This window comes from Triturus cristatus, chromosome 2_2, assembly GCF_964204655.1.
Source record: "Triturus cristatus chromosome 2_2, aTriCri1.1, whole genome shotgun sequence".
In the NCBI taxonomy this organism is placed as follows: Eukaryota; Metazoa; Chordata; class Amphibia; order Caudata; family Salamandridae; genus Triturus; species Triturus cristatus.
In genome coordinates this window covers 501,739,091-501,883,269 of record NC_140582.1, presented here as the reverse complement: position 1 = coordinate 501,883,269, position 144,179 = coordinate 501,739,091, and positions in this window count along the sequence as shown.

The following is a 144,179-nucleotide window of genomic DNA, read 5'->3' as shown; positions in this document are numbered from 1 at the left end:
GAATATAGACAAAGCCGATTGGAAGGAGAAAATCCTCTGCTACAAGAAAAATATTGCTTCTGCTAAAGCTGAATTTTTTGCAGATGTAATCCTGAAGGCTTCCGATAGCACCAAAAGTGTTTTGAAACTAAGGAATGATATCGCCAGCCCCGCTTGCACAAAAAATAAGATTCTCCCTATGCAGGAACTTTGTGACAGTTTGGCTGCCTTTTTTGAAGATAAGATCTGCAAAATCATTGAAGGGTTGGAATGTTGTTGGGGCAAGTGGTCCCCCACAGGATAGGAAGGAGGACTGGAAGGGGCTGAGTAAAGCTTCGGATCAGAGGCCTCTCCTAGATCATTTTGATATTCCCTCGGTGGAGGATTTTAATCAGATAGCTCTAGGGATCTCCTCCGGTTCATCACTGGGTCCTCTCCCCATAGGATCTGGAAAGCGTTCGGCTCCGAGCTGTTCCCTCTGCTAAGACTGCTATGTGATCAATCCCTGGGTAGTCGTAGCCCCTCCTGCTGGAAGTATGCAGTTGTAACCCCCTTATTAAAAAAAACGTTGCTTGACCCAGCCTGTCTTAAAAATTACAGGCCTATCTCACTCCTTCCATACCCGGTGAAGATCATTGAGCGCCTTGTAAGCAGGGCACTCTCCCAGTTTCTGGAGGTAAATAATTTACTGGATGACGTGCAATTCGACTTCCGCCCATGACATGGGACAGAGACTGCCTTGTTGACTGTGTTGGATGAACTTCGCCTGCATGCGGACAAGGGTCATTCTGCTATACTGATCCTGTTGGACCTGTCCGCCGCATTTGACACAGTCAATTACACGGTTCTCCTGGAACAATTGGAAGGAGTGGGAGTAGTGGGCCTGGCACAGAAGTGGCTTCATTCCTATCTGTCTGACAGATGTCAGGCTGTTGCCCTCCCCCCTTTTCAGTCTAAGTTCACCAAGATACATCATGGTGTACCGCAGGGCTCTGCGATCAGCCCTATTTTATTTAATGCCTAAAGGGCGCCCCTTGGTGGATGTTATTAAATCTCATGGCATAGGCCTAGTAAATTATGTGGATGACACCCAGCTTATTCTCTCCTTGGAGGGAGAACAGTCATCCTCTGTGGAGAACTTTCATGCCTGTATGCAGAGCGTGGTATACTGGCTGAGAAACAACTCCCTGCAATTTAACGCAGATAAAACAGAGCTCATTTATATTGCAGGTGGGAGAATGTCATATCCTCTCCCAGCCGACTTTTGGCCTGTTCCTGCCGATCCACCGCTGGTACCTTCTAAGTCAGTTCGCAATTTGGGAATCTGTTTTAATGAGAAGCTGACTTTGGAAAATCAACTCAATAAGGGCCCTTAAGAAAATTCTCCCTATGCTCCCCATACATACTCGCGCACTGGTAGTAATGAGTGTCATCATGAGCAGGTTAGATTACTGCAATGCCTTGCTGCTGGAGTCTCCAAAATATTTAATTGGGAGACTGCAGAGAATCCAGAATGCAGCGGCCAAGCTGGCCTTGATGAGACCTCGTCAGTACTCCTCCTCCCAGGCCCTTGTGGAACTTTATTGGCTCCCAATTCTACAGAGGATTCACTTCATATCCCTCTGTGTCGTGTTCAAGGCACTGCATGGTCTAGGGCCAATACCATTGCAGAATAAATTCAGCTGGTATGCTACCACTCGCTGTCTTCGGTCCTCCTCAGCTAACTGGGTGAAAGTACCTATGGTCAGAAGAGCTAAACTGGGGTGGGAAGCTTTTAGTGTTGCTGCTGCAAGGCTCTGGAATAGCCTACCAACGGAGTTGCGGCAGATGAAAGATCTTCTGCCGTTCAGAAAGAAAATAAAAACTTGGCTCTTTCCAAGAGTATAATGCCATTTCTGCCCTTTGCCTTAGGCTTTTTTCCGTCTCTCAGCGCCAGGATACCCGGCGGGTTGCAGTGCGCTCTACAAATACTCTTTACATTACATTACATTAGAGGCAGTTGAACAGAAAAAAAAGTCCCTAAGCAGAAGCAGACAAGTCCAAGGGCTGATCTCCAGAGTCCACAAAGTACATACACATAGAAGTATATAATAAGTATATACTAAAGTATACTAAAGTATATGCGAGAGGTCTCGAATGCTCGACCTAAAAAAAGGCTTGAATTTGGCTAATCGAACAAGAACTGGCCTATAAGTCAGTGCTCCTCAAATATCTTTTCTCTTTGCACACTGCAGACACTGAGACCCTCAAGGTGCTAATTTGGAAAGAAATTCAAATAGGCTCATACAAGAATACCTGGGCCACTGCACTGAAAGAAGCACATTCAATACCCGAATCGCTAGGGGATCTTCCCATCGCTAAGGGATCTTCCCATTACAAATAAGCAGTTCAAACACTTTCTCAACAAACAAGTCAGACTTATCTTGCTTGCCAAAGATAAGGAGTCAATTAGAAGCAGAAGTCACTCCTGGATGACCATCAACATGCACAAAACACTTAACTCCGCAGGCATATTTTTAACAGCGAACTACAAATGCTACTATAAACAAGCATTTACAATGCAATGGTCTCGGCATTGGTAAAGTTAGAGCTATTGGCATTGCTCATGACATTATTTTTGTTTATGTTTTTGTTTTTAAAACATTTAAAGAAACGGCATTGTCATGAGCAATGCCAATAGCTCTAACTTTAACAATGCCGAGACCGCTGCATTGTAAATGCTTGTTGTCTATAGTCATCTGCTTTGCTTGCTCTCTCTCCCTACCTCGGTCTCATGGTCTCTCCCTATATCTTACTGCCTTTCTGTCTGTTTTTGACTCGGTTTCTTTCTTTCCCTCACTTGTCTTTCGGTCTTTATCTCTCATTGTCTTTGATTTCTGTCTTTTTTCCGTTTTACATCTCAGTCTGTCTCTTTTCCTTCCCTTTTCTCTTAGAGTCGGTCCCTGGCTCTCGCTCTCTTTCTATGTGTGTCTTTCTGTATATGTTTGTCACTCTCCCTGTTTTTCCTTTCTCTCTCGCCCTTTCTATGTCCATCCCTAGCTTGCTCTCCCTATGTTTCTCTCTCTCTCTCGGTCATTCACTGACATTCTCTAGTCATTCCTGTCTTTAAGGTCGCTGTCTGACCAGTTCAGTATTCTATCCTGGGACCAAAGCTGTATTTTAGACTAGACAGAGACAGACACGGAGGCCAGGGAGGGCCTCTGGGCACCAGATGTTGGCTTCAGACCAGCATTTGCAGGCCATTGGCCAACGGGGGACAAAAAATTGGCCTGGGCACAAAAATGAAAGTGACCCATTCACATTAGTGAACTAGTTAGCTAATAAAAAAAGCGGCCCATATTTGCAAATCAAGACAGTTTTGAACTTGGGTATTTTTCAAGGAATGGGAGACTGCGTGCATTTTTGCTTGCTGCAGGGAACGTTTGTGTTAAATATCAGCGAAATCAACAACGAAAACCAGCCCAATAAGTCAGGCCCACCAACTGATGAAATGCAGGGTGTCACAACAGCCCAACAGACACTGCCTCATTGCCCTATGCAACAGTCCGACTCTGGCTGAGATCTCGAGACGCCTAAGGGTTCGAGACGAAGGGCAGGAAATTGTTTTATATGACATTTGTATAGCTCATAATCTGACTTTAGTATACTATTGCCGTCAGGGTGATTTTCCAGGATGCGGCTAGGTTTTTAAGGCTGATGCCCCAAGCCTGTTTCAGGTGTACCTTCCTAGATACTGCCCTTAGAATTAGCTGGAGGCTGGGCTTTGAGTGGGATGAAAACACTGGTGTGGGGGGGGTAAAAGGGGCGTGGCCGATGCGATTATGGGCGTGGCGTAAAAGCACACGCTGAAAACCTATGCTTAGCATTATGTGCCGCCCGACTGGTATTTTGCTACTTATGAAATTGCTTCCAGATGTATAATCCAGCAACTAACAATACACTTACAACAAGCCAGTACTATTAGCTTTGTCAATGGTGGTTAGATGCGTAACACAAAAAAGCAACAATCATGCCTTGGTAGTACAGCATATTGAAAACGCTTCAGTTCTAAAATGGTGAGACTGAAAGAACTAAAACGAGTCTCTTTGAAGTCCAGTGATACTGTTGCAGAGTTGAGGTTTTCTTTTCCCGTCGGTGAGGACAAAAATGGAGAGCCGGCAGTGACCCGTCTCAGCACCTGACTTTTAGACCCGGCCCACTAAAGCCCTGCTTGAAAGGGACCCTGCATGAACCCCTTTCCGCAGCCCACCGCCGAACACGAGTCTCTCCAGAGACTTTTTTCCCGACACTTACACGAAGGGCGAGCTGGGCCCAGGGCGCCAATCATCAAAAGGTGCGTAAAGAGCTTTTTGTCTGCATTAAGGCAATGCAAACAGCAGTGTCCCTGCCGCCTGGCTCCACTGATTTACATTAACATAATTTCGCTCATTTTTCTAACACATAGAAGGCACGGTTTGTTAACACTCCCATCTGTAATGATGGTACCACACCATCAGCCTGCTTTCTTGCCCTCTCTCCCCATGCTGCTAAACAATTAACCCCGGTCCCACCCGCCTCCTACAAACAGCTTGGCGCCCGGATGAGGAGCTAATTACTGTGTGTGTGATTCAGGTGAGTTGGCTAAGCACAAAGTTTTCTATAACTTACCTTGCCGCCTGCGTTCCATTTCAATACACCGTGCCCGCGCTTCCTGCACCACACTAGGTAGGCTCCACAACTCGAGTGAGACATAGCCATTCACATAAACCATTCCCGACGCTGCTTTTATACTGTTTGTATAAATGAACAGTACAGCGGCACCCGATTGGTTAGCACTCGATTGGTTGAAGCGAGCAAAGGCAACGCTCACAAGTACGCATGTCTGGTTGACAGTGGTTAAAATAACAAGAACTGCCGTTATTATTATTTAACTTTAGAGAAAGGAAAACGAAGGTCGGGGAAGATTACATTTTCAACGAGAAATCTCTTCCTTCTTTCTACGAGATTACAAACAAGCCGAGGGCACCGGAAGACATCACCGCCTTTCTCCGAGGCAGAGCAGAAATGCCTCGGAGAAACGCAGCGTCCTTTTCGGATTCGGGGGCGTGTTTTGCTGTTGTCTCCTCCCTGAGACTTCTCGCAAAAAACACGCCCCCCGATCCGAAAAGGACGGGGCCTAATCTGAATGACTGACCTCTTCTCCAATGGCTGGCCAGCATTTAAGAGGCCAGCCAATGGAGAACAGGGGAGAAGAAGGGCGGGTTCAAGCCCCTCTTCTCCAAGTCATTAAATCTCCGACTTCCGGTTCTGCCTTTCGGCAGACCGGTAGTCCTCGACCTAAAAAAGGCTGTTACAATTCCATTTTGGCAACGCAGTGCTCTTGAACCATCGTCCAAAGTGGCTCCCAAAACCTTTGTCAAGGCTGTGTCGCTTTTGTAACAACCAAAAGGAATTGTTACCACACATTTTATGCATGTTGTCTTTTTTATTTAATGAACATAGCATTTGGCATCGCAACATTTTTAACCAATTTGGAGTCAGAGCATGTCAACATGCAGTTATCATCCTCCTTTAAGGTAATCTCCCAGTCATTACGGTGAGATTTCTCAAGTTCATGAATAGGCTGAACAAACTTCTGGCTTTAAGACCACTGTTAGCAGAATCTGCTGTGAAGTTCTAAAGGGTGGTTGCTAGTCAATAGACAACGTGCAGATGGATAAATGCATCCTCTCCTGTCACCCACAGCTCGTACTCTAATATATTTCAACTAAGCGCTAGCAAACCTATGGCCCCAAGAATGTATATCAATGTTACTCATTAGTTTCAATATCTGGTCTGGTTTTCCATTGGACATATTCTCTAGCACTGTTGTTTACTATGCACTTTTCCCGGAAGGCAACTCTGGGTCTCAAAAAGCCTTATAATCAAGCAGTTGTACTTGTTTCTCAAGGTTATTACTCCTCAAAAATGACTTAGGAGGTGGTTGCTAGCTTGATGTGAGTGAAGGTGTCACACCCTTGTTTTCATTAGCAAGCATGTGTATGAAGTTTGACAGCAACCCCCTTGAGGCTAACTAAATTCTTTGAACCCCCGAAAGAGAACTCGTGCAAACTATTTAATCTGTAATCTAGTGGGGTTTTTTTGGACATTTTGCCAATAACTTTTGCATGAGGCACTTTTTATTCTTAAAATAATGTACTTGAATTGCATTATTGTATTCTGTTTTGGTTTTGCCTGCACAGCCCTTGTGCTTTGCTTGCAAAATCTCTTGTATTAAAAAAAAATCAGAAAAGGTTTGATATAGGTATACCTTTCATATAGGTACCCTAATATACGCTGGGGTAATATCATACCCCTTCACCTACATTACTTCCCCTACACTTAACAGCAACGAGCCTTTTAGGATTGAACCTTTACCTAGTTCAAGTCCTGGGCGCAGAAGGAGGGTTTTCCCTGAACAATAGTGTTCTATAACCTCATCAATAGACTCACACAGTATGAATGAATATTCATAAGGGTTCTTGAAAACCAGGCAGGGGCTAAAGCCACCTGCATAATATCTACGTACAAGGTTCATCCCATACGTCATCCTCAAATCCAACAATGGCTAATCCAAGAAACAAGGGACAGGAACCCTAGATACTTTCTGTATAAATACAGCACCTCTTGCTAGTGTTAGATAGAGGGGAACTGAGACTTTCAGGCCGACACACTGCCCTGAGGCTCCTGAATGCAGACGCTCCAGCTGACAGTGGTCTGACACGTCCCTCGCGGGGTGTCCAACTCGAGACCAGGACGGGGTCCCACACTCTCTTGCTTCAGGTAATGGGGTTAGAATAAAACTAGAGGGATTATTGGCTTCACACCTACTCACATGCTAGGTACACTTAGGTACATCTAGATAGGCATTATAGGAGTATGCGCTTTCTTTTATCATGCATTTTATATTCATGTATGTATTCATGATTATTGCAAGATGGTAGAACTGTACTATCCTTTTATATTCACTGTACTGCTAATCATATATATCTGGTACTGTCTAACGGTTGTTACAACACATCTATTTTACACTAGAAGAACAACTGTGCAAAAAATCTTTATTGTAACACGCCTGACTGTTTCTTCTGTGTAACTCTCTGAGACCGAATAAGTGAGTATGAGTGACTGAGCGAAAGGTTGTACATTGTTTCCACCATCCTGGGGGTGCTCAGAGCCAGTCTGCCACCAAACCCGCAGTTTAAGTTATCCGAACGCACAGATTCTGTATAGGAATATATAGGAACTACACAACATTAGAACCCGCCCAATACTTACCTTTACTTACCATTCGTTGATTCCAATACCGCTCTAATTTACATGCTTCTGTTTGATCAGCACTTCATCTGTTTTCACTTTGCACATCTTCCTGCTTTGCGTGACCATGCAATGGGGCATGGTCAAAGTACAGCTTCTGCTCACAGGCCACCGGCTAGTGAACAGTGTTCTTCCACTGGCTATTCACTTTGAAGGTACTTTTTATAAATTTGCTATCTAGCACTCCATACAAGGGCATCTGCAGGCTGTCTCCTCTCCTCCCCGGCGCACTTTCATCATCGTTCTTGGCACCCCTCTCCAAAGTCGCTATTGTATCCTTCTCTCTCTCTCCCTGAAGCAAGGGCAGAAACTGCAGCAAACCAAAAGGGCTCCTTTTCCAGAGTGCTTAGATGATACATAATAGAACACAGTTTTCTTCACTTCTGAAACGTAAAAGTTAAAACAGAGCATCAGGCTACTTCACTTTCTCACTTTCTTATTTTAAAATAAGTATACATAAGGCAAATTAGCTGTTGCTTCATGTTTTTTAGTCACTCACAGATCAGATGTTTTAGTTGCTAAAATCTGTATTAAAAGTAAACAATGAATAATGTACATTTTTGCAATTGTTTTACATTTTTGTATTGTTACTCTGAATTTTTTTTTAAGTAATGCAGGATGGAGGAAGACACGTTTGCATCAGTCACTGTTACATAAGCAACACCAACAGCGCAAGCTAGCGCTATCTACGTTTTGTATAGTGAAAAGATGATGTAATCCAGTGTAAATGTAAGGGTTTCAACACAGCTTTACACAGACAATACTATACAGGGGCGGCTCCTCCTCAGGAGTGGAGGAGCGTTGTCCCGCCTGCTGCGAGCGCAGCAGGCAAACACAATTAAATAAAATGGCATGTCAATGCCATTTAATTTATATGCCACTGCATCGGCTCACGGTGTGTATCGCGTGAGGGTGGGGGCGAGGCTGAGTCCTGCAAATGCAGGTTGATAGCACTGGTCTACAGTGCGCATGTTGGACTGGCCGGCCGTCTTGCGGCGTCCACCCCGACATGTGCACTGCAGGCACAGTAATCCAAAGGTTCTGAAAAAGCCTTGGGATTGCTGGCATAAGCCCCCAGCCTAAAAATGAGCAATGGGTGAGCCTGCTCCCACCAATCCTGGAGCTGCTTTCACAGCAAGAGAACAGCTCCATGATTGGTTAGAGTTCCGTTTCACAAGCAGCAAGGAAGTCCTTCCTTTTCCTGCTCACGGGCAGTAAAGAGAAGAGCTGCACCGGTCGTGCTCCCGAATTTATGGTGAGCTGAGCGCCCTCGCGCCTCACCATTTTTTTATTTAAGCTAGCCGCCACTGATTCTATACTAGATTTTAATGAGTTTCTGCATCCACCTGCAGCTATATTTAAAGTTTGCTGTGGAGCGAGAGGACCTCGTCTGAGGATGGCAGTCCATCTCAGGCTTCTTCTCTTGCACGTGTTCCAAAGGCATTTAACAGCCGTTCCTTCCAGAGTGAGCAGGGATAAAAACATCAACCGGAAAAAAAGATTGGTGTTTCCCAAAGATCACGAGCAGATAAAACATCGTAAAAGCAAAACCGCGCGCATGAAAAAAATATGGAAATAACATTTGAAAATAACCATTGACCAATCAGTTTTGTCTATGCAATATCTATTAGCTTTGTCAATATTATCTTTCATGTGGCACTGTTGAGCTGCTGTGCAACATGACTTAAGCAAAATAAAGCACTATGACACAGTCCATGCTGGCCACGTCATAATACTTTGTTTTTTATGTTTAAGCAATGTTGCAACATGTAAAAAAAAATTGACAAAGCCAATAGATTATGCATAGGCGAAACCTGCTTGTTTTACCTATGTTTTTTATTAACTGATATAAAAATAATTCATTCATTCAATTGTGTATGAGTCGTAGACCAGCTGCAAAACGTGAGTCTTTGCTGCCCATTGCCCCATACACACACCCACGCTTATATCATGGTATGTCAACCTTCTGTATTGCTTTTCCACCGATCAAAGTTGCTGGTTTGTGGCCATTCTGAATCTGTTTATTGTGTGTACGATTTAACTATACAAACGTGTTTTTAAATTGCATTGGCGTTGCCTCGTAACTTTGTTTCACCGTTGTGCTGTGCTTTCCACTGTAATGCGTGCTTGTCTGTGTAATATCTGGCAGCTGGCAAGTACACCGCTCTCTGACACATGCGGCTTGGCTGCGGAGCTGTTTTTCAGCAAAGGAACTTTCCTCCGGCCTAGTTCCAAGTGTATCCATATCAAACGGAGCAGGCAGGAGGAGAGGAACGCCTCGGCACTTCCCGGCAGGAGTCTCGGAAGACGAGATCTAAAGATCTTTATTACATTATTAAAGCTTCCACCAGCGCGAGTCTGAAGACGGGCTGAGAACGGGGTCTCTGCTGCCCCCAGTTCACAGAGCCGCACGCGCTGCATCTCGCACCGGAGTCATTGGACTGTCTTTTCACGTGGAGGATGCTCCATGCATTTTACATGGAGTGGGGTTGACTTTATGGAAAGGCTGAGAAGGCGCAACCCAGTCTGAATGATTCCAGGAGGCTTTTGGAAGGAGAATTGATGTTTTATCAGCACAGTGCCCACAAAACAGAATAAGGAATCATTGAGTTGGAATTGCTTTAATGTAAACTACATTTTACAATCTTAATGTTGCTTTTAGGACAACAAAGTTTTCTAATACAATGTTATTTTATTATAAGAACATGGATGGGACATCTCACGTACAGTACCCTGGGGTGCATCCGTCTGTTTTGAGCCTCTCCAAGGCATTGTAGTATTACAGAGGGATGAGCCGCTTCTGTAATACGGATAGCGCCTGCGGACATACACCGCCTGCACTACATTAGGAGTGTGTTCCCTTTGCACGGGGTGTGTCCCTATGCAGTAAAAATCAGTAAAATCAGTACATTTTATTTGATTCAGACCTCAACTGAGATCAACAAATACAGGATTACAATTATTATTATTGGATTTAAAATGATTAAGATGGTAAAACTTTTGCTTTTAAAACATACTATAAAATGGAGCTGTAACAATATTCTATTGCCTACCCATACAACATTCAATAAAAATAAGACAACATATTCTGATTGTACGTTTTAACTTTAGAACAGCTTCAGAAAGCTTTTTAAAAACGTAAACAAGTTATGGCATACAAATTCATTAACAGGAGAGTTACACAACGTAATTAAATCTTGGGCCAAGAATGCACTATACTTTAATTGAATTGGAATTATATAACGTCGTCGTGCCGCTACTATACTTGCATTAGGACAGATTAGTAAAATGTGAAGCAAATCATGTCGGCCACCTTTGCATAATTCACATATGCCTTTGGGGTTATTTGTACCTTCCCAGCTAGCTAGGAATGTTGCTAAAAAGAGTATACCCAAACGTAAGAGAAGAATACAGCACCTTACTCCGTGCTCTAGTTGAAAACGTAAATAGGAAGCATAGGTTTTAAATTCTATTTGTTCTGCAAACACTTTATAATGCTTCAATTGAATGCAATGTTTTTTTATCTAATTCATAACTGATTCTAGGGGCCAAATGTTTTAAAAACAATTAGAAGTGTGCTAGGGACCACTCCTGTAAAAGTGCAACAGTGCATTGAGAAACCTCTAAGGCTTCTACCATATTCCTATTAAAAGTATACCCAGACGCTTCCTCTCAAAAAGTCTCCAATTTTAACAGATGCCTTAAGGTGTCTGGCGCTGCATGTAGTAAATTGTACGCCCACCGAATAATATTTGAAATTACTCTAGCAGAGATTCCCGTTACCAATAGCTCGAGACGTAGGGCTTAAACTGGTACCGACTGCGACACTTCTAACAATTTTCAGAGTATGGTTCCTTCCTTTACTTTTATAGATTGCCATGTTTTAATTTGTGTGTATTCCATGGCATATGATAGAATCTGAGGGATTTTCGTACCATAAACCTCCAACATTGGTGTAAAGTGTCTATTTCCGTAGAGAGGTACAGTCTCTTTAAAGCCCCAACGTGGGATTCTGCCTTCCGACTCATGTGTTGGAGGAGGTATGCTGTATCTTGTAAATTAGAAGTAATAATACGGCCCAAATAAACATACTCTTTTACTGTCTCTATCGGTTCGCCTCCTAAAGACCATATATAAGGTAGAGGCTTCCTTTTGCCACTGAAAGGGAGTGCTTTAGTTTTAGTTATATTTTGCACCAGAGAAGGTTCAGTTGCGTAATGATTTAATTCATTCAGGGTTCTTTGCAGGCCTATCGGGGTATGATCAAGTATGACGATATCATCGGCAAACATTAAACACAGTATATCAACTTGAGCTAATTTAGGAGGGAAGTTTTTAATTTGAGAGAGACGCCCGGGTAGATCGCTAATGTAGATGGAGAATAATAGGGGAACTAATAAACATCCTTGTTTCAGCCTGTTCCGCAAAGGGATAGTTTGGTTAGGCCTTTTTCTCCCCCCATTTGGACTCTGCACCATGTTGATGTGTGAAGGGAGATTATTATTGTTAAGAGATCTTTAGGAATCCCCAAATTAGCCATTTTTTTCCATAGTGTCAATCTATCACGCTTTCGAACACAGTCGAAAAATCAATAAAAGCACAATATAAAATTTGAGCATTTAACGTAACAAACTTATCTAGCACTGTTTGGAACACAGAAATATTTTGTCCAATGTAGAATGCTTTGGGCGAAACCCAGCCTGATACATGGGGATCACGTTTTTCAAAAAAGCCCAGTCTTTTAAGTATTCCAAAACGCAAGCAACAAAGGCCTTACCGGTGGCGTTGAGAAGGGCTGTTTGTCTATAGTTTGCAGGATTCGTTCTTGTGCCTTTTTTTTAGGAGGGGAACCACCACACTCCCTCACAAAGATTGTGGTATTTCCCCACTTTTCATCAGTGTTGGAAGAGTGGGGCTAAGAATTTACCCCAGTCGTCAGTGTTTTTTTGTAAAACTTTAATTGGGATATTATCTGGTCCCATTGCTGCTGATGACCTGGCAGAGGATATCAGAATAGAGATTTGTGCGGCTGAAATTTTCATTGGTTCCTGCTCAGATTGGTTCTTCAGTGCTTGATCCAGTCCAGGGAAGATGGGATGTTGATGATTAGATTTATAAAGCCTTAGAATATACTTTTCCCATTCAGATGATGATACTGGTGTCGTTTGAGCAGATTTTCGTATCCCCATCTGTGCAGAGATTATGTTCCAGAATGATTGATTTTTTTGCATTTTACTGCTAATTGGATGTTGACCCAGACTCGATCTCTTAGAGTTTGTCTTTCTTTCTCCTTTTTCCGTTGGTGTAGTTTTTTCAGTTTTTTATTTCTCCTTGTCTTATCACACAGAAAGAGAGCAATTGAATTCTAGTCAATTTATTTAATTGTCGAGAATTATTATCCACAACTTTTCCCCATGACATGTTTTAACGCTTTCACGTCTCGCAGTATTTCCTTGGAGAGAGGCAACTACCGATTGTAAAGTAGCTTCAAATCTGTTTATTGGAGTGCCTATTTTACCCGCAGATGTTAGCAGATCTTGGAAGATTGTATGATTTATTTTACTGATTGTTTTGGAATTCCAATGTATATTTCCTGTTTTGTGATCTACGACTGCCCGCCCTTCAAAAGGACGGAGTGACCACGGAGAAGTATGCTGAGTATAGATGTCAATTTCTACAGAAAGTAATGCGTGATCATTTTCGTGGGAATATTGAGTGGAAAGCGATTGGACCATCGAATATAGATCTAAACTACAGATAAAATAATCTATGTTTGAGGACTTAGTTGGACTCAGTCTGGTGTATGCCGCCGGAATATCACCATCTTTTCTCCCTTTTATTATAACGCCATTAATTGCTTCAATAGATGACAAAAGCATTTTCCCCCTTTTATCTGCTTTTATTTTATCAGGGAAGACGGGATTTGGTATTGAATAAGGCTTCTTCCTGTGGAGATTTCCCCCTATTATTGATCAGTGTATTAGAGATCTTTCCATTGAAGTCCCCAGCCATTATCATCCTAGAATATATCCCATTACTTCTAGGATTGATTCGATTTTCTTGAATGCTTTGGTCAAGATATGATCTTTTGTGGTTCCTGGTGGAAAATATATATTAAAAAGTAAGAGATTAGATGAAGTCTCCATTCTTTCTTTCCGGCACTTAATGCTAATGCATTGGACTTATGGGAGCGAGAGCTCAATTTCCTCCGGGTCCCATTCTATCTCTTCTCTCACTAGGATTGCTAGGCCTCCTTTTGCATGGCCTCTTCTAGAGGCCTCTGCTGCTTTAACAAACACAAAGTAATCTTTTTGAAATAAAGTTGTCATGGACCATGTTTCTTGCAGTAACACAATTGAGGGTGAATATTCCAGAATAGAAAGCATTTTGTCAGTAGTCTGTCCCGCGATGTTCCATGACACTATTACATGTCTATCGCTAAAAAGGCAATTTCAAATCCTTGCCCCACTTATTCCTGTTCAGAGATCCCGCTATCCATGCCCAGGAATTTTCATCTGTTAGCGGCTTTTGCCATGAGTACGATCCATTCCAGAATTGCCGGACTCCATCTTTTATAGAGATCTGTTAATGTTAATGTTATGGGGTATTTATAAAGCGCCCGGCTACTCCATGGAGTGTCCCGGCACTAACAGGTCCCCCTTGACAGAAAACAGTGTGCAACCTCATCCTGCAAAATCCCCATTACTGATGGAACAGCCACGTCTTAAGTTGGCGCCTAAAACTAAGAAGCTCTTGTTCTTGTCTGAGAGAAAGAGGCAGACCATTCCATAGTCTTCCAGCTACCACCTGGAATGAACGTTCCCCCCCCCTTCCTAGCCTGAAAGAATTTAGGCACCGAGAACAAATGATGGGTCGATGACCTCAAAGTCTTGGCTGGGGTAGGGTATAATTTTATTTCTAATGTACTGAGCCCCGCTGTTATGGAGCGCCTTAAAGGCCAGCACAAGGGGCTTAAAATTAACCCTATTTTTCACTGAGAGCCAGTGCAGAGAGATTTTAAATGAGCGGTCATGTGAGTCCTGGGACCGACCAGGGAAATAGCTCTGCAGAGGGATGTCTTGCACGTACTTCCTTTCTTTACCTTCCGTGCTCTGCTGGTTAGGATTATTGTTAGAGGTGTCCCTATGCAAGTGAGGGACACACTATCCCTCTGCACCTGTGCTGTGTTATAAATGTGACCCTGATGGATGAAATGCTTGAATTAATCTCACCTACTGGTAATTACTTGGGTCACATCTCAGTGCATAGTTATTTTGCACACCATGCTACCTCAGTTAAGACCTAGCCATATGCAAATGAGTTTTGACCCCACTCCAATGGGAATGGTCTAGCCCAAACTGCCCGGCCAGGTCAATCCTGAACCGGAACACAAGCAACCCAGAACTTGTTTCGCCCTTATTAGGGCTCATCAACCAGTCATCGCTCGGTTCCAGTGGCACCGTGTTCACAGGCCCTATATTTGGGCATATAAGTCCCACTTAGTCGTCACACTGAAGTACACAAAACAGCGATGGATGGAATGCTTGAGCCGGCCCTGAGTAATTACCAGTAGCTGAGACTGTATACTTCAGTGTGACGCCGTAAGAGGGACGATTATGCCCAGGCAAAACACATGTCTCAGGGGCTGCTTTTCACAATTCCTCTTTTGCTTGGATGGTAAGTTACCAATCCAAAGTCGCAATACTGGGACTGATATACTAAGGTTCCTGCCTATTTAAGAAATGCAGAAGGATATGTAGAAAATATGCAATTCCCTAATAGCAATTCTTACAGATTAGGAATCACTATTAGGGAATCGCAAATGGTTTACATTTCCTAAATTGCAAATCCCTAATAAGAAATTGAAATTTAAGAAATGCAAAGCCAAGGGTGCCTCTGGGCTTAAGGACCCCCTGGAGGCACTCCAAATTTCATAGTGCACAAGTAAGTGCACATATGCATAATGTCACAGTTAAAAAAAATATTTTTAATGCATTTTTTTAATTTTGCACATAGTTACCATTGACTCGATGGTAATTGAATTTCTTAAATGCCCAATTTGCATTTAGAAATGCCTTGTACTTGTGCTTTAGGAATCGCAAATAAGTAATCCCTATTTGTGATTCCAAAATAGCTGTCGCAATTTGCGATTTCTTCAGTAAAGTACAGCAATTCGGGCCGCTAGGAAATGCTAAATGGCTTCATACATCTGGGCCACTGTGCCCGGAGTGGTAAACTGCTTTTGTCATTTTTTAGCTCAGTGTGAGTGTCATTTGTTAATCCTGTGCCTAAAGACTTTGCTGTAAAAATGGCAAAAGGCTTTGTCACTTTCTTGGTTGGCGTGGATGGCACTGTGCTAACCCTATGCTTAAGAACTCTGGGGCATATTATCAAGAAACGGCGTTAAAATTATCGCCGCTTTAGTGGCAGAAAACTGCCGCTAAAGCAACGATAATGGGCTTGGTAATATGCTCTTGAGAATTCCCATAGAAGCCCATGTTCTGGTGTCAACATGGGCTTCTATTGGAATTCTCTGCGGCACATTATCAAGCCCATTATCGCCACTTTAGCTGCAGTTTTCTGCCGCTAAAGTGGCGATACTTTTAACGCCGTGCTTGACAATATGCCCCTCTGCTAGAGAAACATACATTTGAGGTGAGCAGATTCAGAGGTGCCGATCACGATCCGGTAAAAACCGGGTACGAACCGTCGGACGGAGCATATTCTCCGTCCGACGCGTACCCGGTCGTCAAAATTTACAAACAAGGAATTACGATTCGCACGGAACACCATTTCCGTACGATTCGTAAAAAAGCCCGACCGAACAAAACAAACCTACCAATGCGATCCGGGAAAGGGCCGACCTGACGTCGGGACGCTCGCAGCCTGCCATTCACGAACCAGGAATCACGATTCGCACCGACGTCATCCCGCACGGTGAATATTTTCCGGCTGCCAAAAACTGCCGGGAAATCAGGACGATGCGAACAAGGACCACCAGTACGCGACGGACAGACAGGACGACGCGAACAAGGAGGACCAGTATGCGACAGGACGACGCGATCAAGGAGTACCAGTACGCGACGGACACACAGGACGACGCAAACAAGGAGGACCCGTACACGACGGACAGACATGGACCCGAACCTACGTGTCATCCCGGCCCTCATAGCAGTCCACCTCCTCTACAGGTTCCGACGCAGACGCCGCAGAAGGTCAGAACAACGAAGGGAGGGGGGAAAGTGGGGTGGGGTGGGGGTGGCAGGACCAGGGCAGGCCACAAAACCCCCACCAAAGTCACACACCACACATGCCCAGGACATACCTGACACCCATGCCCTGGTCACTACGAGGGGGTGGGGGCATGTCCAGCTAAGCCAGCGACCGCCACAACGGAAGTCCGTCACCACGCGAACCGGCAACACAACCAGACCGGTACGTCCCGTACCCACGCCTGAAGAGCATGGGTACGAGACGTACCACGCCCACACCCACGTCACCCCAACAATGGCGGGACGGATCGTACCCACGTGGCAAAGGCCTGGGTACGGCCCGCACAAGCATCACATAGCGTGGGGACGGAGATGTACGGACCCTACCCCCACCCGCGTACGTATGGAGCGTACACCCACCCCACCAGTGTAAGTACGACTCGTACCCTCACCCGCGTATGCATGAAGCGTACCCCCACCCCAACATTGTAAGTACGACTCGTACCCTCACCCGCGGACGTACGGACCGTACCCCCACCACACCAGTGTAAGTACGACTCGTACCCTCACCCGCGGACGTACGGACCGCACCCCCACCACACCAGTGTAAGTACGACTCGTACCCTCACCCGCGTATGCATGGAGCGTACCCCCACCCCAACAGTGTAAGTACGACTCGTACCCTCACCCGCGTATGCATGGAGCGTACCCCCACCCCAACAGTGTAAGTACGACTCGTACCCTCACCCGCGGACGTACGGACCGCACCCCCACCACACCAGTGTAAGTATGACTCGTACCCTCACCCGCGTATGCATGGAGCGTACCCCCACCCCAACAGTGTAAGTACGACTCGTACCCTCACCCGCGTATGCATGGAGCGTACCCCCACCCCAACAGTGTAAGTACGACTCGTACCCTCACCCGCGGACGTACGGAACGCACCCCCACCACACCAGTGTAAGTACGACTCGTACCCTCACCCGCGTATGCATGGAGCGTACCCCCACCCAACATTGTAAGTACGACTCGTACCCTCACCTGCGGACGTACGGACCGTACCCCCACCACACCAGTGTAAGTACGACTCGTACCCTCACCCGCGGACGTACGGACCGCACCCCCACCACACCAGTGTAAGTACGACTCGTACCCTCACCCGCGTATGCATGGAGCCTACCCCCACCCCAACAGTGTAAGTACGACTCGTACCCTCACCCGCGGACGTACGGACTGCACCCCCACCACACCAGTGTAAGTACGACTCATACCCTCACCCGCGTATGCATGGAGCGTACCCCCACCCCAACAGTGTAAGTACGACTCGTACCCTCACCCGTGTATGCATGGAGCGTACCCCCACCCCAACATTGTAAGTACGACTCGTACCCTCACCCGCGTATGCATGGAGCCTACCCCCACCCCAACAGTGTAAGTACGACTCGTACCCTCACCCGCGGACGTACGGACCATACCCCCACCACACCAGTGTAAGTAGACTCGTACCCTCACCTCAAATGCATGGAGCGTACCCCCACCGTGTATGTTCCAAGAGTACATATCCAGAAATAGGAGGTGTGTGTGCAGAGTCCTCCCAGCAGTGCCCTGAGACAGGAGGGGTGGGTGTGGAGTCCTCCCAGCAGTGCCCTGAGACAGGAGGGGTGCAACACATGTGTGTGAGGCTGGAAGTACCCACATGCATACTGCTTACAAGGGAACATGTCCCCATGAACTCATGTCAACAGACTCCACACACAAGTACAGTGATCACCAAGGATGCCACGAATGTTGCAGGTGGAGACATGGCCCTGCATGCATGGCCAAAGTAGAAGGGCTCCGTCACACACACAGCTCATGTAGACACAGCTCTGCGCTAAACATTGGGAACACCCTGCAGGGAAGATATCAGGGTACACAGAGGAAGGAATACACCCTGGGACAATTGCACCATGCAGTAACTGCTTACATGAACAAAGAAAGTCAGCTAACACCTTGTGATGGCACACAGATCCCAGGGTCCCCCAATGAGCAGCACACTACTACATATCCCACACACCCAACACATAAACACCACCCAAAACCATGTAGCAGCCCCACCAACACCAATACCAGCATAGCAGTAGTGTTATAATGAAAAAAAAATTAAGCTTTATTCAGCATGAGCACAATGTCCGTGGATCGCAGGCAGTTCAATATTCACAAAGCCCATAGGGCAGTCAATGAGTCTCAGCTGGATGGGGGACACAGTGGGATGCGTGTCCCCTACCTTGCCTGCACAGTTACATGCCATCGTCTTCCACAGGGGTGAGGGCATCATGGGGGGGGGAAGCAACAGGCACCGCAGGGACATCAGGGCAAAGGGGAGGTGTTGTGGGTGCAGGGATGGAGGACTCTACCACAGGGGGTGGGGCAGGGCCAAAGGCGGAGGCCAGGATGGCACTACACACCTTTGCAAGGTCCTCCAGGGATTCCCCTGCACCCGAAGGATCCACAGGCCCCAAGGAGGGGGGGGGGTCAGAGGGATGGGTCGCAGCGCCACCGGGGGAGGGTGTAGACAGGGGGGGAGAATCAACCACCCTGACCGAGGACTTCCTTGACCGTTTGCGTGGTGGTGTCACTGTGGGGCTCAGGGACAGAGCGGCCATGAAGGAGTCCTTGGGGGAGATGTGGCCAGGAGAGCTGAGGGGAGGGGATTTGGAGGGAGTGGACTGGGTGGAATGCGGACTCCCACTATGGCTGCGTGTCACACGTTTGCCCCCCGACCCAGTGGGTGTGCCTACCTCACCCTGTGTGTGCGTGTCAGGAGGAGTGCGGTGGACCTTCCCTGCTGGTGTGGTGCCTGTGTCTGTTGATGTGGGTGCATGCCGACGTCTGGGTGTACGTGGGACAGGCATGGGAGTGGGAAGTGTGGATGGGGCAGGGGTAGGTGGGGGGAGGTCGCGCTGCAGGAGACCCACTGCTGCAGTCAGTGTGGAGTCTATGGACCTCAGCAAGTTGCGTTGGTCAGCCTGCGATGAATGAATGCCCTCCAAGTATGCCTCGATGTTGGTGAGGGTTTGGCCGTGGGCATGGAGGACATTAAGGATCGCAGCCTGACCAACCTGCAGTTGCCGCTGGATGTCCACAGACTCAGCATTGGCGGCAGCAGTGGAGACAGGGGCAGGGGGTGCGGTGCCTGGCATGAAGGAGACATGCGGTGACCGGGCACGCTGGGAAGGGACACGAGCAAGTGGGAGGCGGCTGATGGGAACTGAGGGGGCGGTGCGAGGTGTTGTTCCGCTGTCAGCTGCTGGTGCAGCCACCGCCCACTCGGAGACATCCTCCTCGGACCTGTCAGCTTCGTATTCTGACGTGCCAGTCGACAGGTCCTCGGCCGCACTCTCCTCCGCCTCTGTCCCACTCGATGTGCCAGCCCAGATGTCACGGCTGGCACTGGTGCTCGGTCCCTCCGCCTTGTCTGTGTCATGTCTCCCTCTGTGTCCCCCGACGATGCTGTGGGCAGGGTGGAGAGACAGAAATTAATCAGACACCTGTACACATCTGTCACATGAGTCCAATCTACATAGGTAACATTGCATAGCCTGAAAAGGAAGATCCCTAACATCTACTAAACAAGGTACCGATGTAGGGCATGAAACACACAGTTGGTTGAGCCACCATGCCACTGAAATACCATGGAGAGCATGAGACAATAGCTAAAGACAGGAAACGGAGTCTGACATAGCACCTAGTCCCTGGGGACAATCCAGCACTGCATCTGCACCACACAGCGTTGGCGAAAATACCGATGACCAGGGACCATATCCATGAACTTGAGACACATGCTGCATAGGTAATGCTGAAAACATGCCCAACATGACTCGGTCACTGCACCTTGCGTGTGTGTCCAGACAAACATCACACACTGCCCAGACCCAGCAAGTAGAAATCTGGATTTGACATATAGGCTTTGCCCGCCCCAACCACCCCCTACACGAGGCAAATAGTTGAGACACAGGTGGCACCAACATCTCATAGTCTGGGTGATAAACACAGGGGCAGGCAAAATGCAAGATTGGACGCCAAACAGCCAAGGTGCGCCTGTACAAATAATGAGGTACCAGTGGCCATCCTCAGATGAGTATAACAAGACACACAGGCACTAGCAACTGTGAGTATGAAGAAGGACATTCAGGTCAGGCTGCACAGTGGACACCTGTACAAAATAGCACGTCTATATACATGGTGCCAGGGGACAATGGCACAGAGCACAACCTACGCTGTAGACACTGAGAGTGTCCACGTTTATGATGACACATACAACACTGATGAAAAGGTGCCCCAGGGGACAGTAGTGGCCACGCAACTCCATGCTCCTGAATGGTAATGACTGCAACATACGCCACCATCCCTGCACTATGCGTATCGCACACTCATGCACATCATGTCACAGGCCACTACATAGGACATGCGCGCTGTAAGGCATGACACATGAGAGACCAACTCCAATGTCTGGAGTCAGCATCAGTGCCAACTGACATGGAACCCACATGCAGTGAAGTTGACAGGGCACAGCCAAGGTCCCAAAACCTGTTACACACCACCCCCACACATGATGCTACAGGCATAGTTCTCGTGGACAAAGCACCAGCCTACATTACCTTGTGAAGGAGTGACTACACACAGACCAGGGAACACATTGCAAGGAGGGGAAGGGTGGCAGGGGCGCAGCGCTATACTGGGGCAAACTGGATCTGCACAGCACCTTTAAACCCTGGCAGTGAATTCATGCTACTGTGCCCTTACAAATGCCGGTGACACACAACAAACACACATGTACCTACCCCCTTCCGGCTGCTGCTTTGCCTGTAAGCGCCTCTCCAAGTCTGGAAAGACCACCGGCAGCACACGCCTGTGGAGGTGGCTCAGACGGCGGCGGCCGCGGTTCTTGTGGGTCTCAGGTGAGTCCCCCAGCAGGACCCGTGCAATCCTCCGCGTCCAGCACCGGATATCCTGCCAGCGTTTCCTCACCTGGGACAGGCTCCGCCTCCGACCATCCACACCCCTCACGGCGGTCAGCCAGATCTGCTCCTTGGCAGTGGCGCCTACCTGTGAGGAAGAACAAGTGACACCACATCAATACACCAGCCACATGTCACAGAGAGACATATGAGAACAAATTAGCTGGTAACAACAAGGCATGTCATGCAGCCAACGCATTGCACCTTTGTCATAGGGACATGATCCTCTGGTGAGGGAAAAAGCAGTACATGCCATAGTGGGTACACATGTGGAATGATGGTAATGTCACAATCAATGATCAAGGCTCACACTGTGCATCACACCCACCCCTCCTGTCTCAGGGCACTGCTGTTAGTGATAGGCACACACCCCTCCTGTCTCAGGGCACTGCTGTTAGTGATAGGCACACACCCCTCCTGTCTCAGGGCACTGCTGTGAGGACTCCACACCCACCCCTCCTGTCTCAGGGCACTGCTGTTAGTGATAGGCACACACCCCTCCTGTCTCAGGGCACTGCTGTGAGGACTCCACACCCACCCCTCCTGTCTCAGGGCACTGCTGTTAGTGATAGGCACACACCCCTCCTGTCTCAGGGCACTGCTGTGAGGACTCCACACCCACCCCTCCTGTCTCAGGGCACCGCTGTTAGTGATAGGCACACACCCCTCCTGTCTCAGGGCACTGCTGGGAGGACTCCACACCCACCCCTCCTGTCTCAGGGCACTGCTGGGAGTGATAGGCACACACCCCTCCTGTCTCAGGGCACTGCTGTGAGGACTCCACACCCACCCCTCCTGTCTCAGGGTACTGCTGGGAGTGATAGGCACACACCCCTCCTGTCTCAGGGCACTGCTGGGAGGACTCCACACCCACCCCTCCTGTCTCAGGGCACTGCTGTTAGTGATAGGCACCCACCCCTCCTGTCTCAGGGCACTGCTGTGAGGACTCCACACCCACCCCTCCTGTCTCAGGGCACTGCTGTGAGGACTCCACACCCACCCCTCCTGTCTCAGGGCACTGCTGGGAGTGATAGGCACACACCCCTCCTGTCTCAGGGCACTGCTGTGAGGACTCCACACCCACCCCTCCTGTCTCAGGGCACTGCTGGGAGACATCAGGCATCCCCCCCCTGGGACCCCCCCAACAGTACATGCAATGTGTGTCACACCAGGACACAATGCCAGAAGTCACAGTCACAACATAGGGACAGTCTGTGCCAGTGGCCTATGCACTCACCTGATACCCTGGTCGCCCATACAGCATGGGGTACTGTGGGAGGATCACATCCAGCAATGCCATGTTCTCCTCCAGGGTGAATGGCTGTGACCTCTCCACAGCCCTTGACATGGTTCCAGGGAATCAGTAGCAGCAGCTGGGTCGACAAATTCAAAGATGTGCAGGCAAGTACTCCCTCATGGGACCTGGCTGCCTTATATGTGCCTTTCTGCCCTGTCTCATGCACAGGAGTACAGAGTGATTGGTCACTCACATTTGCATCCTATGTTTCCACCAATCCCTTCAAACCTAGCAGTCTGTGTGTACTCTATCGGTTTCATTCTCCTGCATGATGTCAGCTCCACAAACACATTGCAACAAAGTATTTTAATTCCAACTGACTTCTGCTGTTCACCTTGCAGAAGAAATTCGAATTTTGATCTTGGTCTCCATGACAACCAGCATGCATGTAGGCCTTAATACTTGTCCCTCATGTGTCCCCTATGTAATTTGGAGCTTTCACATACAGGTACGGTGCGTTACGGGGCCCTAGGGCACCCCAAATGCATTGCAACGGCCCGTACACGCGTGACTACGTTCACTATCACTATGGGTGGCCTCGCGTATGCGTACTCGTAGTGGTACGGGCCGTACACACGCCTGTACGCTCCCTATCAGTATGGGTGGCCTCGCGTATGCGTACTCGTAGTGGTACGGGCCGTACACACGCCTGTACGCTCCCTATCACTATGGGTGTCCTCACGTATGCGTACTCGTAGTGATAGGGAGCGTACAGGCGTGTGTACGGCCCGTACCACTACGAGTACGCATACGCGAGGCCACCCATACTGATAGGGAGCGTACAGGCGTGTGTACGGCCCGTACCACTACGAGTACGCATACGCGAGGCCACCCATACTGATAGGGAGCGTACAGGCGTGTGTACGGCCCGTACCACTACGAGTACGCATACGCGAGGCCACCCATACTGATAGGGAGCATCCAGGCGTGTGTACGGCCCGTACCACTACGAGTACGCATACGCGAGGCCACCCATAGTGGTACGGGCTGTACACACGCCTGTACGCTCCCTATCACTATGGGTGTCCTCACGTATGCGTACTCGTAGTGATAGGGAGCGTACAGGCGTGTGTACGGCCCGTACCACTATGGGTGGCCTCGCGTATGCGTACTCGTAGTGGTACGGGCCGTACACATGCCTGTACGCTCGCCATCACGATGGGTACACATACGGCAGCACTCCCATAGTGATATGGAAACGTACACAGGCCCTCTTGGCAGCAGTACAGCGGTTTTCACACATCACAGTGGTGACAGGCGGCACACAGGTAGGGATCGGGCGGACATACTTGTCCATGGATGGACATACTTGTCCCTTAATTGACATCGAGGCATCGTCTGTGCATCACTACATGTGTGGGGCACAGGTGTGACGGCCTGTGATGTGGAACATTACTCCTGAGTCGAGAAGGCACCAGATGTATGATGAGATGTGTACAGATGTACTGTGTGATGGTGCGATGTGTGCCAGGCATGCCCTTGACTCCTTTGACATGTGTGCATGTCGTACTGCGCACTTGGGGTGAGCGTCACTGGCATGGCACGGACACCAACACACGGAAGTGTCCCCTGATGCCCGGTACAGGGGTTATGACACCTGACTTGTCACTACCCACGGTGCACAATGTGACTATGTCATGTATGTGTGGGGGCTTCCCATCAGGTTGATGTTGGAGCACCCTCAAAAGCTGCAGCCGTTGCAGCAACCAACATGTGTCTGTGTGTAGATTGTCATTGCACACTGTTCCGCACACCATGCCACATGTGGTATCGGATGTGAGGTGCACATGTATGCATGGGACACGGAGTAGCGTGACAAGGACATGTCAGCATCCTCACAAGGTATGTGTGGTGAGTCATGACATGTGCACCTTCATGGCAAGGTGTGTGGGCTGTCCTAGTGTAATGTCATGTGACCTGTGGCTCCAGTGTTCCGCTACCAGTCTCTGCAATCGGCATCCTACTGCTGCTGATGTGTGGGCGTATGTCACTCCTGTGTTGCGTCTGGCTGTTCACTTGCACTGGGACACAGCTATTCCCATGGCGTGGCATGGGGAGGTTCTCAATCTCCGTGTGTAGCTGGGTCTTGGAAGGAGTGTCATCTTGCATCCATACGTGTCCTGGCCATGTAGCACATACCTGACTCCCTATGTAGCATGTGTGTATTGGCAGATTAAAATGTGCTCAGTACACATGAGTTGTTGTCGTAGTGCACTCACTCTTCCTTGTCACTTCCAAATTACTGCAGAGCGCCGCCTCTTGCCCGAAGAATTCCAGACTTGGCTGCCATGCAGGAGAATGACAGCATCCGGCTCTACCGCTTCACCCAACCGTTGATTCTGGAGTTGACGGCGAGACTGGCACCACACCTGCAACCGCAGCACAGGTATCCCACGGCACTGACACCCCAGCTGAAGGTAATGGCTGCTTTACATTTTCTTGCCACGGGTACCTTTCAAAATACCATAGCTCATGTTGGTGGCATGTCCCAGAGCACGTTCAGCGGTGTGCTGCATGATTTCTTAGAGGCCATGTTGATTCACCTGGATGACTTCATCAAGTTCCCAACCCCTGAACAGATGACTGAGGTCAAGCATGGATTCTATGCCCTGGGAGGGATGCCCCATGTCATTGGGTCCATAGATGGTACACATGTAGCTTTGGTACCACCACACGCACGGGAGGTGGCGTACCGCAATCGGAAGCACTACCACTCCATCAATGCCCTTGTGGTGTATCAGTCCAACATGGTGATTTCACATGTCTGTGCTCGTTTTCCAGGATCAGCACACGATGCCTACATCATGAGGCGTAGCGGGATGCCTGATATGATGATGCAGCTGCGCAACGAATGGGCATGTGTTGTTGGTGGGTACAGTCTGTCTGTCCTGTATTCTGTATAGCCTACCAGCACGACCGCTTCACCACTTCTAACGATGACCATGTGCTTCCCATGTAGGGGACGCTGGCTATCCCCACATGCCTTGGCTGTGTTGGGGGGTGCACCACGACGTTGACCTGTGTGTGAGAGAGACAATGTTAATTTTGGTCCATGCAACATCCATGTTTCATCAGTTTCAAAGTTGGCACATTTCCTCTTGGAATTAGGATCTGTCTTGCATTCCACTCACAGTGCACTTGTGCATGGGTGTGTCCCTTGGGCACCACTTTGGCCCCTTTAACTATGTGTGGCACAGTCTTACTTGCTGCGTCAAGTGTGACTGCAGTCAGCAGTGGAGCGGGCAGGTGTTGCGAGCCATGCATTGGCGCCTTCCGTGTAGCACTGTACATGTGCACATGGAGTGGATCCACACACTTATATGATCCAGGTAGCTGTTGTTGTGCTCGTGAACAGGTTGTGACATGGCCCTGTGTTTTGCCATGGTGAAGAGGGGGGGTTCTGGGACTGGCCACCCTTGTCTACATGCACGCAGTCTACCTGCTGACGAGCAGACATTCGCACACGCCACACGGCTGATTTGCTCTCCCTGTGTCTCGCTCCCTCTCTGTCCCCCTCTCCCTCCCTCCGTGTGTCAGCCTCCTCCCTCTGTCCGTCTCCCTGTGTCTCCCTCCCTCTCTGTCCCCCTCTCCCTCCCTCTGTGTCCCCCTCTCCCTCCCTCTGTGTGTCAGCCTCCTCCCTCTGTCCGTCTCCCTGTGTCTCCCTCCCTCTCTGTCCCCCTCTCCCTCCCTCTGTGTCCCCCTCTCCCTCCCTCTGTGTGTCAGCCTCCTCCCTCTGTCCGTCTCCCTGTGTCTCCCTCCCTCTCTGTCCCCCTCTCCCTCCCTCTGTGTGTCAGCCTCCTCCCTCCCTCTGTGTGTCAGCCTCCTCCCTCTGTCCGTCTCCCTGTGTCTCCCTCCCTCTCTGTCCCCCTCTCCCTCCCTCTGTGTCCCCCTCTCCCTCCCTCTGTGTGTCAGCCTCCTCCCTCTGTCCGTCTCCCTGTGTCTCCCCCCTCTCTGTCCCCCTCTCCCTCCCTCTGTGTCCCCCTCTCCCTCCCTCTGTGTGTCAGCCTCCTCCCTCTGTCCGTCTCCCTGTGTCTCCCTCCCTCTCTGTCCCCCTCTCCCTCCCTCTGTGTGTCACCCTCTGTCACCTCAGCCCAGCTTCCTGGGCACACACTGTTAGCAAATCTTTGAGTGGCCCTTGGCTTGTTGATGTGAGTTTGTTTCTGATCTCCAGGCACCCATTGGGTGTGATGTGTGTCTGTGCGCTGCTGCTGTGGTGGTGTGTGCTGCCACTCTTTCACAATGTTGGCTGTTCATTAGCTGCTGTCATGTGCAAAACAGTGCCTTCACCCCCATGTGTTGATGCAAGGCGTCCGCCATTTGCTGGCAAGTCATTCCTGTGTTGGGACACACTGTTTGTCTGGCTGTGACCTAGGCCATATGGGCAGAGTGCATTGTTGTCTGCTTCGGAGTCGCACTATGTGATTTTTGGGGCCCAGCCTCCCGCCATCCGGGTTACCGTGTCATGTGTTGTTGTCTTCTGTGGCCTGTGACTTGACATTGTCCAGCTGGGTGCATGGGGCATGGTGGCAGCAGTGGCATGTGCGTGCTCATGGAGTGTGGTTGAGTCATGCGATGGCTTGTGGTGGTTGCGTGCCTGTTAGTGATTTTGGTTGTGGATGCCGTTCCCCCCATGTGAGGTGCGTTGTTTGTGTACTCACCCGGGTCTCGGAGTCCTTCTAATCCTTCGACTGCCTCCACCGGCAGTATGGCCATCACCCTCTCCTCCCAGGGATGGTAGTGTACGGGTCTGCGGGAGGGCCCTCCTCCGGTGGCGTTGGCCTGGTCGTGTTCCTCCTGCCTCTTGGCTCGGACACTCCTCCGCAGATCGTACCACCTGTTCTGGCATTCCTGCTTGGTCCTTCTGGTGTCCGCAACAGCATTCACAGCATCGACGATGGTCTGCCACATGGCTGTTTTTGCTGCCAGGCTGGTGTTTCTGACCAATGTTCCAAAGATCTGTGGCTCGACTCTGAGGATTTGATCAACAAGGACCTCCAACTCTCGGTTACTGAACTTTGGATTCTTGGTAGTGGGCATGGTGAGGGGTGTGGGTGGGGATGGTGGGGGGGGTGTGTGGATGTTGGGGGGGGTGTGTGGATGGTTGTGGGTGTGTGTGTGTGAATGTGATGAGGGGGTGTTTGTGAAGGTGGTTGTGTGAAGGTGTGCAAGTGTAAGGTGTGGTGTAGCTTGTAGTATGGTTCTGTGGTGTCTGGCAGCAGTGAGTCTGTTGCAAAGGCTCATGGTTTGTGTGTGTGGGCCCTTTTTATTGGTCCATGGGTGGGTGTGGCAGTGTTTGAAGTTTGGGTGGGTGTGTTATAAGTAGTGGTGGTGTTTTGGGCCTCTGTTTGTCTTTGGCAGTTGCAGGTCAGTGAAGGTGTTTTTGTAGTGTTTGTTGGCCATGTTTAGTGGCTTTGTGCCATTCGTATGGTGTATTCTTGTGTTGTTTAGTTTTGGCCTGGTTGCGTACGTGCGTTTTGAGCGTGTGTACGGTGTGTACATGGGCCATTTGGTTGTACGGTGCTGTCCTTGTGTGTGGGTTGGTACGACTCGTACATGCGGTTGTGATGTTGGGGCCTGGGGTGCGTTCCGTACTTAGGAGGTTGTGTTGGGGGTAGGACCGGAACGTACTGGGGTGTACACAGACGGTGGTACGACACGTACAGGGGTGGGGGTAGGCCTCGAACGTACTGGGGTGTACATAGACGGTGGTACGACACGTACAGGGGTGGGGGTAGGACTCGAACATACTGGGGTGTACTTAAATGGGGGTATGACACGTACAGGGGTGGGGGTAGGACTCGAACGTACTGGGGTGTGGGTACACGGTGGTACGACACGTACAGGGGTGGGGGTAGGACTCGAACGTACTGGGGTGTACTTAAACGGGGGTATGACACGTACAGGGGTGGGGGTACGACTCGAACGTACTGGGGTGTGGGTACACGGTGGTACGACACGTACAGGGGTGGGGGTAGGACTCGAACGTACTGGGGTGTGGGTACACGGTGGTACGACACGTACAGGGGTGGGGTAGGACTCGAACGTACTGGGGTGTGGGTACACGGTGGTACGACACGTGTAGGGGTGGGGGTAGGACTCGAACGTACTGGGGTGTACTTAAACGGGGGTATGACACGTACAGGGGTGGGGGTACGACTCGAACGTACTGGGGTGTGGGTACACGGTGGTACGACACGTACAGGGGTGGGGGTAGGACTCGAACGTACTCGGGTGTGGGTACACGGTGGTACGACACGTACAGGGGTGGGGGTAGGACTCGAACGTACTGGGGTGTGGGTACACGGTGGTACGACACGTACAGGGGTGGGGGTAGGACTCGAACGTACTGGGGTGTACTTAAACGGGGGTATGACACGTACAGGGGTGGGGGTACGACTCGAACGTACTGGGGTGTGGGTACACGGTGGTACGACACGTACAGGGGTGGGGGTACGACTCGAACGTACTGGGGTGTGGGTACACGGTGGTACGACACGTACAGGGGTGGGGGTAGGACTCAAACGTACTGGGGTGTACTTAAACGGGGGTATGACACGTACAGGGGTGGGGGTACGACTGGAACGTACTGGGGTGTGGGTACACGGTGGTACGACACGTACAGGGGTGGGGGTACGACTCGAACGTACTGGGGTGTGGGTACACGGTGGTACGACACGTACAGGGGTGGGGGTAGGACTCGAACGTACTGGGGTGTGGGTACACGGTGGTACGACACGTACAGGGGTGGGGGTAGGACTCAAACGTACTGCGGTGTACATAGACGGTGGTACGACACGTACAGGGGTGGGGGTAGGACTCGAACGTACTGGGGTGTGGGTACATGGTGGTACGACACGTACAGGGGTGGGGGTAGGACTCGAACGTACTGGGGTGTACATAGACGGTGGTACGACACGTACAGGGGTGGGGGTAGGACTCGAACGTACTGGGGTGTAGGTACACAGGGGTATGACACGTACAGGGGTGGGGGTAGGACTCGAACGTACTGGGGTGTGGGTACACGGGGGTATGACACGTACAGGGGTGGGGGTACGACTGGAACGTACTGGGGTGTGGGTACACGGTGGTACGACACGTACAGGGGTGGGGGTAGGACTCGAATGTACTGGGGTGTGGGTACACGGTGGTACGACACGTACAGGGGTGGGGGTAGGACTCGAACGTACTGGGGTGTGGGTACACGGTGGTACGACACGTACAGGGGTGGGGGTAGGACTCGAACGTACTGGGGTGTACATAGACGGTGGTACGACACGTACAGGGGTGGGGGTAGGACTCGAACGTACTGGGGTGTGGGTACACGGTGGTACGACACGTACAGGGGTGGGGGTAGGACTCGAACGTACTGGGGTGTACATAGACGGTGGTACGACACGTACAGGGGTGGGGGTAGGACTCGAACGTACTGGGGTGTGGGTACACGGTGGTACGACACGTACAGGGGTGGGGGTAGGACTCGAACGTACTGGGGTGTGGGTACATGGTGGTACGACATGTACAGGGGTGGGGGTAGGACTCGAACGTACTGGGGTGTGGGTACACGGTGGTACAACACGTACAGGGGTGGGGGTAGGACTCGAACGTACTGGGGTGTGGGTACACGGTGGTACGACACGTACAGGGGTGGGGGTAGGACTCGAACGTACTGGGGTGTACATAGACGGTGGTACGACACGTACAGGGGTGGGGGTAGGACTCGAACGTACTGGGGTGTAGGTACACGGGGGTATGACACGTACAGGGGTGGGGGTAGGACTCGAACGTACTGGGGTGTGGGTACACGGTGGTACGACACGTACAGGGGTGGGGGTACGACTGGAACGTACTGGGGTGTAGGTACACGATGGTATGACACGTACAGGGGTGGGGGTACGACTGGAACGTACAGGGGTGGGGGTACGACTCGAACGTACTGGGGTGTAGGTACACGGGGGTATGACACGTACAGGGGTGGGGGTAGGACTCGAACATACTGGGGTGTGGGTACACGGGGGTATGACACGTACAGGGGTGGGGGTATGACTGGAACGTACTGGGGTGTGGGTACACGGTGGTACGACACGTACAGGGGTGGGGGTATGACTCGAACGTACTGGGGTGTAGGTACACGATGGTACGACACGTACAGGGGTGGGGGTACGACTGGAACGTACTGGGGTGTGGGTACACGGGGGTACGACACATACAGGGGTGGGGGTACGACTGGAACGTACTGGGGTGTAGGTACACGGGGGTATGACACGTACAGGGGTGGGGGTAGGACTCGAACGTACTGGGGTGTGGGTACACGGGGGTATGACACGTACAGGGGTGGGGGTACGACTCGAACGTACTGGGGTGTGGGTACACGATGGTACGACACGTACAGGGGTGGGGGTAGGACTCGAACGTACTGGGGTGTACCTAGACGGGTGGGGGTGTACATACACGGGGGTACGTGTCGGACGTACGGGGGCTGGGGCGAGTGTTGGGCGCGTATGCGGGCACATGTCTCCATGGTTGCTATAGGAGTTCGGTGCGGACGGTGTTTTTTCCATACGGTTGTAACCTCGGACGCACGGGATGGATCGTGATTCCTCGGTCGGACTTGACTTTTCACGTTTGTACGGTAAATCGTCCGAGGACGTGTCGGACACATTTTCCGACCCGAGGACGTGTGGGGAATGATTCCCAATGCGGTTCGTATGGACTTTTTACCATGCGAATCGTGATTGCCAGTTCGTACGGCACTTGTACGATTCGTACGGTAAAAAGACCGGATACGAGTCGCACGGAGTAATTTTTTACCGGATCGTGATCGGCACCAGAGTGTTAGTGGTGTTGAAAGGTGCCCTATATAAAGGAGCTACTCTCCACCTAAACTTGGGAACTACCTAGTGTGCATGGCTTCCTTTTTTTGAATAATATATGTGGCACTCTAAGCCTGAAAGGGTATTGCCCTTATATATATATGTATATATATTTTACCTAGTGGAGATCACCATTATATAGTTATAGTTGGGATTGCTTTTCCATAGGAAAAGCATTTTTTGTGTTCCAAATAACTTTGGCACCATTTGACGAATATCCTCAAAACTTTCAAAAAGGTTCTACTTTTTGACTAATTTCTGCATGGAAAGTTTTGTGGTGATCCATCAAGCGAGGGCCAAGAAAAATCGGGGCACCCTAAATGCAAAATCCCAATGCAATATCCAAAGACTTCTTTAGGCAGGGTTACAGCAAAAACTGTTAAATGAAATCACACTTAATTCGGCATGAAGCTAAATCTTGGTTCACAGATAGTGCTTTTTGTGATTGGGTGTAAATCCGTTCAGCAGTTTTTGAGATATTTAGGTTAAAAAACAATTGTATATCTTGGCATTTGAGCTTGCAAGACTCTCAGGAGCATCCAGCAAGAGCGCAAAATCAAAACAAGAGCCCTGTGGTTGGTCGAGAGACCTGTTTTTCGCGTGAACTTCCACAGGAATTTTAGAAATGAAATAGCTGCCATTAATGTTTACTGTGAAAAATTGGAGGTGTTGTGGAAATGAAGTAAAAAAGCTATATAAGGAGGCTGCAGATAAGCAAGTGGTCCCCCTAGATTTAGAGGGAAGGTGTCTAAGAGCTAACTACTGTGAAGATAATAAACGTATATTGTTTTTAGCTAATCTATATGATCTTGCGGGACTGTGAATGGTAAAAAGGAGTAGATGAGTTTCTCAGTACACTCTTTTAGTAGCAATGCATATTGTTGTCCATATTTGTGAGAGGACGTGTGTAAGAGATAAGTACTGTGATGATTAGATGGTTAATTTTTTTTAATGTTATGCTGTTGCAAGATTCTTGCGATAAGGTGAAAAGTAGAAAGGAGTAGGTGATCTTTGAATACAGTGTAATACGCACACTTGCTACAGTAGGAAGGAGTGAAAGTAGTGAGTTGAGAACACTCTCTTCCTAAACCCTACTATGCACACATATTATCAGAGAGAGGGGTGTTAGCAGGGAGAAAGTCCATCTCCAAACACTACTCCACACATCTGTCATGTAAGAGAAAGGTGTCAGCGGAGAGGCCAGTCTCTCTGAACACACTCTACTATGCACACCCACCATCTGAAAGAGAGGTCTGAAAGGCCAGGCCTGTCATTCTCCATACACTGTGCACACCTGTCATCTGATACAGCGGTGTGAAAGGAAAGGCCAGTCCATCCACACACCCTACTATGCATAACCATCATTCAAGAGAGGTGTTTCTTGCCACATACCCTACCATATACACTTGTCATATGATGGAGAGGTCTGAGAGGAGAGACCAGTCCCTCCCTACACCCTACTACGCACATCCATCATCTGAGAGGTCTGGCAGGAATGGCCAGTCACTCCCCATGCACTACTATGCTCACCCATCATCTGAGAGAGAGGTGTGAAAGGAAAGGCCAGTCATTCCACACACCTTACAATGCACACTTGTCATCTGAGAGAGAGGTCTCAGTGGAAAAGCCAGTCCCTCTCCACTCCATACTATGCACACCTGTCATCTGAGAGAGAGGTCTGAGAGGAAAGGACAGTCCCTCTCCACTCACTACTATGCACACCTGTAATCAGAGAAAGAGGTCTCAAAGGAGAGATTACTCCATGCACATACCCTACTACATACAACCAGTATCTGAGAGGAAGGCCTTAAAGGAGAGACCAGTCACTCCCCACTGACTACTATGTACACCCGTTATCTGAGAGAGAGGTCTGAAAGGAGAGGCCAGTCCTACAACACACCCTACTATGTATACCTGTTATGCAAGAGAGGGGTCTCAGCAGAGAGGCCAGTCCCTGCACCTGTCCTCCTATGCATACTTGTTATTTGAGAGAGAAGTTTGAAAGCTGAGGATAGCCACTCCTCATACTCCAGTATGCACACCCATTATCCAAAAGAGTGATTTTGGTGGAGAGGCTGGTGCTTCTCATATACTACTATTTCCCTACAATTGTGTTGCGATCCTGTGAGACTCTCACAAAAGTAGAGCACAAGCTTTAAGGAGTGAGGCTTGTGCGATTGCATAAGATGCTGGCAGGACCCGCATGGAAAATTGCTGAGCCTCTCACAAGGTGTTTTATGATCCCGCGTGCTACTCGCAAGACTCTCATGGAAAATTACTGTGCCGGCCACAAGGTGCTTTACCATCCTGTGAGTCTCTCATGGAAAATTACTGGGCCTGCCATTAGCTGTTTTACGATCCTGCGAGAGTCTCATGAGATCGTATGAAGAGAAGTAAATTTAAAAAAAGGCCAAGGCTCAACCAATAGTTACCATTCTTATTACATGGTTGAAGAAATGCTGTGATGTGATTGGATGCAGAACCAGAGCTAGCTCAGTTTGTCCTTGTTGCTTTTGGAGAAAAAGGAAGTCTGTTTCAGTTGTGGTCAGCAGAAGGGAATTTACGTGGAGCGTAAAGAGACTGGTGTCTTCATCTGTATTTAAGAAAGAACTTCAAGTTCAGGTATTTTATAATTTATGTTATAAACATTGTTGTGAAGTGTCAGTAAGTGTAGTAAGGTTGGTAAACTTATTCTGCACCATGTTTACAAAGTGAAACGCTGTTTGGAGAGGTGTAGATGCGTCAATATAGCTTTTGAAAGGTACACATTATAAATAAGCCTGGGCGGAGTATGTGGAACTCCGCGAAGTGCAAAAAAAACTCTGCCGCACCATGCGGAGCTCCGCAAGTGACGGAGTGCATTGGATAAATGCTGTTCGCAATGATTTTCAGTGCCAGATGCTTGTCCGCAGTGTGCAATCATCGCGAACGGCACCATGCACAGCACAAGCAGACGCTGCTTCTTTTCTGCCGCTCCAGTAAATTTTTACTCGAGTGGCAGCTTTCGCAACGCAAACAGACAGTTTCTCAACGCGAGCATATATGACCACTCGCAATAAGAAATCTGCATGCTCGCGCTCGCCAACTTGATGTTGACGATCGCAAACGAGGAAAAATCTACCCGGGAGTTGGATTTTCCTAGCTCTCGCTCGCCAACTTGACGTTGATGAACACGAGTGAGGGAAAAAACTCAGAACTCTGCGAGGTCCATGTAACACAGAGTGCAGAAAACTACGCAAAATCCGGGAGCAGAGCAGAGTTCACCTTCCAGGCTTAATTATAATCTAGAGAGTTGTGAGCAAGGTTTACAGATTGTGTTGAGAACTGAAGTGTTACAACTTTATCTACTTGTAGGTGTTTCCCAACTTATAAAACAAAGAATATGAAATGGGTTAATATAAGCCCTAGTGCTTTTATGAACCTCACTGTACATATACTTTAGCCCTACAAGCTGTTTGAGTGGTGATATTGCTATTTCTATAGAGAAACACTGTGCTCAGTATTAGCAAAGATGTCTTAAGAGGAATGTGTTACGTTATAAACTTTTATGAAATAAGGTTTGATGGCATGTTATACTTTAGTTGTGAAGAAAATGCAGTGGGTGAGAGTGTGGGATTTTCTTGAGAAAGGAATAACAAGATAGTGGTATGCTAGACATAAATATGTGATTATGGGTGAAAGATGTAGAAAACGTTAGAGAATATAGTGAAGAATGACTGTTATGACTTATTGATTAGTGTGTAAACCTGTTTGGTTATTTTCTTTTTTTGTAGGAGGAAAATAGAAAACAGAAGTTGTCCACAAGAAACCTACATGAGGAGAAAATATATGAAGGAGAAAAATACGTCTTATTCGCTTTTGAAAAAAACAGAACTAATTACTCTGTGGAAATTAGGGAAAAACTATTAATTTGTGATCTTGCACAAGCTTGTGCTCTGTAGGTTTACTGGTCTCTGAGAAAATTATTATCTGATTGCATAAGCAGTAAAAATAAGTTTTGTTAAGACAAGCAGTATTATTGACTCTTTCAGCAGTGATTACCTGAGCAGGCACGTGTATCCAGGTTGAAAAGATGGGGAAGCACATGATGAGCTCTCCAGTTCAGCAGCATGAGCTAACTCTGCCCAAGCTAGCCTTTGTGAACTCCTTTAACAAAACTATATAAATGAGAAACATTGCTGAGTCTTTTTTGTTAGCTGGCCACAAAACAAAATGCTGTCATACCAAAGACATTTTGCCAGGCTGAGGTGGTGCAGTTACACCAGGCTACTCATCAAAACGTAGTGAAGTCATTATAAATGAGTAAAGTTGGTTGTTTTGTTTGTGTTATATTTGTTGATATAGCTTGTTAAACCTTTTGGTGCTCATGACGAAATGGTTCCGTCATGAGCACCAGTGCTCCTGTGCTCATGATGGAACCATTCCGTCATGAGTACAGGGGCACTAAATCCCTCTGCTGCAGGCAGCAGAGGGATTTCCTTTTTTTTGTTGGCCTCGGGAGGTGGGAAAGAGCTTCCACAATCTCCAGAGGCCATTTTTTTATTTCCAATGCAATGACGATCGTTTCATTGTTTCGGTACTCGTGAGGCTATCTCATCCCCTGAGCATCGAAACACTTGGGAGAGGTATCATGGACAGGGGAGAATCTCCCCTTTCCATGGGTAGCCTTCCCTAGTGGATCTCTGCTTGGGGATCGCCCCAGGAGGGTGTTTTTGGTCTCAGACTCGACAGCCATCTAAGAACTCCTACCAAACCCAGACATTTCTGAAAACTAGACACCTGGGGGAGTTCAGAGAGGTATGGCTTGTGTGGATCCCCAGATGTTTTCCTATCCAGAGTCCCCTGCAAACCTCAAATTTAGCTAAACAAATCACATTTTCCTCACATTTCTGGCCGGAATCACCACGCCAGCACATATGTCCTACCACTCAGCATTCCCCTCAGCCTCCAGAGTAAAATTATACCTCACTTGTGTGGGTGGACCAAGAGCCTGCGACTGGGAAAGGCCAAAAACAGAGGGATTGAAGGTATAGCACAGCAAAATGTAAGTGCTATATTTTTTCTTAAGTACTTTTTTAAGCGATTCTGCATTAGACACCCATACAAGTGAGGTATAATTTTTATTGGGAGACCAAGGGGAACGCTGAGTGGTAGGGCATTTTTGCCAGCGCAGTGATCCCACAAAAAAATGTAAGGAAAATGGGATTTGTTTTAGCTAAATTTTAGGATTTCCGAAGATTCTGGGTATGACAACATTAGGGGATCCAAGCAAGCCACACTTTCCTGAACTCCCGCAGGTGTCTAGTTTCCAGAAATAACTGGCTTTGGTACGTTTTACTGGATGGCCGTTGAGCCCAGGACCAATAACGTTGGTGCCTCCCTTGCAAAACCAGTCACTTGTGTGATAGATAATTTTTGATGTCTCTAAAATAAGTTTTGGGCCTTTCCCTACCACGGGTACTTGGCCCATCCACACATGTGAGGTACCATTTTTACCAGGAGACCTGGGGGAACACTATGTGGTAGGAAATTTGTGTCAGCTCAGTGATCCCACAACTTTCCCTCACAGAAATGTGAGAACAATGTGATTTTTTCAGCTAAATTTGAGGTTTGCAGGGGATTCTGGGTACAAAAACTTAGGGGGATCAATGCTAGCCACACCTCCCTGGACTCCACCGGGTGTCTGTTTTTCAAAAATGTGTGGGTTTGTTAGGGTTCCCCAGATGGCCACCGGTGCCCCCTTGCAAAAACCAAGTCGTTTTCTGATAGATAGGGGGCATCTGCGTTTTTGGTCCTGGGGATCGGCAGCCATCTGGGGAAACCTACCAAATCCACACATTTCTGAAAACTAGACACCAGGGGGAGTACAGGGAGGTGTGACTCTCATGAACCTCCCAAAGTTTTCCTACTCAGGATCATTTGCAAACCACAAATTTAGATGAAAAAATCAAATCTTTCTCAAATTTCTGTGTTGGAAAGTTGTGGGATCACTGCGCTGACACAAATTTCCTACCACCCAGCATTCCACCATGTCTCCTGATAAAAATGGTACCTCACTCGTATGGGTGTGCCAAGTACCCATGACAGGCAAGGGCCTAAAATGTATTGTGGAGACATCAAAATTGCCTATCACAAAACAATCTGGTTTTGCAAGATGGTCACATGAGTTTTTAGTCACGGGCTTGGCGGCCATCTAGGGAAACCTACCAAACCTACACATTTCTAAAAACTAGAGCCCAGGGAGGTATGGCTTGCATGGATCCCCTAACGCTTTCCTACCCAGAATCCCCTTCAAACCTCAAATTTAGCTGAAAAATGCTACTTTTTCTAAAACATTTCTGTGTGGGAAAGTTGTGGGCCGTCACAAATTTCCTACCACCCAGCGTTCCCTCTGGTCTCCCGATAAAAATGGTACCTCACTCGTGTGGGTGGGCTAAGTACCTACGACAGACAAGGGCCTAAAACGTATTGTGGAGACATCAAAATTACCTATCACAACATGCGGTACCGGTATGGCGTGTGGCTATGAAACGCCTGTCTTGGGAGGGCAAAATAACATGTGCCACCCCTCTCTGGGATGCAGATGTCTTTGGCAACCTCAGAAAATACAAGGGCATGACCGATGGGATTTGAGCAAGGGCTTGACCAATGGGATTTGATCGGTATATGCAAGATTGGAGATCTGTAGAAGGCGGGAGACATAGTCACCTTTTCCAAATTACAAGGGGAATATGACCTTGCAAACACTGAATTTTTCAGATACATGCACTACAGACGGCAATAGTTAAGGGAGGGACGCCACCAGAATCCTCCCCGCAAGAAGACAGAATCCTAGACAAATACATGCCAAAGAAAGCCATTGCTTTGACGTATAGGAAATTAATCAATAATCTGTCTAATCCCCTATTCCGGCTTCGAGCTCAGTGGAAGCATGATGTGGCGGGGCTGGAGGACGATGAATGGCTTGAGGCACTGGCTTCCCCCAAGGAGGTGGCTATTTTGTTTAGTTTGAGACTGATACAACTGAAGGTGCTTCACAGAATCTATCTTGCGGGCCCTTTGATGGTAAAGATGGGCTGAAGAATGGAACCAGGATGCATGCAAAGGTGTGGACAGGAGGGAACCTTCGTTCATATACTCTGGGAATGTGCAGGTATACAGACGTACTGGTCTGATGTTATAAAACGCATGGTGGAGGTGATGGGATGTGAGATTGACTACAGCATAAAGCTATGCCTCCTGAATATATGGGGCCCTACTGACCTAAACACCAAAAAAAGTATATGGGTGACTCTTGATATGATAATAGCAAAACATAATATTGCAAGATTGTGGAGGGCACAAGAGCCACCGCCCTCGACAGCCTGGGAGAGAGATATGGATTGGTGTATGTTGACAGAAAGGACAGTGTATGAATCTAGAGGTTGTCCCAACAAGTGGTCATAGATTTGGGAAAAGTGGAATACAAGGAATATGTGAGCCCCCACAGCAAAGAAACAGACAAGATCTAGTGTAGACCAACACAACTGCTTGTTGGTTGTATTATGTCCAGGATATTGACTGGCCTTGTAACCTTTGTGGGAGAACTTTTAAGAAATTGGCACACTCTTGATCGCAATGTTTGCAATGTCTCTGCCCTGTTTTTACTTGTCATCAATAAAAAGAAAAAAAAGAGAGAAATGGACTCAAAACAAAACATAGTGGCTGAGTGACTGAGTTCAGCACTCAGTTAAAATTTGACCACCACATATGGGCTACCACTACCTCTCTCCTTGAAATGGGAGGCAACAGGGACCACTTTAGGACAGAAATATCCTCATGACTGAGAAGTAGGGTTATGCAAGGAGTGTATTTTTAAATTTTATTAATTTCAATTTCACATAAGTTTGCAAACATTTTCTCACATTTCATGAACGTTTTTCTTCCATAGTATCTAAATACGCTATGCCTCCTAAGCTTGGCCTACTTCTCTTGTGTGTAGTTTGCATCCATTTTTGTTGTGCTCTCTCACTGTTGCCGAAGAGATGGTCTAACTTATTTCATATTTTAATCCAGATTGCCTTAACATCATTTTTTGTGTACCAAGAGTTTCCCCCAACAAATAATAATAAAGTTGGCACTACCTTCAACAAAAAAACAAAAAAAATATTACCTATCACAAAACAATCTGGTTTTGCAAGGGGGTCACATGGGTTTTTGGTCCCGGACTTGGCGGCCATCTAGGGAAACCTACCAAACCCACACATTTCTGAAAACTAGAGACCTGGGGGAGTGAAGGGAGGTATAGCTTGCATGGATTACCCAACGTTTCCATACCCACAATCCCCTGCAAACCTCAAGTTTTGCTGAAAAAAACAAAATGTTCTCAAATTTCTATGGAAAAGTTGTGGGATCACCGAGCTGACACAAATTTCCTACCACCCAGCGTTCCCACAGGTATCCCGATAAAAATTGTACCTCACTCGTGTGGGTGGGCCAAGTACCTGCAACAGGCTAGGGCCCAAAATGTATTGTGAAGACATCAAAATTACCTATCACAAAACGACCAAGTTTTGCAAGGGGGGGCACCTGGGTTTTTGGCCCCGGGCTCAGCAGCCATCTAGGGAAATCTACCAAACCCACACATTTCAGAAAACTAGACACCCTATTGGTAAACCTGGGGAAACGCGCAGACCCCATAACTTTCCATCAAAGAAATGTGAGAAAAATGTGTTTTAGTTTACAAAGTTTGAGGTTTGCAAGGGATTCTGGGTAACAGAACCTGATGAGAGCCACTCAAGTCACCCCATCCTAGATTCCACTGGGTGACTACTTTTAAAAAAGGTATAGGTTTCCCTAGGTGCCGGCAGAGCTAGGGTTCAAAATCTACAGCTAGGCACTTTGCAAAAAAGGGTTCAGTTTTCACTGTAAAATTGTGGTGTATCCATGTTGCATTTTGGGCCGTTTCCTGTCGCAGGCACTAGGCCTACCACACCAGTGAGGTACTATTTTTCTTGAAAGACTTTGGGGAATACGGGTGAGTGGCATTTTGTGGATCCATGCAGATTCCAGAACTTTCCATCACAGAAACGTGAGGAAAATTTGTTTTTTTTACTAAGTTTGAGGTTTGCAAGGGATTGTGGGTAACAGAACCTGCAGAGAGCCACTCAAGTCACCCCATCATAGATTCCCCTGGGTGACTACTTTTCAAAAATGTATAGGTTTGCTAGGTTTCCCTAGGTGCAGGCTGAGCTAGGGTTAAAAATCCACAGCTAGGCACTTTGCAAAAAAAGGGACTGTTTTCACTGTAAAAATGTAGAGTGTCCACGTTGCATTCTAGGTCATTTCTTGTCGCAGGCACTTGGTCCACCCACACAAGTGAGGTACCATTTTTATTGGGATACTTAGGGGAACACAGAATTATAGAGCAACTGTTATTACCTATTGACTTTCGATGCATTGAGGCCGTCCAAATGTAAGGCAATGTGTAAAAAAGAAGTCACTTTGAAAAATGTCCTATAGTTCACATTCTAGTATGGGTACCCACAATTTCAGAGATCTGCAAATAGTTACGGTTTCTAAACTCTATATTTTGTTCCCATTTCGGATATACATAGGTGTCTTTCATACCAATTTTTCACATTTTTTATTTTCCCAAATGAATTGCTACATACCCGGTACACAATAAAAAACCATTGCAAGACGCTGCTAGGTTATTGGCTATGGGTTCCTCAGGTTCTTGGTGAACCTACAAGTCGTATATATCCCCAGAACCAGAAGGGTCCAGCAAATGTAACGGTATATTGCTTTAAAAAATATGTCATAGTTAGAAGAAGTTACAGGTGAAAACGTTGGCACAAATGGTTGTTTTTCTCAACTCATTTTCAATTTTTGCTATTTTCAGCTGTTAGTTTCTACTAAAAAACCTTGAACGATGTATACAAATGACCCCTTGCTGACTTCAGAATTTTGTTTACCTTTCTGAAATGCATAGCTTTCCAGGATCCATTAGAGCTTTCATACCCATTTCTGCCATTAACTGGAAGCACAAACAAATAGCAAAAATAGGCTATGTCCCAGTAAAATGCCAAAACTGAGCAAATGTTTTTAGTTTTCTGATAAAATTCTATCAGGTCCTGAAAGCTGGGCAGATGGTGCTTTAAGCACCACACACCCTATGCTGATATCATTTGCAGGGGGGAAGACACTTTCTTCTACAGCACTTTTTTCCCACACAAAAGAAATTAGCTGTATTTTAACTAATTTCAGGGTCCCCCCCAGGGTAATCAACAAACCCTGGGTACCTTCAAAATCCCCATGATGTTGGAAGAAAAGGACGCAAATTTTGCGTGGATACCATATGTGGTCAAAATGTCCCAGGGGCCTAAGCGCGAACTACCACAAATAGCCCAAAAAAGACTTACCACAGGGAAATAAAGGCCTAGCAGAGAATGGGTTAATGTAGTTGTTGTTGTAGTTTTGTACTGTTGTTAAATAGTTTATTTGAAATAAAAAAGTTTAAAATTACAAGTTAATTGTTTGCTTAATAGTTGTTATAGATTTTAATCTTGTTACAGTCAGTCTTGTAATGCTTCAGGGAGTGCAGACTTACTTATGCATGTACATATATCATTACGGTACTATACATATATTTTATGCTACAGAGAATTGTTAATAGGAAGGCAATTATTTGAATACCCAATTATGGTGACTTCCCGTGGCGCTAGAGGGCGCTAAACCAAGATGGCCGCACGGTAGTGAGGCTCCCGCCGGACCGGGCACTTTCATCATCCTCTCTGCCATCCTGACCGAGATATCCTGCGCCTAACCCTCACAGCTGGGTCCGCCAGACCCTGACGAACACTCCGGTGCTGAAAACGTCTGCTTCGCCCTCTGGAGGGCCGAGATATCTGCTGCGGTCTCCCGGGCGGGGAATCGTGCTCGTCTGACGCTCGCTGCCTGGCGGCGTGAGCGCTCTGGGATAGCCCGGTGCTTCGAGGCCTGCATGCCGCGCGGAATCACCTACCCGCGAGGAGGACCGAGGCGCCAGCATACATACAGCTGTCGTCCCCCCCCACCCCCCCTTGGCGGTGACATCGGCGGGGGGCCCGGAGTTGGTCACCCCGGTGGACAGAATGTGTGGGGGGAGTCTCGCCCGACCATTACCTGAGGCCCGGGACCCGGGCCGGAGGGCTGACAATCACGCCAGGGGACGAGACCCACCCTTGCCTGCTGCTACGTGCGGATCCTGGTTGCCGCTGTCCGCCCTGTCCTCTGGAGGCGGAGTGTGTGGTCCTCCTGCTGTTCGCTGAGCCGGGGGGGAGGAGACCCTCTCTACGCAGCATTGGGACTGCGGGGCCTCTAGGCCCGAGTGTTGGGGATCGCGCTCTGGGCGACCTCCATTGACGCACGGGCGCTCATTGCGGCTTACCGCTGCAGACTGACAGGGCCTGCAGCTGCTGCCCCGCCCGGGCCGGTCTCCCGACAATTGAAGTGGCGATGTTCGGCTGAGCCGCGGCTGGCCTCCTCGATGCAACCTCTCTCTTTCCCTCCCTGACTGAACAGCCACGTGTTGACTGGCCCGGTAGTTACTTACTGAGACAATGCACTCGAACACGCGCTGCTCGAGGGGATCCCTTGTACCACATCAGCCCTATCACGCCTTCGTTGCTGTAGCTGGACTCAAGCGGGCCCTTCCTAGGTCTGAGGGACGAGGCCCTTCTCATCGCCCAGCCTGTCTACATAGTGGTCTGTGCAGGGATTGCCGTCCTAACCGCGCCATGGGTCGCAACGACGCTAGGCAGTCCAAGTTACCTTTCGACACCAAGAAAAACCCCACGACGCCACCAGAGCCAGGGAGTGGTCCGTCCACCGCCGGGCCTCCAGACGAGGACTGGAAATCCCTCTTGTTGGACATGAAGCAAAGCCTGTCAACCATAGACTCCAAGATTGACACCATCAACACCCGATTGGATAACGTGGTTGCTAAACTGGAGCAGCATGATGTCCGCATAAAGGAGACTGAAGACAGGATCTCTACACTGGAAGTTGGAGCCACTTCTACAGGCCGACAAGTAACCCAAATGGACAGGCTTCTCAAAATAATCGCGGACAAAAACGAGGACCTAGAAGCGCGGTCTCGTTGCAATAACGTCCGCATTCTTGGGCTTGCGGAGTCCACCAACACTGGGAAAATGGAGGTCTTCATTGAAAACCTAGTAATTGAGTTGTTCGGGAAAGACTCCTTCTCCACACACCTCATCGTCGAAAGAGCCCACAGGTCCCTCGCCACCCGCCCTCCCCCAGCGACCAGCCGCAGCCCATCATTGCGCGTTTCCTTAATTACCGGGACCGCGATGTGGTGCTCAGGCGCGTGAGGGAGATGGGTACAGTGGGATACTGCAATACAACGCTGTCATTCTTTCCCGATTTCACTGCATCAGTTCAGGAGGCCCGACGGAAATTTGCTGGGGTAAAAAAGAAATTACAGGCCCAGGAGATTACATACGCCATGCTCTACCCTGCGAAGTTGAAAGTCTCGCACCAAGGCAAACAACTTTTTTTCCAACACCCGCAACAAGTGGAGGACTTCCTCAAGCAGCACAGAAGAGATCGAGGTAGAGAGAGCGCGGAGCTGCGGCACTCTCGCTCACCTTCGCCGATGGAGCAACAGGACTGAGCATGTCGGGGGGACCCCCCCCCTGGACTCACTTTGCTGCCGCAGCTGAACTTGCATGAACAGACCACTGGCGATCCCGGTGAGGTACTTCTCTTTTAAAGATGTCACTTGAATTGGTCACTGTTATATTCTGTGCTCGGTCATCCACCTCCATCCCACTCTGAGCACCTGGTGTGTAGCTGGGTTCTAGTGGGTGTAAGTAGGGAGGTGGTTGGCAGGTTGGGCGCCCTCTAGACATAGATCCCCCCGATGGTCGAGCCCCAATGCATCCCTTCCCTCATTAAGGCTGGGGATGGTGTTATATACTTTCTGTTTGTGGGGTTGGTTTTGATGGGGGTGGGAGGGGTTGGGTGGGATATGTGTACCCGGCCAGTTGGGGTTGCCGGTGTGGGTGGATGTATGCTCTGACTTTATTCTGGGACTACCGACTTACTAGTGAAGTGTGCAAGGAGTTGGGTGGGCGGGGTTGTTCTTTGGGAGTTTTGTTTTAATTGTGATACTGAGTGCTACGTGAAATTACATGCCGTGAGTACATGCCAAATATATCTTTACCCGGGTGAATGGGGGACTTAGCGGACGCACGCCCTGCTTTGCAATTTCAGCTGGTCTCCTGGAATGTGCGCGGGTTAAATAACCCGAGAAAAAAGAGACAGGTCCTGGGTTATCTGGCCAGACAGGGAGTGTCTATTGCCATGCTGCAGGAGACGCACTTAACACCGGGAGGAACCCCCTCATTTGCATCCCGTTGGGCTGCCTGCAAGGTGTTCTCTTCCTACTCAAATTATGCTAGAGGAGTGACCATTTTGGTGAGACGCGGGATGGGGTTTATACCGGTGGGTACCGAAGTGGATTCTGGAGGCCGATACTGCATGGTCTGGGGGACACTGCACTCACACACCATACTGTTTGCTTGCTACTATGGCCCTAATACGGATGACCCATCCGCGCTCCTTACTATGTAGGGCAGAATACAGACCCTGGGTATATCACACGTCATACTAGGGGGAGATTTCAATACCGCGCTCAAACCTGAGATGGACAGATGACATTCACAGTCGTCGCATTACACACACACTCAACTCACTTTGTTAAACATAGTGGATGAGCACCATTTAGTTGATGCATGGAGGCACTCCCATCCCTCACTCCGGCAGGGCACTCACTATTCTGCTGTACATTCCACCTGGGCACGTCTTGACTACGTGTTCCTTACGGCGGGCCTCTCGCCGTGGCTGGTCAAGACGCTTCATCTTGCTCGTACATTCTCTGACCACTCCCCAGTTCTGCTTTCACTAAGTATTCCCCTCGATGTCTCCCCGTACCTGAGTTGGCGCCTAAATCCTGCGCACCTCTCGGATTCAGTCTTTCGGGCGGAACTAGAGCACGACATAACAGACTTTTTTTAACGTAATATTGACTCCGTGTCCAGCCTCACTACGGTCTGGGAGGCATTTAAAGTCACCGTGCGAGGGTGGTGCATAGCTAAGGGGGGAGGTGTCCTCAGATCTTTGCGCGGAGATTTGCGCAAGCTGGAAGCCGAACTGCGGCACTTAGAACGCGAAATGGCACAGAACACGCGGGGGCCCGGCATTGCGGCGCAGCTGAGAGAGAAGCTGAATGAATACACTGAAGCTGCAGCTAAAGAATGTAAGTTTCTAGGGAAGCCTTTTGTCGCACGGGGGTATGGCGATGGTGACCGACCTGGCAGGGCTTTGCCCTCCGCAATCCTGTCCCCTAGATACCATAACTATGTAGCTTCCTTGCTAGATGAGCACGGCGTCCCGCAGCGGGATCTCGCGGACCAACTCCGAGTCCTTACAGACCACTACACTAGGCTTTACACCTCCCACAGGACGACACCGATTGCATTGCATGAGTACCTCGACGACACTGCGATTGCATGGTTAGGCCCATCCCAGCAGAAGTTCCTCCATCATGAACTCGAACTAGATGAAATAACAGACGCAATAATGTCCATGAAGTCAGGCAAGGCTCTGGGATCGGACAGGTTGCCGATTGACTTTTACAAAGCCTTCATCCATGTGCTGGCCCCAATCCTGAAACAAGTGTACTACTCTGAGTTGGAAGAGGGTGCCTTGCCGGCTACCATGCGAGAAGCCCTCATAACATCTCTGTTGAAACCCGGTAAACCTCCAGAGCACTGCGACTCGTACAGGCCCCTTTCATTGCTAAATACGGATGTTAAAATATTGGCGAAGGTATTGGCTACGCGCCTTAACCTCCTGATGGAGTGTCTCATCCTCCCGGATCAGGCCGGGTTTGTTCCTAATCGAGCGACTTCTCACAACCTACGCACGCTGCAGGCGGTGATACAAGATATTGACCCTATGTGCAAGGCTGCCGCGGTTTTTCTCGATGCCACCAAGGCGTTTGACTCCCTTGAGTGGTACTACCTCCTGGCCTTGCTGGAGCGGATGGGCATGCCTTTTAACTTCCTGGACTGGATCCGGCTGTTGTACCACCGGCCCGAGCTGCGGTCCTTCTCAATGGTGCCCGCTCCCCCCCCTTGGCTGTCCACAGAGGTACCCGGCAGGGGTGTCCTCTCTCCCCTGTTCTGTTTGCGATCGCCATTGAGCCCTTTGCGGCCAAACTTCGGCAGCATCACAAACACCGATCCCTCATCTATCCAGAGCGCCAGCTCCTTATTGCATTATATGCTGATGATATGACTCTTTATGTCCACAAACCGCAAGAAAATCTGAACCCCCTGCTGCGCGAGGTCACTAAATTCGGGGCCATAGCAGGGATACAAATAAACTGGGCGAAGTCGGCCTTGATCCCCTTGACTGACAAGACCACGCAGTTCCCTCTAGATTACCCCCTTGAGTGGGAGTCGGAAGAGATAAAATACCTGGGTGTTCAAGTGACCAGAAATCGGGAAGCCCTTCTTCGAGCAAATTACGGGACTGTTATAGACAAACCTAGGGCCAAAGTCACTCAATGGATCCATCTCCCGCTGTCGATGGCGGGTCGTATCTCCCTGAGAGATGGTGGTCCTCCCCAAACTGTTATACCTTTTTACCAATATACCATACAGCCCCGGTGCATACTTCTTCCGGGCCCTCAATTCCCAGTTGTCACGACTTGTCTGGGGGGGAAAACAGGCCAGACTTGGGCTGCGGACCCTTATGTTACCTTATCATCAAGGTGGGTTTGATGTGCCTAACTTTCAGCGATACTATGATTGCGCCCAGGGTCTCTTCGCTGTCTATTGGTTCCACCCCCCTCCCTTTATGGCACACCTGGCAGTGGAAGATGGGTATATGAGGCCTGAGCTTCCTTCCGGATATTTATACACGGCAGCCCGACTAAATCATCGGGACCCCACCACGGTGGACTGTACGGTGCGGGCCTGGAAGAGACTGGCGGACCATATGGACGTAAACTTCCTATATTCTCCTCGTATGGCCTTGGCACATGATCCCAGATTGAGTGTTGCCCGCGAGGAAATCAGTCGTAAAATGCTCACAAGGCTCGCGATTCACACGTGGGGGGATCTATACCACCAGGGGAGTTTCCGCACGTCGACACACTTCTTTGGTGAGAGTGGTCACGCCTAACTTCCCGGATGAGCCGGATACCATGGCGCCTCTACATGCTCTGCTGCAGGAGGGCACTCCGACACATGTGGTCTCCATGTTATATAAACATGCACAAGCGGCTCCGTTTCCCCCCCCCCCCCCTCTCGGAGCGCGGACTGACTGGGACAACGATCTGGGAGCTCCACTGTCGGACGCCCAGTGGGAGGAAAGTTGTTCTCATACTACTGCGGTGACTGGTAATGCACGTCTTTGACTGGTTCACTTTAAATTTCTACATCGCCTCTACTTTACCCCTGCCAAGTTGCACTGCTTCGGACTCCGGGACAATGATCGCTGTCTGCGGTGCAGGAGGGCAGGCGCAGACATCATGCACCTGGCATGGACATGCCAGGCCGTGGCTGCGTATTGGGTGGCGGTGTTTGAGGCCCTTTCTGAAATGATTGGAGTAAGCACCGCACCATGTCCTAAGCTTGCCCTGCTGGGCCACTCAAACCCCGCGGTAAAGACACACTGGAATTTTTTTGCGTTGGGGCTTCTGCTGGCAAAGCGCCACGTGGCGTGCCTATGGGGGCGAGGGCGAGCGCCCAAATTCAAAATTTGGTTGGACACAATGTCAACTTGGTAGGAACAACTTCACAACTATGCGGACCTCTTGCCTCACAAGTCACGTCCCAGGGACCTTTGGGGCCCCCTCACTGCATATCTCCTGCGGGCCCAGGCCCCGGACGAATCCGAGAGTGGCGTGAATGGGGATACAGAGGGGGCCGGCCAGCCCAACACGCTAGATCAAGAACCTACTCCACTGGCGACTGTAACTGACTGATTCCCTACCCTCCCTCAATCTTTTTATTCCCCTACATGACACGATTGCGTTCCTCATACGTCCGGAGGTGTTACACACTTCCCGAAGTGTTTGCACACTGTTCACGGGCTGCATGGGTGAGGCGGGCGGTGGGTCTGCCGTTCCCCTGGATCTTGGGTGGGGTGGCCTCCACTCCACGACGGCTCATACCACACTGCATTACCGGGAGTAGCACCGGGTCACGTTCTCTGCTTGGTTCATAGTCATATCCTCCCAGATCATTGGCTGAGTCATTTAGGTGCAGGGCGGCATCACTCCGGTCTATGGCTTCACTCTATAGAGAGATACATTGCCCCACAGTTCTGCACCGAACGCCCCTTTACGCCACATACTGTGTATGGTGGACACTTTCTGGGAGGGAACAGTTCTTATTGCTTTTTTATGGTTGGTTATTATAGATGAAAGAAACCTCATGCATCTCATGCTCGAATCCGCCTGGCTGATATGACTGCTCACTACTGCTTACTCGCACAGCTTTATTGCATTACTTCACGGCCGGCCCGTCTGGGTTGTAGGCGACATGCTGTGTTAATTAGTGGATTCTTTTCAGCCCGTACTTCTTGCTTATCACACTGCATATTGTCGCTGCCGGCCTGTTCACTCAGGATGTAGGCGAAAAGCTGTGTACTATTTGTTAATGACCAATAAAGGTTTTGGAAAAAAAAAAAAAGTTATGGTGACTTCTCATGCAACAGTGGGTTCTCACAGGAGAGATCAGTCCTTGTGCTCACTGTACTATACAGAATTCTCATACAAGAGATGGGTTTTGGCACAGAGGCCAGTGCATTCTCATATTCTACCATGGATTGCTGTCAGCTGGTGGAGATGTGATAGTGGAGAGGGCAATTCTATTCTTAGTGTGTTTACACATCTATAGTGTCTATAGATTTTATGCAAGACAAACTTCTCAATATAGAGGTCATTTCATCCCCATACCTTACTTGTACATCTGTCATCCCGAGGAGAGCTGTGACCAGAGAGGTAAGCTCGTTTTCACAGCATAATTTGCACACCCATCATCCAACACACAGGTCACAGGAAAGGAGCCAGTCTCTCCCCACAAGGTCCTAGGAAGACTTATCATGCAAGAGAGATGTGTCAGCAAACAGGGCACTTACTCCCCACAGTAAGCAAGGGAAGAGGTATGAGCAGAGAGATAATATTTTCTCCAATCCTACTACGGACATCTGTCATCATGGTAAGATGTATTAGTGGACAGCTCACTACTACTCAGACAGTGGAGAGGCCAGTGCTTGCCATGCTTATTATGGAATACTGAGGTCTTACATGTGAGGTGTGTACTTTCCCCACCATACTATGCATACTGCTGAGTTGGGGAAAGATGTGAGTGGAGAGGCAGTGTGTCTTTACACCCTAGTCTACATACTGGTTACCTTCATGCAAGGTCTCACTGGAGAAGCCAGTCTCTCCTCGTACTCTATGATACACAGTTCCGGACTGGCCATAGCGGGCACCGGACATTTCCCCAGTGGGCCGCTAGATTGGGGGCCGGTTTTGGGCCCCAGGGGGCTGTTTTTGTAACCGGGGCCCACAATATCGACCCCCGGTAACTAAATCAGCCGAAACCGGGCCTAGGAACAAGCTCTGTACTGTGTACTGTTGCTATACTGTGAAAATGTCTCATTTGAAAGTCTACTTTCTCCCCACACCCTACTAACAGGGACTATAAGGCATAAGTACTGTAATAAAGGAAAGTGTAAATTCTTCCTTTAACAAAGTTTACAATCTCACAATACTCTTGCAGGAACGTAAAAAAAGTAGTAATTGAAGTTTTTCCAATAATAGTAAATGAACTTAAAATAAATAAATGCGCCTCAATGTGTACTTTTTACCAATGTTTTGTTTGTCTCATGCGAATAAAACAAGTAGGGATTTTTTTCATAAATCTAAGTGCCACAATTATATAATGGATTACATTTCATTATACTAAACACACTGTTACTATTCTGGTGTTTATCAATTATATATACTACATCAGGATATATTCAGTGTAAATGCAAAGTCCATTATAAAAAGTATGATCTTGCGAGAGGCTTGCAAGAGCAAACCAGGATGCACTGCCCCCTCGGACTGCATGTGAGGTATTGCCTCACTAGCTCTCGCAAGAGTCTTACGAGAGTTTTGGAGAAGGAAAAAAGAGACGCACAATACAAACAACATAGATCATGAAACTATAGGATAGCTCTGAAAAGAGCCATTTTAGTTAACAGTTTTCAACAACTATAAAAAAAATGTTTTTCAATTTTTTTAATATTTGTTGGTATTTTAATTTTTTTAAAGAGTACAACATAAAAATACAACATGAACAAGTCAAACGAACACCAACAGATTTTCGTTATAAACAAGAAGCAGAAGAACTTACAAAAAACAGTAAAAAAAAAAAAACTACTGCCAAAAAGGGCACTTGGACAAGCTTCTCCTGGGCAGGCCTGCTTGTTTCTGATGAGAGAATGATCTGCTTACACAAGCATCAAAATAGCGCTTTACTAAAAAAAGCAGGGTTATTGTCTCCTTGTGCACTTAGAACTTGTGCAGGCTCAGTATCTCATGGCACATGTGATGTTGAAGCCCCTTGAAGAGTTGTCTAACTACGCAGAATGAGGCAACTCTGACCGTGCAAGCCTTTGAAGATGCATCTGAATCTGATGAAGACATCTTTGTGAAGAGAGACAAACAGGAAAGGAGAGCAAGCCAAATATGTTTACTCTCACTGTTGGACGGCGACCTCAGAGGAGCCCGGAAGGGGGTCCTGACTCCCCCGAGTCCCACCCGTGTAGTATTGTAGCCGGGCACTGGCGAGAGATTCCCCAGGGGGAGGAATCTCGCAACTAGGATCGTACTTCTGGCACCACACGACACAGAGAGACCACACTGGGTATTCTCAGAAAACAAGATTTATCAAATAGGTATCACTGCAAATATGTACAAGGTGAGCCCGGGCTCAAGAGTCTCGGAAAGGTAGGGGGTAGCGGGACTGTCTCTGGTAATCGGTTCAAAGCAGGGACGTATCCGGCGCACAGCTCACAATCCTCGAGCTGGGGGATACGTGGTCGGAGTCGGGGTCCGGCGGGACCGTGAGAGTCTGGGGGAGCCGCGAGTCACTCAGCGGGCTCAGGTACAGGTTCGGAGGTCTTACGATCTTCAAGGAGCCGCGAGTCACTCAGCAGGGCTCAGAGACAAGTCGGAGGTCTTACGATCTTCAGGGAGCCGCGAGTCACTCAGCAGGGCTCAGGTACGAGTTCGGAGGTCTTACGATCTTCAGGGAGCCGCGAGTCACTCAGCAGGGCTCAGGTACGAGTTCGGAGGTCTTACGATCTTCAGGGAGCCGCGAGTCACTCAGCAGGGCTCAGGTACGAGTTCGGAGGTCTTACGATCTTCAGGGAGCCGCGAGTCACTCAGCAGGGCTCAGGTGGGTTCAAGTTCCAGGAGCCGCGACCACGTCGGCAGCTCTCGTTGTTCCAGCGTCGAATCTGCCGGACAGTCTCAGAGCACCCCTTGTTATAGGTCGACCCCGCTTTGATGTCCGGAGTCTGTGCAGGCAGGGGTCTTGTCACCTGGGGGCCGCTTGTCGGGGTTTCCTGCTATTGTCTTTTGATCCTTTCGGGGCCGGGTCAGGAGGAGTCCCAGACACCCAGCAGGCACGGAGCCAGCCCGCAGGGAGGCCGGAGGGCCGATTGAAACCCATTGTCCCAGGGGAGTTAGAGGTGCGATAGAAACTGCTCCTCCCTCCCTCATCCCCTGGAAGCGTGATGTCCTCCAGCCGGAGTGGCGCCTCGAGGCCCGGGTCGCGCTGGAGCCGGGCGGCCATCTTGTTGCATGGAGTGGGCACGCGGGCCCGGGGTGGCCGAAAGGAGAGAGGCCATGGACGGGGATGTCCGGGGTTGGTGCGGGTGTCCTGGTGGGAAGGGTCGGCTGGGCCGCGTGCTTGGGCTGCAGGCACCAGGTTTCGGTGGTGCGGGGGCACGGAGGGCCATTCTTCGAGGCCGGGTCCAACACGCGTCCCCCCCAGCTGAAAGCCGGAGAGAACTGCCCATCATCTTGGGGGGTTCTCTTCGCTGAGGCGGAAGAACCGGGAGAGGCCGTCAGCGTTGGCGTGGTCCGTACCAGGGCGGTGTTCTACGGTGAAGTCCATTCCCTGGAGGGAGATTGACCACCGCAGTAGCTTGGGGTTTTCTCCTCGCATCTGCATGAGCCATCGCAAGGGCCGATGGTCAGTTTGGACTCTGAAATGAGTGCCGAACAGGTAGGGTCGTAGTTTTTTGAGTGCCCAGACCACGGCAAAGGCTTCACGCTCTATGGTGCTCCACCTCTGTTCTCGGGGTAGCAGAAGGCGACGGGCTGGTCTAGGCCTTGATCATTCACTTGGGACAGGACGGCCCCAATGCCATGCTCGGAGGCATCGGTCTGGACTATGAACTCCTTGGTGTAGTCGGGAGCCTGGAGGATGGGGGCAGTGCACATGGCCTTTTTTAGAGCATCGAAAGCTTCCTGGCAGGCAGCCGTCCACTGCACCTTCTTGGGCTGTTTTTTAGACGTGAGTTCAGTGAGAGGGCCGACCAGGCTGCCATACCCCCGAATGAATCGGCGGTAGTAGCCCGTGAGTCCCAGAAAGGCTCGGACTTCCGTTTGGGTGATGGGTGGGTCCCAGGCCAGGATGGCGTCGATCTTTGGCTGTAGAGGGGCGACCTGGCCACTCCCGACTTGGTGCCACAGGTAGACTACGGATCCTTGCCCGATCTGGCACTTGCTGGCTTTTACGGTGAGGCCTGCCTGGCGCAGGGCGGTTAGCACTCTCCGGAGGTGCTGGAGGTGCTCACTCCACTCTGAACTGAAGACAGCGATGTCGTCCAGATAGGCCGCGCTGAACTGTTCTAGCCCGGCCAGGACCCTATTTACCAGTCTCTGGAAAGTGGCCGGGGCATTTTTCATCCCGAAGGGCATCACGCGGAAGCGGTAGTGCCCATCGGGGGTGGAGAAAGCAGACCGCTCCTTGGCCCCTTCGGTGAGCGCAATCTGCCAGTATCCGCAGGTGAGGTCGAATGTGCTGAGGAACCGGGCTGCCCCTAGTCGGTCAATGAGCTCGTCGGCTCGTGGAATGGGGTGGGCATCGGCTCGGGTAACGTCATTGAGCCCCCGGTAATCCACGCAGAACCGGAGCTCGGGGGCGACACCGGGGGCTGCTGCCTTCGGAACCAGGACCACGGGGCTGGCCCAGGGACTGTCAGAGGGCTCGATCACCCCCAGGGTCAACATCTTCGAGACTTCAGCTTGAATGCAGGACCGGACCCGGTCAGGAACCCGGTAGGCTCGGTGTCTCACCGGCGGGCTGACCCCGGTGTCCACATCGTGAACACACCAGTTGGTAACCCGGGGGGTCAGGGAGAAGAGGTCGGAAAATTGTCTGAGGAGCTGGCGGCAGTCCGCTTGTTGCTGGGCAGTGAGGGCTGGGGAGAGGTTCACTCCTTCCACGGAGCCATCCTGCTCCTTGACACACAGGAGGTCCGGGAGGGGATCCGACTCATCTTCGGCCCCGTCATCGGTGGCCAGCAGGAGGCTCAGTTCTGTCCGCACGAAGTGAGGCTTGAGGCGGTTCACGTGCAGGTCCCGGAGGGGATCCCGAGGCGACTGGACGTCCACCAAGTAGGTGACTTGACTCTTCCTCTCAACCACTTTGTAGGGCCCAGTCCATCGGTCCTGGAGGGCGCCAGGCTTCACGGGGGCCATGACCCACACCTGCTGGCCCGGCTGGAACTCGACCAGAGTAGCATTCTGGTCGTACCAGCGCTTCATTTCTTCTTGACTCGCCTCCAGGTTGGCCTCGGCCAGTTCTCGGAACCTCCTGGTCTGGTTCCGGAGGGCCAGGACATATTGGAACACATCTCGGGGGGTGGCCTGGGGTGCTGCCTCCCACCCTTCCTTAACCAAACTGAGGGGACCTCGGACGGGGTGCCCATAGAGTAATTCAAACGGGCTGAACCCTAAGGACTTCTGGGGGACCTCCCGGTAAGCGAACAAGAGGCAAGGGAGCAGGACGTCCCACTTACGCCGGAGGGGCTCTTCTAGGCCAGCGATCATCCCTTTCAAAGTCCTATTAAACCTCTCTACTAGGCCGTTCCCTTGGGGATGGTACGGAGTGGTGAACTTATAGGACACCCCACATTGTTGCCACAGGGACGTCATATACCTTGATATAAAATTAGTGCAGCGATCGCTCACGACCTCGCGGGGGAAACCCACCCTGGAAAAGATCCCCATCAGGGCCCGGCCCACCACGGGGGCCGTAATGGTGCGCAGGGGAATAGCCTCCGGATAGCGGGTGGCGTGGTCTACTAGGACCAAGATGAAACGGTGACCTTGGGAGGTGGGGGGGTCCAGTGGCCCCACGATGTCGATTCCGACTCGTTCGAAGGGGGTACTGACGACCGGGAAGGGTTGGAGGGGAGCCTTGCGCTTCCCCCCACTCTTCCCACTGGCTTGGCACGTGGGGCAGGACTTGCAGTGTGCCTCTACCGCTGCTTTCATCTTAGGCCAAAAAAAATGGGTCACGAGGCGGCTGTAGGTCTTGTCCTGACCCAGGTGACCGGCGAGGGGGACATCGTGGGCTAAGCCCAGGAGGAAATCTCGGAAGCGGAGGGGTACCACCAGTACCCGTCCGGATCCCAGCTCCACCGATTTCTGCTCACTATACAGGATGTTATTCTCCCAATAGATTCGGTGCGTTCCGGTCTGGTCACCGGCGGCTTGGCCCTCGGCCTGGCGCCGCAGCCCGATCAGGGAAGGACAGGTGGCTTGCTCCCGGCAAAATTCTTCCCGGGTGGGCCCGCCCTCGTGGCGCCAATGGGCCAACTCGGGTAGATCCCCCAACTCGGGGACCGGGGCGGGGTCGGATGGTGCGGGTTCGTCGCTGGCGACGGACCCTTCCGATGGGGGAACGGGAAGACCCTCGGCGGGGACGGTACGGGTTTCTTCGACCGGGGTGCCCTCGACTTCTCTCCGGGGAGTGAATCGGGCTGTCATAGATCGGGTGGTGGCACACACCCACTCGGGGAGTCCCATCATTCCTAGGTGGGCTTTGCGCTCTACGTGCTTCCAGGGAGAACTCTCCAGGTCGTTCCCTAGGAGGCAGTCGACCGGCTGGGAGGTTCTTACGGCCACCTTGAGTTTACCTATCACCCCTCCCCACTCAAATGGCACCAGGGCTACCTGGCACATACTTTCCCTATTGTCTGCGGATATTACGGGGCAAAAGACATTGGGGAGGATCTGCTCCTCGGGAACTAGGTGCCTGAGGACACCGGTGATACTGGCCCCGGTGTCCCGCAGGGCCTCTACCTGGTGGCCATTGATCTTGACGAGCTGCCCATATTTCTGTGTGTTGGAGGGTAGGAGGCTACCAGGGATCATCTCCCTATCTCCCAGGGATACTAGGGCCATCGCGGCGGGTTCCCACTCCTCGGCTTCCTCAACCTCCTCCCCCAGGGCTACGTTGGCTATCTGTCTCGCAGGGGTGACTTGGGTGGCCATGGGGCACTCTGGGTCATTGGCGTAGTGCCCGGGTTTCTGGCAACGGAAGCATGTGACGGTCACCCGGTGTCCTCGTCTCCCAGGGGGCCCTGTTACTGGTGGGGGGGGCGCCGGGAAAGGTGGAGGTGGTGTCTTCGGGGGGCTAGGCTGGGACTCTCTCGGCCCTCCCTGGTTCCCTCCCCCTCTCTGGCGGGGTGGTCCCTGACTGGTTCGGGGGTACTCTCCTACCATGCCCCGGGAGACCCGGGTGTTGGTCCAGCGGTCAGCCTCCACAGCCAGCTTCCGGGGATCTGTGAGCTTGCTATCCAGCAGATGTTGACATAGCTCTATGAAGCAGTTCGCAGCCAGATGTTCCCATAGCATGAGATCAGTGAGTTCGGCAAGGGTGGTGACCTTGCTGCCCTTGACCCACCCATCGAAGGCCCGACTGAAAAAGTTTACATACTCCACCCAGGTGGTGCCTGGGATCTTCCTGCAGTCCTGGAACCGTTGGCGGTACATTTCTGGGGTGAGGCCGTATCTTGTGAGGAGAGCCTCTTTCATGTGGCTGTAGGAGGTCTGCAGGGAGAGGGGTAGGTCGAGCAGGGTGTCCCTTCCTTCGCTCAGAAACCGCCCCCACAACCCCGCCCCCCAGTCCTTCTGTGGAATCCGATGGGAGGTCATGGCGACCTCGTAGGCCCGAAACCATTGCTGAATGTCATCGTTTTTATAATATTCCTTGACCACATCCTTGGGGATGTGGACCTTCTGTTCCGCTGGAGGGGCCGTCTCTCGGTTTCCTGAGGGCCTCCCGTCCTCATTTCGGGCCTTGAGCTCGAGTTCTTTTAAGCTGCGTTCGTGCTCCAGTTGGAGCTTCCTTCCTTCGTGCTCCCGTTGGAGCTTCTTTTCTTCCAGTTCGCCTTGTACGCGCATTTGCTCTACCGCTAGCTTTTTCTCCGCTAACTTCAATTCGCCCTCGATTTTGAGTTTGGCTAACTCGAGTTCATGACTGCGGCTTCTCTCTCTGTCCGCGAGTTCTTCCGGGGATAGGCCCCCGTCTGGTACAATGCCTCGCACCTGATTGTCGCTGCTTTCACTTGGAGGGGGTTCGGCTTCGTCGGGGCGCTCCCCGTGCCTTCCGGGCGGGAGGCCCCGGCCTCCACCCAAGTTTTCAGTGCTTTCTGCAAGTCTTCCTTAGTGTTGAGGCCAGTGGTAGCGATTTTAAGTTCTTTGCAAAATTGCTTTAGCTCTTTGTGTGTGTATTCTTCTAGGTGCTCCACCTGGAACACTCTGTTGGCGTTGGTTTCTGCGGAGCTCATGGCGCTTCCTTCTGCCATTTTTGTTGGTCGTGCGTCCGTTGTTCACTGTACGATCTCTAGGTGATGGGCCCGAATCCCGTCGCTTGCCACCAATGTTGGACGGCGACCTCAGAGGAGCCCGGAAGGGGGTCCTGACTCCCCCGAGTCCCACCCGTGTAGTATTGTAGCCGGGCACTGGCGAGAGATTCCCCAGGGGGAGGAATCTCGCAACTAGGATCGTACTTCTGGCACCACACGACACAGAGAGACCACACTGGGTATTCTCAGAAAACAAGCTTTATCAAATAGGTATCACTGCAAATATGTACAAGGTGAGCCCGGGCTCAAGAGTCTCGGAAAGGTAGGGGGTAGCGGGACTGTCTCTGGTAATCGGTTCAAAGCAGGGACGTATCCGGCGCACAGCTCACAATCCTCGAGCTGGGGGATACGTGGTCGGAGTCGGGGTCCGGCGGGACCGTGAGAGTCTGGGGGAGCCGCGAGTCACTCAGCGGGCTCAGGTACAGGTTCGGAGGTCTTACGATCTTCAAGGAGCCGCGAGTCACTCAGCAGGGCTCAGAGACAAGTCGGAGGTCTTACGATCTTCAGGGAGCCGCGAGTCACTCAGCAGGGCTCAGGTACGAGTTCGGAGGTCTTACGATCTTCAGGGAGCCGCGAGTCACTCAGCAGGGCTCAGGTACGAGTTCGGAGGTCTTACGATCTTCAGGGAGCCGCGAGTCACTCAGCAGGGCTCAGGTACGAGTTCGGAGGTCTTACGATCTTCAGGGAGCCGCGAGTCACTCAGCAGGGCTCAGGTGGGTTCAAGTTCCAGGAGCCGCGACCACGTCGGCAGCTCTCGTTGTTCCAGCGTCGAATCTGCCGGACAGTCTCAGAGCACCCCTTGTTATAGGTCGACCCCGCTTTGATGTCCGGAGTCTGTGCAGGCAGGGGTCTTGTCACCTGGGGGCCGCTTGTCGGGGTTTCCTGCTATTGTCTTTTGATCCTTTCGGGGCCGGGTCAGGAGGAGTCCCAGACACCCAGCAGGCACGGAGCCAGCCCGCAGGGAGGCCGGAGGGCCGATTGAAACCCATTGTCCCAGGGGAGTTAGAGGTGCGATAGAAACTGCTCCTCCCTCCCTCATCCCCTGGAAGCGTGATGTCCTCCAGCCGGAGTGGCGCCTCGAGGCCCGGGTCGCGCTGGAGCCGGGCGGCCATCTTGTTGCATGGAGTGGGCACGCGGGCCCGGGGTGGCCGAAAGGAGAGAGGCCATGGACGGGGATGTCCGGGGTTGGTGCGGGTGTCCTGGTGGGAAGGGTCGGCTGGGCCGCGTGCTTGGGCTGCAGGCACCAGGTTTCGGTGGTGCGGGGGCACGGAGGGCCATTCTTCGAGGCCGGGTCCAACACGCGTCCCCCCCAGCTGAAAGCCGGAGAGAACTGCCCATCATCTTGGGGGGTTCTCTTCGCTGAGGCGGAAGAACCGGGAGAGGCCGTCAGCGTTGGCGTGGTCCGTACCAGGGCGGTGTTCTACGGTGAAGTCCATTCCCTGGAGGGAGATTGACCACCGCAGTAGCTTGGGGTTTTCTCCTCGCATCTGCATGAGCCATCGCAAGGGCCGATGGTCAGTTTGGACTCTGAAATGAGTGCCGAACAGGTAGGGTCGTAGTTTTTTGAGTGCCCAGACCACGGCAAAGGCTTCACGCTCTATGGTGCTCCACCTCTGTTCTCGGGGTAGCAGAAGGCGACGGGCTGGTCTAGGCCTTGATCATTCACTTGGGACAGGACGGCCCCAATGCCATGCTCGGAGGCATCGGTCTGGACTATGAACTCCTTGGTGTAGTCGGGAGCCTGGAGGATGGGGGCAGTGCACATGGCCTTTTTTAGAGCATCGAAAGCTTCCTGGCAGGCAGCCGTCCACTGCACCTTCTTGGGCTGTTTTTTAGACGTGAGTTCAGTGAGAGGGCCGACCAGGCTGCCATACCCCCGAATGAATCGGCGGTAGTAGCCCGTGAGTCCCAGAAAGGCTCGGACTTCCGTTTGGGTGATGGGTGGGTCCCAGGCCAGGATGGCATCGATCTTTGGCTGTAGAGGGGCGACCTGGCCACTCCCGACTTGGTGCCACAGGTAGACTACGGATCCTTGCCCGATCTGGCACTTGCTGGCTTTTACGGTGAGGCCTGCCTGGCGCAGGGCGGTTAGCACTCTCCGGAGGTGCTGGAGGTGCTCACTCCACTCTGAACTGAAGACAGCGATGTCGTCCAGATAGGCCGCGCTGAACTGTTCTAGCCCGGCCAGGACCCTATTTACCAGTCTCTGGAAAGTGGCCGGGGCATTTTTCATCCCGAAGGGCATCACGCGGAAGCGGTAGTGCCCATCGGGGGTGGAGAAAGCAGACCGCTCCTTGGCCCCTTCGGTGAGCGCAATCTGCCAGTATCCGCAGGTGAGGTCGAATGTGCTGAGGAACCGGGCTGCCCCTAGTCGGTCAATGAGCTCGTCGGCTCGTGGAATGGGGTGGGCATCGGCTCGGGTAACGTCATTGAGCCCCCGGTAATCCACGCAGAACCGGAGCTCGGGGGCGACACCGGGGGCTGCTGCCTTCGGAACCAGGACCACGGGGCTGGCCCAGGGACTGTCAGAGGGCTCGATCACCCCCAGGGTCAACATCTTCGAGACTTCAGCTTGAATGCAGGACCGGACCCGGTCAGGAACCCGGTAGGCTCGGTGTCTCACCGGCGGGCTGACCCCGGTGTCCACATCGTGAACACACCAGTTGGTAACCCGGGGGGTCAGGGAGAAGAGGTCGGAAAATTGTCTGAGGAGCTGGCGGCAGTCCGCTTGTTGCTGGGCAGTGAGGGCTGGGGAGAGGTTCACTCCTTCCACGGAGCCATCCTGCTCCTTGACACACAGGAGGTCCGGGAGGGGATCCGACTCATCTTCGGCCCCGTCATCGGTGGCCAGCAGGAGGCTCAGTTCTGTCCGCACGAAGTGAGGCTTGAGGCGGTTCACGTGCAGGTCCCGGAGGGGATCCCGAGGCGACTGGACGTCCACCAAGTAGGTGACTTGACTCTTCCTCTCAACCACTTTGTAGGGCCCAGTCCATCGGTCCTGGAGGGCGCCAGGCTTCACGGGGGCCATGACCCACACCTGCTGGCCCGGCTGGAACTCGACCAGAGTAGCATTCTGGTCGTACCAGCGCTTCATTTCTTCTTGACTCGCCTCCAGGTTGGCCTCGGCCAGTTCTCGGAACCTCCTGGTCTGGTTCCGGAGGGCCAGGACATATTGGAACACATCTCGGGGGGTGGCCTGGGGTGCTGCCTCCCACCCTTCCTTAACCAAACTGAGGGGACCTCGGACGGGGTGCCCATAGAGTAATTCAAACGGGCTGAACCCTAAGGACTTCTGGGGGACCTCCCGGTAAGCGAACAAGAGGCAAGGGAGCAGGACGTCCCACTTACGCCGGAGGGGCTCTTCTAGGCCAGCGATCATCCCTTTCAAAGTCCTATTAAACCTCTCTACTAGGCCGTTCCCTTGGGGATGGTACGGAGTGGTGAACTTATAGGACACCCCACATTGTTGCCACAGGGACGTCATATACCTTGATATAAAATTAGTGCAGCGATCGCTCACGACCTCGCGGGGGAAACCCACCCTGGAAAAGATCCCCATCAGGGCCCGGCCCACCACGGGGGCCGTAATGGTGCGCAGGGGAATAGCCTCCGGATAGCGGGTGGCGTGGTCTACTAGGACCAAGATGAAACGGTGACCTTGGGAGGTGGGGGGGTCCAGTGGCCCCACGATGTCGATTCCGACTCGTTCGAAGGGGGTACTGACGACCGGGAAGGGTTGGAGGGGAGCCTTGCGCTTCCCCCCACTCTTCCCACTGGCTTGGCACGTGGGGCAGGACTTGCAGTGTGCCTCTACCGCTGCTTTCATCTTAGGCCAAAAAAAATGGGTCACGAGGCGGCTGTAGGTCTTGTCCTGACCCAGGTGACCGGCGAGGGGGACATCGTGGGCTAAGCCCAGGAGGAAATCTCGGAAGCGGAGGGGTACCACCAGTACCCGTCCGGATCCCAGCTCCACCGATTTCTGCTCACTATACAGGATGTTATTCTCCCAATAGATTCGGTGCGTTCCGGTCTGGTCACCGGCGGCTTGGCCCTCGGCCTGGCGCCGCAGCCCGATCAGGGAAGGACAGGTGGCTTGCTCCCGGCAAAATTCTTCCCGGGTGGGCCCGCCCTCGTGGCGCCAATGGGCCAACTCGGGTAGATCCCCCAACTCGGGGACCGGGGCGGGGTCGGATGGTGCGGGTTCGTCGCTGGCGACGGACCCTTCCGATGGGGGAACGGGAAGACCCTCGGCGGGGACGGTACGGGTTTCTTCGACCGGGGTGCCCTCGACTTCTCTCCGGGGAGTGAATCGGGCTGTCATAGATCGGGTGGTGGCACACACCCACTCGGGGAGTCCCATCATTCCTAGGTGGGCTTTGCGCTCTACGTGCTTCCAGGGAGAACTCTCCAGGTCGTTCCCTAGGAGGCAGTCGACCGGCTGGGAGGTTCTTACGGCCACCTTGAGTTTACCTATCACCCCTCCCCACTCAAATGGCACCAGGGCTACCTGGCACATACTTTCCCTATTGTCTGCGGATATTACGGGGCAAAAGACATTGGGGAGGATCTGCTCCTCGGGAACTAGGTGCCTGAGGACACCGGTGATACTGGCCCCGGTGTCCCGCAGGGCCTCTACCTGGTGGCCATTGATCTTGACGAGCTGCCCATATTTCTGTGTGTTGGAGGGTAGGAGGCTACCAGGGATCATCTCCCTATCTCCCAGGGATACTAGGGCCATCGCGGCGGGTTCCCACTCCTCGGCTTCCTCAACCTCCTCCCCCAGGGCTACGTTGGCTATCTGTCTCGCAGGGGTGACTTGGGTGGCCATGGGGCACTCTGGGTCATTGGCGTAGTGCCCGGGTTTCTGGCAACGGAAGCATGTGACGGTCACCCGGTGTCCTCGTCTCCCAGGGGGCCCTGTTACTGGTGGGGGGGGCGCCGGGAAAGGTGGAGGTGGTGTCTTCGGGGGGCTAGGCTGGGACTCTCTCGGCCCTCCCTGGTTCCCTCCCCCTCTCTGGCGGGGTGGTCCCTGACTGGTTCGGGGGTACTCTCCTACCATGCCCCGGGAGACCCGGGTGTTGGTCCAGCGGTCAGCCTCCACAGCCAGCTTCCGGGGATCTGTGAGCTTGCTATCCAGCAGATGTTGACATAGCTCTATGAAGCAGTTCGCAGCCAGATGTTCCCATAGCATGAGATCAGTGAGTTCGGCAAGGGTGGTGACCTTGCTGCCCTTGACCCACCCATCGAAGGCCCGACTGAAAAAGTTTACATACTCCACCCAGGTGGTGCCTGGGATCTTCCTGCAGTCCTGGAACCGTTGGCGGTACATTTCTGGGGTGAGGCCGTATCTTGTGAGGAGAGCCTCTTTCATGTGGCTGTAGGAGGTCTGCAGGGAGAGGGGTAGGTCGAGCAGGGTGTCCCTTCCTTCGCTCAGAAACCGCCCCCACAACCCCGCCCCCCAGTCCTTCTGTGGAATCCGATGGGAGGTCATGGCGACCTCGTAGGCCCGAAACCATTGCTGAATGTCATCGTTTTTATAATATTCCTTGACCACATCCTTGGGGATGTGGACCTTCTGTTCCGCTGGAGGGGCCGTCTCTCGGTTTCCCGAGGGCCTCCCGTCCTCATTTCGGGCCTTGAGCTCGAGTTCTTTTAAGCTGCGTTCGTGCTCCAGTTGGAGCTTCCTTCCTTCGTGCTCCCGTTGGAGCTTCTTTTCTTCCAGTTCGCCTTGTACGCGCATTTGCTCTACCGCTAGCTTTTTCTCCGCTAACTTCAATTCGCCCTCGATTTTGAGTTTGGCTAACTCGAGTTCATGACTGCGGCTTCTCTCTCTGTCCGCGAGTTCTTCCGGGGATAGGCCCCCGTCTGGTACAATGCCTCGCACCTGATTGTCGCTGCTTTCACTTGGAGGGGGTTCGGCTTCGTCGGGGCGCTCCCCGTGCCTTCCGGGCGGGAGGCCCCGGCCTCCACCCAAGTTTTCAGTGCTTTCTGCAAGTCTTCCTTAGTGTTGAGGCCAGTGGTAGCGATTTTAAGTTCTTTGCAAAATTGCTTTAGCTCTTTGTGTGTGTATTCTTCTAGGTGCTCCACCTGGAACACTCTGTTGGCGTTGGTTTCTGCGGAGCTCATGGCGCTTCCTTCTGCCATTTTTGTTGGTCGTGCGTCCGTTGTTCACTGTACGATCTCTAGGTGATGGGCCCGAATCCCGTCGCTTGCCACCAATGTTGGACGGCGACCTCAGAGGAGCCCGGAAGGGGGTCCTGACTCCCCCGAGTCCCACCCGTGTAGTATTGTAGCCGGGCACTGGCGAGAGATTCCCCAGGGGGAGGAATCTCGCAACTAGGATCGTACTTCTGGCACCACACGACACAGAGAGACCACACTGGGTATTCTCAGAAAACAAGCTTTATCAAATAGGTATCACTGCAAATATGTACAAGGTGAGCCCGGGCTCAAGAGTCTCGGAAAGGTAGGGGGTAGCGGGACTGTCTCTGGTAATCGGTTCAAAGCAGGGACGTATCCGGCGCACAGCTCACAATCCTCGAGCTGGGGGATACGTGGTCGGAGTCGGGGTCCGGCGGGACCGTGAGAGTCTGGGGGAGCCGCGAGTCACTCAGCGGGCTCAGGTACAGGTTCGGAGGTCTTACGATCTTCAAGGAGCCGCGAGTCACTCAGCAGGGCTCAGGGACAAGTCGGAGGTCTTACGATCTTCAGGGAGCCGCGAGTCACTCAGCAGGGCTCAGGTACGAGTTCGGAGGTCTTACGATCTTCAGGGAGCCGCGAGTCACTCAGCAGGGCTCAGGTACGAGTTCGGAGGTCTTACGATCTTCAGGGAGCCGCGAGTCACTCAGCAGGGCTCAGGTACGAGTTCGGAGGTCTTACGATCTTCAGGGAGCCGCGAGTCACTCAGCAGGGCTCAGGTGGGTTCAAGTTCCAGGAGCCGCGACCACGTCGGCAGCTCTCGTTGTTCCAGCGTCGAATCTGCCGGACAGTCTCAGAGCACCCCTTGTTATAGGTCGACCCCGCTTTGATGTCCGGAGTCTGTGCAGGCAGGGGTCTTGTCACCTGGGGGCCGCTTGTCGGGGTTTCCTGCTATTGTCTTTTGATCCTTTCGGGGCCGGGTCAGGAGGAGTCCCAGACACCCAGCAGGCACGGAGCCAGCCCGCAGGGAGGCCGGAGGGCCGATTGAAACCCATTGTCCCAGGGGAGTTAGAGCTGCGATAGAAACTGCTCCTCCCTCCCTCATCCCCTGGAAGCGTGATGTCCTCCAGCCGGAGTGGCGCCTCGAGGCCCGGGTCGCGCTGGAGCCGGGCGGCCATCTTGTTGCATGGAGTGGGCACGCGGGCCCGGGGTGGCCGAAAGGAGAGAGGCCATGGACGGGGATGTCCGGGGTTGGTGCGGGTGTCCTGGTGGGAAGGGTCGGCTGGGCCGCGTGCTTGGGCTGCAGGCACCAGGTTTCGGTGGTGCGGGGGCACGGAGGGCCATTCTTCGAGGCCGGGTCCAACACTCACCAAAATCCAATAATAAAGTAATGCAAAAAGGGTCGAATCTTCTTCTTCTAAGTAAAGACATCCATAAGAACCAATCACAATCCTTTCTTAGGTTATGGTTCCTCTCCCAGATCTTTAGCGAGATACCCATGAGCATTTTGCGAGATCTGCTTTATATATTTTATGGAACAATTCACAATCAATTTTTTCAAGCTAATCAACATCTCTAATGTCTTAAATTGTTCAGAATTGCAAGAAACCACTGTTAATAACTTAATTGCAAATGCACGATCTCGCGGGTCAATCGCAAGAGGCGAACAGCAAGTACAGCCCACTCAGAGTCCAGGCAGGGATCATTTTTTAGAAACATTTTGCAAAGTGTGCACCCTTTTCTGTTAAGTTACAATACAAAAGCAATTATCTTTCAGAATAATGTCTGCACATAGAATATGTTATTAATTTATTCTAGAATACATATACTTAAATAAAATTATATTTAAAAAACATAGACATTTCCTGAAAAAAACAAAGGTTAACCTTCTAGTTAGGTGTGTTAAAAATATCTGTTATCATTAAAAAAAAAAACCTTAGACAATCACTGAAAAAAACAGAGGTTAAAGTAACATTATAGTTAGGTGAATTCCTCAGTAACAATATTAATGTTTTGAACAAAAAAACACAGAAATTCACCATATATATTTAGCAGCACTAACTATAACTTGTGCCACGCCATGCACTGCTTATGACCTAATATATGACATCACTCATTACTTTTCCTAAATAACTCAGTGCGTAAATTAACCTCATTTTTTTTTATTTTTTTTATATCTTTATTACATTTTTATTATTTTCTCGAGACAGTCAAATCAAGCATGGGTATAATGCACTTACATACATAATCGATATCAGTGTGTCATTACATATGTAGTTCCAGGTAGTACCACTTAGTGAGCACAGCGTGATTTACCTCTAACTCTCAAAAGGTGACGTGCATTGGCAGATCGATATAGGTATACGATACCTACATATACCGTCACCTCTAATTGAGGGGCAGGACATGTCTATCATATGGGTCTTCTTCCTACAATAATTGGTCAGATATAAACATGTCTAGTAGCCCAATGTCATACAACTTGTGTTCAATACAATCATTAAATACCAATAAGCAATAAGGTACAGATAATAGGAAGTGAACCAGCTCGCAGTTTGCAAGATATCTTCGTTTTGCAACTCTTGAACCATAACTAGGAAACTAAAAAGAAGTGCAAAAGAAAAGGAGATATCGGGTACATAAGGAAACATGTATCTAGTGTGGTATATGCTTTTCGAGTGTAGTCATGTCGGGGGTCGCATGCAGTGTGGTTGATTTGGGTCACTGTTTCTAGTCAGTACGTAATTGTGTGGGTGCCAAGGCATCATGCGTCTGGGGTCGTGTCTATGTAACATCGTGAGGGAATGCGGGGACATTGCCCAGCTTAGCGGTCATGTCCATGGGTGCCTCGTGTACTCGGCCCATCCACTCCACCCAGGCATTATTTCAGGCGTCATCTCCCAATCGCTGTGTGGGGGGAGCGCATAATGCTGTGCTATTTTGTGCTAAAGTTTTCAGGATGTCGTCCCAGGCCTGTGCGATGGGAAACTTACGCAGCCCAGCCGTTTCTTCTCTGTGATGAATGGTGCTCTCCGCCTGTGCCCAATGTTCTAAAGATTTAAGCCAATGGGTTGCCTCCGTAGGGTCTTTGTGTTTCCACCTCTTGGTTATCAGCCGTTTTGCAGTGATTAAACCTAGGTCACAGAATCTAGAGCTTACTTTGTTGACTTTCGTACACTTATATAACCCTACGATGCAAACCTCCCATGTGTGTGGCACTTCGGCTTTAATGCTCTCGGTGAGAGTTGTCGTTATTGTGCGCCAATAGGAGTGAAGTAGGGGGCAGGACCACAGCATGTGTAGTAGGTCAGCGTCTAGTAGACGGCATCTTGGGCAAGCAGTGGTGGCGACGTTAAAATATTTATTAATCTTGTCTGGTGAGAGATGGACCCTGTGTATTATATAAGTTTGTATGAATTTAAATTAACCTCATTGATGGTCAATCTGACATCTAAGCACTCACCTTACTGTACAGCCTGGTAAACTTCAAATGCACTCTGTTTTCATTAAGTTTTCCCTAAAAAGGTGTTTAAATCTGTTTCATTGGCCTTGCACACAAAGAAAATATCAGCCATGTAACGTAGCTGTACACTGACATGGCTGGTCCAAATGCTGAGATCATTGCTCCAGAGCACCTGCTCCTCCCACCAGCCTACTGCCAAGTTAGCATAGCTGGGGTCGAAGCAATTGCCCATCGCAGTGCCTTGTATTTGTTTGTATAGATCAGAGGTCTTCAATCTGTGGGGCACGGCCCCCCCGGGGGTGTTGAGTCCTGGGAAGGGGGTCGCAGATTCCCCAGCTTCACTTGTCCCTGCAAAAAGACAGCCGTCCTGGGACGGCTAATTTAGATCGTTATCTGCTGCTTGCCTGAATAAAAAAGGCAAATGGGCCTTATCAGTTAATCTGCAAGTATAAAGGATGCTTTGGAGCAGTTCTGGCTCTTTGTGATGACAAAGATTTGTTTTGTTTTAGTGGACTTGTGAAGAGTTAACAACTGGGCTGGGAAGTTCTTGCTTTTCATTTTAACTGCATTTACACAGCCCTTTGTGCCCCTAAAGTGGCGTTGAAGGCACAGTTATGTAAAAAAAAAAGCATTACATACGCTCTGGTATCAATAAAATCTACATTTTGAAAGCACCATTTTATCGTAAAACTATTTGCACTTTTTGCAGCATTCTATTTTACCCTGTGTGTAATGCAAGTATACAAAATTGACTTACATATTCACACTGCTTTCTGTCACAGGCTGTGACTTCATATCACAAAAAATACACATCACTATTCTCCACTGCACCAATCAAGATTTAATTCTGTGGTTCTCTGGTTACACACAGACCTCTGCAGTGCATTAACTAATAGAGGTTTCCTAATGTATTACTGTGCATTTCCCAATGAGCAAAAACTTTTTCAATTTATTTTTCATTTACGCTGCCCATTATTTTATATGTAGATACCTGATGGTGAAAGACCTAAGAAATGAATAGAATATTTTGGGCTTATTTATGAGAGGCTTGCATCGCCAAAGCATCACTTTTTTTGATGCTCCGGTGGCGCAAGCGTCTCAACCATACCTATGAGACAGTGCAAAGTCACCCGAAATGGCTCTGCATGGCCACATAGATGTGGAGAAGACATAGCAGCGCAAGTCACTGTGTTGCCTTACTCTGCGTCAAGGAGGTGTTTCAAGGTCTTTGTGTGGGGTTCCCATGCAAATCCCATGGATTTTGATGCTGCCCCATATTTACAAAATCACGTAAACCTGTGGCAGTTTCAAAAACAGACACCTCCCCAGTGGAGGCGTAACGAGGAGAAATGTTTTCATTTCTCCTTGTGTTTTTGCTCTTTTCATGCGTGCTGCATTCTGCAGCTCACATAGAAATAGGAAAACACCTCTTGGGATTGTTTTGGTGAAGGAAGGTGCCCTTTCTCGTACAAAAACAATCCTGCCGATGTTGGTGCTAGGCAGCAAATCATGCACCAATACAAGGGAAAAGGACTGGAATGCACCGTATTTCATAAATACAGTGTATTCCTGCCCTTTCACATTGGCATAGGGCAGTGCCACAAGAAGACTTGCGGCACTGCCCTACGCCAATACCTCATTAATGAGGCCCTTTGTTTTAAGATACACCTTTGGCTACACCACTACGCTCAATGACCTTTGGTTTGCTAAACACTGTTTAATATAATTTCCCCACCGTAAAAATAAGTTGCTGTGGTAATTGGGGGCTGTTAGATATGGGGGTCTTTAGTTGGCAATGGTTTGCACCTTTGTCCAAGTTGGGACCCTTATTTTTAGTTAGGGTATGAGGGATACACTACTGAAATAACCCCTGCTCACCCCCTTGGTAGCTTGGCACAAGCAGTGAGGCTTATTTCAGAGGCAGTGTGTGAAGGATTTGCACATAACCAACAGTAATACTGTAAAAGCCCTAAAAAAGGACATCACACCAGTTTAGAAAAATATCCAATACTTTATATAATCAAACAAGAGCAAAAGGATTAAAATCCAACATACAGTACTTAAAAATATGCACTTTGCAAGAATAACCTTAAAAATTGCAGTTCCTTGAAGTTGGTAGCTCCATCCGGTGCTACCTTGGTGCTGAGAACAACAGAATCCAACAGTTACATCTGACCGCGTCGGTCGGAGTGTCCGCAGACTCGTAAGCAGTACCTTTTCATTGCGGCCGATGACGTTGGTGCGGACCGGTTGTGGCGACTGTCGCGGTTACAGGGTGAAGCGCAGCGGTGCGGCGTGTGACTGTCATCCAGTGGCATCGGTGAGACCCTCAGTGCACTTTACTAGGGACTTACTAGTAAGTCAAACATGCCAATCATGGAAACACCAATCTATAATACAATTTACAATAGGAGCTTTAACACTTTAACACTGAACAGCAGTGAGAAAGTGCGCAGAGACACTAAACCAGCAAAATCAGAGTCAAAACTAGGAGGTCAGAAAGAAAAAAAACAAGGGAAACATGCCAAAAGATACTAGGTTTAACAGAGGCATTTATGGTTGTCGATAGATGTTGATGATAAGAAGTAGCAGTTTCTAGAAATGTTTGTCAGAAGTGGGTGCCTACGCCTAAAAAGGTTTGACAAGGGGGTATCGGCATCAAAAAGTTTGAAGACCTCTGGGATAGATTGTTCTCAAACATAAAGACATTTTCTTCAGACAAATATCGATCATTTCTAATAACATCTGTGTGTGTTTTAAGACAATCACATTTCTAACCTGTAGAAAGTATGTGCATGCATTAATGCCATCATCTTATGCTGGTGTAGAGACTCTGTACATCCATGCATACCAACCAACATTCATTGCTCCAACAAAGATTTTGTGTCTTCTGAATAAAATCCTTTGTGTCCTTCATGTAGAAATAAACGTTTTGTACAAAGGGGAAAAGAAAATGATCCCCAAAAAGAGACCTATTTTCAAAGAGGCTATTCTTAGAGGAGACAATGGGTAGGCCTGATGGGTTCTTTGGTCCTTGTGTAACATTGGGAGCAGGTATAGTGTTGGAATCATGGGTGTCTCATTTTTTTAGAAACTGTAATTCATCCCAATTCAATAGTTGGTTCTCGTGCCAACCTTGAAGTAGTCCTGTGTATTTCTTTTGTAGATTCTTTACATACCCTCTGGCTACTTTAGTATAACATGCTGTGTGTCTCAATTGTCTAAGCGCCTCTTTAACATAGTCTTCTCTATCCATAATGACTATGTTATCCCCTTTATCAGAGGGTTTGATAACAATAGTCTAATCTTTTTGCAGTGCACCTATTGCTCCCCACTGTTCTTTGTGTATGTTGTCTCTCTTCTCTGTTTCCCTATTCAATGTTAGAATATCAGTGGCTATGACATCAATACAGACGGTAAACACCCAAAATATAGAATAAAAAATATCGAGAGGACATAATATCGAATCAAAAATATCGAGAGGACAGAATATAGGATGGACATAATATAGTTGGAAATAATATCGACATTTAGGTAAGTAATATTGAATGTCATTATATCGAATGTCATTATATAGTATTTTATAATATAGAATGTCATAATATAGAATGTCATTATATCGAATTTTTTAAATGATATTATATGTTAGTATATGTTTTAAAAGTATATAATATTTTTTAATGTATGTTACAATTTTTTTAAGATAATTAATTTTATGTTAATTAATTTTTGCGTAAATTAGTTCCGTAGCGGGTTGTGGGTTTATAGGGGAATAGGGTGGGAAGTAATTTAGTTAAAATAAAAAAAAATATATAATTATTCATTAATAATTTTATGGTTAATAATTAATATTGGTAATTGATTTTTGCGTATATTAGTTCCGTAGCGGGTTGTGGGTTTATAGGGGAATAGGGTGGGTAATAGAAATTAAAAAAATTATTAATTCATTAATAATTTTATGGTTAATAATTAATATGGCTAATTAAGTTAATTAATTTATTATTAAATATTTAAAAAGTTATTAATAAAAGTTTTTAATTAATTGATAAATATGTAAATTGTGTAAATTGTTATTAAGTAGTAATTAATCAAATATTAATTATTAATAAGTAATGTATTAATATGTTAATTATGTTACTTTTTTGAGCAGTGTGTTGAGTTTTTATAGGGGAGTATGGTGTTTATTTAAATATTTGAAAATACATTTTTATTAACATGTATATAATATTTAATCAAAGTTATTTTATACTGTTAATTGTGTTAATTCATTTATATATCATTGTTTTTATATTTTTGTTAATTGTGATTAGCTAATTAATTAAATGTTAATTTATTAATATTTTAGATTATTGGAGGTGATGTTTATTGTGGAAAATAGTGGGAGGTAAAGTAAATTTAAATAATGTTTTTTTTAAAATTAGTTTTAATTAAATTGTTGGACTGGGTCTACTAAAATATTCCTGTACGCTATCCAACACTTTCCCTACTGTTGCACTCTCTGGAGCTGGAATTGTAATTTTTACCCCTCCGCTATCCAACTCTTTCCCTACTATTGCACTCACTGGAGTGGGAATAGTAATATTTACCTCTGCGCTATCCAACTCTTTCCCTACTGTTGCACTCACTGGAGTGGGAATAGTAATTTTTACCCTCCCGCTATCCAACGCTTTCCTTACTGTTCCACTTGCTGGAGTGGGAATAGTAATTTTTACCTACCCGCTATCCAACACTTTCCCTATTGTTGCACTCACTGGAGTGGGAATAATAATTTTTACCCTCCCGCTATCCAGCGCTTTCCCTACTGTTACACTCACTGGAGTTGGAATAGTAATGTTTACCCACCCGCTATCCAACACTTTCCCTACTGTTGCACTCACTGGAGTGGGAATAGTAATTTTTACCCCTACGCTATCCAACTCTTTCCCTACTATTGCACTCACTGGAGTGGGAATAGTAATATTTACCTCTGCGCTATCCAACTCTTTCCCTACTGTTGCACTCACTGGAGTGGGAATAGTAATTTTTACCCTCCCGCTATCCAACGCTTTCCTTACTGTTCCACTTGCTGGAGTGGGAATAGTAATTTTTACCTACCCGCTATCCAACACTTTCCCTACTGTTGCACTCACTGGAGTGGGAATAATAATTTTTACCCTCCCGCTATCCAGCGCTTTCCCTACTGTTACACTCACTGGAGTTGGAATAGTAATGTTTACCCACCCGCTATCCAACACTTTCCCTACTGTTGCACTCGCTGGAGTGGGAATAGTAATTTTTACCCTCCCACAATCCAACACTTTGGGGCCGATTCCGATCCGGGTCGGAAAGCACTTCGACCGAGCTGGATCCGGAGTGTTTTCCGACCGAGCCGGGGTCCTGCAGTCCGATCGAGCGAGTACGATGCGGCCGTATGCTGCCGGACTCGGTTCGGTCGGACTCCCATAGGAGTCAATGGGAGCCGGTTGTACGACGCGTACATGGGCTCCCATTGACTGAATGGGTACGTCGCGGGCAAGTGCGCCCCCTACAGTGGGTACGCATCGGCGCCATCCGCACCTTACATGCCTGTGTTGGGGAGACCCATGGGTCTCCCCCTGTGTCCAAGTCGTAGGGCTGCGGGTGACAGGGGGTCCGACACGGATCCCCAAAGGCATCCACCCGGACGATTTGCGAGCCAGACACTCCAGCTCGCACAGGCTGTCCGACGCGTGCACCGTACTGGCTCGGTCGTGAATCGCATCCATTGCACACCGCGGTTAGCTTACGACCGAGACGTACGGAGCAGTTCAGACCCGGAAATGACTCGGTCGGTGAATTTCATGTAGCTCGCATCGTACTTGCTCGCTCGTACAGCTGTACGAGTCGGCCGGAAAACACGTGTACGGCTCATAGTTTTTCCGTCCGGATCACGTTCGGTGCCCTTCCGACCCGGATTGGAATCGGCCCCTTTCCCTACTGTTCCACTCACTGGAGTGGGAATAGTAATTTGTCCCCACCCTCTATCCAACAAATTCTCTACTTTTGCAATTGTTGAAGTTTGAATACTAATTTTAGTCCCTTAGCTATGTAATGTTTTAAATTTTGTTATATTTAATGTAGTGTAAATTATTAATTAACATAAAAAGCATTACTTTAATTATTTAAATTATTATATATTTTTAAATATATATTTAGATCATAGGTTTATTTATATATATATGTAAATATATTTGTAATAATGTTTTAATAGTTTTATAATATTATTAAGTAAATATATATGTTAAAAAAATTGTTTAATATATTACATTTATTATTTTTACATTTTAAGCTTTTTCACATTATTTTAACTATTTTGTATTTAATTGTGTTTATTATTTAATTACTATTATATCATTTTTAATAAATGTAAAAAATTCGATATTTTAGGTAACTATATTCTAACTATCTATATTTTGTACTCGATATTTTAGTACTTACCTGTTTGTAGATTGTGATTCTATATTCTGTCCCTCGATATTTTGGAGTCAATATTTTGGGCAGTCTATATTCTGTCCCTCGATATTTAGTCACTGAACCAATACAGAAATCAATATTGTCTCTGGGCAGCTGTGGTACACATTTAGAGGGTAATCTGATGTGTGTACCACAGCTGCCCATGCTGTGTTTCTCAATTGTCTAAGCGCCTCTTTAACATAGTCTTTTCTATCCATAATGACAGAGTTAGAAGAACTAACCAACAGTTTCAATGCCATACTTGTTGGTTAGTTCTTCTAGAAAGGCAGAGTTAAAGGGATCTCCAAAATCAGTTTGTGATACCCCTCCCTCAGTGTCTCCCAAGTTGTGTAAAATCTTTAATGTTTGGATATCACTTACAGCCAAATTGCACGTGCTAAGGCGAGTCATTGGTGAGTTAGTTATAGTATAGAAACTTATAGTTATAGAAAAATCTTTTGATTTCAAACAATGTGTTTTATACAATTTCAATTTTCTGGCAAACTTATAGAGATCATAATCAATCCCTACATCAGGGCAGAAAGAAAGTCCTAGTTTTAAAGTCTCACATTCCATATCAGATAGTTCCCGTTTAGTTAAGTTAATTACCGTGAGTTGCGTTGATTGTGCTCCCATTATTCCTTCCTCTGTACCTGGCCCCTTGTTTCAATGCCAGTGTTCTTTTCTTTGCCTGCGTTTTCATCCTTTATATATATATCACTGCCCTCACAAATCACCAAAGGAAGGGACAGCACTCTCGGCAGAGAGAAACAAACTCTGTTTATTCACAGAGATTACACATGCGCATGTCGGCTAACGCGTTTCACAACGTTTGTTTATATATGTATACTGTGATCAAGACCAGTGTGGTTGAAACGCGTAGGTGGAGTTAGTTGGCTTTCAATAAATAATTGGATATTCCCTGGCGAGTGTAGTGTTATTATCCTTTTATTGGAGAATATATATATATATATATATATATATATATATATATTCACTTAAAAAACCATAGGTTTCACACATGTTATATTTAGGTGGACATTTCACTCGTAAAAAACCAATGAAATTCCACGTTATAGTTAGTTGAGATAACTATAACTTGCGCGCCCGCAATCCTCTGCTCATGACGTCACATATTACATCATTCATGACATGGTCAGTGGAATCACTCATGACATCACTGATGACATCATCCTTGTGATAGAGTGGCGGTCGCGCGAGTTATAGTTATCTCAACTAACTATAACGGGGGAATTTCATTGGTTTTTTACGAGTGAAATATCCACCTAACTATAACATGTGTGAAACCTATGGTTTTTAAAGTGAATTTGCAAGGTTTTTTAAATGCTAATTCCTAACTATAACGTGTGTGAAACCTATGGTTTTTTCAGTGAATTTGTATGGTTTTTAAATGCTAAGTTATGTATGTATTCTTTTTTTTAATATATTTATTTTTCAATAAAGTACGTATTACATTTTTTTTTTTTTATGGTTTTTCACTGTGCGCGCACCCCTGCGATTTAAAAAAAAATTTTTTAAATGTTTTTTTCTGCCTTCGGGGTCCTTCAGGGACCCCCTGACCAAGGCTAGGGGGTCAGGAACTCTCTACCCTGCCCACTTTTCACGTTCGCCACCTTCCTTTTCCACTCTCGCACTGAAAACAAAGAAAATGGTGGCGACACTTCCTGATTTCGACCGATTTGAACGTTGACTGACATGTAACAACCAATCAGAATTACGCTCGCGCACGTTAGGCTGCGCGCACGGTGCGCGCACGGTGCGGGCAAGGTGCGTGGCTATAGATATGTATGTGCTTTTTACTGCAATTTTCTCAGGAACTACTGAACAGATTGACTCCATATATGCAAAAGGCACATCCCTGACCTGAGGACTACCTCTCTGCCAAATTTCAAGTAATTCTGTTCAGCCGTTCGGGCTGTACCTTCGACTAAAGGTCCCATGGGAAAATGCATGGGGAAAACGCGTTTTGGGACCCCCTTTTTTCTCGGCCCCCGCTTGACAAATCTCCCCGAGACTTTCAGGGTAGGAGCAGAGCGGAGCGCCCCATTAGTTTGGAAAATTTCGCGAAGATTCGTCAACCGGCGCCAAAGTTATTCAAAATAGAATTTTGAGATTTCCTATGGAAACACGGTCCTAACTATAACTATCTACTGGCGACCGCCAGTAGATAATATATATATATGTATAGTTGTGGTAACCACTCTGTAGTTATAGATAGTGTTACCAGAGATAGGAACTCCTCAAATTTTTATCCCTTAATAACTCTGCAACCGTTTGACGAAGCTCTACAAAACTTTACAGACCTACTGCCTGTATACATCAGCAGAGGATGGAAAATTTCACTGCGTTTAAAGACGTGTAAAGATAAAAAGGGGAGTCCCAAAACAGATTTGGACTCCAATGCATTTTGCATAGACATTTTGGTGCCGATTCCGATCTGGTAAAAAAAATTACCGTACCACTCGTCTCCGTATTTTTTTACATACGAGTCGCACAAGTACCGTACAAACTGCCAAGTACGATTGGGACGTGAAAAAGAACTACGAATAGTGTTTGGAAAAGACTACGAGAGTGCGTCGGAAAGTGTCTACGTCCGAATATCGTCGGGAAAAGTGCACGAAAGTGAGCCGGACAGTTTCACTTACAAATCGTAAAACACAAGTCAGAGCGCGCAAGTACGATCCCGACCGCCCGTCCGAATACACAATCGCACGTAAAAAGGCCCGAACGGAGCCAACGCAGTAGCACACATGTACACGGGTAAACTCATGCCCGTGTACGAGCCGTACAGCCCCCCCACACCCAAATATGTCAGCACCGTACAACACCCTGTCCGCACTGCACCCCAGGCCAGCAACTGTACGCACCGTACCCCCCCATGTACGCGCAGCACCCCCTCATGTACGCGCCGTACCACCGCATGTACGCACCGTACCCCTGCACTGCATGTACGCACTGTACCCCCAGCCCCCCACCGCATGTACGCACCGTACCCCTGCACCGCATGTACACACTGTACCCCCAGACCCCCCCGCATGTACACACCGTACTCCTGCACTGCATGTACGCACTGTACCCCCCACCGCATGTATGCACCGTACCCCTGCACCGCATGTACGCGCCACACACCAACACCGTACCCCAGCCCCCTCACCCAGCATCGCATATGTACGGATCGTACCTACGCGAAAAATACTCTTACAGAACCAGGACACTGTAAAACAGCACAAGGAGGGTCAATCCGACTTGCTCAACACCACAAAACATTTCGACATGACAAAATACATCTCAAAGACTGACCTGGCACATCCAAACAGGCAAACAGAGGCCCCAAATCACAACCACCACTTATAACACACCCCCCAAAATTCAAACACAGCCACACCCAAAAATGGACCAATAAAAAGGGCCCACACACACAACCCATGAGCCTTTGCAACAGACCCACTGCTGCCAGACCCCACTGACAAACAACCCCACACAACTCATACCTTCGCTACACCTTCACTCACACACCTTCACACAACCACCTCCACAAACATCCCCCTCTTCACCATTCACACCCACACACCCACAACCATCCGCACCCATACCCACACCCCACACCATGCCCACAGACAAGAATCCAAAGTTCACCACGGCAGAGCTGGAGCTCCTTGTGAACAAAGTCATCAGAGTCGAGCCACAGCTGTTTGGAACATTGGTCAGACAGACCAGCATAGCTGCAAAATCATCCATGTGGCAGAGGATTGTCGACAAGGTGAATGCTGTTGCGCCCGTCCGAATGACCAGGCATGAATGCCAAGCCAGGTGGTACGATCTGCGCAGGGCGGTCAAGAGGAAAATTAATGAAGAACATGCCCAGACCAACATCACTGGAGGTGGGCCGCCCCGCAGACCCGTACACTACCATCCCTGGGAGGAGAAGGTGATGGCCATGCTACCGCCGGTGGGACTACACGGAGTCGAAGGAGTCGCAGTGTCTGGTGAGTACACAAACAACTCACGTAACTTGGGGGGAATGGCATCCACACCCCAATCGCAACAAATGCACGCACCTACCCCCAAGCACTCACCGCACACAACCACACCCAAAAACCACGCCCATGCCACTAATGTCACCATTCACCCTTCACAAATCAAGGCAAGGCCATGTCCAAGGCTACAACAACCACAAACACAAGACTGGATGTCCGGGAGGCTGGGAGGGTGGGCCCCACACAACTCATTGTGAAAATGAGACGCAGAGAACAATGTCCTCAGCCCATATGGCATAGGTACACACCCATGCACAATTCACAGGGACTGGCAAAGTACTGACAAGGTAGCTGACACTGGGCCCTGCTGTATGCAGCACAAGGTCCTCCTGGGACCACTGTACACTCAAACACCAACTCCACAAGCACAGGTATCTAGCACAGGAACTCACACACACTGTCATGCCAGCATGCACCATGAGGGGACACACACATCACCTGGGAGACCCAATGACAACTCACACTACACACAACAGCATGCCCGGTCACACCCCCCCTAACACAAGCACACCCCCCCCGGGGCAGGCAACGGATTCACACACTCCCACAATGGACATGTGACACAACAAGACCAATCCAGAGCCAAGTAAGCATCAGAGCCAACTATCTACAGGTCACACACTCAGGAGAACATCCCAATCTGTCCCCCGCAACATGCCCATCCCCAAGTGGACACTGAGAGGAATGCTAGGGACATTCAACTACCTGGGTGAACTGTGTCAACTTGAATATGTATGAAACATGGATGTGGCATGAAACAGCATTAACATTGTCTCTCTCTCACACACAGGGCAATGTCGACGATCTCCCCCAACACTGGGGGGGAAGAATCACAGTCCCAGGCACCGCGTGAAGACGATCCCACTGGCAGCGACGACTCTCACCACTCCGTGGATGACCCCGACCAACCTGGCCCCTCTGGTGTACAAGCCCCTGCAGCACCTGCGTCAGGTACATCTGTGCCAACCCCCACCCCCATTCATGCCACATCCCAGGAGACACCCAGGAGCCCTGCTCGCACTGAACAACACAGCCAGTCTGACCAGGAGGGACAAGGAGACACCCAGGAGCCCTGCTCGCACTGAACAACACAGCCAGTCTGACCAGGAGGGACAAGGTTCTCAGGGCACCCAGGAGGAGGCAGGCAACCCTGCAAATGCCATCCCTCAGGGGTCCCATAGACCCGATGTGCCCACAACGGCAGGCCAGGCTCGTGTGGGCAGGGGTGGTGGGAGTGGAGGCAGGCAGAGGCGCAAACCTGACCAGCCAGCTCAGGAACCCGGTATGTCACACATACGCAACATCCTGGACTCATACCGGCGTGACACCAGAGGCATGGACCAGGTCGTGTCCAGACTTTCCGGGATGCAGGGGACCCTCGATGAGATAAAGAACCTGCAGGTCGAGCATCTTGCCAGTCATCAACAACACCAAGGACGGATGGAGGCAAGACTGGCTGAGCTCGTGGCGGTGCACAGGGATGTGAGCCAATCATTCCGTCAGATCGCCCAAAGCCTGGCAAACCCTCCCTGTACCACCAGGCGTAGACCAGCACCAGACACAGGGAGGGACGAGGAGGAGGAGGATTTGTCTGACGGAGCGTCCCTAACATCGTCAAGGCCTGCATCTGAGGGTCCCCGGAGGAAGGTGGGTCGTCCACGTAAAAGACCGTGAGAGTCAGTGGACCATCCCCATCTCCCAGGTCACCTGGCCTGGCACCTGGCCCTCTGGCGCAACAGCAGCACCTCACCCAATGACATTCTCAGCCACATGGACTTGCTGGTCACAGTCTGACCAATGATGGCCAACACTGTGGTCTGGACTCTGATGACTCCAACTGACAAAGATGCCATCTCCCCCTGTGAACTTTGGATTCTATTCCCCCGGTAGAGCACCTTAGCACATCTACCAAAAGACTCACCCCACCAAAAATAAATTCATATTGTTCTGCACATGAGATGTTGCTGTCATTTTGCATTATTCAACGACATATGTGTGTGTAAATGTCTAACTATGCCTGAGTGTTGAACTAACTCCAGCCATCCATACCCTGGGATCAGAGTCTGGTACAGGACACACATGGGTCACAAGGTATCATTCAATGTAGGCATGGAGCACAACACTCACCTCGGATGGCCTCTGGCTGCTGAGGGGGGGCTTGCTAAACTATTTGGGAGATCATCATCAAGGCGTAGAGGTCATGGTCCATGTGGAGGTACCCGGGGAGGGAGTCCCAGGTATGTGTGGCCAGGTGGGAGAACAATGTCCTGTATGCTGGAGTACGGTGGATGTGAAGAACGGTGGCCAGGGCAAGGTTGGATGCACGGCGATGGCCCAACGGGATCTAGGATGACAGACGTACAAGGTTGGTTTGGGGTCGGGGTTGTGGACTGCCTCCTGAGTGTGGGTGGGGAGTGTGGAGGTCATCCTGCAGCAGACAGTGATCCATTGCAGCTATCGATGGTGGACGGTGAGGTTGCTGGGGCCCAGTTTCCTGGGAGTTCAGATGTACTTGCTCCGTAGAGGGCAGGGCAGTATATGAGACGGATGTTGTCATGGACCTGGGGGATGGTCTGTCGTAACTTGGAGTGGATCTATCTGTGGATCATGTGCATAATGCAGAGGGGGTTGCAGCATGAGGTACAGATGCTGTGGACTAGCATGGCATATGTGAGCGAGCCAAACATGATGCACACCATCTCGTGTGTGTGGCCACTGGGTGCTTGTGCAGGGCCCGCAGCAGCAGGCGCCATCTCCCTGAAAAATGCCCCATTTTGCACACAAAGACTAGGATGTCAGAAGGACAACTGCAACAGGCGCGTGTGTAAAGTAAGGAGTGTCCAGTGTCACATGGCACACCCAGAGACAATGCATGCACAATCACCAAAGAGACATTACACCGGATCAGGAAACTGAAGGGCGACCTGCGCACAGGAGACACACCCTCAGCAGCTGGTGATGGCCCATTGTGTGGTCGACCTTGCTAAAAAACATACACAACCATGTACTTCATGCCCAATAGAGAGCCTAATCCATGAGCAACTGCATGCATGTCACTAAACTACACATGGACTCCTATGCATTATCGACAGCAAGTATGTCAGAGATGCCGCATGCCAAGTGGCAAGAGACCTGCATTGACAGAGACGAGGCACCTTGGAGTGTGATGAACACCTTTATTACTCAGCCTCACACTAATGGAATTGCATCCATTGGAACAGAATCACAAGTCATTCGGCTGACCATGTGTGACCTACACTGGACACCCCCTGCAACACACAGATGTGGTAAATCCTACTGAGCTGGCACACAAGTGAAGGGGTTGAGCCTCACACCCTTTGCTGCACACGGAGAGTGTACAATTCCCCATTGAGCCTCATATGGGGATGTCCCACACCATGTCCACCATTAGCATCCCGTATGTTCCTGAGTGACGTTATACACACATTGATGCCTTCATCAGAATCCACAATCCATGACAGATGACTGTCAGGAAGGGTGACTATCCATTCATGGGAGCCATGCAACACGTCAGGTGGCCCATGGTGAGTCGACATGTATGCACGGTAACACAACATGCACAGGAGCAGTCCCCACATATCACAAACACGTACCACCCACAAAACGCCTTGCTGCACTCCTTACCCAAAATGACTTTTCACCATGTCTGTGCATGTAACTCTGATCCAGCACACGTTGCAATACTTATGAGGAATAGCAGGAGTGCAATGATGACATGAGCAGACGACAGCCGCAGGAACCTGGGGAGGACAGACACACAACAAGTCAGCGAAGAGCTAGTAATCTGCAGACATGTACCTGCACTCTACAGGATTTATGTTGTCACCATGCTAATAATGAATTTTGTGTACCCGCTAAAATTTGGGGAATGACATCATCACTTGAATGACACATCAGAACACACCTCCAAGTCACTTAGTACACAGTCAGCTCGACACACACATTGCAACACATGCCACACAAGGCTCTAAGCGTGCACACTCAGACACAGGGATTCACCATCATGAGAAGAAGTTGCGGATAAGCTGACTCCGGATGTCCTCATCCTCATCCTCATCCACATCCTCACTTGCCCCGTGCCCGAGCCCTTCATCCTCCACGGGTGGATTATCCTGCTCATCCGGATCCAGGATGAGTGGCACGGCCTTCTCCACTGACATGTTGTGCAGCATGCAGCACACAAGGAAGATTTTGCAGACCTTCACCGGGGCATATGGGAGTGCGCCGCCGTTCTTGTGGAGGCACCGGAATCTGCTCTTCAGGAGTCCAAACGTCCTCTCAATCACACGCCTCGTCTGCCCATGGGTGTCGTTGTACCGGTGTTCTGCGGCTGTTCTGGGGTCGCGGAGCGGCGTCATCAGCCATGGCATGTTGGGATAGCCAGCGTCCCCTACATGGAAAAATCATGGACAGAAGTGGGTCAGGAGAAGCAGTAAGATATTAAGATACCGCTAAATACAGGACTAACAGAGTATACCCACCAACAAGACATGCACGTTCGGTGCGCAGCTGCAGCATCATTTCAGGCACCCTGCTAGGCCTCATGATGTAGGCATTGTGTGCTGATCCTGGAAAACGGGCACAGACATGGGATATCATCATGTTAGCAAGACATACCACAAGGGCATTGATGGAGTGGTAAGGTTTGCGGTCACGGAAGGCTACCTCCTGTGCGTGTGGTGGTACCAAAGCCACATGTGTCCCATCAATGGCCCCAATGACATGGAGCATCCCTCCCAGGGCATAGAACTCACCCTTGACACCTGTCAACTGCTCATGGGTTGGAAAATGTAATAATTCATCCAGGTGTAACAACATGGCCTCTAACACATCATGCAGGACACGGCTGAACATGGTCTGGGACATGCCACCTACATCAGCTATGGTCAATTGAAACGTACCCGTGGCAAAGAAATGTAGGGCTGCCATCACCTTCATCTTGGCTGTCAGTGCAGTAGGATACCTGTGTAGCGGTTGGAGGTGTGGTTCCAGCCTTGTGGTCAAGTTGTCAATCAACGGTTGGGAGAAGCGGTAGCGGCGTATACAGTCACGTTCCCTCATGGCAGCCAAGTCTGGCATTGGTCGGGGGAGAGGCGGTGCCCTGCAGAATTTTGGAAGGAATAACGAAGATTGAGTACAGCACTATACCACTGTCAATGAACTGAGCACATGTTCAACAGCTAATACACATATGCTACATACAGAGTCTGTACTGTGCAATGCATCCAGGACACGTATGCCAGCCAGGTGACACCCCTACCAACAGTCAGCTACACACGTGGGTGCTCAAGGTCAACATGACATGCCATGGAACTAGCTGTGGGCCAGTGTAAGTGAACAGGCAGACGCATTACAGGAGTGACAGACAACCACATATGTGCATGAGAAGGATGTTTCATCATACAGACCGGTTGCGGAACACTAGAGGCACAGGTCACATGTCCTTGAAATAGGACAGTCCACATACCTTGCCATGAAGGGGTACATGTCAGGAATGATCACACATACATTGCAACTACGCAGATATGTCCTTGTCTCGCAAGTCCATGTGTGATGCATACATACACCCGTTACGTCTGATTCCACATGTGGCCTGGTGTGCGTAATAGTGTGCCATGCTCATCGACACGCACACACATGTTGGATGCAGCAACTGCAGATGCATGTCACGGAACAACTACAGCAAGCTCATGGGAACACATGACACACACATGACATAGTCACATCATGCAACGCCGGTAGTTACATGTCAGGTGTCATTATCCATATCCCTGGCATTAGGGGACAGTTGCGGGTGTAGGTGACTGTGCCATGCCAGTGATACAGTGCTCGACTGTCCCCAGAGAGTTGCTCCTCTGTATCAATTGATATCAAGTAATTTTCTGTTGTGTCATGCTCCCCATTGTTTCCCAGTGGCATGGTGGGTAAACCAACTGTGTGGTGCAGGGCTTACATATGTTTGTAGTATTGTAGATGTCACTCATGTTGCTGTTCATGCTATGCGCTGTGTCCTATGTAGTTTGGACTCATGTGTCATATGTATACAGGTGTCGGATCATTTCCTGTCTCTTCACCTTGCCCACAGCATCGTCGGGGGAAACCGAGGGAGACACTGGCACGGACGTGGGGGAGGGATCCAGCACCGGGGCCACCAGTGCTGGGGAGTCTGGCGCAGCAAGTGGCACGGAGGCCGAGGGGAGTCAGGCGGAGGACCTGTCCAGTCCCATCACCGCCCTCCCACTTGCTCGGGTCCCTTGTGTCCGTGCTAGGCGACAACAGGTGCGTGAGAGACGGCAAGGAGGTGTATTTAAAAGGTGATGGGTGCACTTCCACTCCGGATCATTCTGTGGTGTGTAGGCACATTCAATTGCATGGTGCTTGTCATATGCACGCTCATGATTTAGCTTGTATTCTGAAAGGGATTCGTGTACCAGTTATGACCCCGTCTTGTACGCTGCTTTCTAACGGTAATTATGTGCTGTTCAATGATGAAGCTTGCTGTGGGATGCTTCCGGGAATTCCTCACATCGTGACTGTATCACTACGATTGGTTTTCTGTCATTACGTTCTTTTCCCACCCCCGCATGGCCGGCTCGATGTATCCATCTGGCCTTCCATTCCAACCTTGAAAGCAGAGTTCAACAAGATGAGCAGAATAAGGGCTCTATTGTCTCAAAAACAAGTCGTGTTGACTTCATCCCGAGAAACATTTGTCCTTCATGTAGCTCACACGCGCACAGAGGTGCAAGCGCTTTTGGACACTGATCTCCCACTACATATTTGGGACTCGGATTCAGACTATCTTTCATGCCTCGTCAACAAATGGCATGGATGTTTTTTTCTGAATTGTGGGATCCGGCCTCGTGACCTCCTTCCATACTCTGTTTGGTGTGATCCCCGCATTTCATCATTCGATTTTTTCTAGCGTCTTCGGAGGTCTCCCTTTGCTTCTCGCACTCGTGGCTGGGGTGCTATTATTGATCTGCGTACTACGCTGTGGCTTCACAACTTGCGTTACAAGACAGCATGCACCGGCTGCTCCATCTTCGGAAACAGATGCTTGAATTCTACGGCACTCTGCCGCTGGCAACCTTAAGCAGTGCCTATGGATTGTCCTTCCGGTTTCCCTTCTAGATTGTCCATTTGAATGGGCTCTGGATTTGTGCCTGTCTAACTTGGTGTCTCCTGACCCGGATTATGATCGACTGATGAGCCCCTTAGTGGCTCATGAGTTGGACTGTTCTGGCGTCAGGATCATGGCCTGTGCTGCAGCACATGGAGTCCTGGGGAATTGGGACATCGGAACGGCTGCAACTGAATTCTTATCCAGAAGTTATCTTAATGTCCTCACCTGTTGTCCACAAATGGTGCTGGATGCTCCGATTGTTGAGGAACACGTGTGTTCTTTCCCCCTCCTGAACTGGATGGCAGATAATTTTGCGGAACGTTCTAATGATTTCCTCTTGGAAGCTGTTGCAACTTATTGTGCTTATACCTTGATGGATTGACTTTAGCCCTGCTCATTTCATGGTGCATCCATCGATGTTATGTTTTTTCCCCTTTTGCATGGTTCATTTCCCTGCAACATCGTTCATAATTGACATTTCTTTTCTGACTTTTTCGCTTCCCTTCTATGGACTTCCAGTTCATGCCCTTGGTTCCATTCTATCAGACTTGAACTCTGCGTTCTCGATTTTGCGCCCCTAGTGGTTAGTGGTACGAACAAGGGGGGGTGTAGTGATGATTCCTATATCCCTATGTACAATGCTAAGTTGGCACCACTGCGTTAGTTGTTAGTGAGCCATCTTGCCAATTTTGCTGCTTTCGCACGTGACACTGTAGTTGCGTGTTATCAATTTTAAAATGCCTACTGGAGTTTGCTTCACATGAGGACTGTCTGTTGTTTGACATCCTTCACAGTGAGCAGCGAGCTTGTACTGTACATTGTGTACAAAAACAGTCTGGGTGACTAGACGGTGCATGTTGTTGTGTGCAGGTTGATCGGCCCACTATTTAGCCATTACATGCACGCAGCTGCAGATACCTGATAGACGAATGCTTGCCATATTGCAGTGCAGCACATTTGAGTTTCATTGTGATGGGGAACTTTCGCAGGAGAAGAGACTAGATGATCCTGTGATGTGATACCACTGAGCTGATCTGTACGGTGGGGGGTCCCCCGTTCAAGCCTAGAGACCTTCTATTAGTCGAATGATACTACTATTGGTTTACTGGCGACAGGAAGGTTGCTGTTTCCACTGTCATTTTCTCATGATTGCTCCTTTCATTGTCTATGATATTGCAACAATGCTGATGCTTCTGAACTTAACCATTTGTCTGCTTATGTTAGCCACAGTACTGCATCTTAGGACGCGAGGTTCATTGAATGAACTCTTTCAACTTTACCGTGTCTGTGTCTATTCTGTTGTGGACTGATCTGAGAATAATGTCGAACAGGTATGTCTGATTCCCACCATTCCTGAGAATATTGTCATGCGCTTGTTCTGGGTTGTCTATACACTGGGACCGCCGAGCTCAACATCGGCTAACGAATGGGACACTAAGCTAGTCGGATAAGGGGTTCTGGGTTCTGAGGGGAGTTTGTGGTACACCAAACATGTCTCCTTCGTGCCAGGCACCGCACCCCCTGCCCCTGTCTCCCCTGCTGCCGTCAATGCAGAGTCTGTGGACATTCAGCACCAGTTGCAGGTTGGTCAGACATCGCTCCTGCGTGTCTTCCATGGCCACACCAGACTGCTGACACGGATGGTGTCGTACATGGAGGGCATGTCATCAGCGATGTCTGACCAACGGATGTTGCTGAGGTCCATTGACTCGTCACTGACGGCAGCAGTGGGCCTCCTGCAGCGCTCCGTCCACCCCCCTACCCCGGCACCATCCGCACTTCCCACTCCCATGCCTGTCCCATACACACCCAGATGTCCCCATGCACGCACCCCACCAGACACAGGCAGCACACCACCAGGGAAGGCCAAGCGCACACCTCCTGTCACACAGGGGGGAGAAGGCACAGGCACTGGGTCGGGGGGAAAACAGCAGCCACGCTTTCACAGTAGGAGTCCGCAGTCCTCACGACCCACTACCTCCAAAACCACTCCCCTTGGCTCTCCTGCCCAACAGTCGGACAGAGAGTCCTTCATGGGCAGTCCGTCCCTCAGCCCCAGTGTGACACCACCCCGCAAGCATTTGAGGGATTCCCCGGGCAGGGTAGTTGATTCCCCCCCCTGTCCACACCCTCCCCCAGTTGCGCTGCGACCCATCCCTCCGACCCCCCTCCTCCTTGGGGCCTGTGGTTCCTTCGGGTGCAGGGGAGACACTGGAAGAGCTTGCTGCCATGTGCAGCGCCATACTGACCTCCTCCTTTGGCGCTGCCCCACCCCCTGTGGTGGAGTCGTCCGTCCCTGCACCCACGACACCTACCCGTGCCCCTCCTGTCCCTGCGGTGCCTGGTTCTTCCCCCCCACATGATGCCCCCCATTCTGTGGATGATATGGTACAGTGCACTGTGCAGGCAAGCTAGGGGAGACGCGTCCCAACGTGTCCCCCCCCAGGACTTCGCATCTGGCGTGGCCCATGGGCTTGGTGAATAGTGTACTGTAGCTACTTTTCTTCGAAATGCTGAATGTGGTTTTTTGTTTTTCCTTTGCACACTATGGCTTTTCTGGTATTGCTGTTGGTGCTGCTGCTCCCTTAGTTGGAGTGGTGATGATGTGTTGTGTGTCTGGGAAATGTTGTAGTGTGCTGCTCATGGGGTGGACCCTAGTATCTGCATGCCGTCACAAGGTGACTGCATGTATTCTTAGGTCATGTTAGCTCTTACTGCATGGTGACATTGTCCCAAGGTGTGTTCCTTACTCTGTGGCACCTGCCATCTTCCCTGCAGGGTGTTTCCCAATTGTTGTGCTGAGCTGTGTCAACATTTCCTCGGTGTGTGACACATCCCTTCGACTTTGGCCATGCATGCTCTGCTATGTCTCCACCTTCATCGTTTGTGGCATCCTTGCTGGACACTGTACTTGTCTATGGAGTATATTGACATGACTTCATGTGGACATTTTCCCTTTTCCGCACTATGCATGTGTGTACTCCCTGCCTCACACACATGTGTTACGTGTTCTGCAGGATATTTGGGCACCTGACTGACAATTGTGGGCATTGTATCTGTGTGTACTCCACTCTTTTCCTTCCATGGGAGGCTACAACTTGTTGGCTGCCCCGGCACCTGTACATTCCTATCATTCCTGGAATGTGGGTGACAGTGTGTGTTCCCTTAGGCTCTCTTAGTTTAGTGGTGTTTGACCTGAGGATACAGTCTTGTTGCATGATCTCAGTGTGTGTATTGTGCTGCCTCCGCCAGGGGTGGGTATGCATGTGTAATTTGTCATCACACCCACATGTGGTGTGTCATGCAGTGGGGGAAGGACATCCATCTTCATGGGAGTGGGACACTGCAGTCAGTGATGTGTTGTCATGGCACTCTCAACATTGTCGCACATTGTGTATGCCTTCATGCACCCATGGAGTTTTGCTCATCGGAGGGTGATGTACACACCCCCATATGTCTGGGCACTGCTGGGAGTGATAGGCACCCACCCCTCATATGTCTGGGCACTGCTGGGAGTGATAGGCACCCACCCCTCATGTGTCTGGGCACTGCTGGGAGTGATATGCACCCACCCCTCATATATCTGGCCACTGCGGGGAGTGATATGCACCCACCACTCATATGTCTGGACAATGCTGGGAGTGATATGCACCCACCCCATATATGTCTAGACAATGCTGGGAGGGATATGCACCCACCCCTCATATGTCTGGACAATGCTGGGAGTCATGGGCACCCACCCCTCATATGTCTGGCCACTGCTGGGAGTGATAGGCACCCCCCCCTCATATGTCTGGGTACTGCTGGGAGTGATAGGCATCCACCCCTCATATGTCTGGGCACTGCTGGGAGTGATAGGGACCCACCCCTCATATGTCTGGGCACTGCTGGGAGTGATAGGCACACACCCCTATGTATGTGTCCACTGTCGTGGTACGAGCCGTACCCACGCGCTGATGGCCTGGGTATGGCCCGTACCCCTACGGCACCCCAACTTTGGGGGTGCGGCCCGTACCCATGCCTTTGGGACGTGGGTACCGGCCGTACTGCCATTGTTGGTGTGACGTAGGGGTAGGCGTGGTATGTGCCGTAGCCAGGCGCTGATGGCCTGGGTACGGCCCGTACCCCTACGGCACCCCAACTTTGGGGGTGTGGCCCGTACCCATGCCTTTGGGACGTGGGTACAGGCCGTACCGCCATTGTTGGTGTGACGCAGGGGTAGGTGTTGTACGGTCCGTACCCACACTCTGGGGGGCGTGGGTACGTCCCGTACCACCATTGTGGTGGTGACGGGTATGCGTCCACGTCCACTTCCGTTGTGGCGGGACGTGGGATTGGTGGACACGCCCCCCGAAGTGACCAGACCATGGAGGTAATTAATGTGCATGATGTTTTAATAATTTGTGGGGTGTGGGTTATGTTTCCTGCAACTTGCACACACCCCCCCCCCTTTGCCCCTGGGGGTTGTTCTGACCTTCTGCGGCGTCTGCGGCGGTTTCTGTACATGGGGTGGTAGGCAATGAGGGCCGGGATGACGCGTATGTTGGGGTCCATCACTGTCTGTCGCGTACCGGGGCTCCTTGTTCGCGTCGTCCTCAATTTCCCTGCAGTTTTTGGCTCCCGTAAAAATTGCTGCGTGCGGAGTGACGTCGTCACGAATCGTACTTGCTGGTCCGTAGAACGCTGCCTGACTCCATCTGGACGTCGCGTATGCGCCGTCCAGAATCAGATTTGTATGTATTTTTTTGCCGGTCGGTGTTTTTTACGACTCGTACGGAAATGGTGTTTCTGTGCGAATCGTATTTGCGAGTTTGTAAGGTGTTTTTCCCGGGTACGAGTCGGAAGGAAAAAACGCTCCGTACGACCATTCGTACCCGGGTTTTACAGGATCGGAATCAACACCTTTGTGTTGGATGTAGGAAGCTCCAACAGTTGCAAGGAGATCTTCACAATCATCAAGGATTTCACCACGAACTCTGCCACTGTCAATAACACTGCTGCCTCTCAACAACTCCGTTACAAACTATATAACTTCTTACACAGGAACATCACAAACATCTACAGCAACTTTGCATACTAGCCCCACCCCAGAGAACTCAGTGCTAACCTACCTACCACCAACCAAGTTGGCCACTTGACTGAATTTACAACCCTCACCAGACAAAACCCAGTGGCAATCATGTGGACCATCCCCTCAAGGGCCCTAACTGACCCATGCCCCCACCACATCTACAACCCGGTTACATCATCAATCAGCACGACCCTAACCCACATCATAAACACCTCCATTACGTCCACCACTTTCCCAGATGAATGGAAACCTTCAGAAATCAATACCCTCCTCAAGATGCCCACAGCTGAGTCAACTGAGCAACTTCCGCCTATCTCCCGGCTTCCCTATCCAGCCAACATTATTACTGGCCCTGCTGAGGTCTGACATCTAGCCCACCACAGCTACTAGAGTTAGCCTTGGACCGCTCTGTCTCACTATCATGAGGGTCAAGTGCTACAGGGGTGTGCTTGATGGCCAGTTTTGGGTTCCATATCAAGGCAGCTGCCAGAAAAACCAGTTCTTCATTTGTGTCAGTGGTTTCCGGTCTCAGCAGCAGCACTTAATTGGCAGCATCAACACTTATGAAAGTCTGCCACATGGTGGGCTGTTTGGCTGATTTAAAGTGAATACAACAACAGCCGTTTACAAATTTAATATACGTTAAAAATGACTACTACCTGCTGCCCATGCTAATCTCATAGCTTTGGCGGCCTGGAATAGTCTGAATGGTCACAATTGTAGGAGTGTGATGGTTAGTGGCTGGTTTGGTACTGTCATTGGCAATGCTGACAGGGGCAATGGGTGGTGCAGGCTGCATTGGCCTCCTGATGAGGACCTGGCACTTATTTTTTTTTACAAATTAAGCACTGAGAACAAGAGAGGTAAAACACGTGGGGCCTGATTCACAAAGGGCCTCGCACTCATGGACAAGGCCCTGTGTCGACGGGGAGTCTTCGCACTCGGGACGGAATGCAGTGGCGTAACACAGGCCCCCGCAAGCCCATGCGGTGGGGGGCCCGAACTGCAGGGGCCCCCCTCAGCACAGTACTCTCGCCCGAGAGCTCCTCCTCAAATTTTGTTACGCCACTGATGGAATGCCGCAATGGGGTCCACCCCGAGACTCCCCCACGACTGCGGGGCCTTGTACTCGAGTGTGGAGACCCTTTGTGAATCAGGCCCTTCACATACTGCACTCTGATTCCCCTTAGCTCCTGTAAACTAATTCCACAGCACTCAAGAGATTTGTATTGACTTTGCACTGTTATTATTCCCTGTTTATTCTTTGGCGATGAGCGTGGATATTTAGACCTGTGTATCCATTGTCTGCTTCTCTGTTTCATCAGCCTCTGGTATTGACTGCATGATAAATGTGTTTGCTTGTGCGAACTTCTTGCCTGCCAAATTGCAGAACACTGGGAGCGAGGTCGCAGTTTCAGTCACAATTTAGCTCTGGGCAGAACTGAAAGTTCTAACTTCCAAGAACATGATCATGTGGCACGTTTTGCATATGGGTAGCTTCTTGGAAATGGGATGAGTGTCAGTCGGAATCATGCAGGGGAAAAGGAAAAACTTACCGGCTTTTCTTTTAGTATTAAAATGAATAAGAACATTTATAATTGCTGCATAGCGAATGACTATGTTTAATTAAAAAAATATAGAAATGCAAGTTGTCAGGGTTGTTTCGACGTAACCACTATGACGACATAAATAAAAGTGATCGCGTGACTTCCTTGATTTCCCTCCGTGCCTGTAGCGATTGCTCTCAAGTTATTAATCATTCTGTCACAGCTGCTTAAAACAATATGAACATTGGCGTATTCCATAAGCAGAGCAAATGACCTATCAGATGGTGGTGAACAAAGCATGGATTGCACAAATTGAAACATTTCCAGATTTCATTTGCTGTGCTACTGAGGTAAACCACTAGAGCTGTTCCCGGCATGCATTAAACATCTCAATAGTATTTTAGTTGCCTGTGAAAACACATGCAGAAGAGAGCCTATGTTACATTTCCCCATACAACGCTGCGCTGCCCTCTTATTCGTCAACATGCGTGAAGCAGTTCGGCCTTAAAGTGGTCTGTTTATGAAAAAGTCACACAGTGCAGCGCAGCAAGTCACATTGCTGGGTCCACTGCATGAAAGGGAAGGCAGGAATGCGCTGTTTTAAGGCAATAGGGCGAATTCCTGCTTTTTCCTCTGCACTGTCGCCCTTTTGGTAACCTAGCGCCAACGCAGGCAACCTTGCAACATGATGCAAGGGTGCCTGCGTTGCATGCAGGATTGTTTTTGTGCAGGGAGAGAAATCTTCCTGCACAAAAACAACCGTGAGAGGCCTTTTTCTCTTTCTATCTGCAGCACACATAGAAAGAGGAAGTAACAAGAAGAAATAAAGATATTTTTCCTCGTGACACCTCTCCGGGGAAGGTCTATCTTTGTGGTGCATTCCCAGATTTACCAGATCTGGGAAATCTGGGAGTGCGTCAAAAGCCATGGGAGTTGTGTGGGAACACCCACAGAACACCCATGGAACGCCTTCCAAGGGCAGAGTAAGGCAACGTTGCGAATTGCACTGCGTTGCCTTACTCCAGATTTATGGAGCCACTCACAGGCATGCAAAGTGGCCATGAGTGGCTTCATAAATCTGACTTACGGTTTGTGTCGCTCTTGCACCATGTTGCATGGTACAAGAGCAACACAAACTGGCTTGTAAATAGGCCCCAATATTTACAAATCTGTGTTAATTTGCAGCCAAAGCGTGACACAAAAGTTGGTGCAAGACTGACCCTTATGTGTCCTGTACTTATACTCGTAGCAGCAGAGGTTTCTTTTGTGCACTGGTCCATTTTTTATTTTTTTTTAACGAAAATGTATTAGCATTTCTCTTTCATGCACAATACAAAAACAGTAGTACACCAGTAGATACGAATATGCCTCGTTACAACCCGAGTCTTTACATCACGTGGCATTACAACGCGGTCGTTAGAACGACTGCGTTGTTACCACGCAATGCCATTACTACGCAAGTCATTACATCAAATTGCAGTAGATGGCGCGCTGACATTAGAAATGTATAATTTACTATTCCAATATGCCCAAACCCACCCCCTCCCCACGTGTCTGGTCTGTAGGTAACAAATCACATCGCCTCATGTGTCAGGGGACTGTCGAAGGTGCACCTTGCCGCTGAGGTATAGTCTTTACAGGAGAGGGACAGGGAAGCACAGGGGAAGGAAGGAATATCTCCAGCATTTTACCAATCTACAGCAGCTCCTCCAACAAAACTTCCCAGGCCCTAACCACGTCCATGGTGCACCGCCCCCTTTTGACCTCCCTCAGCAAGGTCGCTCCCTCAAAGTAGGCCCATTTACAGAGTTCCTCCTTCCATTTATGGAACAACTGTCCCATGTGCTTTTCCAGTTAAACATGATCTGTTTTTTCCCCAGAATCAGTGCTAAGTCAAAAAATGTCCTGGTGACTTTGTGCTTGACTACCTTAGGAACAATCCCAGAAAGTAGGTGGCAGGAACCGCTGACAGCACATGCACCATAACAGTGGTGATGACACCCACCACCTTCTTCCAGAATCCCTGCACATGAGGGCACCTCCACACCATATGGATCATGTCAGTGTCTCCCATACTAAATATAGGGCACTTTCAGTCAGCACCCAGGAAGAACCTGTTAATTCTCTCCCGAGTGAGATATGCCCTATGTAAATCATAGAAATTAATTAATTCAAGGTGGGATTTGCGTGAGACTCGAGGTGTTTCTTTAAGTATTTTGGCCCAGTCCTCATCTGAAATGGGAATACCAGTGTCGGCCGCCCAAAGTGTCCATGAGGGAGGTCAAGGGAGTGCTCATGTCTGCTGGGAATGCTGTATTCAACCCCATGACATCCCGGTCAGTAGAAGTGCACAACGACTGACAGCCCTGATGCAACTGTGGCTCCTCCAGGCCTCTCCACCACCATCACCTCAGCAGTGCAGCGACAACTCCGTGGAAGAGGAAATGGCCCATCGGCAAGTCAAATGTCATCTGTAGGTTCTCAAAAGGGCACAGTACCCCAGAGTCACACAGTTCTCTTAAAGTTGTCAACCCCTGGGCCGCCCACTCTTCCAAGCTCTGGGGAGCATCCCCGAGCAGAAACCACACCAACCATTTGAGGGGTATAGGGAAGGGCCATCCTGCCCTCTGTAGGTATTGCAGCCAGCAATGTTGTGCCACCGGTTGAAATGTAGGAGGCTCCGTCTGGACCTTTTTGGGCTCCAGCACGAACTGCAACAGCCAGTCCAGTGCCAGCGCACCGCTCTCCAGGAATGGGCCACCCTGCATCGTAATGTCCACCTAGCTGCCCACCCATTGTAGCAGAGCCTCAAGGTAGTATGACTCAAAATCGGGAGCAGCCAACCCTCCATACTGGGAGGGTTTCTGCAGTTTCGCTATGGCCACACAGCAGTGGCCCTAGCACCATATGAGGTCCACCAATAGGTACCCATCTTTCTAAAGCTGGAGCGAGGAATCACGACCACAAGCATCACAAAACAATATAACAGCCGAGGCAATGCAATCATCTTGGCTATAGCAACATGTCCCGCCACAGGTACAGGGAGGGCACTCCAGAAGCGTATCTATCCCCAGAGTGCAGCCAAGTCCATACCGTCATTACCCTCCAACAATGCAGATTCAGTGAGGTACAGCTGCACTCCCAGATACTGAAAGGTGGTCCATTGCCACTGCAGTTCCTCTAGAGTGACATGGTCCAAGGGAGTACAAACTGGTCTTCTGCTAGTTCACGCACAAACCCGACGAAGTGTCAAACTCCTCCAGAAGACCGATCACCCCAGGGGCATCCCTCACATAGTCCCAGAAGAAGATCAATATGTTGTCCGCATAAAATGCGACAGAGTGCATAACCCCCTGATATAAAATGCCATTGTAGTAGTCACCCCCAAGCACCCTTCACATAAATGGTTCCACTACCAGGGCAAACAACAGTGGAGACAGAGGGCAGCTCTGTCATGTACCTCACTCTACAGCATATGATTCTGAGATCATTCCTCCCGATCTAACACTCACAGTCGGTGTCGCATACATTTGCAGCACCCAGGCCAGAAATCCATGCCCCGGCCCCAAGCGGCAGAGCACGGCCTACAAGTAATCCCATTCCAGGCTGTCAAACGCCTTTTCGATATCCACTGTCAAGACTGTCTGATCTAAGTGGATGAGGCCTGGCATGTAGGGTGGACCACCATGGCCAGTATCCTGCTCAGCTCCTAATAGTCTACCTTAAGTATCCTGAGGGGTCGGTAGGACGCCAACTACTGCTCAGGTGGCCCTGTTTAAGCAGGGGAACCAATAATACCTCCATAGTTTGGGAGGGGTACTCAGGCCTCGCAGGCCGATTTATCCAACTTCTTCAGTCGAGGAGCCAGCTGGGAGATGTACGCCGCATAGAACTTAACTGACAACCCATCCGAGCCCGGCACCTTACACTTCACCATGGCCCGTATCTTAGTTGTAAATGCTTGTAGGGAGATATCTGCTCCCAGTCCTTCCGTGCCCTCTGGCTCCAAGGGCAGTGAAGGTAGTGGGCCTAGAAATAAATCCAGGGCCGTCGAGGACGGTTGGGGGTGGCTCGCGTACAACCCTGTATCGTAATTGTGGGAGAAGTCATTTATATGGATCGGGTCTTAGACCCACTTTTTGTACACTGTTCCATGCTGTAAAATTGCTTTTCTTCTATTATAGACAGTGACACTATAATTATGCGGCAGGGCAGGACCAAATTATGTAGCTGGGTTGACTAAATAATGTGGCAATGAAAGCCAATTTTTTGTTTGTTTGTCTTTTTTACACATTAACACTGTCTGGGCAAAAATTTCACCTCAGTAGCTATAGTTTAACACCCAAATACAGCAGTGAGCAACAAAAAAGTGATCAGTTAATTTTTGCGAAGGGCCTTCTACTGTGCAGCAACACACCACTGAATTTTTAACTTTTGACCGGTTCAGCTGGGAACATTTTTTGTGAAAATCTGCAGATTGTGCAACAGATGATGGATTATGTGGCAAATGCAGCAAATGAATTATTATGTGGAAAAAGCCTCAGTTTCAAAATCTCATAATTCCAGTGGCCATGACTATAGGCTCATAGTAATCATCACCTGTATGCCCATAGTATAAGAAACCCAATTTAAAAGCTGTGCTGAAATGCAGTCCCTCACACAACCCCACTCTCTCTGCATGGCAAAGATGTTGGTCTGAAAGTGAAAACTTATATTGAGACTGAAAACAGGTGCACCACCGCGTTATTCCCCATTGTCCCTACAGGCCTAAGCTGCATTGTGGAGGCAGAAACTATGGCATCAAATAAGTGTTTAATTTGTAAAAGAATAGGTGCTCAAACTTTTCTCAGAGGCTCACTGACACTGCTTTCGAATGTTGCATGTGCCGAATACCGAGGCTGTATAGTCTTGATTTCACCACATGTCTCTTTCTCTCACGAAAATACTCTCCCTGCCCCTTTATTTCACACTTTTGAAGATTCTTTTTCATCCCTGCTTTCTCATTATTACAGTGTTTTTTCCGTCTTACTCTTCCTCATCCTTCCCCCTTTGCTGCATTTCTCTTTCTTGCTCTGGGTTAAAGTCTGGTGATTAAAAATAAGTCCAAAAAGTGTCCTGCAACCACCAGCTGAAATTAAGCACAGTACCAAAATATGCTAGCTATTCCAAAACCCTTCAATATGGATTTCGCATTTTGGCGCTCCCATGCTGTCTTCCCCTCAGAGCCTGCATGCAACAGCCTTTGGGCTCAAAGAGTTTAAGCCCTATCCATTCCCGTGCACCTACCCCACGCCCATCGTGTGTGTCAGTCCGGGCTGCTGCAGCTTCAAGACACACACACTTCTTCGACTCTTGCGTCCTGAGTTGCGCTGGAGATGAAGCGCTATTATTTTGCAGGTCATTCGGGGGTTGAAGTGCATAAAACAAGTATTAGAACTGTGATCCTGAGTGCAAAGGGGACTTGGCCAAAGATGTAGTCATTTGAGATGTCATCAGTGATGTCACTGACCATGTCATGAATGATGTAATATGTGACATCATCAGCAGTGGATTGCTGGCGTGCGAGATATAGTTAGTACAACTAACTATATCGGAGGAATTTCAATGGTTTTGTTCGAGTGAAATGTCCAGCTAACTATAACACCCCTAAAACCTATGGTTTTTTCAGTGAATTTCTAAAGTTTTTTAAAATGCTAATTCCTAACTATATCAGGCCTGAAACCTATGTTTAATTCAGTGAATCTATATATATGTATAGTTATAGTTAGGACCTATTTTCCATAGGAAATCCGCAACATTCTATTTGGAATAACGTTGGCGCCGATTGACGAATCTTTGCGAAATTTTCCAAAGTTTTGGCCAGCTCCGGTCCGCTCCTATCCTGAAAATTTCACGGTGATTCGTCAAGCGGGGGCCGAGAAAAAAGGGAGGTCCCAAAACGTATTTTCCCCATGCAGTTTCCCATAGGACCTGTTAACGCAGCTACAGCCCGAACTGCTGAACGGAATTACACCAAATTTGGCAAAGAGGTAGTCCTCAGTTCAGACTTGTGCCTTTTGCTTAAATGGTGTAAATACGTTCAGTAGTTCCTGAGAAAATTAGAGTAAAAAAGATAGATATATCTGGGCGGAGCCTAACCACACATCTCATCGTGAGATCTGATTGGCTGTCAGTACTTCATCCAAGAAGTGTTTGCAGCCATCTTGGGACCAATGTACATGATAGCACCTCATTAAAAAGCATTACAGTTAATAGAAGGTTTTAAGACTTTAGTTACATTATAAATCATTTGTTGATGGTACCGTACTCATTTTAGGAATTGTGGTGTGTTCTAAGGTGAAAAAGCCTTCTGCTGTGATGTCATGAATCATGGTTGAGAGAAAACTATTTTCTCATGCTTTTCCCACAGAGGTTTGGAAGGTGATCTATAAGCTAAACTGAGAGCATATTTTCTGTAAATTCACATTATCTTTCTCAGTCATGTGAGAATGAAGTCTGACTTTCTCAGTAAAACATGTACATTCAACAAGGGCAGAGACTGTCAGTTGATTCCTTTGTGTTCTACTGCAGCTTCCCAGAGTGTTCTAAAGAACAACTAGAGCGCTAACAGTCCTACTTATGACAAACGTATTGCACACCTGAAGCCATCTTGATTGGAATAAAGTGGTAACTCTTAAAACATTTAATTTAAAAAGGAACACAATTAGGGGGTTCATTTTGCCATAGAAAGTATGATTAGTGCTGCAGAAAGAAACATTAGGGCACATTTTGAGTGACTTCTCAAATCCTCTTCTATTTCATTAAAAAATTCTGACATGCAGACTGAAACATGCACTTTCAATACCAGCAGCAGACTTCCCTGGTGAGCAGTAGCTTTACTACAGTGATCTAATAAGCAACTAGAGTGCTAACATTTTGAAGGTATGGCAAATGTGTGACACATCTGAATGCCTTCTTGATGGAATCAAAGTAAAAAACTGAAAGTATTTCCTACTGAGGAGACTGTAGTAAATGAGGAAATTAGGAAACTTCATAACAAATAAGTCTCCCAAAATGGCCACCAGAGACAAAAGAGCCCAAATGTAGCACAAATATCACCCAGATGTAGCCCAAGTATAGCCCAATGACTGAATGTGCCAGAGTGTTCTAACGAACAACTAGAGCGCTAACAGTCTTACTTATGACAAAAGTATGGCACACCTGAAGCCATCTTGATTGGAATAAAGTGGTAACACTTAAAACATTTAATTTACAAAGGAACAAAATGAGGGGGTTCATTTTGCCATAGAAATTATGATTAGCGCTGCAGAAAGAAAAATTAGGGCACATTTTGACTTCTCAAATCCTCTTCTATTTCATAAATAAATTATGACATGCAGACTGAAACATGCACTTTGAATACCAGCAGCAGACTTCCCTGGTGAGCAGTAGCTTTACTACAGTGATCTAATGAGCAACTAGAGTGCTACCATTCAGAATTTATGGCAAATGTGTGACATATCTGAATACCTTCTTGATGGAATCAAAGTAAAAAACTGCAAGTATTTCCTACTGAGGAGACTGCAGTAAACGAGGAAATTAGGAAACTTCATAACAAATAAAACTCCCAAGATGGCCACCAGAGACAAAAGAGCCCAAATGCAGCACAAATATCACCCAGATGTAGCCCACATGTAGCCCAATGACAGAAGTGTGCAAAACACTTATTTTTTGTGTATTTGCAGTTTTATATAGTGCAGACTTGTCAGGTATTGGAGTGCTTTACATGAGCATTGGTTACATCACACAAGATCAAATGAATTCTGGTTGTAGACATGGGGAGATTAAGTGATTTGACCAGAATCACAGAATGTTGAGCTGAAGCAGAAACTCCAACCTGGTTCCCCAGTTGCAAAGTCTGCAGCTCTGGAAGTAACACCACATCTTCTCCCCTAGGTGCAACAGTTAATCAAGTGGTCAACTGGATAAAAAAACATAAAGATTACAAATAATTTAAAAGTTCTTTGACGCTATTTGAAAACTCAGAAAATATGTCCTCATTTTAGTTTTTTAGAGCACTAACCATAATTGTGATGCAAATAAGACCCTCTCATATATGTAATTTCTAAAGGAAATGCTCTAGGTATTACAGTTTTGATTACATCAAGATGACATCAGGCGTTCCACACTTTTGTAATAAATATAGAATGTTAGCAATCTAGTTTTTAATTGGGATACTGTTGAGAGGCAGAGGCCAGGGGCACGGACTCTGAAAATTGAAGGCAGGTAGGAGAGTGCAGAGGCAACAATTTGACCACACTGGGCAGGCAGGAAGGGCAGTGGCAGCACAACAGACTATGGAGGGCAGTGGAAAGGGGGGCAGGGGCAACAAACCAACAATATAAGGACTGGCAAGAGAGTCTGTGACAATATAATAGACCATTGTGGGCAGAAGGAAGAGGCAGTGGTAGTACAACCATACATGCCAACAGACCCGTTTCAGCCAGGAAACGTCCAATGTTTTTAAGCTCAAATGGGCTTTATTTGATCTGTCTCCTGTCTACAATCTCCTATTTTTCAATGTAACTCAAAGGGGAAAATCAATACCCCAGTTTTTTTTCAAAATCTCCCTCTTACCAAGTTCAAATTGTTCACAAGTATGGTGCATTGGATCATGGTAAGCAGGAGGAATTGGGGTAGGGACATGGACTCGGATAACAGAGGACAGGAGGGACATGGAAAGGTGCACCAAAGTGACCCTACAGGGCAGGCATCAGGGTTTGCAGCAGCACAATACACCACACAGGGCATGCGGGACGGGAGTGCAGCACAACAATCCATAGAAAGCAATAGGGAGGGTACAGGACCATGCACATGGACAACAGAGAACAGAGGGGAAAGAGGCAATGGTAGCTAGCTGACCATAACGCACAGACAGGAGAGAAATCTGCAGCATAGCAGACCATAAAGGACAGGAGGGACGGATCAGGGGCATTACAATGGAACAGACAAGCCAGGAGAGAGGGAATAGGGATCTGCACATGGAAACAGAGGGCTGGGGGCAAGGGGGCAGGGCAGGAGCAATGACCATGGAGGTCAGGCAGGATGGGCACTAGAAACAAGACACACCATGGAGAGCAACAGTGAGACTATGATGGCATACACACAGACCATGGAGCAAAGGTGGGAGGGGGTCAGGGGCAGCTAGCTGACCACACAGGGAAGGTGGGAGGGGGCATGGCAGCACAGAAGACCATGCATGGCAAGCGGGAGGGTTAGTGGCAGCACAATGGCTATGATGGGCAAGAAGGAGGGTGCAGGGGCATGCACAAAGGACCATGGAGGATAGAAGGGAGGGTCAGGACCTGGGCACAGACAAGAGAGTTCAGGGGAAGGGGCCTCACAACAGACCGCGCGGGGCAGGCAGGAGGAGCAGTTGCAGCACAACAGACCAGGGAGGGCAGAAGGGTGTGGCAGTAAAATGCACCATGGAGGACAGGGGCATGGCATGTGGACAGGCAGGGTGGAGTTGGCAGGGAGAGGTTACAGTCATCTGACAATGCTAGGCAGGTGGGATGGGAGTGGCAGTTCAACAGAACACTCAGTGGCAGGTCCATGGAACATGGTGGGTAAAAAGGATGTAGCAGGGGCATGCACAAAGACATCGGAGGGCAGGGGGAAGGAGAATAGGGGCAGCAAGCTAAGCACAGAGGCTAAGCAGGAGGTCAATGTTGGGCCAACGGATTGGGCAATGGAGGGCAGGAGGAGTGGACTGGTACATCATGCTAAATGGAGGGCAGTGGCAGCACATCAGACCATACATGGCAGGAGGGAGGAGGCTAGTCCATGGATTCAGACAACAGAGGATAGGGAGGAGGTGGATGGGGCAGCAAGCTAACTGTTCAGAGAAGGTGAGTATTAGGAAGTTTATTGTTTTTAAAATGTGTGTCTGTGCGAACTACTTAAAATATGAACAAGTATGCAGCATAATCTCACTTTTATTCAGGAAGAAGAGGACGTTTGTGACTGTGACTCCGGGCTCACTTGGCAGAAACACCCCCTGACCCTCCACCCCCTTCGCAAAATGTAATGCCTGTGAAAAGGGTAGGTGGACGCAGTGTTATATAGAACATAGTCCTGAGAGCACGATTGAAAATGAAAACTAGATATAGTATATGGAATAAACTATGCACCAAAAAGTGTGATATAAGATGAACCGGGACGTAAAATAGAATATGCATTACATTGTGCGCAATGACAGATTCATTGGAGAGCGCGAGATAGCACAGGCACAAGCGCTTGCTATGCAATCTGCGCCTTGGAGTGTAATATGCACAGGGCAGTGTTGTGTAACCTAACTAGTCTCTAAAGTTGTTATATAAAATATGTGCTGGGGAGTGTAACGTTGCATATGCACTGTGACAACGATATGGATCCCAGATTGTAATATGTATGGCATAGCGCTGTGCGTTATAACATAGGCATCGAGGAAGGCACATTAGATGGGGCAATATAACCCTTGCGAAGGCAAGTGTGGCATGACATATTCACGGGGTGGTGTTACAGTGCACATGGGCTAGAGAGTGTCATAGCATACGCACTAGCTGGTGGAATACAACACAGAGGTGTGTGGCACTCGGCGAGCACTGGTGGGTGTAACACAGCATTGGGCTCAGCCAGGAGCACGCTGTGACTCTCAAGTGAGGTTTGTCTCCTTTCCAGAGAGTAAAATAAAAAGTATTACACATCCGGTGGTGGATGTGTGTTTTATTAACCGTTAGGGGGGTTTCTTGCATAGTTTGGTTTAATTTTTGTCGAATCCCCTTTGAATGGCTTGGTGTTCATGTGTATTAAATGTGCCCGTCAATAGCTACCCATGTTTGTATAAATAAACGACAAGGGTATCTACTTGGAGTGTACCCACCAGCGGGGGCGCCAGGATTAGGCACGTTAGGGCGTCAGACACGTCAGAGCTTCACTAGCGGTGTAAATACATTCCACGTGGATTCATTGTATGCATAGTCGCCTTTTAATGAATATCACACAAATCATCATGGTGATAGGTACATACGGTTTGTCCAGCATGTCCTAGGTGTTTCTATCAATATATAGTTTTTTTAAATAATAAAAAACAAAGGCCGGCCCCGTGCGATGGGGTCCCCGGGGCCATAAGTGGCCTGAGGAGGGGGGCAACGCAGCCCCTCTCCTAAAGAATTAGGGTCCTCAGGTCCCTGGGGCTGATTAAGGCCTTGGGAGGGCCAAATTAATTTTTTTCAACAAAAAAAATGAGGGTGCAGGCCCTGGGGGGTGGGGTCCCCAGGGCCAATAAATTAGAAAAAGAAGGGGGGCCACACAGCCCTCCTTCTTAAAAAAAATAAAAATAAATAAAAGACCGGCACGCCCCTTCCTTGCAGCACTCTGCAAACGCGCCCCCTGGCCACTTGTAAGTTGGGGAATTAATTCCCCTTCAATACTGAGGGTCCCTGAGGCCCAACTAGCCCAACAGGTATCTCCAGTATGTGTCAGGGAGCTGTGTTGCAGACAGGTGTTCTAAGGACACGCCCCTTTTTACACCTCTACGCAACGCAGCTCTGTGGCGCTTACTGGAGGTACCTAGTGGGCTATTTTGTCCCTAGGGACCTTAAGATTCAAGGGGACTTAATCTCTCAACTTAGAACGGCCACAGGGCGCGTTTACACAGTGGGAAAGGGAGGGGACGGGGCCTGAGGTGACGTGTGCAAACACGCCCTATGCCGCATTTTAAGTTGGGAAAATGATTCCCCTTCAATCCTGAGGGTCCCTGGGGGCTAACTAGCCCACCAGGTGCTTCCAGTAAGCGCCACTGAGCTGTGTTGCAGAGAGGTGGTCCAGGCCGTGCCACTTTTTACACCTCTCTGCAACGCAGCTCTGTGGCGCTTACTGGAGGTACCTAGTGGGCTAGTTGGACCCTAGGGATCCTCAGGATTCAAATGAACTTAATCTCACAATTAAAAACGGCCACAAGGCGTGTTTACACAGTGGTGAAGGGAGGGGACGGGGCCTGAGTTAACGTGTGCAAAAACACCCTGTGGCGCGTTTTAAGTTGGGGAAATAATTCCCCTTCAATCCTGAGGGACCCTGGGGGCCAACTAGCCCACCAGGTGCTTCCAGTAAGCGCCACTGCGCTGCGTTGCAGAGAGGTGGTCTAGGCCGTGCCCCTTTTTACATCTCTCTGCAACACAGCTCGGTGGTGCTTACTGGAGGTACCTAGTGGTCTAGTTGGACCCTAGGGACCCTCAGGATTCAAGGGGACTTAATCTCCCAACTTAAAACGGCCACAGGGTGTGTTTACACAGTGGGGAAGGAAGGGGACGGGACCTGAGGTGACGTGTGCAAACACGCCCTGTGGCGAGTTTTAAGAGGTAGTTTTAATCCCCTGTCCCTATTATATGCTAGCGGCTTACAGAGGAGGTCATGCTAATCACAGGGGGACCCCAACGCATAGTGTTCCCTAGTGTATGTAGGTGTTTTTACTGAATTCTGAGTGTCTTTTAACATAGCACTGGCTCTAGGACTGGTTAGTCAGACTCAGTTACCACCAGTATCCGTCTGAAAAAGTTGAGGGTACAGGATGATTTTGCAACAAGGCCTCTTTCTGCTCTTCTGTTTGTTCTTTCTGCACGTTATCCTTCTTCCTGCACTTTTCTTCGTCTTTGAGGACTCTGTTGCTTCTTTCTGCATTTCTTTTTTTTCTTTCTGTGCGTTTTTTCTTCTTTCTTCACATGTCCTATTTCTGTAGGCATTGTTAGAAATTAGCATTTAAAAACACCTTTGAAATTCACTGAAAAAACCATAGGTTTCAGGCACGTTATAGTTAGGAATTAGCATTTAAAAAACCTTAAAAATTCACTGAAAAAACCATAGGTTTCAGGGGCGTTATAGTTGGCTGGACTTTTCACTCGTACAAAACCATTGAAATTCCCCCGTTATAGTTAGTTCAACTAACTATAACTCGCGCACCCGCAATGCACTGCTGATGACGTCACATATAACATCACTCATGACATGGTCAGTGACATCACTCATGACATCACTTATGACATCTCAAATGACATCACTGATGACATCACTGATGACATCATCCTTGTGATAGAGTGGCAGACCACCTCTCCCCCTAATATAACCTTTGGTACACACTTTCAAAAATAGAAACTAAAATGTTCAAAACAATGGACATACCAATACCAGTTACAACAACCTATTCAGTAATTCTAAGATCCACATACACATCCACTCATTCACCAACAGACCTATATAGTCACTCATACATGTACTCACTCTTCATATGTACTCATACACCTATACATCCTGTTACACAATGCCACTCATCCATAGAGTTACTCACACACATAATCACTCATGCTAATAAAGAATCAAACATCCATTTACTTGCATATACAGTTATACACACACCACCACACTTGCTTCTACAGAAACTTACACATACTTAGTCTTTTAAACAATCACTTATAGAAACACATACTTATTCATACAGGAACTCTTTCAATCTCTCACTCTCACATATACTCACTTATATACACCAATAGTCACATATACTAGTTTAAAACATATGTAGTTACTCATAAAGACACTATTGAGACAGACATTCACTCACTAACACACCCATGCACACACTCATCCACCCATACAGTCCTGCACACATGCTGTCTTCAACACATACAAACAGTGATTCACTCATTCATGCACCTATGCACTACGTAATACCCCCCACTGAACCATACAGACACTCAGACACTCATACTGACACTCAAAAAACCAACTAATAACCTATATAGACACTCATGTAGCTACTCACCAACCCATGCAGCCACTTATACACAAAGTGAGAGACTGATACAGATATTTACATATTTAAACATTACTCACTAAGCCATGTATTCACTAAGATACACTTAATCAGTCAGTTATACAATCAATTTTTCAAAAACAAATCATCCATTTAGACACTTACATACCCATTTATTCTTCCATCGACCTTGAGATATACATATATAAAACATATGTAATTTTCAGAAAAACACACATTCACTGGAGGATGTCATCAGTGATGTCATCAACGATGTCATTTGAGATGTTATCAGTGATGTCATGAGTGATGTCACTGACCATGTCATGAGTGATGTAATATGTGACGTCATCAGCAGTGCATTGCGGGCGCGCGAGTTATAGTTAGCTGAACTAACTATAACGGGGGAATTTCAATGGTTTTGTACGAGTGAAAAGTCCAGCTAACTATAACGCCCCTGAAACCTATGGTTATATATATATATATGCTCCTTGATGCCCCGTAAACTGCGCACTCGCGGACGGGTGCTTTACAAACGCAAGGGTGCGCCTGCGATATTTACTTAATCTCTGTTTCCTTGTTTCCCAGCAGGATGTAGGGGGCCGTGCGGCTTTAATATATTGAGCCGCATATCGGGACATTGATGTGGGATTGAGAGTGGTCACTGCAGGTGGTGGCCCATCTGTGGGCTTTGAATAAAAAAATTAATTAGTGCCGCCATTTTGAAAAGGAAACTAACCTGGACTACTCTTCCCGTGGTGCCTTCTGTCATTCGGCAGGCCCATCAGGGGGCGTGGTATTGGCACTATGTGAGCGGGACCAGGTGCACGTATTCATCTGAGCGGTTGCCTCTGAGGAAGAAAGTCAATTTTGAAACGCGTCAGGCTTACCGCACATTTGACTGTTTGATTGAAGCGGCCAGCAGTGGACTACTCATATCCTGTAAATAAAGGTTTGCCACCTTTCCATCTGTGTGCGAGTGCTGGTTCTACGGTGGGCAACTTGGAGCGAAGATATTTGGCGGCCATCCAGTTGCCAAACCGGCACCACCCCAGGCTTTAGGGGGCCGTGCGGCTTTAATATATTGAGCCGCATATCGAGACATTGATGTGGGATTGAGAGTGGTCACTGCAGGCGGTGGCCCATCTGTGGGCTTTAAATAAAAACAGAAATTAGTGCCACCATTTGGAAAAGGAAACTAACCTGGACTACAGTTCCCATGGTGCCCTCTGTCATTCAGCACGCCCATCAGAGGGCGTGGTATCGGCACTATGTGAGCGGGACCAGGTGCACGTATTCATCTGAGCGGTTGCCTCTGAGGAAGAAAGTCAATTTTGAAACGCGTCAGGCTTACCGCACATTTGACTGTTTGATTGAAGCGGCCAGCAGTGGCCTACTCATACCCTGTAAATAAAGGTTTGCCACCTTTCCATCTGTGTGCGAGTGCTGGTTCAACGGGGGCAACTTGGAGTGAAGATATATATTATCTACTGGCGGTCGCCAGTAGATAGTTATAGTTAGGACCGAGTTTCCATAGGAAATCTGAAAATTCTATTTTGAATATCTTTGGCGCCGGTTGACGAATCCTCACGAAATTTTCAAAACTAATGGGGTGCTCCGCTCAGCTCCTACCCTGAAAGTCTCAGGTTGATTCGTCAAGCGGGGGCCGAGAAAAAGGGGGGTCCCAAAACACGTTTTCCCCATGCATTTTTCCATAGGACCTTTAGTCGCAGCTACAGCCCGAACGGCTGAACAGAATTACGTGAAATTTGGCAGAGAGGTAGCCATAAGGTCAAGGAAGTGCCTTTTGCAGGTCTGGTGTAAATCTGTTCAGTATTTCCTGAGAAAATAGCAATTAAAACCATATCAATATCTATACGCGCGCACCGTGCGCGCACAGTGCGCGCAACCTGCCGTGCGCGAGCGCAATTCTGATTGGTTGTTAGATGTCGGTAAACATTCGAATCGGTCGAAACCAGGAAGTGTCGGCCACCATTTTGTCTCTCGCAGTCTGAGGGGGTGAAAAACAAAGGTGGAGAACGTGAAAAGGGGGCAGGGTGGAAAGTTCCTGACCCCCTAGCCTTTGTCAGGGGGTCACAGAAGGACCCCCTAGGGTGAAAAAACATTTTTATTTTGCCCAAAGAGCACGCACGGTGAAAACCCTAAAAAAAAAAAAAATTATAAATACATAACTTAGCATTTAAAAAAAACATACAAATTCACTTAAAAAACCATAGGTTTCACACACGTTATAGTTAGGAATTAGCATTTAAAAAACCTTGCAAATTCACTTAAAAAACTATAGGTTTCACACATGTTATAGTTAGCTGGACATTTCACTCGTAAAAAACCAATGAAATTCCCCCGTTATAGTTAGTGCAGGCAACTATAACTCACGCAACCGCAATCCTCTGCTGATGACGCAAAGGAGGTTCGTAGTGTGCAATTGTAAAGCACACGTTCACCTGTAGGCATCTTGGTGTCAAAATGATGGTCGCACTGGCTTCCACCAGCGCTGAAATCAGAGGATCAGAGACTGAGACAGCAGATACTGAGACAGCATCTGAGGGAGAGGACAATGGAGCCGAATCCGGGAGGGATTTTTCAGTCGGCACAGTTCCATCCGACGACTCATCTTCCAGCGATTCTGAAGGAGACGATGTCAGTTGTGCTGTCCCTTTGCCAGCACAGTCTGTGCAGCAGGACACCAGCTACAGGTTAGAGCAACCCAGTGTGCAGGCACATGCGGCTGCAAGCACAGACGGAGTGCTGTCTTGGCAGCCTCCCAATTTAGTTCAGCCCCAAATTTCGCCTTTCACTGGTGACGCTGGATGTAAAGTTGATACGGCGAATTTTTTGCCAATTGACTACGTCCATCTCTTTTTTGATGTTGACTTCTTTGACGAAATTGTGCAGCAAACAAATTTGTGTGCAAACAATTTCTGAGGGAGCTAGGAGGCACTCTTGGGCCTCATTCTAGGGCACACAAGTGGACTCCCACTTCTTTAGGGGAGTTGAAGATATTTTTGGGCATCGTGCTTAAAATGGGGGTAGTGCATAAACCAACCTTGCTATCCGACTGGTCTACTCGCACGGATTGGTTAACCCCCATCTTTGCACCATTCATGAGCAGAGATAGTTTTTTGCTATTGCAGCGCATGCTGCATTTCAATGACAATTTTGCTGCATTGCCCTGGGACCATCCAGACCATGACAGGTTGTTCAAAATTCAGCCTGTCGTGGACCATTTGTCTGCCAGGTTTCCAGAGGTTTATACTCCTGGAAAGAATATAGCCATTGATGAGTCCTTGATCTTGTATAAAGGGCGGCTGCTGTTTAGGCAGTACATTACGAGCAAACACGCTCGCTATGGTCTCAAGCTGTACATGCTGTGTGAGAGCTCGACTGGCTATGTGTACAGCTTGAGAGTGTATACAGGGAAGGACACAACTCTTAACCCTGTAGGTTGCCCTCCCACGCAAGGGGTCACAGGAAAGATCGTATGGGAGCTTGTCCAGCCACTTCTTCACAAAAGTTATAACCTTTATGCTGACATTTTCTATACAGGAGTAGAGCTGTTCAGTGAGCTCTAAAAAAGCTGGCACTGTGGCTTGCGGTACAATTTGTTGTCACCGCAAAGGATTCCCACAGGAGCTTGTTTGCAAGAAGCTCCAGAAATCCCAGAGCACTGCGTTGCATTCCAACGAACTGCTCACAGTCAAGTTCTCAGATAGGCCTGACGTGTATGTGCTCACTACAATTCATGCTGAGAGCACTTCCCCTGTCGCGGTTTGGGGTCAGATGGCCGAAGTCCACAAGCCCACCTGTATACTTGATTACAACAAGTACATGGGCGGAGTGGACAAGAACGACCCGGTTCTTCAGCCATACAATACGAGTCATAAAACTCGCACAAGGTATAAGAAACTGTTTACGCACCTGATCCAGATGGCAACATACAATGCGTATGTTGTTTATCGTGAGACCACTACAGGAAGACTCATGTCTTTCCTTGACTTTCAGTTGGCTGTGGTTGAAAGTCTCACTGCTACAGAAGCAGCAGCCTCCACTTCATGTGTTCTGGAGGACGTGGCAAGGCTGCAGGAGCGACACTTTGCTGATAAAATTCCTGCAACACCCAAAAAGGAGCGGCCATGTCGTCGTTGTAAAGTGTGCTCGATGCAGGGAAAGAGGCAGGAGACTGGTTTACTGTCCTCAGTGCCCAAGTAAGCCTACCTTCTGTTTTCCTACTTGCTTTATGTTGTATCACACTAAAGCAAAATACGGGGAAATTGACTGAGGTGGAGCTGCCAATAGGTAAACCTTTCAATTGGTGTGAATGGATACCTACTGTCTGTGGGCCACTCCTTCACAAGCAGCTGCTGAATATTTCTATCTCTACTTCAGGAAATCATGGACTTCTCAACAACTTTATCTGCTTTGAGAACATGGTAGTTGTGCTGTTCGCCAATTAACAAGTGCATTATAGTCCCCACGCTGCACATACTGGTGGACAGAACATACGCCACATTGTCACAGAGTACCCGTGTTTCACATTCAACTGTTCTTCATAGTTTATGGTGTTCGCTTTAGAAAGCTTTTGAAAATTTCCAGCATGTTTTCCTTAGTTTCAAAGATAGATATGCTTGCTCAGCTTGAGGAATGACTTTGAGGCATACTCGGGCACCCCCAACTTGCATCCACAAACTGGAAGGAGTTGGATTTAGCACAGTGAGAGCATTGATAGCACGTGACAGTAATGTTTTCTCATGCTTCACGTAGCTAGAGATGGAAGGCATTAGTATAGGGTCTCTTGACAATTAGACAGGATTAGTTAGGACTCTGATGAGGACCGACACGCAAACGGGTTCGAACAGCTTATGGTAGGTGCGCTTTCCGATGAATATTGCAAAGGTAGAAGGCAGATAGTAAAGGTAGTATAGATACACGTCATGACTTCATCTTCACCCATGGATTCAAATCCATTGCTGCCACACTCACACTGAATTTACTATAGTACTTATGAGTCAATGCTGCTTGCCATGTTCATCCTCCGTTAGAACTTATTAGATGGTCAGTTTGCTGTATGATGAGTGCATTACAGTCACTGCACCACATAACGGTGGATTGGACATATGCTTCACATTCATATGTTCTTCATAGTTTATGATGTTATCTTTTGAAAAGTTTCAGCATGGTTGCCTTAGTTTCAAAGGTAGATATGCTCGCTCAATTTGAGATATGGCCTACAAGGATACTCGGACACCCCCCAACTTGCATACATAAACTGGAAGGAGTTACATTTAGCATAGTGAATGCGCTAAAGGCGCATGAAAGACATGTCTTCCTGAGCCTCATGTGGCTGTCATGGAAGCCATTAGTAAAGGCTCACTCAGCATGCGTTCGGTAACGTTCAGGAAGAAGGAGGGGGAACTTTTCATGTGGTAAAATTTAGTCAACCTCATTATGTCTTTTGGCATATGAATGTGATGGGCCCTTGTGTGGCGGCGGTATGTTTGTGTGAGTGCAAGTGATTTATTTGTTTGGGCCCGAGGCTTGTAGTATGTAAGTCTTGTGTGTGGTGTGTGAATGGCGTGTGAATGGACCATAAAGCGGTTGGTGCTGTGAAGTGGCTTTATGGCTTTATGGCTCACCTTCAGAAGGCTTGGCTTCAATATTGATATACTTTGATAAGTATTTGTGTTTTGAAGCCAGCGTTTCTGGAGGTGCTAAAACCAACCAGTGTAAATGGTGGATTAGCTTTCTCAAACTAGTGTTAGATTTATATTTGTAATGGCCTTTTGTAAGATTTTTTTTTCTCAATATGGGTAGCATGGAACTTTGCGCCCTAGCTCAGCCTTCACCTAGGCAAACCTTCAAATTTTTGAGTAGTAGACAAAGGGGGAAGTACAAGGGCAAATGACTTGCATGGCTCTCACTATTCTTTTACCCAACATGCCCTGAAAAGCTCAAATTTATCTGAAAAAATCACTTTTCCACACATTTTAGTGTGGGAAAGTTGTGGCATCACCGGGCTGACACGAATTTCCTACCACCCAGCGTTCTCCCAGGTCTCCTGATAAAAATGGTGCCTCACTCGTGTGGGAGGCCCAAGTACCCACGACAGGCAAGGGCCCAAAATGTATTGAGGAGACATCAAAATTGCCTATCACAAAACAACCTAGCTTTGCAAGGGGGGTCACCTGGGTTTTTGGCCCCGTGCTCGGTGACCAGCTAGGGAAACCTACCTAACCAACACATTTCTGTAAACTAGACACCCGGGGGATTCCAGGGAGGAATGGCTTGCGTGGATCGCCCAACGTTTTCTTACCCATAATCCCTTGCAAACCTCAAATTTATCTGAAAAAATCACTTTTTCCACACATTTTTGTGTGGGAAAGTTGTGGCATCACCGGGCTGACACAAATTTCCTACCACTCAGCGTTCCCCCAGGTCTCCCGATACAAATGGTGCACGTTGCGTTTTGGGACGTTTCCTGTGGCGGGTATTTGGGCCTCCCACACAAGTGAGGTACCATTTTTCTCGGAAGACTTTGGGGAACACGGGGTGGGTGGAAATTTGTGGATCCACACAGATTCCAGAACTTTCCAACACAGAAATGTGAGGAAAATGTGTTTTTTTGGACAATTTTAGAGGTTTGTAAGGGATTCTAGGTAACAGAACCTGGTGAGAGCCAGCCAAGTCACCCGATCCTGGATTTCCCTGGGTGTCTAGTTTTCAAAAATGTATAGGTTTGATAGATTTCCATAGGTGCAGGCAGAGCTAGGGTTCAAAATCTACAGCTAGGCCCTTTTGCAGAAAAAGGGTGCATTTTCACTGTGAAAATGTGGTGTGTCTACGTTGCATTTTGGGCCGTTTCCTGTCGTGGGTACTTGGGCCTCCCACACAAGTGATGTACCATTTTTCTCAGAAGACTTTGGGGAACGCGGAGTGGGTGGAATTTTGTGGATCCACGCAGATTCCAGAAATTACCACCACAGAAATGTGAGGAAAATTTGTTTTTTTGACAATTTTTTAGGTTTGCAAGGGATTCTGGGTAACAGAACCTGGTGAGAGCCAGCCAAGTCACCCCATCCTGGATTCCCCTGGGTGTCTAGTTTTTAAAAATGTATCGGTTTGATAGATTTCCATAGGTGCAGGCAGAGCTATGGTTCAAAATCTACAGCTAGGCACTTTGCAAAAAAAGGGTCAGTTTTCACTGTGAAAATATGGTGTGTCCACATTGCGTTTTGGGCCGTTTCCTGTCATGGGTACTTGGGCCTCCCACACAAGTGAGGTACCATTTTTCTCAGAAGACTTTGGGGAATGCGGAGTGGGTGGAATTTTGTGGATCCACGCAGATTCCAGAAATTTCCACCACAGAAATGTGAGGAAAATTTGGTTTTTTGACAATTCTTTAGGTTTGCAAGGGATTCTGGGTGACAGAACCTGGTGAAAGCCAACCAAGTCACCCCATCTTGGATTCCCCTGGGTGTCTAGTTTTAAAAAATGTATAGGTTTGATAGGTTTCCCTAGGTGCCGGCAGAGGTAGGGTTAAAAAACTACAGCTAGGCACTTTGCAAAAAAAGGTTCATTTTTCACTGTGAAAATGTGGTGCGTCCACATTGTGTTTTGAGCCGTTTCCTGTCGCGGGCACTAGGCCTACCCACACAAGTGAGGTACCATTTTTATTGGGAGACTTAGGGTAATACAGGATTGTAGAGCAACTGTTATTACCTATTGACTTTCGATGCATTTCTGCCTTCCAAATAAAAGACAATGTATAAAAAAGAAGTCATTTTAAAAAATGACCTATAACTCTCATGCTAGTATGGGTACTCACAATTTCGGAAATGTGCAAATAGCTACTGTTTCTAAACTCTATATTTTGTTCCAATTTCAGAAATACATAATAAAAAAAGCATTGCACGATGCTGCTCAGTTATTGGCTCTGGGTTCGTTGGGTTCTTGGTGAACCTACAAGTCCTAGATATCCCCACAACCAGAAAGGTCCAGCAGATGTAACAGTATATTGCTTTGAAACAGCGGTCATAATTAGAAGAAGTTACAGGTGAAAACGTTGACACAAATGTCTTTTTTTTCAACTAATTTTCAATTTTTCCTATATTCAATGGTTAGTTTTTATAAAGAAACCTTGAAAGATCTACACAAATGACCCCTTGCTGAATTCAGAATTTTGTCTACTTTTCTAAAATGTATAGCTTTCCAGGATCCATTATTGCTTTCATACCCATTTCTACCATTAATGGAAAGAGGTTGAAAGCACAAAAAATACCAAAGAAAGGAAATGTCCCAGAAAATGCCAAGACTGTGTAAAGATTTTTAGTTTTCTGACAAATGTCTGCTTGTCCCTGAAAGCTGGGACGATGGTGATTTCAGCACCACAACCCCTTTTTTTATACCATTTGCAGGGAAGAAACCAGACGTTTTCATCTGTAGCCCTTTTTTTCCATTTTTCAAAGCCTGTATTTTGGCAAATTTCTGGGTCTCCTCCATGGAAATCCACAAACCGTGGGTACCTTTAGAATCCCCATGATGTTGGAAGAAAAGGACACAAATTTGGTGTGAATACCTTATGTGGTCAAAAAGTTACAGAGGCCTAAGCGCGAACTACCCCAACTAGTCAGTTAAGCGGTTAAAAATAAATACTGGCTCCCAAGAAGCCTTTAGAGTTGCTGATTAACCAGTTGCACACATTTGCATTTATTTCAGATAGATGGCACTCTGGTGAGAAGCCTTGCTCTTTCTTTTGCTGTCTGGCTCTATCTTGGCATTACAGAACAGGAGACTGTGCAATCAACGGCACCTGATCTTCAACAGTATTTGTTATGGAATGGTTGGTTTTTTTTTTAAAACAAAAACAAAATTATGTAAACTATTATTGTATTTGGTACTCTACAGAGTAGCATTCTGCCAGTCTGCAAACATGCTTTGGCGCTTCATTAGGAGTATAAAATATTGTATAAATGCAAGTGAAATACAAAACTACATAGTCAAGCCCTACAAGTCCCTGATAATGGCAATAGAGAGTTAGGCAAATTACTGTTGACATAACCTATCCCTGCCTATTGTAAACACACATATTTTACTTAGCCCCTATTTCCAAGTGGTGTTTTAAATTCTGATCCAGGCACAGATGAATGTTTGCACAACGGTGGAATTAAGAGTTGCATATCCGTTACCACATGCTGCAATTTTCTCCTGACAGACTTCCCTAAAAATGCTGAGGAAATATATTTCAGAATGAAATGTTAAGACAAAAATGCAAAGCATACAGAAATTGGTGTTGTAATCACCAATTCCACTTGTTAGGCTTCATTCTGTGTTGCGGAACTCAGGAGAACTTACTCATCAAATATCCCACATTAGTTTAGCGAAATTACCGTGAGCACTAATTTTATCCCAAATTCTAAATAACTTGAAATCATGGCCATAGTCTCCAGCTCTGTCTTTGTGCTTCTATAATGATAACATCCACACTGGTGCGTAGGATCCACAATAAGGCACCCAGTTATATCCACAAAGCCTATTATGACGCTCCCTCATGATACTTATATGTTGCCTTCCAAGTCTAAAGAATCTCTTCATTATGGATCTTTTATCCTACTATCAGTCACCTTAGAACGACTCAGTGGCAGCTTGAGAAGGATATTCCTATTTTTTGTTGATTTTTCTGTTTGAAATGCACTCCATCTTGGCCTGCCTTAAATAGTTCTATGTTTAGGAAGGCTCTTAAGATTAATTTATGAACATCTTCCTATCTTTTCTGATGTTAGTCAGTTCCATGCCAAAATGCCTTAGGGCGATGGTTGCACTTCATACGTAACAACTCAATTCCTATCTTGCATCTGTAGGTTTTCAATATATACATCCTAAACACAAGATTGGTGGCAACTTTGAAGGAAATTGGGCAGAATTTATGAGTTGTGGCTCTTGTCTTTTGTTAATGGAGCATTTTCACATGAGGCATAGCAAAGGTGTCTACTGTCTGGCCTGTGGGTAGACTGGATGATAGCTCAACGGTGTGAAGCCTGAACAAATAATGTATGTCTGAGCAGAGGTGTTACAACCGGGGATTCTGGTTGGCAGAGGTATGCAACCTGTCCAAGCAGTAACCACCACTCTAGTCAGGGTAAACTAGATGCACACTAAAAGATAACCTGTGCTCACCCTCTGGTAGCTAGGCACAGAGCAGTCAGGCTTATCTAAAGAGGCAATTTGTAAAGTATTTGTGCAACACACACACACAGTAACACAATGAAAATACCACAAAAATACATCACACAGGTTTAGAAAATATATTACATTTTATGAGTAAAAAAAGACCAAAGCAACAAAAATCCTATTAGTATTTTCGATTGAGGAGAGTAATAGGATTTTATCTAAGGCATAAAAAGCGCTTATCTTTATTTTAATTCTTCTGCCACGTAGAGAGTTGTGTATTAAATGGATTTTACCTATTCCTCCTCTTGAAAGTGAGTGGGTAAATTCGGCCCAAAGAATAGCTAGAATGGATAGGGCAACTCAGAACACGAAAAAGGCAAAAAAAAGGAAAACTTTTGGAGTTTGTGGGATAACTGGGTTAAAATAGCTTCTCCCTAGACTTCTTTTCTCTCTTTAGGCACGGTATAACGTGTACTGTAAATTTTCTTTAACTTGCTTTGAGTTGGTTTATATTAAGTTTTACTCAGTCCGATGATTATCAACCAGGAATACAGGTTTTAAGAGATTACACTGGAGTGTTCGAGAATGATCGGCATTCTTGCTGGGGAAAATCTGTAAGTACCTGTATAACCAGAGTAAAAGGATGGGCTGTAAGGTTCTGGGAACCCCGAGATGTGATTCATCCCCTCCTTTTATGGAGTGACCGGGTGTCTCCCTTTAATGAATCAAGGAAGCTCGAACCCTTTTTGTATCTCCAACTATATACTGATTTGACAAATAAAGATTTAAAAATAAAAAATAAATCCAATTAGTAGAATCACAGTTATGAAGATTAAATCAAAATGAAGTGCTCATAAGCAAATAGCGCTTAGGGTTAACTTGAGGTCACCCTGGACTGGGGTGGATCCAAAGTTCAGGCCGACAGCGATGAAGGGCAGGCCGGCTACAAGATACATGCAGGTCCTGCTGAAAAAGTACCTTGGATGGAGGAAGCATCGACGACGATGCGGTGGTTCCGATCCATGCAGATGATGAAGGCTTCGTCTGCAAACCCCTTTATGATGCGGGCTCTGCGTCATCATCAAGCCACGCTGTCTGTCATCATTGAAACATGCAGTCCGTCGAAGTGATGTTATCGATCAGCTCCTGCTTCGTAGGGCAATGTGTCAGTTCGGTACGGCGCAAAGTCATCACTGCATTGATTTTAATGGTTCTGTACAGCAGAAATTCACTTTCAAGGGCCCAAGACTGGATTGTAACCACTTGGATGGGGGTAGGACTCACAAATGGCAGAGTCCAGCTGCTGTTGCAGGGTTGCAGGAAGTCTTTGATGGCCCTGAGACTTCAGAAAAGGGGCAGGCCGTTGGAGTCCTTCTGGGTTCAAGTGAGATGGATCCAGTCCTTGTCCTCAACAGGGCTGAGATCAGCAGGCAGAAGGTCAGCACAGCAAAGCAGAAAAACAGTCCTTCCAGAGCAGCAATCAAGCAGAGTGGCAATCCTTGTAGCACAGTATTTACTCCTGGCAGAATTCTTCACAGGTCCAGTAGTGTACTGTCTTGGTAGGGCCAAAGGCCAAGTACTTATACCCAGTTGTGCCTTTGAAGTCGGGGTGACTCAAAGCAGGCCCTGGAAGTGCATAGGTCCCCTTTTCTTCCAAGCCCTGGTTTCGGACTATCAGTAGGGGGTAATACACCCTTTGTGTGGGAAACAGGACACTACCTATTCAGGTATCAGTGCCAGCTCCTCTCTCTCGTCCTGCCCAGGAAGTGCTATAAGAATGCAGATGAATGCAGATGAGTTCTCTCTGTCACACCCATCCTTCCTGTGTTTGTGGCTGTCTAGAGAGAATGCACAAAGTGTAGCTGTCACCCACCTCAGATGTGTATTTGAGACAGGCTGCAAGGCACACAGAGCAGTAAGAAAAAAGAAAAATGTTCAAATTCTAAAAGTGGCATTTCTAAAACAGTAATGTTAAATCAAAATAAACCAGCAAAGAGAATTTATCATTACCACTCCAAAGATATGAAACATGATGCACCGATTCCTTTCTAATCAGGAATTACAGCTTACAAGTGTAATAAGGAATTCACAATGCTAGCCTATGAGAGGAGTAGGCCTCACACTAGAGAAAAACAAATGTGTGTGTTTGTCACTGCCAGGACATGCAAAACATAAAAGTGCATGTCCTACCTTATACTCACACAGCACCCTGTCCTTAGGGCAACCTAGGGCTTAACTAGTGGACGACTTAGTGGTGTACTAAACGGGGAGTTTAAGGTTTGGCAAGTGGTTTTAAATGCCAAGTCGAAGTGGCAGTAAACTTGCCATGGCAGGCCTGAGACAGGTTTGAACGGCTGCTTGTGTGGGTGGCACAACCAATGCTGCAGGCCCACTAGTAGCATTTAGATTACAGGCCCTGGGTATATGGTACACCACTTTACAAGGGTCTAATAAGTAAACTAATTATGCCAATTGTGTATACACCAATGGTACCATGTTTAGGGGAGATGCACATGCTACGGAGCACTGATCAGCAGCACTAAAGTGCTCAGAGTCCTATTGCCAAAAAAACCCAAACAGCAAAAAGAGGAGGTAAGCTGGCAAAAACGTTTGGGGGAAGTCCACCCTAAGAATGACAGGTCTAACATGAGGCATACCTGTTCCACCTAAAGCAAACACCTAGATGTAGAGTTTGCTTTAATGTATGGCTTGTGTGGCTTTCAAGAGAGTGATGTCTATGCAGATGCAGATCACTTACATTCCTTAAGTGTAGGCATTGCATCACTATGTCCTGCCTCTTCCAACTAAGGTAGTTTTTCAGCAAAATGCTTGGAAAACCTTATTCTGCTGTCAAACTTAGCATAGGTCTGTAAAAAGCAGCAACATTCTAATATAATGTATAATAGGTTCTAATGGAAGAGTTGCCCAATGAAAACACTACTTGGTCACTACTTGTTCCAGGGCTACAATGACAAGCAGGTAACCATGTTGTCTACATGGTCTCTCATTGTGCCCCATTCAAGGCTGTCCCTTTCTCTCCCCAGGCCAGGCTAATTGATTTAATTGCTATAGACATTTATGAGAAACCATTATAGAGACTGTGGTTACTCTTCTCAAAAAAAGTTTGGAAAACATCTGTAACAAATATTGCATTTTAAAATGCACATTGTCCCTGCAGGATTAAAAAAAAAACCATTTATATTTTAGTGGATTTTACACTGCGTGTTGGTGGCTTAAGAACAGAATTGAAGGTATGGTTGGTGTTATTATAATGTATGCGATTAAGAGCCACTTTCTCTGTGCAGGACGGGAAACATCCTTTACCACGATGGCATTACAACGAGGAACATTTACTACGCAACACTTACCTCGTAGACGTCTTCACCACGCGTTCTTCTTCCACGATCGTCTTTACCACGCAAGTCTTCTTCCATCTTTATCGTCTTCTACGTTGCTAAGTCCTGCGTTAACGTCATTAGTGTAGTCCTTTTTTACTGTCTAATGTGTTTTCAGCTTGTTGAAGACGTGAGTTAAAGGCAAAAACATTTTTAAAAAGGGGGCTTGGGGGGTCTCCCCCCCCCCAAAAAAATGAGAAAATAAAGGAGGGTGGGGGGGGGAAACAAAATAATGTGGGGAAGTAGAGGAAATCGACGTCGTTTTATGTGAAAGGAAATGACGCTTCAAATTTAAGACGTATAACGTCAGTCACCAAGGAAGAACGAAGAGACGACGTGAAGAGGTAAGGGAAATACAAATTTAAAATATATATATATAAATTGAGGGTAACGGGCAGGGGTAATTATAAAAAGTATTGGGGGAAGGGGGATCACATAAGGGTACAGGGGAGGGGTATAACCTTTACCAAGAGTATTCCATTACCATGCAAGTATGCTTGGTAAAGGAATATTAGTGGTAAAGATTATGCGAGGAAAAATCATTCCGTTGTAACGCATGCGTGGTAAATGCATGCGTTGCAACGGAATTCGTTGTAACGACATACATTCGTGCAGGACATTGCCCATTAGCCTCATATTCCATTTGTTCCGGAGCTTGAGGCAATACTTATATAACCTTTGAATGCGAGGACACCATTTGTAGCAAAGTTATTTTGAGGCAACTACATTTTTGCCAGTTCTTTAGGCCTGGTGCCTTCCTACACTGATGTACCTCAGTTATCTTGTGTGAGAACTGCTCGATGTGGATGCTAACAACGAAGATTTTATTTTGATTTAGAACAGGGCACTTTACTGGAAGAGTAATTAACGTGTGGTAATATTGCCAACTGATTGGCACTCACTTATTCAATGTCACGAGGATTGGCAGATGCATTAGTAATCCAACCTAAGACTTGCCGGTCACACATCCTGAAATCAGGTGTGCTAACTCACTAGGATCAGTATTCAGAGACCTGCACATGTGTGTGGTCTCAAACAAGCTTATGTTGAAATGTCCTGATGGAAAACGTTAATTTTGTAAACAGACAGTAACCTTTTTCTTTAGATGGAGTTAAAAATATTTTACGAGCTCATTGTTATTTCAAAGAAGGATTCAGGGGAGAATTTGTAAAAGAGGTCCTCGCTTTGAGATAACTTTGAGACAACTGGTTCTAAAGTGCTTTGTATTGAAATCTGAAGAAGCTGTTTTGTAGCAGTCAGATCACTAACTCCGATTTTTAAAGGTCTGTCAGTAGCCTATGAACACTGTCAAATCCAATCGTATAGGATTTGACCGATCAATGTTTAAAATTCACAATTTATCACACTGTTTTCTAGTATTGGGTTTAAAGATAGCTGTGCTCCATTTCTTGGAGTGTTAGCCCAACCTTCATTGGCTGATCTGTTAGCCCCTCACAATCCCTCCCCTGAAGTTCGTGTCTAGTTGCACCGCACCCCTGCCACACACCAAGCTGCTCACGACAGCATGTGCGCAATATCATAGGAAACGGGTGTACAGGTCAATTCTGCGCATGGGCACATGTTCAGGACATAGCCCTGCGGTATTGCAAAACTGTGCCAGTGGTAACTAATTAAAAAAAGTTGGTGCAATCCTTGTACTCCAGCTCTATGTATCCTCTCAAGAACTATTACTGTGTCACACCATGTGTCCAGCTGTCCTGTTAATTCTGTGCACTTTTACGCAAATGTACTGGTTGTGGGAAGGACAACTGCAAGTTAGCTACATATTTCTAAAACCTTTCAAGGAGGTAAGCAACAGTTTTTTTCTGCTCATCCCCGGTCACGAGTGGGTAGGATGGGGATGAGCAATTTACCTTACCCACAGGTGTGGTTAAACCGTCCTATGCTGAAGTTTCAATTGGAAAATAGGATATAACATGCTGAATTAGGTTGTCATTGCCACACTAAGGGGAATATTATCAACGGCCAGCGAATATTATCGCTGGCCCTGTTATCGCTGGCCGTGCTTAGCGATAATTTTGTTATCGTAGGCCATCTCTGGAATTTATCGCCCTGGTAGCGCGTTATTAACAACACGTTTCTCCAGGGCGATAAAAATTCCACAGATAGCGAGGTTATCGCTGTTTTGCAAGGAACATCGCTGGTTTTGCGATGTTCCCTGCAAAACGGCAAAAACCTTGCTGATACGACCCACAGGGTCGTATCAGCATAATCCACCCCAATGTTAGGGATAGGTAAGTCTGCATTTTAGGAGACGTTAGTTTTAGGAGAAAACAGCGGTTTTCTCCAAAAACGAATGTGTGCTAAAATGCTGGGGCAGCCTTGTAAATATCGCAATGTAAACATCAGCGATATTTACAAGTTTGTCCTGCCCAGTGACGCCCACTTTGCATCTCATTAAAGATGCAAAGGGAGGCGTTGGGTAAAAGGGTGCTAACATGCGCTAATGCATGTTAGCACCCTCTTGTTAATAGGGCGATAGTTTTATCTCCGCTTTTTTGGCTTTAAAAGCCAAAAAAGCGGAGATAAAGCCCTTGTAAATATGCCCCCACATTCCACTCGTATCATATTTACCAGCCATCAGGCAATAATAATGACCCTAAGCCAATAAGTGGGGTAAAAGGCCGCTTTATTGGACAGGTGGCAAATAAATCAACAATATCACAAAATACATATTCCGAACTATCACCCCCCACCCCTACAAAATTTCCCCAACAACCAACTTCCCCTAACGTTGTTCGGCCTAATCCTCCTCCCCAAACCCCTATCTATCTCTCCTGCCTAACCCTTGCCTCCAACCTCGCTCCCTTGCTTCCCTCTGTCCAAAACTATTCCTGATGCCCCCAACCCTTCCTGCCTGTCTTGCTCTCCTCCAACTCTGCCACCTGGCCAAGCGACAACCACCCAAAGGGATTTTTTTTTTTTGGTCTTTTTTTTAACATATATATATATAAATACACGTATGCAGAACAATTATAAAACTCATGTGTACATGGGGAGGGAGGGTGGGCCAAAAACGCAACCGCCTACCTCAGAGCCCCTCAGCAGCTGTGCGTGACGGTTATTACGTCACCACAACGCTCGCGCTGCCACGAATCCACTCAGGAAGCGCGCGGCACCTGTCTGGGCATACCATTGCCCGAAGCAACCCGGGGGTGGACAATCTGCAATTGCCACCCCCAGGAGCCCCCATCGGGCAATAATAATGACCCTAAGCCAATAAGTGGGGTAAAAGGCCGCTTTATTGGACAGGTGGCAAATAAATCAACAATATCACAAAATACATATTCCGAACTATCACCCCCCACCCCTACAAAATTTCCCCAACAACCAACTTCCCCTAACGTTGTTCAGCCTAATCCTCCTCCCCAAAACCCTATCTACCTCTCCTGCCTACCCCTTGCCTCCAACCTCGCTCCCTTGCTTCCCTCTGTCCGAAACTATTCCTGATGCCCCCAACCCTTCCTGCCTGTCTTGCTCTCCTCCAACTCTGCCACCGGGAAAAACCCTAACACAGGCGTTTTTCCCCGCCCCCACTCGTAAAAAACACGACTCACCATTGACTGGACGCTTGTCATCAGTTAATAGAACACATGCCACCACTGTCGCCAAACAGGTGAAACTTTATTCATACACAACATTTGCCATGGATCTCAGACTTTGTCAAAATTGTCGTCCTCAAAATCCCCACAGTATTCGAAGAAAAAATTCCCCCAAGCAGTACATTCCAAAACCTACCACTCCGTATCTTAAAAAGTTAAAGTGAATTGAAAACTTCTGTGAAAAGGGGGGGGGGTGGGGGGTGGGGGGAGGGAAAAAGTTTGGATGGAGGGGAAATGTTGTGGAACCAGAAGAGAAAACCATGTCCGTGTCGCAAAAAAGGGGCTTCAACAGCAAAACAATTCGTATTATACAGTGAAAAACGATTGTCGCTAAAACATCGTAAACTAACACCATGTGCTAATCTGAAAATTCTTTGAAACCTTCTCCCTTATATTTAGCAAATACATTTCATTACCTATGAAGAATAAGTGGACACCGTCGTGCCTAAAATATTGATAGTACAAATGCAACAATATCTCAGCAGGAGTTATTGTAATTACTTAAACTTGTATGTACAAGACATTACAGTAGGCGAACAAAAGAGAGGAGGCTTCAAATAATTCAATCCATGCGCCCATAGGCGTCATATATTATAAGAAGATCAGTAAATGTACAAAACAGTTGTTAAAGCACTGTTGGGTATAAATACCCAGGCAACCCTAGTGGAATGTGTACAAAGTGCTCGTGACAGTGAAGTAACGGCGCAGGTGACAACGTGAAAAACACCACAGCATACGGCGCAGGAGAGTTTACAATATATACAGATTAAAAGGTTCAAACATCAACTTGTTCAATTATAGAATTAGTAATTTCCGTTATGTTAATGAACCAAGGGTCAAAATGCGCCTAAGGCGTTCGAGCTGGTGGGTTGGTGCTGGTAGCTAATGAGCTCTCGATGAGATGATGAGTGGTCAATTCGCCAGATCCCACACATCCCGGGGGACCGGTGTCTTCTGGCAGTCTGCTCTGGGCGCCAAACCACGGAATCTCGTCCACTGGAAATGAGAGAGGGCATCTGCGATGTTATTTGCCACTCCCGCAATATGTTTGGCTTTGAAAATCATATTAAACTGCAAGCATCTTAACATAAAATTTTGCAAAAGCTTTAGTAACTTTGTGTCTCTGACTTTCTGCCTATTGACTAGATCTACTACAGTTCTGTTATCCACGTTGAAAACCACTGCTCTGTTAGCTAACTGTGGACCCCAGATAGCCAAAGCCACTATAAGCGGGAAAAATTCTAGATAAGCTATGCTCCTTTTTTCAGCAATCCATGCTTGTGGCCACTGCTCCGAACACCACTTCCCCTCCCAAAATATGCCAAAGCCATTTGCACCAGATGCGTCAGAATATAACTGTATTTCCCAATTGAAATCCACGTCCAACGACCAGATTGTGACGCCGTTGAAATCTTTCAAAAAGTGTAACCATACTACCAAATCAGCCCTTATATTGGCAGTAACTCTGATCCTGTGATGAGGCAGCTGAATGCCCGACATGGCAAACCCCAACCTTCTGCAAAATGACCTACCTGCCCGGACCACCCTACAAGCAAAGTTCAAATGGCCAAGTAAACACTGCACTTCACACAACTTCAACTTGTCGGCTCTTATGTCATATTCCAGTAGTCTGGTGATCTCGATCACCTTTTTTTTCTGTAATCTGGCCTCCATCTTATGGGTATCCACTTCGATACCTAGATATGTTAAACAACAGCTAGGCCCTTCAGTTTTATCTGGCGCTAAGGGAACACCCATCTCCTGTGTGAATGATTGAAAATCTTCCAACGCTTTCCCACATTGCTGGGAACCTGCCGAACCCATAAACAGAAAATCATCCAAATAGTGTGTTACTCCCATGTGGCCTGTTACCCACGAAAAGCACCACTGCAAAAATGAGCTAAAAGCTTCAAAAAGCCTGCAAGATGTTGCACAACCCATGGGAAGGGCCTTATCCACAAAAAATTGTCCCTCTAAATGAATGCCTAGCAAAGGAAAATCAAAGGGGTGAACAGGTAATAACCGAAAAGCCGACTTGATGTCGCATTTCGCCAGCTCTGAATCTTGTCCTGCAAGCCTTATCATACCTAAAGCCGTATCCACGGAAGCAAACTTTACCATGTAGTCTTCCCTAGCAATGAAATCATTGATGGATGCCCCATGTGGCCAAGAAAGATGCTGAATCATACGGAATTCTCCTTCCGCTTTTTTGGGTACCACACCCAGTGGTGACACAATAAGATCTTCCAACGGCCATGTAACGAAAGGGCCTGCCATCCTACCCTCAGCTACCTCTGTCAACAGTTTCCTTCTCACCACATGTGGAAACTCCTCTGCAGACCTTAGACTTTTTGCAAAACGGCGAAGTCTGGGTCCCTGATATCCTAGCTTGAACCCTTCTTTAAAACCCCATTCGAGCAGAGATGCTTCGTGTGTGTCATGGTAATATGCCAAATATGCAGTCAGTCTGTCAATGTTAATTGGTGTAGAAGCCTTTGATTCCAGGTTGAAGGCCTCCGCCCCTACCTCTACCTGGCAAACTGCTCCCCTCCCAATGCAACTGCTCCCCAAAACATTGAGTGACGGCATGTCTCCCTCCACATCGTGAACATTCATGTTTGTATTTACATGGGTTTTTATTACAAAATCCCTTTTTGAAGTTCCAACATGCGCCGGACATGGAAAATTGTTGTCTGTTCCAACTGCCCACCCCCCCAAGGGTGGGCTTACTTTGAAAGGGCCGGTTGTGAACTGCTAAACCACTCGCTGTATGCATGGCTGGCGGGGGCCTTTGTGGATACATCAATTGCACCCAAAGTTCGTTGTCCACCTCACCCCCGGGTATAAGAACTAATCGTGCCCTGAATTCTTCGTCATACCGCCACCATGCATACCCACCAAATTCAACGGCCGCTTTCCTAATGGTATCCATATATTTAAAAATCGCCACTGACCTATCGGGAAAAAGTTCACAATATATACTTACAAAAATAAGAAACGCCGAAGTCCAGGAATATATATTAGTTGGCACCCTAGTTCTCCTGGCCAACTCCCACGCCTCTTCCTTAGAACCCTCTTTTGCCTGGACCTCCCTATGCAGTAGCTTAAATACATCCACGAAATCCCCCTTCCAAATCTTTTCTTTAGTGACTTTGGACAAGTGGGCGCCCAATGGCATCGAGAAACCCATATAAGGTAAGCGCTTCAAACCAGATGACTGTGGTGTGTTAACCTCTGCTTTTGTCCCCGTATCTTTACTTACAGGCTCCTGATGTTGTGAGTCTAAGCCGACAGTATCTGCAACTACCTGACTAGCTGCTACCAGTGTTGACTTGACATCACCGCCATCCGTGCCCACACCTTTATCAACACATAAACTCTTGCAACGAGATTTCACAAGTGCCTCACCTGTTGGTATGGCCTGTCTGTCGTCCGACAATATTCTGCTCTTCCTCCCTGTAGTTTCAGGTCCGGACTTGATCCCCTTTATTGCGTCAACCTTTGCTTTTCCCTGCGAAAAATAATTTCTGGAAAAATCTTTAGTAGATCCCCCTTGTTTCCCAAAAGAAAAGGAAAAATCCTGCGCCAGGGTATCTTCTTCCCCAATTTCCCCTTCTTCTAAAGAGACATTGTCAATTTCTACTGACTTGCACTTCAAAACCCCGTCCTCACCTGCTCTACCACCCCTTGTACTACAACCAGGAAGCTCCCCATCTCCAAAACCCCCATCATACACATTCCATTTTATCCCTGGCGCAAAACGAGACGCTTTCTTGGGATCCAACGGTGTGGGGAATTTCGCCAAAAAATCCCCCTCCTCTCTACTTCGTTCGTTGCAGGACACAAAAAGCCTGGCCGGTGTGCTCCCACTGCCCTTTTTTGTGCATGGCAGCATCTCGCCCCCGGAGGGCTGCAAGGCGCTTGACCCCGCAGCTACTGGCGCTCCCACCACTTTAAACCGTGAGAGACGCGCCGTATCCCTAATTTCTTTAGGCATCCAAACCCAATGACCTTCCGCTGTCTCCTCAAGGTCATCATGCACCTGACCTCCCCACCTGTCGCTAGTATAAACAGTGGAAGAAACCCCCCCCCTCGTGTCACCCCAGCCGTTCCCGACAAAAGTAATTCCTCCTCATTAACATGTTGTTTCATAGAATCGCATTTGTCTAAAGCGCAGTCTCCTAGCACTGGGTGTGACAATAAATCACCCCCTGCACTAGAAAACATAGGTGACAAGCGCCGTTCCCCTGAGGGCTTTGTAATCAAACCTGAACCACCTAATTTTTTCTTATTAAATATACAAATGTCATGCTTGTGTGTCACCAATGCTTGTTTGCTACCTTGTGCCACGTGTAATTCCTGAAAAAGACCACCAAATGGCGTATTCTCCTTCCCCATTAATCCCTCAGCTGTTTGCAGGGAAACCGGGCCTTTGACTGTTGTCTCTTGTTGCTGTGGTAGCAAGACCTTAGAAGCGCGCGTGCGCGGCCTGCTCATCCCTCTCTTCAGCTGTGCCGGTGCAGACACAACACCAAGAGCCTGGGGGAGAAAAGCGCCACCCTCCTGCGGTAAGGACTTGTCACGAAAATTCATTCCACAGAGTGAAGGGGCTGGGGAGCTCTCACTCGATAAGCTGGCCGCTACAGCAGCGGACACACCTCCCGCCGCCCCGCGCGTCTTCCTCTCAAGACCCACCCACGCCTGCGATGAAACTCCAGGCATGACTAAATCTTCGCGACCTGCTTCGCACAACACACGCAGCGCTTCGCGTACTGAAGCGGCTGCGTCCATAGCTCCTTAATAGAGGCAATTAAAAGAAATTCACCGCTCCCTCCAAAAACGCAACCGCCTACCTCAGAGCCCCTCAGCAGCTGTGCGTGACGGTTATTAAGTCACCACAACGCTCGCGCTGCCACAAATCCACTCAGGAAGCGCGTGCCACCTGTCTGGGCATACCATTGCCCGAAGCAACCCGGGGGTGGACAATCTGCGATTGCCACCCCCAGGAGCCCCCATTTTGGCAGATTGAATATCGGCATGTTTGACCCTGTGAAATTTAGAGTAAATTATAGGGCTGAGAGGTGTGCAGGAATATAGTGTACCATACTTATTTATCGTCTCTGAACGTATAAAGAGCAGCTTCTATAATTGCCCAGATCGAGGGTACCCGATTTTCGACCTCGGGTGGATTCCAGGTGGAGACACACTTCCAGGTGTTGGAACTCGTGACGTGTAGGTTGCCGTTCACACACGGAGGCTGCATGTTCGCACTGGATATTTTAACTGAGACGCGAAGCGCACACAACACTTGTATGGTAGATCTATCTGCCTGTGCGTCGGACCGTTGCTGTGTGCCTCTGACGCGCGCCTGTGAAGATCGCATCACCCTCGCGACATGCGGTGAGGTAAATAGATGCATCAGCCGGTATAAGCTCCAGTTTATCTCTTCTCAGCCAACGTTTTGCGGAATGCTTTTTTTAAAGCGTTTTTCTCTCCTCGCTAATGCACACCGGCTGACATATATTTGTATAAGTGTTGCATATATTAATAAGTCATCAAAGCGAATGGAGGCCATTTTGGCAGCTGGCCGCAGTTCTACCACATCTAGAATCTAAAAGTAGCTCCAGTGCCACCCACACGGCTGCCCACAGAGTCTGCAGGAGTCTGGAGCCGGGCCCTGATGGGGGCATATTTAAAGCGCGTGGCATCTCGATCCCATGACTGGCAGAAAAGAACCCTGTGGGCGGCGGCAGTAGCCCCGTATACACCATGAGCTGATTAGCAGTGTGGGGTGTCGGCAGAGCTGCGCTCTGAGCTTTCAGAGATTTTTGGAATATGTTCGACCACAAACTCAGCACAGTGAGGGCGCCGGTAACCATTCTGGCGCGTTTCAAAGTGCAGCGCGCGTGTGGTCCGGATTTCTTTAGGGCCTGTGCATTGTCAGGTTCTTTTGGACACTGGGATTTACCTGATGCGGTTTGTCAAATTCCTGCTAAAGAATCCGAGTGGTTGAATTAGTTTCTCATTAGTTCATCCACGTACAACTAATGTAGTTTGCCCGTGCCCTGGAGTATGCCTATTAATGAATGAACATTGGGAACTGAGACGCTCACGAGTGAGTAGTCGCGCTATATAATATCACTGATTGATTGTGTACAAAAAAGTGGTAGGACACAGTGCAGCAAGGGTGAGACGGATTCGTTGCATGGCCATAGTTTTGCCTCTCTGATTTCTTTCCCATCTGAGGCTCTGCTGTGTCTACTCCTTCAACCATTTCAAGACAGGGTCGCGCTTTAGTATTTCCTTAGCCATATGTGTACACTTTCCAGCACAGGCTTGGTTTAAGAATAATCCATTAGGTTGTGGTGGCGGAGCTATCAGAGGGAAGACGCTGGCCAGCAATCTCACCTTGCAAAGGCACAGGGCTAGTGAGAATTCCAGCTGCTACTTAAGAGTACGGGTACCAACAAGGCCAACCACATTTAGCAGGGTAGTGTGAGGACGGCGGTGGGTCCTGTGAGGCCTCATGAACTGCTTTTGATACATTTCACAAATATGCAACTCAATTTAGTTTGGGAAGAGAGACAGTGCTCTTGGTTGCTATCATTCGTAGGTCATAAAGGAAGATGCATAATGCACATGGTTTCATCATTAAACTCATAATGCATGCACACAGTAATATGTGCAGAGACTGTCTCTGTACACCATGCCCTGCACTTTACATAGCGTTATATGCCAACAATATATAGTTCTTCCATTTTGTACCAAAATAGATTGAATTTTGGTTTCGAAACTACGTTAATTTCAAATAATGATTTGAAAAAATGAAAATATAATAAATCATAATACTTTTAGCTTTGTGTGTCATGCTTTATTTTCATCTCTCCCAAATCTCTTCATGTGTTCAGCGTGTCACCGTGCTTCTAGAACATTTGAAAATACTTGTAAAATGTAGTTTTGCAATAATGGTGTTATTTGCATCTGGGTCTTTAACGTGGTCGTGCTGTAGTCTCACACTCTGTAGTCAGTGAAAGAACAATAAAAGATAGGGCTCCGTGCTCAAACTAACTAACAGTAGTTTGTCGGAAGTCGCTGTCTGATATTTTAATCCGTGTTTGAAGCCACAGTGCCTCAATATGGTTTCTTCTTCATTCAAGTGCTCGTGTGACTACAGAACCACATGCTTGTTTTATTCTCTCTGTTGCACACTGGACTCTCTGACGCCATTATTCCAGCAACAGTTCACAGCCTCTTGGAAGTACCTTTAAAACCAAAGGTGTTGTAGTGTAAACCTGTTGGGCCTCAAAAATTATTTTAATTGGACAAAAAAAAATATCTCAGAATTACCTCAGCTTCCACACTAATCCCATTAGATCCTCTGATGGATCTTGTTATTTGCTAAAAGGGACCAGAATACTTAGGGGATGAAACATTATTATATGAGGACCTGGAATAAGATCATTGTTAACATTTCATTTATTACTGATGGAATTTCCAAGAATAAATCAACGTGTGGGTCAGTACGTTTTTTTCTCTATTTCAAAAATGTTTTATTGGTTGTTTCCAAATAAAGCAGTACATACAATACTTCAAATGAAAGGACACAAGGAATAGACATGTGAAAATAAACAACAAGGAGACAATAAATAAAAGAAAAGCAGATTTCATTGGTAATCAGGTTGGTATGGCGGTATATCACATTTTAAACACATGTAGTGCCAGGCGTAGTATCATAAAGGCCACTGAGGAGATTAGCAATGACATGAAGTGTATCAATATAACCAGCAGGGAAAACCATAGCTCAGGGTCCAGAACACCTTAGGTATCGGTCTTAAACTACTGGACTCCAGAGTAATGCCACTAGTCTGGAGATGCGAACACTAGTATAAGTAGTCCGTGGGGAGGATTAGTTTGTCACGCTTGGTGTGGTTCATAGTGGTTTGTGTGAGCTAAAGTAGAGATCAAGAGTGTCCCACATATGCCTGGAAAAAGGTTTCCACGGTGAGTTCTGGAGAGTTACGTTGTCAGCCCTCCTTAGGTTAGTGACCAAGTTTAACCAGCAGTTAAAGGAAGCTTTGCGCGTGTCTTTCCAATTGTTGAGTATAATCTTAACCGCTGCTATAAGTAGTAAGTCTAGAAGCACCCTATCCTTTACATTCAGTGACTCTGCCCTGAGGAAACCGAATGCTAATGTCGATAGATCTCTACTAGGGGAATATGAGAAGAGTTTAGATATGAACTCGAAGACCTTCTCCCAGAAGGGTATCACGCATTTGCACTGGATTAATAAGTGTTCTAGGTCACCTACTTTGTCATTACAATTCCAGCAGACGGGATCCTCCCGGAATTTGTGTAAGTGGAGTCGGGCTGGTGTCCAGTAGGCCTTATGTAGTAACCAGAACTTCGCCTGGGAGAGTGATGGACTGATCTTATTTCTCATGACTGAGTTCCAAGTTTTGGACTAGTCCGTCTCCGAAATCAGAGAAGAGGAGTGTGACTCCCAGAAGGATGTGAGCTTCTTATTAAGGGCAGATTGTTGTGGGCATATTAGCTTATAAATCCAGGATACCTGGTGACCTAAACTATGTAATTTTGATAGATATCGGAGGAGTGAAGGGGGTAGGGGTGATAGTTTAGCTTTGGTTAATGCAGACTTTATTTTTAAGAAGTTATAAAATTCGAGTGAGCCCAGGTTGTATTTAGACTGTATTTCGTTAAAAGATAGCTGGTAGGCTCCGTTGAAGAGTTGCTGGGGAAAATAGATACCTTTGTTAACCTAGGATTCGTTATGTAGAGTATTCCCTTTATATAGGATTTTACGATTGTCCCAAAGGCATTCAAGATTAGACCGTCTAATGCTAATGTCTAATAGTTTGTCTATCTTCAGCAGGGCAGACTTTGTATTTTTGAATAAGGGCTTTGAACAGGTGACCTTGGTGAGATTTGCGGTCAGAAGGGCAGCTGGGGTATGATTCTTAAGAAGTGATTTCTCAATGCCTAGCCATACAGGGGTGTAATCTTCTGATGGCACAAGCCAGTATGAGCCTTGTTTTGCTAAAAATGCCGTCTGATAGAGTTTAAAGTTAGCTAGGTTGACCCCTCCCAGGGATTTATTTAGTCCAAGTTTTTTCATACTAATTTGTGCTTTTTTCTCTTTCCATAAACATTTTGAGAGTAGAATGTCCAGCTTATGGTGGAAGTCCTGAGATAGCATGAGGGGGAGCCTCAATCCTACCCCACCATGTTATAAATCTTGGGGACCATGCATCAAGAAGAGTTTTAATTTTCTCTAGGGCGTTAGTTTCGTTATGTTGGAGCGTCTCTAATATTGTGCTGCCAAATTCAATCCCTAGGTACGTGATGTATCCCGGCTGCCATGCAAGGCCAGAGTCACCCAGTATTTCCTATGTGCCGAGAATGTTCAGTGGTTTGACTTCGGACTTATCACGGTTTAATTTGTACCCGGAGTGTCTAGAGTATATTTCTATGTTGGTCCGCAGCTTTGGAATATTTTACCAGTGACACTGCGCAGTACCTCCAACCTGTTGGCGTTTAGGAAGGGCCTAAAAACCTGGCTTTTTACTCTTTAGATATCAGCCTTGATTGTTAGTTTAGGGACTTCTCATTTTTCTGCTTTTTCTTTTCCGTTATGTTGTGGTACAGGTTTGCAATAAAGCGCCGGGACACTCTTTGAGTAGCCGTGCGCTATACAAGACAAATATAACATAACATAACATTAGGGCCTTGATAGATTCGCTTGGGTTCTCTGTAACAAAGAGGATATCATCTGCATATGCGGCTAATTTCACTTGAATTTTACTCCGCTTATTTCGCCGTTGCGTTTGATATCTGTAATTAGTGACTCTAGGGCCAGGAGAAACAGTGTAGGGGAGAGAGGGCAGCCCTGTGTGGTGCTTTGTTCTAAATGGAATGACTCCGAGAGGTTTCCATTAATTGCAATTCGGGCAGTGGGGTCTGAATCTAGTGCCATAACCATGTTGATATATGCGTCTCCAAGGTTAAAAGATAACATGCAGTGTTTTAGGAATGACCATGATACTCTGTCGAACGCTTTTTCTGCGTCTATGGTAATGGCAATAGAGGGGGCAGGCGTTATTTTAGCTTTCTCTAGAATATGAAATAGTAATCTAGTGTTCTCATTAGACATAAGAAATTTGAGGAACCCTACCTGCGAGTTGCTGATCAATTTTGGAAGGATCGCATTTAATCTATTGGCTAGGATTTTTGCATAAATCTTGCAGTCCATGTTGATGAGCGAGATTGGTCTATAGTTTTTTGTTAAGAGAGGGTCTTTCCCTTCTTTCGGTATGACAATGATATTGGCTTCCCTCATTGATTTAGAGACGCAGCCCTCTTTAGCTATAGAGTTAAATAATTTTAATAAGGTAGGTTGTAGTGACCTATCAAACTCCTTGTAAAAGGAGGCTGAGAAGCGGTCTGGGCCTGGGGCTTTATTGTTTTTGAGAGATTTGATGGAGATCGAAAGTTCTTTTTCAGAATTGGAAGTCCCTAGCGCTGATCTATCTGCCTCTGATAGTTTTGGTAGGTTTAGTGACTCTAAGTATTTGGTGCAGTCATCAGAGTCCATTGTTTGTTTGTTTTTATATAGATCCTCGTAAAGGGATTGGAAGGCTCTTAGTATCTCATTTTGTTTGGTTTGGACGATATCCTTGGAATCTTTAATCGAGGAGATAGTAAACTGTCTCTGTTTGTGTTTGAGGTATGAGGCCAGTAATTTGCCTGCTTTGTTCCCCTCCCATAGCTTGAGTGCCTTGAATTTGTTAATACACACTCCAGAGCGTTTACTCACTATTTTGTTGTATTCGTATTTCCTCTTAACCAACCGATCAAGGACGTCTTTGTTATCTATATCCTCAGAATGTGTTATTTCGAGTGATTTGATTTCTTTCTCCAGCGATTCAAGTTCTAGATTTCGTTTTTTGTTGATCTGTGCCTTAATGCCGATAAAGACCCCTCTAATGGTCGCATTAAGTGCATCCCATAAAGTGGAGGTGCTCATATCAGGGAGGTTATTTACTGCATTGTATTCCTTGATTGCGGTTTCAATCTTCAGTTTGTTTACTGGGTCAGAAAGTATCTCGTCGTTAAAGTGCCACATTTTTGGAGGTAGGATGGGATGGGTACCTGCGAGTTTGGTACTGATGCAGGAGTGTTCGGAGACTATTTTGGGAGCTATATCTGTTTGATCTATGAGGTGTGTGAACGTACCTGAAAGTAGGATGTAGTCTATCCTAGAGTAGGAGTTGTGTGGGGCTGAACAAATTGTATAGTCCCTAGTGTCTGGGTGTTGGAGACGTCATGAGTCCCTTAGATTAAACTTGGAGCAGATTCTTTGAAGGATCTCGTGTGAGCGGGTGGGTTGGTATTTGCATTTAGATTGACGGTCTATAAGAGGATCCAACGGCAAGTTAAAGTCCCCGCCAGCTATAATGAGATCTTCTTGAGGGAAGCTCTCCAGTGTATTTGAGATCTTCTCCCAGAAACTGGGTTCATCGGAGTTAGGGCCATAGATGTTGACCACATGAATGGGGTCATCTCCTCTCTGCAGGTGCGTGACTAATAGTCTTCCATCATCATTGTGTGTGTGTGAGATAGTGATGATATTGGATTTTTTTGCAATGAGGGTAATCACACCTTTTTTCTTATGGTCTGCCGGGGAGCATAAAATATGAGAAATCCAGTTGTGTTTGATGAAACCTACATCCTCTTCTGAAAGTTTCGTTTCCTGGAGAAGAATAATGTCTCCCTTAGTTTTTGCTAAGTACTTGAAGACTTTCCTGCATTTCACCGGGTGATTGAGGCCTTTAACATTTAGAAATACAATATTAAGGTTCTCTGCTAAGGCTTTATTCTGTGCCATCTATGGGTCTAGTGTCGCTATAGGAATGATGTACCTTACAGAAAATATATGCGTGGAAGTTGTTGAACCTGATTAGTGTATGGTGGGTAAATCGTATATACAGGATCATGGTGAGCATCATTAGAGAAACACTTCTCAAGTTGGTGTTCAAGTGGGTTCTGTCTCTGAGCAAATATACCATATAGAGCATACCTGATACTACAGCATAGTTTAAGTAACAGAATAGACATATATAGAATAAAAACTAAAAGGAAACAGCCATAATTACATTTGCCCCCTGTCCCCCCTCCTCCCCTTGCCCTCCCTTGCCCTCCCACCCCTCCCTGATAGACTCGAACGCAGGAGCTGCGACGGCAGGTCCGTCTATAGGCAACTTGGAGGGAATTAATTGAACATTGTCTCATCAGGAGAAACATTAGTGAGAAAACTATGAGAGATAACTATAACAAGAGAATTGTGACTACTCCTGTAGGGAGGTAAAATATTGTGTAGCACATGGTTAATCGTAGGTGATAGAGTTCGACTGTTTTGATCTATGTAAGATTAACGAAGAACGTGCATTAACTGTGTAACTGGTAGGCCCGCAGTACCTCTTGAGAGCATTGAGGCAATTTGCATAGAATGATTATCAGGGTCTTAAGATAAACAGAGCTAAAACCAATAGCAGAAATTATCTTGAAATGTGTTGGTCACCCTTATAACATTGACAATTCCTAAAAGATACAAAGCGTTATTATACCAAATGAGCATGCTTAGTTCTGTAGCCGCGCCTATTGTAAAACTTCTATGGTAGACAATTATGTTAGAATTAATGCATGGATGTAAGAGTGGTAAGACAAAGAAAACAGTTCAAAGGATATTAAGTCTTCCGTTTGTTGGAGGATCCCCCAGAGAGGTCTATCTCCGGGATAGGAGTTTCCTCCAGGTGTCGTGCTAGATCCTGGGGGTTTGTAAAGATGTGTGGTCTGCCATTTTCCACAATTCTAAACTTCGAAGGGCCTGAAAATGAAAATTGAATGTTTTTCCCCTCAGCTTGTCGCGCAGTTGAAAGAAGCCTTTCCTTGTGTCGATTGTTTCCTTAGAATAGTCCTGTGTAAAGTTTATCCGCTGGCCTTCCCAGGTTACTTGATGGTTTTTCCTGGCGAAGCTTAAGATGGCTTCTGTATGCTGGTATCGAAGCGGTTTACATATCATGGGGCGAGTTCCTTTTCTATTTGAAGGGTTAAACAATGGAATTCTGTGAGCTCTGTCTAATTCCAAGCCATGGTGGAAATTTATCCCAGTTATCATAGGTATCCAAGACTCAAGGAAGGCCCACGCATGACCCCGCATCAGTCTCTGATCTTTCAGGAATACCAAAAATACGTAAGTTCCCTCGTCTATTTCGGTCTTCCAATTCCGCGTTTTGTTTCTTGAGCTCACTAGTGACGTTGTGCCGGTATTTAATTTCTTTGTTAGCCTGGGCGGTCGTATCTTCAACGTCGCTTATTCTTTGCTCTGTGTCACAGATTTTCGAATTCATAGTGTTCATATCTGCGCGAATTGCTGTGAGTTCCAGTTGCACAGAGTCTGTGTTTTGCTTCGTAGATTTTGCCAGGTCATGGACCTCCGCTATTTTTTTTAGTATCATGTCCATCATGCTGCTCAGGTCTGGTTTGGCCTTGATTGGTGAGTCTGAGGTGGTTGGCTCTGGTTTTGCTTTCTTATAGGAGGTTCTGCTTTCTTTGTCTGCCATTTTCAACGAGGGTTGAAGTGGTTAGCCCCAGTCCCTCCTCTGGTGTTCTTTTATTAACGGTCTCAATAGGGGCTGTGAGTGCAGGTTTGCGGACTGAAGCACCTGCTGGATAGACGCTGTTAGACACTGTTTGATGGAGTGCTGGCGCTGTTGAGTAATAGACTTCTTCCTATGGTACGGTTGGCACAGTCGTCAAGTCTCTTACAACATTCCTTACAACATTCCAACATTCCTTACAACATTCCTGTTGGTACAGTAGCGTTGCTAGTATCGAATATTCCACAATACTGTTACCAAGCCACTCATGGAATATCAACAGAGAACACATTACAGAAACAGGGCACCCACCAATCTCACTTTACACAAAGGCAGGCCCTGATTTCCTTAGCGGACGACAAGGAAATTGTCATACGTCCTGCGAACAACGGCGGTAATGTGGTTCTACTGAACAGGGACATGTATATCACAGAGGTACGTAAACAATGCAACAACACAAAGTTTTACACTCCTATTTCAAGAGAGATTCACACCAGAAGTATTACCACGATCTGGAACAAACTCAATGAGTGGAAGGACAAGGGCATTTTAGAATGGGAAAAGTACTGTTTCTTAAAAAAAGAGACCATCTCAAACTCCCAGTTCTTTACTTCCCAAAGTTCACAAATATCTACTGAATCCACAAGGGTACCCCATAGTGTTGTCTAGGGGCAGAGTACTTGAGAATGTGTCCAAGTACGTGGACCATTTTCTCAGGGACCACGTGACTAAACTCACCTCTTATTTCAGAGATACCAAGGATTTTCTGGGCAAACAGGAGGGCATTGATTGGGAAGAGGACCTCCTTCTTATCACACTGGATGTCAACTCCCATCCATTATAGATCACAAACTAGGCCTAGAGGCCTGTCAACACTTTTTGTGAAAAAGACATGTGAGATTCAGAGACCATACTAAGATGTTCTTAGAAATGATAGAGTACTGCCTCAGTAATAAACAAAATTCTGCTTGATAGCGTTCCCTACCAGCAAACTCTTGGGACTGCGATTGGCTCATGTTTTGAGCCGAGTTTTGCAAACCTGTTTATGGGCCTGTGGGAAGAGGAGGTCTTTGACAGCGTTGAGCTGTCTTCAGATGTTGAACAGGTCATTCTTTGGCTCAGATACATCGAAGACCTGTTCATTATCTGGAGGGGCACAGAGATCGACGCCACCAACTTCATTGAGAAACTGAACATCAATGACCGCAACCAACACCTCACCAATAGCATCAGCAGAACCACAGTTGAATACCTAGATGTCAAGATAGAAATCAAACACAACAAAATACACACTGAACTCTTCCACAAAGCGAAGGCAGGCAACAGCCTGCTACATGCCCTGAGTAGCCACCCTGATTCCCTCAAATGGAGCATCCCTTTTGGGGAGCTACTCAGGGCGAAACGTTAACGAGTGATAACATCATAGGCAATAACATCAAGAGTAGACCCAACATCATATACAGAAGAGGACGTAGAATTAGGGACATGTTAGTCCATAGTGACATCACAGAACCACCAGCCAGGAACACATACAACTTAGAGGGATTTTTCCCTTGTGGCTAATGCAAGGCGTGCAGGAACAGTTTCATGTGCAAAGAGCAATCCCGGGGGAAAATCAGTAAACCCATTTCCCAGTTCCTCACTTGCAATACCACTTTTGTTATTTACATAATTGAATGCCCTTGCAAATTGTGGTACATAGGCAGTATGACACTGATGGCTCAAAAGAGAATACTGGAACACATGAGGGCCATCACCAATAAACATGCCGTTATCCAGGAGCCCGACATTTTTAAGCCAAACATTTCTCTGACGCATCGCAACTCACCTACTTTGCCATCGAACAGATCACAAGTGATCTGAGGGGAGGTGACAGAGTTATCAAACTCAGAAAGAAGAATTCAATATTATTGATTTCCAAACCAAAATCAGTGGGGGCTTGAACCAGGATAAGTAACTAGCAATCCACTTAAGGGATGAATAGACTCCTGGTCTCTTATCCTATCCCTCCTCTATCCATTGATGTTTTTCCACCTTTAGCATTGGAAACTTGTACTTTCAACTTGATGATCGATTGCAAACATCAGTTTGTATCACATTGTTTTTATGCATTTTAGTTAAAAAATTTCTTGTGTTTCTTTTAAAGAAGGAAAAGAAGGGACCCACTCTCACGTCACTCACCGGCACCGGTTCCTTACGCTTTTCTTCAATGTCACTCCTGGGATGTTTTCTCAGATAAGATTGTTTATGCATGTTGTTTTTGATTTTACATTGTGGGGACCCTTGTGAACAGTGCCACAGTCGTAGCCAGAAGAGAAAGGACAGGGGAACCCTACTCACTATTAGAACCAGGGTAATGGTAATATAAGGGGAAACAAAGGTTCCTGTGGACTCATAAAAAATTATTCAAGCAATATAATTTGCGCAATCGCAATAAAAAGAGGGTAGAATAATGTCATAGGGCAAGGAACCACCAACACATTTATACAATTATGACTTGTTTTATAAACACAACAGACTTATTATATGGCTTGAATCATTTAACAGTCGTAGCCAGGACACGCCTGGGCACTCGCCCATCACCCTCACACCTAGAACGCATAAAGGCTGCGTTTCACATTTTTGTCTCATCTTTGTGGTTAGACCATTCTGTTCACGTGTACTGTGGACAGACATATGGGCACCCTTTGTGAGTTCACAGAGACAAAACCAGGCACTACTGCCTTTACCTGCATTATCTCGCTTGTCTACTCATGTGCTTTTCATATATTGTGTACCAGCATGACATTCTGAGTCTCTCAAGTTTTTCTTGAGATTGATAGTCTACCTATAACCTGCGGATTGAACCTGTACACTTTCATTCTTATGTTCATGAGTCAGTGTACTTTACATTTTATTTATTTTTACCTCATGTATTTCATTTTATGACTGTGCCTTGAACAGCAGTATGTATTTTGCCTCAATTCTGTTTGACTGCATACACAAATCAATATGGCCGACATGTTTTGGTCTCCCTGCGTCCTTCCTCTCTGTCACCTTGCATTTTTAAAGGCACTTGAGTGGTGGTTTTATTACATGTGAACTAGGCTGTTTTGTGGCCGAAACGCGTTGTGTAATTAAACAGTTTCAAACAACTATTCTGGTTTCTGTGTAGTGTACCCTGAGCGTGCGTCTACTGGAACTTTGTTACATGGATTATAGCTCTGCAGGCACACGCGCCACTTCCCTCGGGTCCATCGGTTCTAGAAAGAGCAACAAGTAAAGGAATATATATATATATATGTATATATATATTCCCCAAAATTCTTCATTTGCCCAAGGAGAGAAGAGATGCACTCGGAAACAGCTGATTATCTTTATAAGCGCAGGACATGGACTGCTGCGTGTCTCCCCCAACACGTTTCGGCAACCCAACTTCGCCTTGATCATGGGTACAATTAATATGTATACACATATATATATACATATATATATATATATATATATATATATTCACTGAAAAAACCATAGGTTTCACACATGTTATAGTTAGCGGAAATGTTACTGATAAAAAACCAGTGAAATTCCCCCGATATAGTTAGTGCAGGCAACTATAACTCACGCGACCGCAATCCTCTGCTGATGCTAATACTGTATTTAGACACTTATTTGCCCATGTCTTCTTCCATACATTTTTAGCTATACATATATTACAAATATTTTTTTTTCATAAAGACACATATGTCATCAGCAGAAGATTGCGGTCGTGTGAGTTATAGTTGCCTGCACAAACTATAACGGGGGAATTTCACTGGTTTTTTATCAGTAAAATTTCCGCTAACTATAACATGTGTGAAACCTATGGTTTTTTCAGTGAATTTGCAAGGTTTTTTAAATGCTAATTCCTAACTATAACGTGTGTGAAACCTATGGTTTTTTCAGTGAATTTGTACGGTTTTTTAAATGCTAAGTTACTTTACGCCATTCGTGGCGTGCGCGCCCACTTAACGCAGTTCGTTCCGTGCGCGCACGGTGCGCTTCGCGCACCGTGCGCGCACAGTAAGCACGCGGTGCGCTTCGCGCACCGCGCGCCCACTTTACGCAGTTAGTGCCGTGCCCACGTTACGCTAGATGGGCCATGTACGCACGATGCGCTTCGCGCACCGTGCGCACATGGAGGACATATGATGCACTTCGTTTTGAAAGGTAATATTTTAATTTTTCGTAATTTTTATAAGCCATGCACAAATGGTGCCCTTCGGGCACCATTTGCACACGGGGTGGAGAGAGTGTGGATAATTTTTTTTTTTATTATTTTTGTTTAAAATATTGTGGTTTTTCACACCTTTAATGAGCACTGCACATTTGGTGGCCTGCGGCCACCAAAAGCACAGGGGGTGGGGAGACTGTGGATAGTGTTTTTTTTATTACATTTTTTACCGTACGCGTACGGTAAGCGTAATCGGCGAAATTAGCGAAAAAATAAAAATTCAATTTTTGGCCTTGGAGGGTCTTTGGGGACTCCCTCATCATGGCTATGTGTGTGGGAGCTGTCTAAACAGCCCCATTACATGTTTATTGGTTTTATTTAACAACCTAACTCTCAGTGCGAGAGAGAAAATGGCGGCCGCCGCTTCCTGGTTTCGGCCGATTCGAATGTTTACTAAGATCTAAGAGCCAATCAGAATCGCGCTCACGCACGCCACCGTACGCGTACGGTAAGCTTACGGTAAGCGTACCGTAAGCTGGCTCAGATATATATATTGATTTAAAGGCTATTTTCTCAAAATCTACTGAACAGATTTACACCAAACCTACAAAAGGCACTTCCTTGACCTGAGGACTACCTCTCTGCCAAATTTCTAGTAATTCTGTTCAGCCGTTCGGGCTGTAGCCCTGTCTAAAGGTCCTATGTAAAAATGCATGGGAAAAACGCGTTTTGGGACCCCCCTTTTATCTCAGCCCCCGCTTGACGAATCCCCCCGAGACTTTCAGGGTAGGAGCGGAGCGTAGCGCCCCACCTATTTTGAGAAATTCACGAGGATTCGTCGACCGGCGCCAAAGTTATTCCAAATAGAATGTTGCGGTTTTCCTATGGAAAAGGGGTCCTAACTATAACTACCTACTGGCGACCGCCAGTAGGTAATATATATATATATATATATATATATATATATATATATATATATATATTCACTGAAAAAACCATAGGTTTCACACATGTTATAGTTAGCTGGACATTTTACTGATAAAAAACCAATGAAATTCCCCCGTTATAGTTACTGTAGGCAACTATAACTCACGCGACCGTAATCCTCTGCTGATGCTAATACTGTATTTAGACACTTATTTGCCCATGTCTTCTTCCATTAAATTTTAGCTATACATATATTACAAATATTTTTTTTTCATAAAGACACATGTCATCAGCAGAGCATTACGGTCGCGTGAGTTATAGTTGCCTACAGTAACTATAACGGGGGAATTTCATTGGTTTTTTATCAGTAAAATGTCCAGCTAACTATAACATGTGTGAAACCTATGGTTTTTTCAGTGAATTTGCAAGGTTTTTTAAATGCTAATTCCTAACTATAACGTGTGTGAAACCTATGGTTTTTTCAGTGAATTTGTACGGTTTTTTAAATGCTAAGTTACTTTACGCCATTTGTGGCGTGCGCGCCCACTTAACGCAGTTCGTTCCGTGCCCACGTTACGCTACATGGGCCATGAACGCACGATGCGCTTCGCGCACCGTGCGCACATGGAGGACATATGATGAGCATCGCTGTGATAGGTAAAATATATGTTAGGTTTACATCTTATAAGCCTTTTGCACACGGGGTCGGGAGAATGAGGATATTATTATTATTTTTTTTTTTTAGCGTACGGTAAGCGTAATCGGCGAAATTTTCGAAAAAATTAAAATTGCCTTTTTTCACTTGGGGGATCGTTGGGGACTCCCTGGACATGGCTAGGTGCTTGGGAGCTGTCTAAACTGCCCCTTTACATGTTTTGGGACTTTGTTTTTCAACCCCCTGTCAGAGTGCGAGAGAGAAAATGGCGGCCGCCGCTTCCTGGTTTCGACCGATTCGAATGTTTACTAAGATCTAAGGGCCAATCAGAATCGCGCTCGCGCACGTCACTGTACGCGTACGGTAAGCTTACGGTAAGCGCACGGTAAGTGCACCGTAAGCTGCCACAGATATATATATTGATTTAAAGGCTATTTTCTCAGAATCTACTGAACAGATTTACACCAAACCTACAAAAGGCACTTCCTTGACCTGAGGACTACCTCTCTGCCAAATTTCAAGTAATTCTGTTCAGCCGTTCGGGCTGTAGCTGTGTCTAAAGGTCCTATGGAAAAATGCATGGGAAAAACGCGTTTGGGACCCCCCGAGACTTTCAGGGTAGGAGCGGAGCGTAGCGCCCCACCTATTTTGAAAAATTCGCGAGGATTCGTCAACCGGCGCCAAAGTTATTCAAAATAGAATGTTGCGGATTTCCTATGGAAACGTGGTCCTAACTATAACTATCTACTGGCGACCGCCAGTAGGTAATATATATATATATATATTCTGCTCCAAAGGTGTCCACCTGTAAGTATCACTCGACCAGCAGCTTGATTTATGTGTAGGTAGGGACGGGGATCCGCTCGCAGGAGCCGCTCCGTAGTGGATTTGCCTGACGCGTTTCGAAGCTCCATATGCTTCTCTTCAGAGGCTTTAACGGAAACGGTGTGCACAACCACTAACCCACTTCGCCATTTAACATATGACACACCCACCAATGGGAGGCTCAAATGAGACTGTGCATTATGGGAAGTGTAGTGCGGAAAGCACATAATCAAGTCCTATATGGACCCTGCAAGTGGGCCCGTCCTTGATCCTATGTACGGCTGCTGTTCCACTTTCGTGGCCCCCAAGACTTCCGGGGTGGTGCATACTCCGCGGCTGGACGGCCGCGTGTTATATTCTGCTCCAAAGGTGTCCACCTGTAAGTAGCACTCGACCAGCAGCTTGATTTATGTGTAGGTAGGGACGGGGATCCGCTCGCAGGAGCCGCTCCGTAGTGGATTTGCCTGACGCGTTTCGAAGCTCCATATGCTTCTCTTCAGAGGCTTTAACGGAAACGGTGTGCACAACCGCTAACCCACTTCGCCATTTAACATATGACACACCCACCAATGGGAGGCTCAAATGAGACTGTGCATTATGGGAAGTGTAGTGCGGAAAGCACATAATCAAGTCTTATATGGACCCTGCAAGTGGGCCCGTCCTTGATCCTATGTACGGCTGATGTTCCACTTTCGTGGCCCCCAAGACTTCCGGGGTGGTGCATACTCCGCGGCTGGACGGCCGGGTGTTATATTCTGCTCCAAAGGTGTCCACCTGTAAGTAGCACTCGACCAGCAGCTTGATTTATGTGTAGGTAGGCACGGGGATCCGCTCGCAGGAGCCGCTCCGTAGTGGATTTGCCTGACGCGTTTCGAAGCTCCATATGCTTCTCTTCAGAGGCTTTAACGGAAACGGTGTGCACAACCGCTAACCCACTTCGCCATTTAACATATGACACACCCACCAATGGGAGGCTCAAATGAGACTGTGCATTATGGGAAGTGTAGTGCGGAAAGCACATAATCAAGTCCTATATGGACCCTGCAAGTGGGCCCGTCCTTGATCCTATGTACGGCTGCTGTTCCACTTTCGTGGCCCACAAGACTTCCGGGGTGGTGCATACTCCGCAGCTGGACGGCCACGTGTTATATTCTGCTCCAAAGGTGTCCACCTGTAAGTAGCACTCGACCAGCAGCTTGATTTATGTGTAGGTAGGGACGGGGATCCGCTCGCAGGAGCCGCTCCGTAGTGGATTTGCCTGACGCGTTTCGAAGCTCCATATGCTTCTCTTCA